At 39.6% G+C, this 136,573-nt stretch overlaps 6 protein-coding genes and 1 pseudogene across 9 annotated transcripts; 4 read left to right on the top strand and 3 right to left on the bottom strand.

The window, feature by feature from the left end:
- The first annotated feature begins 20,501 nt into the window (after positions 1-20,501).
- Positions 20,502-40,507, top strand: lima1a (LIM domain and actin binding 1a). Its single transcript, XM_079226244.1, has 11 exons — positions 20,502-20,579; positions 22,533-22,700; positions 23,559-23,604; positions 26,436-26,876; positions 34,170-34,236; positions 36,291-36,385; positions 36,918-36,983; positions 37,134-37,185; positions 37,522-37,586; positions 37,675-37,808; positions 38,791-40,507. The coding sequence occupies exons 2-11, from the start codon at positions 22,576-22,578 to the stop codon at positions 39,890-39,892; spliced, it is 2,193 nt and encodes a 730-aa protein (XP_079082370.1). The 5' UTR covers positions 20,502-20,579; positions 22,533-22,575; the 3' UTR covers positions 39,893-40,507.
- A 4,215-nt stretch (positions 40,508-44,722) lies between these two features.
- On the bottom strand, positions 44,723-89,342 carry LOC306743208 (SPRY domain-containing protein 3-like; the record flags this gene model as incomplete). Its single annotated transcript, XM_079225703.1, has 10 exons — positions 44,723-44,964; positions 49,179-49,327; positions 49,811-49,930; positions 55,767-55,824; positions 66,868-67,017; positions 82,530-82,718; positions 82,865-83,000; positions 83,956-84,080; positions 87,946-88,021; positions 89,215-89,342. 10 exons carry the CDS (start codon positions 89,340-89,342, stop codon positions 44,830-44,832), a joined length of 1,266 nt encoding a protein of 421 aa, XP_079081829.1. The 3' UTR covers positions 44,723-44,829.
- A 5,283-nt stretch (positions 89,343-94,625) lies between these two features.
- On the top strand, positions 94,626-97,259 carry LOC306743728 (insulin-like growth factor-binding protein 6; the record flags this gene model as incomplete). Its single annotated transcript, XM_079226276.1, has 4 exons — positions 94,626-94,980; positions 95,923-95,957; positions 96,731-96,850; positions 97,146-97,259. The coding sequence occupies exons 1-4, from the start codon at positions 94,644-94,646 to the stop codon at positions 97,257-97,259; spliced, it is 606 nt and encodes a 201-aa protein (XP_079082402.1). The 5' UTR covers positions 94,626-94,643.
- Positions 97,260-104,491: 7,232 nt separating this feature from the next.
- Positions 104,492-108,390, top strand: LOC306743233 (transmembrane protein 198-like; the record flags this gene model as incomplete). The annotated part of the gene is made up of 4 exons (XM_079225733.1): positions 104,492-104,648; positions 106,674-107,249; positions 107,368-107,495; positions 108,241-108,390. The coding sequence occupies exons 1-4, from the start codon at positions 104,495-104,497 to the stop codon at positions 108,388-108,390; spliced, it is 1,008 nt and encodes a 335-aa protein (XP_079081859.1). The 5' UTR covers positions 104,492-104,494.
- Positions 108,391-109,748: 1,358 nt separating this feature from the next.
- Positions 109,749-111,141, bottom strand: LOC306743981 (matrix metalloproteinase-19-like; annotated as a pseudogene). The gene is made up of 6 exons: positions 111,138-111,141; positions 110,669-111,034; positions 110,491-110,589; positions 110,184-110,348; positions 109,965-110,092; positions 109,749-109,868 (listed from the first exon to the last, which is right to left on the bottom strand). The product of its transcript is annotated as a matrix metalloproteinase-19-like (transcript).
- A 1,105-nt stretch (positions 111,142-112,246) lies between these two features.
- pym1 (PYM homolog 1, exon junction complex associated factor) lies at positions 112,247-116,053 on the bottom strand. 3 transcript variants are annotated; one of them, XM_079226700.1, is made up of 4 exons: positions 115,874-116,053; positions 114,494-114,514; positions 114,303-114,396; positions 112,247-113,885 (listed from the first exon to the last, which is right to left on the bottom strand). In XM_079226700.1, the coding sequence occupies exons 1-4, from the start codon at positions 115,902-115,904 to the stop codon at positions 113,402-113,404; spliced, it is 630 nt and encodes a 209-aa protein (XP_079082826.1). In that variant the 5' UTR covers positions 115,905-116,053; the 3' UTR covers positions 112,247-113,401. The 3 variants fall into 3 exon arrangements, with proteins under 3 accessions (XP_079082826.1, XP_079082827.1, XP_079082825.1); XM_079226701.1 differs by lacking the exon at positions 114,494-114,514; XM_079226699.1 differs by lacking the exon at positions 115,874-116,053 and having other exon boundaries at positions 114,303-114,502.
- Positions 116,054-122,119: 6,066 nt separating this feature from the next.
- spats2 (spermatogenesis associated serine rich 2) lies at positions 122,120-135,746 on the top strand (the record flags this gene model as incomplete). Its single annotated transcript, XM_079225614.1, has 12 exons — positions 122,120-122,141; positions 123,240-123,319; positions 126,051-126,159; positions 126,717-126,766; positions 127,047-127,269; positions 127,461-127,640; positions 127,825-127,960; positions 131,614-131,672; positions 133,629-133,738; positions 133,992-134,094; positions 135,234-135,379; positions 135,480-135,746. 12 exons carry the CDS (start codon positions 122,120-122,122, stop codon positions 135,744-135,746), a joined length of 1,485 nt encoding a protein of 494 aa, XP_079081740.1.
- Positions 135,747-136,573: the final 827 nt, after the last annotated feature.

Here is a 136,573-nt window from a genome sequence, read left to right as displayed (position 1 = left end):
TGTAATGTCAGTACAAACACATTTTTGTGTAGAAAATGTGTATACTTTAAAGAGGTATCAAACAAGTATGTAATAGGCCGTTTTTCACAGCAAACAATTTTGCCAAAGAAGAAAAAGTCCAGCAGTTACTATCAACGTTAAGGTGGAATAAAGCCATCACAATTTCCTAAAGCCCAAAGTGACATCTTCAAATGTCTTGTTTTGTCCAAAACCCAAAGATATTCAAGACAAAGAAAAGCAACAAATGCACAGATGTAGAAGCTGGAACCAGAGAATGTTGACTAATAGTCAGAAAAATGACAATAAATCTAATTAAAAAACAGTTGCAGATTACATTTCTGTAGATGGACGAAATATTTAAGTTTTGCTCAGAAGACTCTATCTATTTCTCTTCTCAAATAAAAAAGGAGAGATTTCCCTGTAACTGTGTCAGGTAATGAAAAACCTGCTAGTGTGTTGACCGACATTCAAAAGGAACCTGATGAACCGGATGGACTTTCATTTTCATGATGAAAGAACTTAGCAAACCTGATCGTACTACTCTGGAGGAAGTTGTCTCTCATCAACAATTTGGTAGTAGAGTGGATTTCTCAGCTTTATGACAGAACTCCTGAAAGATGGCAGCATGCAAATTGCATGTCAAAAATAACAAACAGCCCTGAAGAAGACATTTGAGTAAACATTTCAGAAACATATACAGTACATCCTCAGTTGGCAGAACAGCTGGAAATCCCTCGGCTTCCTCAATGAATGCATCCATCTAGATGTCCTCGTTTCCCATTTAGGCCGCACAGAACCAAGCTATTTAAAGACCGGCTCTCATATCAACTCTACTAATGTTTGGGCCATTTACCTTAAATGGCCTCTGGTTCAAAAATCTGCAATCCACACAGGGACTTGATAGTAAATCTGATTGGAGATACTATATTTAAAGAAAAGCTGAGTAATGCTGTCATAAGTGAAGATATAGAGTAAAAAAAAAAAAAAGGATTGGCATTAGTCACATACCAATATGTCCTAAAATACTGCGAGAGGACTGACTACCTAGCTAATGAACAGCCAGACGCCTTGTTCTCCTCCATGGCATTTAGCCCGGGTCAGGCTGTAAACAACCATGCTCTGCCAATTAGTACACTGTCAGCCTGTGACAGTACATAAACTGGTTAACTCAGTTCTGTGGTTCACAGAGCACGCAGACTGATGATGCTCATCACATGAACTTAAACCCTGTGGCTTTCACTCCCTATTTTAGGTCTCCTCACCACAAAGAACTACGTTTGGAACAATTACAAGGACTGACACTTTTGCTAACACTAACTAAATACCCACATGAAGAAACACATATAAGAACGTAGCCTAGTTATGCTTTTGCCCTCCTCTAACACTTCGGTATATTTGTCTCCAGTTAAGAGAAAAGCTGGTGAAACATAGTGAGACAAATGTGTTAATTCTTTTTTTTTTAAAGCCACACATGTTTTGCATGTTCTAGATTGCATTCTCTATTGATGCTGAGCTTTCAGTCATTTCCTGCCTTACAGGCAGTTTCAGTTGATGCCAGTACACTAAGTGATGTCTTTGTTATCAAGATTGAATCACTGCACAAAGACTATCTGTTTGTGAAATTTGGTGTAAAACGGTGTCTCAGAACTTGAGCAGCTTAAGACTTGAATTAAAAAATGTAATCCAAACATTTGCTTGAGGCAGGTAATCCATCTGTGAACATTAAGTTTTTTTTATTTTAGTCACAGTTATGATTCTGTCAAGCAGCAAAGCAGTAGCAGGTAGGTAAAGAAAACTCTTCGGGAATTGAGAACTGGAGTTGAATGGAATGGTTAAAAATATATACTGGGGAATTAATTGACTGAAAAAAAGGAAGCCTCCAGATTCGGGCCAAAGCGGTCCATTATTACATTATTTTTTAATTGATTACAGTATATAGCTAGTAGTTTTGCAGGGTATACCGATACTAGAAAAGTATCACAATACCTGCCTTTCAAAAGGTACAATACCCCATTTCATTAGTAGTAATACTTTAAGTGACAGTGTTTTAATAAGAGACATATTTATTTAGAGATGTGAACATGTAGTTAATCTAAATTGAGAGTTTCTCCCGTCCTGGTAGGATATTAAAATGTATGAACACACTACGGTGCAATAATTCACTTCTGTTGGGACTAACAAATGGATGACGTCAAAAAAAAAAGTGGACAAGCGGTTCCACTTCCTCGTTACTTGTCTCTTCTATTAGTGACCGTTGACACACAGCACACACGTCAACAGTAACAGCCATGAAACAACTTCTACTTTCAGTTGGCCCGTCTGGTTGGATCCTGTGCAGTACATGAGAATCAAACTACAGCTAACAGAGTCTGTGTGAGTGTGAGCATGATTTTGTGTATTCATTCAGCAGTAAATGTTACTGTTAATATTAGTGATATAACAAAAACTTTTAGGTCAGATTGGAAATCATATTCTGGTCCTCTCAAATACAACAAAAGCAACTGACCAGCCACAAAATCTTGTATCTAACTAAATGTCATACTCAAACACTATGGTCTTTAATGTCTTACATCCTCAGAAAGTAAATGCCGTGTAATGAAAAGTCATCCAGGGAAAAGTGTCTATGACAAACATGTCTATGACAGTGACAAACATGACAAACATGACAAAAAAAAGTTTTCTCATAGAGATCGGGAAAGAGCATTTAAAACAAATAATCTGTAAAAAAAAAAAAAAAAGACTAAATATATAGACTAAAGCTGGTATATGCAGTTTCCAAGCTGTTACATAGGTGACACTGCGGTTTAATAAATGGAGAAACAAACACAGGATGCTAAAAGTTGCAGCAGTATTCTAGTTCCTCTTTTCATTGCGGCTCTTCACTGTGCCTAAAAAAGCAGCGTCACTGCTGGTCTCAGCAGCCTGATCACGCACACGTCACGTGTCCTCATTTCAGGTCACACAGGGATATAGGGCGAACACACAACCATACCGACATTTATTTTCCCTTTTCATATGTACATGCTCTTTTTGCATTTATATGTGCCATAATGTGACAGATCAGGAAGACAACAACTGCCATTCTGTCATAACTCCAGCTATGAAGCAGAAAAAGATCTACTAAATATGACTCAAAGAGGGAGTTGGGACCAAATGTGAAATAATGTGCCCCTGTATTATTCACGACAAACGGAAATCTAAGGTTTTCTAAAAGCTTACTCAAAGGCTTTCATGTTTCCTGTCAATCGAGTGATAGTGGTGATAGTGACATGGCTTCTCATTGATGTAATCAAATTGATGTCAATCAGAATGTCAAAAAAATATTTCTTATAAAACCACTTCAACTGCCAACCAAACAACCCATTTTAAAAAGGACACATCTACAATAAGTCTAACTTAAAAAGAAAATTAATACCATAAATATCATCAGTATTGGCACCATCACCGCTCCTCCAACTCAGATGGTTGATCCAGTCAGAATCAGAACCATTTATTGCCAAGTAAGTTTACACATACAAGGAATTTGTCCTGGCCGGAGGTGCAAAACATTTAACAATAAACATTTACTGATAAACATGAAACAGTGTGGATATTTACAATTGGGTGGATTGAATATTTACAGTTGGATCTACAGAGAATACAAATTAATGTTAAAAATAAAAATAAGTAAAGTGCACGGAATGAAGTGATTGTGTGAAAGTGACAAGTGTAAAGTGTCATCCATTCTAATGCCCGAATTACATCTGGCAGTCATACAAAACCCATAGAACCCTAGTGACAAATATAACCCTTAATTTATTGTCTACTCCGGCTGGCAATGCCGACCGTAGTGCTTTTACTTTTTTTATTGGCCGATATGTAAAGCAGTGACAGTGACATCAGTCCACCTGAGTCATTGGACATTTCTTTATTTCCATGTTGTCTCCTGCACACGGACAGCCAACAGATAAGGGTGCTGATATCCGTCTGGGACATGCAGCCTCAGTCTTTTAGCATAGTTTTGCACATGTAGCCATGAAGTGCATACTTCGGATCCCTTTTACAGGGTTCAACAAGTCAACTGGAATCTTTTAAAAGTCAGACGAGAGATCCACCAACCTATGAAGCCCACGTTTGCTTAATGAACTAGTTAGCTACAGCTGATCTAATCTGAACGATCCAACCCTAATGAGGTCTGCTTGTGTTGACCTCTGAATTCAAGGACATATTATTTACTGCACGATATAAGTCTGCCACTGTCTGCTGAATACATTCAGAGTTTGTATTCTCCCAATGGGAGTCTCCATCTCCGCTGAGGTCCCAGTGATCTGTGCTGGAGCTTAGTTAGGTGTGTGTGTGTGTGTGTGTGTGTGTGTGTGTGTGTGTGTGTGTGTGTGTGTGTGTGTGTGTGTGTGTGTGTGTGTGTGTCAGCAAAGCAGGACAACTTTTGAATGAGTTATCAAAGAGGCCATTCATTCTGCAATAACAAATACTCCCTTTACCAAACTGTGTCGAAGGGCTGGAAATACCTGGTATGCAGATATGTGCAAACACATTTTTGTTTAACTTTTTCTGGGATAACTGACTGGCCTAATAATTACAGGGTCCAATTCCAGGACAAATACTGTCACAACAATGATTAAGATGTTGTCTGGCCTGCTGGATTTCCCAAATGATCTGAGTAGTAGACACAAAAGACAGGATAGTCTTAGAAAACCTGTGATGACTGGGAAGGGAAGGCAGGTCAGGGTTAGTAACATCCCTTTCCTGAATGAGTGAGTCAAACTTAACAATAGTAATCATGACTCTGTGATTTTTTTCACAGAGTCAGCATGAAATCCTGAGGGCACTCCAAAAGCGTGCACAAACAGTCATATGCCCTTGCTTGCTCAAATGTGCTTTTTGTCCCGGCACAACCAGTTGTGCCTGGCCTGTACATGCACACGCACACATGAAGAAACCCGCTCAAAGACACTGTGTTGCAAAGATTTAGTTTTTCCTCGTGGCCATGTGCAGAGCTTGTGGAACCAACAGCTTGTGCAAGTGTGCATGCACATTGACATACGATTGGATTTGTCAGGGCAAACTTCTACAAAGGAAACTAGTCGGAAAAGTTAAAGGTTATTTGTGTTCAGGTATTCCCGACACTGAATCAATTACACTTCATTTTCCAGATTTTGGAACCCTCCGCGCAACAGATGGTTTAAGTCTATTATGTAACCACTCTGTCAAGTAAAAACTATGGTTGGAGGGATTTTCTTTTCCCCAAAACAAAATAGAAAATGATGTAAAATGGTGAAAGGTAGCTGGTTAACTTTGGGATTTAAAATGGGCCCGGCAGAGACAACAACTTCAGGCCAAAGCGCGCCACACATCTGGTTCTACTTTTTTCCTATTAATCTTTCCCACACTTCCTTCCTTACACACACACACATACAGTAAGAAAGAACAGCATCACACACTGCTGGCATGGCTCCACTCATTTACTCCTCTCCCTTTCTATCAGCATCAGGCTCAACCAACATGCCTCATCTATTAGCCTGATTTTATGCAGAATCTCTTAAGTTTACCTCTACTCCGTAACTGATGCACCTCCAATGTTAAAACACTACCCATGCAATCCACTACTTTCTGCAGTAGATACCTGCCAACAATCACCCACAACAGTATATATAGTCACATATGAAAGACATTGGTGAAGGTATGCGTATATGTCAAGAAGCATTTTACCTTTTCCTGGCAAGTCATAGCAATAAATATGATGCATAACAATAAAGATTGCACAGAGTCGAGTGTGGGTGCCAGTACAAGCCCTGGGTGGGAAAGCGCAATACAAAAACACAACTGGATAGGTTTGTTTTGGAGCAGCATGCAGTAGTAACCTGATGAGACCATTTCCTGAGAATGGAAACTTTTAAAATCCCTAGCCCATTACATAATTCACTTCTGCCTAACATAAAACAAGTTTGCAAACCCCAAGTGAGATATATTCAACGTTAAGACCTCAAGAGCATGGAGATTCAAGGGGCATTCATGCACTCACCAAAGGAAACTTTGGAAAGCAGGGTGGATGTTAGCATGAATCCAGCTCCTGTGCTCGTTCTTCAGGACACCACACACGTGGAAAATGACACGACAATCGCTCACTTTGTTGTAAATATCCCCCGGTCACAGAATTAGACAATAAGCCACTCCAGCTGACAATGAGGACTGCACAGGAAGCGTCGCGTGCGGCTCTCGTGTGATCTTTTCCATTGAGCTCCGACCTTCAAAAGAGCCAGCTTGTACAACTCATTCAGCTCTGTGCAGCATACAGCACGTCGGGCCAGCGGTCAAACGCACTTTTGCTTCTGGCTTCGTGCCGACCCCACGGAGCGACCCCGCAACCACTGGCTGTCAAACAGCGCGGCACATGCGGTGAGATGCGGACGGTCCAGCTTCACTTTCCTCCCGTGTGAATGTAGAAACAGCGGCGGGATCCCGCCACGGTGAATGAAACTACGTCGGTTAAAAGGTGCCCAATGAAGCTGGTGGTGAAGCGTGTAACGTAACGCCCTGTCGTGGTTAATAAAAGGAAATACTGAACGACAACGGAAGCAAAGAGAGAGATGATACACGGGATGGTGAAGCTCACGGAGGAGCAGAGCTAGCTAATTTACAACTTGAGTGCTATAGTCACACAGCGCAAATTGAGCACATCGAGATGTGAGCAGAAACCAAAAAAGAGCCGTTTTAATTCAGCAGCAGCCTCTTTGTCTTGACGGTTCGTCCGCTACACGCTCGTGCACTCACCGAGGCGATGTTGAGGGGTTCGGCTTTCTCCGGTGGCGGCTCGGCTCGGTTCGGTGGAGAGTTGATGTCTCCCGGCCGGCGTGTTCTTGTTCCTGACAATGGCTACACGTTGGTCCTCCAGCAGCTCGGGGTACCACCACACAGACTGGACAACTTCTGGGATGGTGATGATGACTCTACGACCAACGCGCATGCGCACGGGAGCGTGAGTGCAGCAGAGTAATCTGTTAGAAAACGCACGTGCGATTGCGTGTAGCACTGGAGAGGCAGGCGCTGCTTAAAAACCATTATAACTCAATAACACAAATACACCTGTGCTTTTTATTCTATTGTGCCATATCAAAATGTCACCTGAGAAAAAGCTCTATTACGAGAGAGTTTATGAGACACCAAGTCAAAGGTTTGAGTTACTATCTTATAATAAAGTCATTATATACTGAATATTAGAAATAACAAAACAAATCTAATAATTAATTGAAACATGAAACATTTAGTTTTTTTCTAGTGCTGCCCCTTTTAGTCAATTAGTTGATTAATAGTTGATTGGTCATAGTCAACTAAAATGTCTTCAGTCGATTAGTTATTCTTTGCGGACGAATTAAATCAACTAATCTTCGACCAAATCGTATCAGTCTTAGTCGACTAAAGATTTCTTTGGTCGAGGACAGCCCAAGAGTCTTCTTTGTCATGTGCTTTATCATATGAGTTTATAACCGCAGCTTAGCAAGAGGAAGCGACAGGAAGTAATTTGTCGTATATAATGCAGCTTTGCAAGGAAGCACCTTTGTGAAGCTGTTAAAATGCTGACAATGTCCACGCACTATTGAACCAACAAATTTTTTAGGTCATAATTTGGTTTTGCATTAAACTGCACATTGTTTTCTTGTTTTCACACTGCACATTGTTATAAGAGGGTATTGATCATAGTAATATTAACCTATTAATGTGGCACTTTTTCAGTGTAGAAACAAAAGTGCTTCACAAAAATAATAGAAAACATATCCAAGTAAGTAAAATAAATAAATTGGATTAGATTAGATTAGATATTCCTTTATTAATCCCGCAGTGGGGAAATTGGCAGGATTACAGCAGCAGACGGGTAAAGTGCACACAAGAAACATAGTAACATAAAAAAGTAATATAAATAAACAGAAATAAAAACAGTAAAGACTACACAATAACAATATTGTATTTACAGACATAATACAATGTATTTATATTGCACAGGTTGAAGTGATCAGAAATGTTCCCTGCAGATAGACTCCAAATAAAATAAAATGTGACCCAGATGTGGACTCTGTGTTTCTTGTTCTTCTTAACACTATTCCTGATAACCTTTCTTATCACCTCCCCCACCCCTTCTTTTGTTTAGGGGCCCTTTCTATCGCTAATATCTGTTACTGTAATCACCAGGATCACTAATGAAATGTGAGGACACTGAATAGGTACATTTAACAACATACAGCCCAAGTAGTGCAGTGTTTCTTCATATTCACAAGAATATACATGTAAAAGATATTTTTCTATCAAGTGAATATTGGTCTTAGATTTAGTTTTTTCTTTGCACCCACAGAATACAATAAGCCACATTCAAGCTGAAGCACAGTTAATTGAATTAACGTTCCTCATCCTCCTAAATAAGAAACCGCATGCTCTTGACCCGTTACTGTAAATCTAATCTGATCTGCCCCTGCAAGACCTTGGATAAAAAATTTTTTTAAAAAGATGAACTTTTTGCTCTTCATTTGGGAAGTCTTGAATGGCTCCACCTCTTTGATGTGCTTTTGTTTGACTACTGCAACCATCACCAATCTTCTGTCAAATGTTTCCAGTTGACAGCATGTGAGGATGCTTTTGGCACAGCCAACTGAGTCCCTAATTGGAATATTCATTGTGGTTCTGCTAATGAGGAGGAGAAAGATAAAAGAGGGTGAAACCGGCCGAGTTTGGACGGGACAAGTGACAGAGAGAAGACACTTTTGTCTGTCTGTGAGGTGTTAAAAATGTCCTGGCATTCCACCAAACTACTGAGATATCCATGATATAGCTCCACTGGTGGAGGAAGCATTCAGCTCTTTTACTTCAATAAAAGTACTAACACCACACTGTAAATATATTCCATTACAAGTAAAAGGCATGCATTTCAATTGTTACTTCAGTAAAAGTACTTCAGGAAGACACATTCCATTATCATTAGACTATTAGGTCTTCACATTAAAAAAGTTGGAACCATAAAAAGAAATTATTTCAGAATAGTTTCTTGTCACTCGTCTAATTGTTTTCGCTGTACTTTTATATTCTGTTGCAGTTACATTTATAACACAGCATTATATTCTATAAGCATGCAAAGTTACTGGTAACTATCGCAGTCAGATAAATGCAGTGCAGCAAAAAGTTCCTCAGAAATGTTCCTCTGAATTGATTTCGGACTAAAGAAAACTAGGTGGTTATATCCCTAGCCTGTTCAGGGCGCTCCTGTTGGACTCTCGCTCACCGGGTGTCTAATTTCTACCCAACATTTATCTGGCCTCTTATCCTGCAGGACGTCCAATGCTGTTTACCTAATGGTTGTCGCTGTCTTTTCACAGGGCTCACTACGACAATAAACAGTTCAAGGGGGATGAAGACACACACTGCTGACCTGTTGTTTCATTCCAGAGAAGAGTCAAACAGACATGAGAGGGAGGCCTGAAAGAGAAAAAAAAAGTGAGGGGGAGGGGGATGGGAGAAGTTACAGGAAAAACTGAATATGAGAAACAGATTGTGTTTTGGGCAAGGTTCAACTGGAGATTTTTGGGAGTGTTAGGGATGTGTGGCATAAGCGAAACAGCATTTCTGTTTGTCTTCAGTAATTTTAGCACCCCAACACAACTATTCCGTATAGTTCACGTTAGTCAGAGAAACTTAACCATAACACATGTGCTGATGTGCAGAGTCCACTGTGTCACGGCACACATGGTCCTATCAAGTAACAGGCATACAAATAAGATCTCTCTTCCACTGAATGTTTTTGTTGATCCTGTGTGTGTGTGTGTGTGTGTGTGTGTGTGTGTGTGTGTGTGTGTGTGTGTGTGTGTGTGTGTGTGTGTGTGTGTGTGTGTGTGTGTACCTGATGCACCCATTACAGGTGCAGTTTATTTGATAATCGACTTTGGTCTATCTGAGACCGGGTTTTCTTCTGACTCATATTCACAAACACACACATGCACTCATACTGAGGAATGTGTGTGTTCAAGCTCATCATAGCAATACAGAAATGTAGATTCCCGTTGTAATAAACTGCTGTAGCATCATGTTTATTTGTTGCACTGTGTCTCCCTGGAGATTGCATGCACAAAAGACGTGTCTACAGTCATGCTTGCAGTTCTGTGAGGCTGCACAGCGGTGGTTTAAGCTCAATAATAATAATTAATAATAATTGTGTTTGTATAGCACTTTTTAAGCTTGTGGCACAAGAAAATCTCAAAAACAGCAAAACACACAGAAAGACCGAACAAATAAATAAAGTGAAACTATTCAAATAAACTTAAAATAAGGTGTTTGCACAACACAACAGAGCAGTATGTAAACAAATAAGAGTAGCTGTCAGGCAAAAAAGAAAGTCTGTTAAAAAAAAAGGAGATTGGAAAACAGAAACAGTGTGAGCTGATTAATAGAAACTGGAAGACTGTTTGAAAGCTGAAGTGCCCAAACAGCAAATGCTCAATCACTGTTTGACTTTAACCTGGACTCTGGAACAGCGAGCAGGCCGAACCCAGATCTGAGATCTGTTTTGGGCAGTAAGGACTTGAAAGTTCACTGACGTACTTGGCGCCCGGCCATGTTGGTAAATGTTAGCAAAAGAATTGGACAAATTTGACAGAAAAGTAACTAAACTATATCTTTTTTTGTTTGTTCTGCACTAGTACCATTTTGCTAAACCTTTAATTTTACTTTTATTTAAACTTAACGCTACTTTGTGCCTCTACTCTACATTTCAGACATAAATATTGTGTGTAATATGTGTACGTAGCTCTAGGAAATTTGACAGATTAAGATTTTACAAAAAAAGGTGTGATCAATTGATGAAATATGATACTTTAGATTAAATTAACGGGATATAAAGTTGTTTGATTTGCTCCACCAGCTGTAATATTGAAATACTACTTATGTGTTAAAGCATCGGTAATAATACCACAATAATAATATGATATTAATACAACTCTCTGAATGGGTTTATTCTGCTCAACAAGTATGCTTACTTCAATAGGCAGTTTTCTGTTAATGTGTTCATAATTTTACGATAAATCTTGACTTGACTTGTATAGTATTTTTACAGATAAGTACTGGTATTTGTTTTACTAAACTAAAAGATGAGTACTTATTACACCCAAGGACTACTTACAGGTTATATGGATAGATATACAATCCTGAACTATTCCTTTAAAGTTGGATAACATGAATATATGGGTTTAGACTTTTTAAATGCACCCAAAAATAAAAAAGTACAAAAAAATCAACACAACACTAGGTTTGTTTATGTCTGTACAAATTGAGTCGTGGTGTCCACAGTGTGAAAGATTAAATCAGTGCTGGAAACTGGTTAAACTTCCCAGTATTCATCTGTGAGTCTCATCCACTGTGCTGATGGACTATTTGGTTCCCCTCACCTGTGTCCTAGATAATCTCTGTCCTTTTCCACAGAATGAGGAAATATATGACCAACTTGACTTTCCAAGTTGCACAAAATGTAGTAAAGTCTAAACTTTTACTTTCCACCACTGCCTAAACATGTTTTACTTAGAGAAATGTAAAAAATTAGGGTTCAATTTGGTCTAAAAACTCTTCCCAACTCTGTTTATTCAGGCATAAAACCACACGGTCATCACTGCACCAAACAAAGCAGTGAACTAAACAAAACCACACGAATCCTACTGTGTTCCTGTTTTGTTTTTTGGGGGGGTTCATATGCTTTGGGTCTGCCCGCTCATGAGAAAGAATTCTTACAAAATTAAAATGCAGCTTGCGCATCACACGGTTGAAGAATCTGGCCTTTATTTAACCAGCAAAGACATGAAGCAGAATTTGTAAGAGACATACACGTCTGCAGAAGAAAAAAGGGAAGAGTGAGAAAGAATGCTGAATGTAAAAAAAAAAAGTTGGAGATGGGGGCGATAGAGAGCTGGGCTTCCACTCTGACAGACTTGGATGTGGTGCTCAATGATTAATATGGCAATAAAGTGTTGAAAGAATTCTCCTACTTCTTCAAAAACTCTCCTCAAAAAGCCTGTTAAATCCATTTTTTTTTCTTTTCTTGTAACAGTATTTTCACAGTCTGGGATACTTTTACTTAAATTGAGGATCTGAATACTTCCTCCACTGTATCTGATGATGATGATGAGGATGATCAGCTGTCAAGATGATGGAAAAGTATTGCAAACATTTATCAAGCACAATGTGGATGTACAGATAAGAACGGTACGTGCTCTCCTTAGTGAGCACAAACACATTAATTGGGTAAAAAACAAATAAAAACGTAGGCTAATCCAAACCAGACGAGAACCAGTTTAGCCAAAGACACTGTGTGCACATCAGATTACAACTATTTACATAATCAGACTCATGGTACACCTTGTTTGACCTTTTTATTTTGTCTCTCAACTTAACTGACATTTGCTGAGATGTTTCCTGCACCGTGGAAAGAGAAAGATTCCCAAACTCTAAATTCAAGCCATGTGCAAATTCCACCCATGTTTGTTCTTCCAATCACAGCAGAGGCGGAGCTGTAAATGTCCCTCCCCTCCAAACTAGGTCGTCAGTGTGAAAAACAACCCTGCTTTTTTATTTTACACATGGGAGTATGTGTGCATGTGAGCTGGTTGGCTGTCCTCCGCGTCTTTATGTGGACACAACCATTTGCTCTTTGATGTCAAGGTCCTGAACTGTACATGCTCTGTAAAATGTGCATGAAGATGCTCATGCACATTTGGTAATAGACTACCTGTGCATTTCCACATTTAATAAAACACAGATGTGCTGATGTAGTGTCATGCACATTCATACGGCACTATGTCATGTTTAACAGTGAACAGAGTTGGCTTGGTTACTTAAAACCTCACTTAGTTACAAAAACATCGACAAACACGATAACTTTTGCAGGTCAGAATACTTTTACAGAATACATTTGTTTTGTTATACAATCGAACACAACTAGAGAAGTAACTACATACCGTAAACCCATAAACTAATCAACCACTCTTGATTAGGAGTGAGTGCAACATTTTTTACATCTGTAATATAAATGTATCATCAGTGCTCTCTGGTGGACAAAACATGTAATAAAGACTGTTTCGAAATTACTACAAACATATCTTTACTGAAACATGTCGTTGATAAGCTAATATTTGGCATATTTATCTGTCAGAGTCTAACTGTTCCTTTATGATTTACCTTTGTAGAATCTATAACAACACTGGTCTATATAATGTAAGGACTGCGGTGTGTTTCGCCTCCACACGTATGAAATTCCTTTGCTGCAGAAAGACATCTGAGGATTGTTTAACAGATGTGCCACAAAAATGTCTGACCTTCCTTTATGGTGTTTTTAACTCCAACTTCTCTCCCAGACTCTTCTTGAACGTGAATTTCCATTCAAGAAGAATACCTAATGAAGTCTTTAGTATCTTAATGTTCATAGCAAGAGATAATAAAGTATAATTTCAGAATCAGTTTATTGCCAAGTACGTTACACATATAATTTGGTTTGGTGATTTAGTGCATAACAGTAAAACACAGTGCAATAGTATGACATCATTTAAAAATAGAATAGAATGTACAATAAAATATGGTAAACAAACAAATAAGAGTATATTTTGCCTGCTGCAACTGCACATGTTTATGCTGTTGCTATATCATAGCGTACAATATCTATCTCTTACTGTTTATTCTACAATTATTCCAAATAAAACTGTCTATTCTGTATATTTCTCTCTACATTGCACCTCACTGCTTTTTTGCACTTCTGGTTAGATGCTAATTTTGTTGTCTCACCACTTGTTCCAATGAGAAGGAAGTTGAACTCAATCCAACCTTATCTAACGTAGTATTGATTTGGGACACCCTGGTGACAGTGAGCAAACAAAACCGGCAATACTGAAATGCATTTTGAGACAATGACATCTCTCTTTCTCTGCCATTTCTCTGTCACCTAAAAGCATGTTTTTACTTTTATCTTTTCTTCCCATATAACCCACCGACTCACAAAAGACGGACTCAACAAGATGATGGTCAAAATCAAAGCAGTGATCTATTTTTAGTCCATATGTGCGAAAGTAAATCTAAATTCAAACTGAACCTTGTGTATTTGTGGAGGGCCTTTAAATAGAAGTTAAAGTTTTGGATTTAAACTTTTTTTTTCACTTCTCATGTCTGCCCTTGTGAAGAATTGCTATACTTGTGAAAATGTTTTGTTGGTCTGCTTCTATGTAAATCTCAAATGTGTCTGTACAGGACGTCCATTTGAGTGATCATTGTCTTGTTTTGTTTGACCTACACTTCAGCCCTGAGCTTAAGCCCTTAGAAGTTAGGTCTCAGAGGCGTGTTATCTCTGCTAATACTGGAGACAGTTTTTCTGCTATGTTTGACCCTCTTCTGTTCATGGATTGCCTCAATGTGGACAATTTCATTCACTGTTTCACCAATCACTGTGTTAATATTCTGGATCAGGTGGCACCTGTTAAATCGAACTTGTCAATACAGAAAAAAGGGTGCTCTTGGGCAAATGAAGATACCCTGAGTCTGAAGAGACTATGCCGAAAGACTGAGCGTCTGTGGAAATCCACTAACTTTGAGGTGCACAGACTTTATTACAGGGATCTTGTGTCCTCATACAATGAGATGGTGGAAAATGCCAGATCTGACTATATTCGTCAGCTGGTAGCAGTAAATAAGAAAAACCCTAAAGTGTTGTTTGACACGATCAATTTGCTTGTATGTCCTGCTGCTCCAATTACCCCTGTCTTTTGTGAAGCTGACAGCAATGCATTGTTGAGATTTTTCACTGACAAAATTAGGATGATCAGGGAGAAAATCCCTCCTCTTTTGTGTGTAACCCCTGCTGTCATTGAGCCTGTCTCCAGCTTGTGGTCCTCATTTAAGTCTGTGACTCTTGCTGATATCTCGGCACTGGTGTCCAAGATGAAACCCTCCTCTTGCTCATCCGACGTCCTTCCGTGTAGGCTCTTTGTGAAAGTGTTTGGTGTAATTGGCCCCTGGGTTACCAAAATGGTTAACCTCTCTCTTTCTACAGATGTGTTTCCCAATACATTTAAGCATGCCATAGTGGAGCCGATACTTAAAAAGACAGGATTAGACCCGACTGACCTCAGTAATTTCAGGCCTATTTCAAAGCTTCCACTCTTGTCCAAGATCCTAGAGAAGGTGGTATCTGAACAGCTGTCATTATTCCTGGATCAAAGTAACATCCATGAGACGTTTCAGTCTGGTTTCCGCAAACATCACTCTACAGAGACAGCCTTACTGAAAGTGTCCAGTGACATTATGATGTCTGCTGATTCGGGAAAGTGCACTGTTCTAGTTCTCTTAGATCTGTCCTCAGCTTTTGACACCATTGACCAACAGATCCTGCTGAGTAGACTGAGGGATGAAGTAGGGCTGTCAGGGTCAGTTTTACATTGGTTCTCGTCATACCTATCTGGGCGTAGCTTTAGTGTCACAGCTAATCAAATAAGGTCTGAGTCAGCAGATCTGTTGTGTGGAGTCCCTCAAGGTTCTGTTTTGAGGCCTGTATTATTCTTGTTATATTTGATCCCCTTGGGAAAAATCATCCATAGATTTTCTGATGTTTCGTACCACATGTTTGCTGATGATATTCAGCTTTACTGCTCTTTCAAGCCGACTGAGCTTCAGAGGCTAAATTCCTTAGTTCATTGCTTGATGGAGATAAAACAATGGCTAAGTGATAATACCTTGCAACTAAATGTGGACAAAACAGAAACACTGGTTATTGCCCCTGATGACTTAATTCCAGGGATTAACCAGTACCTAGGTGACTTGGGCCAGTCTGTTAAACCGAGCCTAAGAAATCTGGGTGTTGTATTGGACAAAGACATGTCATTAGTGCAACACTGCAAACAGCTGACCAAAAATTGTTTTTTCCAGCTGAGGAACATCTCCAAACTTAGGAAAATGGTGACACAAAATGATTTGGAGCTGATCATTCATGCATTTGTGTCTTCACGTTTAGACTACTGTAATAGTTTATTTTCATGTCTAAACAAGAAGGAGCTGTCTCGTCTGCAGTTAGTGCAAAACTCTGCAGCGAGAATCCTGACCCACTCTAATAGGAGGACACACATCTCCCCTATTCTCAAAGCACTTCATTGGCTGCCAGTTTCCTTTAGGATCAATTTTAAAATTCTGGTTTTAACTTTTAGAGCTTTACATGGTCAGGCTCCACCGTACATCAATGATCTGATCCAGCCTTACACCCCAGCTCGGGCACTGAGGTCTGTGGGTCAGAATCTGCTGATGGCTCCGCGCACCCGTTTCCGGACCAGAGGAGACCGATCTTTCCAGGCTGTTGCTCCCAGGCTTTGGAACGATCTTCCGCTCTCCCTGCGTTCAATGGAGTCTGTTGACTCCTTCAAAAAGAAATTTAAGACCCTTTTATTTGTCAAGGCTTTTGTTTAATTGCCTTGGGGCTGTTATGATCGTCATTGAGTTGTCTTGGCCTTTTTTTAAGTTTAATGTGTTTGTACTTCTTAATCTGTGTATTGTTTTATTGTAATTATGAAGCGCCTTGTGACCCTGGTCTGCGAAAGGCGCTGTACAAATAAATTTGACTTACTTACTTACTTACTTACTTAAATGTCAACCTCAGCAACCAAACAGACTAAATAAAGGTTATAGTGAAGAGTGGAGCTGGAGGACCCGTACTTATGTAAGTATCTAGGTACGTTTCCAATTCGAAGGACAGAGTAGTCATTCATTGTCTGAGCTGAATAGATCATTAGATAGAAAGACAGGCAGACAGACAGACAGGCAGACAGACAGACAGGTAGACAGACAGATAAATAGACAGATAGACTGGCAGATAAATAGACAGACAGACAGACAGACAGACAGACAGACAGACAGACAGACAGACAGATAGACAGACAGATAAATAGACAGATAGACTGGCAGATAAATAGACAGACAGACATACAGACAGACAGACAGACAGACAGACAGACAGACAGATAGACAGACAGATAAATAGACAGATAGACTGGCAGATAAATAGACAGACAGACATACAGACAGACATACAGACAGACATACAGACATACAGACAGACATACAGACAGGCAGACAGACAGGCAGACAGACAGACAGATAAATAGACAGACAGACAGATAAATAGACAGACAGACAGACAGATAAATAGACAGACAGACAGACAGACAGACAGGCAGGCAGACAGATAAATAGACAGACAGACAGACAGGCAGGCAGACAGATAAATAGACAGATAGACTGGCAGACAGACAGACAGACAGACAGACAGACAGACAGACAGACAGGCAGGCAGACAGATAAATAGACAGATAGACTGGCAGATAAATAGACAGACAGACAGACAGACAGACAGACAGACAGATAAATAGACAGACAGACAGATAGACAGACAGATAAATAGACAGACAGACAGACAGACAGATAGACAGACAGATAAATAGACAGATAGACTGGCAGACAAATAGAGAGACAGACAGACAGACAGACTCACATGACACAGACGTTTGACAAACAATTGTTGTTCTTCTCTGCCATCTAGTGGCTTAACAGGAACATTAAATAATGACCTGCCTGCACACGTAATGTGTATCGCTACACCTCTACCCGTTGGAGCAAAGTATAATGGCATGGCAATGCCATGATGTCCAAATAATTACTGTCAACTGTTATCTGAATGTACAAATGTAGTAATATGTGATGTTGTATAGTATTAAACTGTGAACTTTAACATTTCTGTAAAATCCCAGGTTATTGAGGGTAATTCTTTTATTTTTAGTACTACAAAAACTGTAATATGGGCAGTGTCCAACACATTTAATCCAAATAGAAAAGATCTGACATAATCCACAAAGATTAGATTTATTTGATATAATATAATTATTCTAAATATATATAGTAGTTAAAAATAGCTCTACCTGAAAACATTTTAATATTGAAATGCTGCATATCAATCAGTATTGCATAATGATAACACTTGCAGGGGACAGTTTTCTGTAACAAGGCTACTTTTGATGCTTTATTTCATTTTGATAATATTCAGTATGTTTAGTTAGGAAGGATTTTGAAAGCAGCTGTAAAACTGCTTGTAAAACAGCTGTAAAATCAAGCCAATAAATGCCCACCTCTAACCGCAGGAGAGTTTAGTTCAGGTATTAATCCAGTAAATGGATCATTTTGTGTTAACTGTTGCATCGCAGCCTCTCCTATCAGATGAATGATGACTGTCTGAAGTGTGAGAATCCATTAGAAACACACCTGTCAGAGCTCAGGTGAGTATGAGCCTCGATTAAATCAAACTTCAGCAGAAATGAAGTAATTGTAAAGAGGGGGAAAAACATGCGTTAACAAGACTTATCATAGTTTAGAGCTTTCCTGTCGAGACAAGATGGTGAGTCAGTGTTCACCTGAGCTGTTTGTCTCAGTTTGCAGGACAACCTGTCCTCTGTTTGCCCTCTCCTGTGATCAGAGCATATTAAATACATTTACTTAAGTACTGAATTACAATTTTAGGTACTTTATTTAAATGCATGTATTTCACAATTCTATGACATCATAAAATGCCACACGTGAACTCATAGCAGACTGTTTTTAAAGGGGTTCTCAATTAATTTAGTATTATAAAATTGGGGAATTTGCCAGATTAAATCAATAATTGTGAAAATCCAAGCAACAGAAACTAAGAAATATTGACTTTTAGTCTCTATTATCAGTCCCTCCCTGAGTCATAGAGAGGACTACTAAGAGAGGACTCATCTTCTCTCTTTCTTTATGATACTGTGAGTCATGACACAGATGCTGATCTGCAGATGATTTCATATCTGATGAGCGAGTCCCTGCATGCACTGTGTATTTATCTGTTTAGCTCATTGTCTGGTCTACATTAAACTTGGTCGTAGGATAATAGTCTGGCTGTAAAAACAAATATCCCTCTGGGACAAATACATCTGAATTCATTGTCAGTGTTTTTTCAGCATTTTTGTGTGTCCACGTGTTTGATTTAAAATACCATTCGATATTCAATATCGTACCTTTTAACAGTCAGTTTCATGGGGGGAGCAAAGAACACACCTTATAATTTAACGCCTTCTGCTAGTTTTTGTTAGCAAGCTGTTACAATGCAGTATGTAGTTTTAATGTATTTATTTCCATTCATTAGAATATTGTGGTATGTCTATTTTTACTTAAAAGATCTGAGTGCTTTTTCCACCATGGTCTGTAATAAAAACAGTATGGCTGCAATTGAAGATTATTTCCATTAGTCTGCAGATTACTTTATGTCAGAAATTAGTGAAACATGTCTGCCGTAGTTTCCCAAAGCCCAAGGTGAGGCATTGAAATGCCTTTGTTTGTACAAACAGTGCAACATTCAAGAATAATAATAATATAAATAAACTCACATTTATGAGAAGAAAAAGCATTACATTTTCATATTAAAAGAAGCTGGAATCAGAAACTGAATGGAGTTAAATCTCAACAAACAATGAATTTATTATTATAGTTGCAATTCTTTAACAGAGTTTCTAACCGTAAGTTATCTTGTTTATCTTCTGATGTTATCTCCTCACTGCTTCCCCCATCTACACCTCCCAGACATAAATACTGAACTGAAAAATCAACCATACTGATAATGAAACCTAACTTTTGCATTTGAAAGTTTTAAGAATCCTGAGACTATGTGATGTGCTAAAGAGAGATGAGGCCGGCCCCTCTCTGCAGCCATCATGTGTTTGGGATTAGACTGACTGTTAACGTGACACTGATGCAGCTGAAAGTCTTTAGCCCCACAAAGGTCTTACTTATCTGAGAGGACCTCAATGTAAACACCTCAAACATTGTGGAAAAAAGTGAGTTTATAAGGAGACTTTTTTGGAGGATTATTACAAAAAGTAACTTCTCCTAAACTTGTTTGCCACATAGGTTTTTTTTGTACAGTAAGATACTCTTCCCAAATGATCACCACTTTTATGATTTATGGAGTGTGGACGCGTTTGCCAGAAGTGAAAAGCTAACACTATCACATAGTTTAAGACTTTTAAATACAAACTAATTAACTAAAAAAAACGTGTCTTTAAAACAGCGTTTAAATCCTTTGAGAGTAGTCATCCAGTATGGTGAGTGAGTCACATCCTCTGAAGCCTTGACCTTGTGAGAAAGTAGGCAGTCTCTGTAGTTTACTCAATTTCCAGTAATCCAGTGGGATCCTCCCTCCCTCCCCTCCTCCCCTGAGTCCTCCCCCCTGCCGCCTGTCTGCCATGCTCGCTGCCCGTCTCACATACCTCCAGGCTGCCCACACTGAACGCTGCTGATTGGACGATGAGGGAGAGAGCTGTACCTGCCAGGTGGAGGTCAGTGCTGCTTCCTTATTGGTGGGCGGGAGTTAAATGGGAGTGTTGGGAACGCCTCGTTCTCCCTTGTGTACTCAAAAGCACTGGTGGCAGCAGCTGAGGGCAGAAAAAGAGAAGGGAGAGAAAAGTAGCTGACATCTGAAACCCACGTCAGGGAGTGAAACAGCTGTGACAGTCACGCAGGTAGGCGGTTTTAAAATTATCTTCTTTTTGACTTGATGAAGAGGAAACCAGTCAAGTTAAGCTTTGTTCATTCAGACCGTGTGTTTCTCTGAAAGCTTGAAATCAAACATCCAGGAATGCGTTTCACCCACTCGTCGTCTATTAACGTCAGGGTTAATCGTTGCTGATACCGTGGTTCTTTTGTTGCCTTTGGCGCATGACTTTAATACTTTGCATGAGTGTTTTACATGCTGCTTTGTTTGTAATCTAAAACCTTGTGACAGAGTCACTGTCCTCCTTCATTTTTGTATTTGACCTGGTAGGAGATCCTTTGGGAAGCTGGGTGTGAGTTTGAGATGACTCGAGTACATGGGAACTTTGCTGAAGCTGAAAGGATCAGTCATGATCAATTAGTTGATTGACAGTGAGATAGAAACAGTTGGAAATCGATTGTTTTATGTAAAGCTAAACGAATAGCTGTTTCCTCCCTAGTGAGGATTTGCTACTTATCTGTGTAAATGTAATATATTTGGTCAGACAAAACAAGACAGTTTAAGACTTTAAATTAGCCTCTGGGCATTTCAACTATTCTCTTTTTTGATTTAAAAACAAACAAAAAAAAACCCTGACAGATTTAATTAATTGAAAATAAACTTTGGAATCATCATAAGATACTTGATTGATTGTAATTAAGATCCTATGCAGTTTTGAATCAGCTTGATAACAAAAACCTTGTGAATAGCGGTTCACTATGTTGTTGAGCTGCATGCTTGTGTTGCTCCAGTGTTCGTTGATCCCCGTGGTTTTGCAGGTTGTGCTTTCTTGAACTAGTGAACTTGATGTGTCAACTCATCAAGGTGTATGTTGTACTTCTTTTGCCGTATAATTCTCCATCCAGTTTTTAAATATGCTTGGATACGTAGCCTGCCAAAGCTTCACAAAGTATCCTTTTTCGTTCAGGTTCATCTGGTTCTTTTGTCAGTCAAAACAATTTCCCTATTTGTTTGTTATTTTAGTAGCCACACAGTCAAACCACTTAATTTGCAGAGTTGTCTGGTTCCAGTTCTGACTGAAAGTAATATCACTAATGCAATACATGTTAAAATGTATTTATATTTGGGGTGCATGTTTTGCCGTTTCCTGTCCCTATTTCAGTGGCAATCACTTTTTTGTTGCCAATTTCTCAAAATGGCAAGCAACTCTTAGGAGCCCTAAATTGAAACATAAAGAAAACGGTGTTGTAGGAATTACCAAGCCACAATAGTCCACCTGCTGGGTGACGTGGAGGCCCTGCCATTGCCCACTCTCTCTCTCATTGACCTCATTGTTTACTTCATCCGGAGCGTGTATAACTCACGAATGACAGTTATTTATTACAAGATGACTGTGCTGCCGCCTGTGTCTGCTTGCCCTCAGCCTTGAGGCTGAAGTTGCAGAAGCACGTAGAGGCGTGCATGTAAGTGTGTATGTGTGCGAGTATACAAGAGGGTGTTTGTGCGATGGCGGCAGTATCGGTTGTCTTGTCTGCTGGTAGTCGCCCTCAAGGCCCAGATAAAGCACAGTCACACAGGGAACAGATGGTCAATGGCTGTGTGACTCGCTCTATTGACTGACTCAAACACTGGGGCCGGTTCATGCTGCAGGGACGGTGACAAACAGTCAAATGTGGATTCTGGCAAAGATATATTGATCTCTGGGAGAGATTTTGTAATGATGTAAAAGCCAAACGGGCACGTCTGAGCTGATCTAAAGCATGTGTGTATCCACGCAAGGGGCAAGTATGACACTATCTAGCAGAGAAGGAAAGTGTCATCTAAATGTACAGGAAGGGTGTTCCTTTCACCTTTTTTAACTCAGTTTTAAAACTCTGGAGACAGAACTGCGATCAAGAGTTTACCAGCAGTACTAAATAATGTGATTATTTGCCTTGTTTTTGTCTGGCTCAGTATGCTCCTTCTATTTGTGTCCTCTCAGTGTTCCTGGAAAGCTGACGAGACAAATTGATTGCTCAGCAAAGATGGCCTTCGCCCCTCCATTCAGCCGCACACAGTGGGCATCCCAGTCTCTGAGAGTCACCGCCAAGGAGATGTCCATCGTCTCTACCCGGGGGAAAAACACCGCTATTGCGGAACGCTTCTCCAAGTACGTCTAACCTTGGCTCCCTCTTCCCCTTTGGCTTCGACCGCGAGTATAATTAATAATTCACCAGAAGCCACTCAGCAGATCAGTCTTTTTTTTTTTTTTTTTTTATCTCTCACTTCAGAAATGAGGTCATGGTTCTTTCTCGCGACACTTTCTCTCCACGCAGCTGTTTGCAGTTTCCTTTTCTGTAAAATAATCACGCCATCAGCTTTAACTGGTTACTCCAGTTGTGTCATTTTTGGGTCCTGTTAAACATATTAAGTTGCTCATTTGTGAATTGAGAAGGTGGTTGGTTGCACCATAGGATGTTTCCTCATTGCAATCACTCTGTCTGACCACTAGGAGATAGTACTGCTCTGTTTAAGGTCAAACATAAACATTTACAATATTTTCTGTCCCATTAACTGTGTAAGAAATGGTCCAATATAGTTTTATTTCTTTCTTTACACTTAAAAAATCCAAACATATTCTTAAAATACAGCTATATTTGACAATATATTAAACTGGTAATATCCTGGGGTCACACAATGAAAGAAATCTTGCAGGTCTCTTGAAACTTCTCAAACTAAACAATTTGAGAAGACCGTGTAAGACCACAGAGTCTAGATGTGCGTCTTTACATTAGAAGCAGAGGTGAAACAAAATATTAAATCTACTTGTCACTTCCTGTGCCACCTCACAGGAAGTGACAAATGACTTCCTGTGAGGTGGGTCGAATATTTTCCATTTTGTAGCTCATGAAATCATCTAATGTTTTTTGAGAGAAGCAGAGATATTTCATATTAGTTTCCTGGGTGTTCATGATGACAGAATCACCATAAATGTTCTCTCATTCACTCACAACCTCCTCCTCCTCAGATACCAGCTGGCAGCAGAGGAGGGAAATTCAGAGAAGAAGAAAGCGGTAGGTAACTTATTAAATGTAAACTGTCAGGATTCACTCCTTTACAGTAGTGGAAGAAGTGTTCAGATACTTCACTCAAAATAACTACAAAAAATGTGTGCATTCAAAATTCAACTTGGGTAAATTAGTACAGTATATCAGCAAAAATGTGCTTACGATATACAAAGTAAAACTACTCATCCTGCAGAAGGCTGCAAGATTACAGAGCTCCTAAAGAAAATTAATATATTTCACAAAGAAAGGTTACAAAAAAGACTCCTTTGTACTAAGAGCGCCACACACACCAACCATAGTGTTTTTAAACGGTAAATCGGACTGTAACAGTGCTTCCCCTGCTGGAATTAATTTGTTTTTGAGATGAGACAACATAATCCTTCATATTGGTGCATGGTGTGGACATGCAGGGTCTGTAATTTAATGATAGTGCATCATATTTTATGAATTTATAAGGAGTTTTGTATGTAAAGTCAAAGTAGTTTTCAGATAATTGCAGAGGAGTAAAAAGTACAATATGTGTCCCTCTGAACTGTAGGAAAGTACAAGTATACAGTAGCTGAAAAGGGAAGCACTCAAAGAACAATATTTGAGTAAATCTAATTGGTTAATTTCCAACACTGCTCCCCCTCCGCAATTTAAGACTAGAAAATACTTTTATTTTGAGACGTTAATCTTGAACTGAGACATCTCCACATACACCAGCGACAAAAGTAGGTGAGCGTCATCCACTGTCATACAGCGGTGGTGACAAGACGCCATCGTCCCACCTGATCTGTGTGGGAAGGCGTGTCACTGTGGGTATGGAGCGCAGCAGGAAGGGCCTGCAGGGTCAGACTGCTTCACTACAATCTCTCTGCAACATCTGATGGTGCAGCTCTTTGCAAACCTGTTTTCCTTTTGGTTCTGATATTCATGTTTCCCTCAGGATGAATCCTAAGGTCTATTTTGATCCCTTTACTTTCCTCTAGTGCCAGGTCAAAAATCTCAATTTGTCCAATTCGTAGGTGCCTCAGCTGTACTTTACCTTAAGTGCTAGCAAATATTTACATGCTAATTTTATTCTTAGTCTTGTTGTGTTGCTGGTTACTTCCCAGTTATTTTTTAATGCAGCACATTGTTCAAAAATCAACATAACAGAATCGCAAACTTTCTGCATAGTTTTCTTTCTTTCTTTGTCACTCCTGACGTTTTCTTTAGCATTTTCCACATTCCTCTCCATAGAAAAAGTAGAGATGGGGAAAGGTCGTCAGAAGTGTTCCTGTCGAAGCCAATCCTTAAAATAAACATCGGATAGAAACTCAAAGGCTTATCAGATTGTTATTTATCGAGGTTTTCGTCTCTGCAGTTCTTTTGTGGAAGTTTTTTTCCAGCACGCTTGCTCCTTTTTTACCTTTTTTCTCATTTCCTGGACTTATTTTCCCTCAGTGACTGTCTCTGTTTCTGATTTTCTCTCCCTCCCCGCCCCTCACTCACTCCACTCCCTCTCTGTTTCCTTCCTTCCCTCTGTTGTAGGAGGGGGGTGGGCTAGTTACTTCATGCTGCTCTGATCACTTCTCAAGGCGTTCACATCTGGGACAGCTTGTAGCCGGCCAGCAGACACACTCAACACACACATACTTTATTAACACACAACGACAACTGGACAGCCGGGTCTTCAGCGTCTCTCTCAGGTTTTTAACTCGCTACTTTACTTTGGTGGGATTTCCAAGTTTTTTTGTTCTGTATCCTGCTGATTCAGGTTTAGAGACTTGCATGCTGAGCAGCTCTTTGTCTTTCGTCTTCCTTCTGTCTGCTAACATGTAGTTTAACGTGTGTGGACGGCGTTATAGTTGGTGTTTTTGGCTTCATTCAGCAGACTGAGGACCAGGTGGCGTCACTCCAACATTGATGGAATTCATCGAACAAACTAAAGTGTGTGTGTGTGTGTGTGTGTGTGAGTGAGAGAGAAATAGTGAGTCATGCTATTGAAAGGGTTGGTGTGTTGCTGGTAGTTTATCTTCTGCCTTCCCACTACTTAGTTTAAAGACTTGTGCATCCAAAGTCATTGTTAAATGCTCCTGTACGGCACATCAGACTAATCGATTAAGCAAACTATTTTACTGAATGTAAAAGTTAACTGAATATATCTTGGGTTTTTAATTGTTGTTTGAAGACCTCACGTTTTTGGGGGGGTTGGCAGAAAACCTTTTGGAATTTTCAAACATTTCAAGGCTCCAGCTTCTTGAATTTGAAAGTGTTATGCTTTTATTTTTACTTATGTGATAGTTAGTAAGTCATCTGAAAGAGGTCACAACATGGTGATTGAGGCTATGGCCCACTGATGAAAGCTCTTACATTTTCAATATTACAAACTGGGTGTTTGTGGGGACATTTCTGGCAGAAAAAAACCGCAAGCAGCAAAGCTTGGGGAAATGAGATTAAATATATATATTTTTTTTTTTAAACGCATGAAAATAAGTTGGTTCCTGTCGTACACGTCCTGCCGCCAGACACTCTCTCCTACTTAAAATAGTCCTCAACAAACGCAATATTTCCTCCCCATTTTACTTAAAATTGTAGTGACCAGCTGTTTTGAAAAATTAAACTGTAAATATAACTTTATTTGTGAGACATTTAGATCTGCAGTAGGAACCAATGTGTTTGGAGCTGATAGCGCAGACTGGAGGGGTCAAAGTATTGAGCGACAAACGCCTTGTTTGTGTTGGACTTTTGTGAGATTCTATCTATCTATCTATCTCTCATTTAAAGATACAGAATATCAGCCTCATATTTTTGGATCTCTTAGTGTTAATCACAAAGTGTGAAGTTCTTTCATTTTGTTTTTTTCTCTGCAGGTTGCAGAACCTCTTCCCTCCACGTTACGCAGCGGGAATCTGAGTGTTTTAAAGAAACGCTGGGAACAACAGCAGCCACTGTTGTCCAGCCACAGACCCCAACCACAAACCTTCATCCCTGCTGACCCTCAGAGCCACATCAGCCAACCAACAGGCCCCAAACCCACATCACAGATTGACAACCAGCCAGACTCCTCTAAAACCACCACACTCTCTCAAGACCAGGATACTGAGCGGGAGACACTGCTTCACACTGAGACCAGCACCAGCCAGCTGTATTCTGCTCACCACGAGGATCTGACCAACATGGAGAAGCCCAGCAGAGATTCAGAGGGGCAGGAGGGAGCGACAGCAGCTGAAGTATCTGATGCTGAGAAGCCCAGTGTCCCCCTCAACAGCCTCAAGATGATGTTTGAGAAGGGAGAGAACCTGACTGACAAGGTGAGTCTTTTATTTTCACTATTGGTGACCAGCAGATTGTCCTTTTACCGTCATGTAAACGGGATCGATCATCGAGTTTGGCATCTGTTCAACTTGACTGTTCACAGTATGGAGTCAAACGTTGGGGAGGTCTGAGTCTGACATTTTTCTATAGCTTCATCTGAAATAGAAACGCATCTTGATTGGTTTCAGTTTAAGTAATAAAAAATAAATTTGTTCTCAAAGAAGTCAGATCCCTCCTGTATTGTCATGCTCCGAGTCACATGTTGCAGCTTCACTTCACCATCCCTTATCTCACAAAACACACACAAAAGCGCACACACCCACCCTCAGCTGACTTTCACATCCTCTCGGGGCAAGCATCAGTGACTGGCGCTTCAAGCACCCCGGGGGAGATAATTGTTATTTGTGGAGCATAAAAATCATTTAACGTCCAGTCATGCATTCGCTTGAGGCGTGTAAAATGTAAAGTGCTCATACTCGAGGTGTGACACATGAACAACGACTATGCTGTGTTTCCTCAACACAAAGCGCCCATTTACAACAGGAAGAAAGCATTACAAGCCATTATGAGGCGTTAAGAAGCATACTGGTGTTTCTGTATTCAGTGAGTTTAAAATCAACCACCTACTTGTGTTTTGTCCTCTATACAGTACATGGTTTGCACTGTACAGTACAAGGTTGCGCTATAATAAATGGCACCAGTCATTTAAGTTGCTCTGGTCAAGAATTTTATATCAATAATGGATCACATGACTTGATCACTTGTAGCGACAAACCAACAAAAATGTATCTCTCAAATATTCAGTCCCCTCCAGCTCCACGGCGCATTTAGCGTCATTTTTGCTCATCGTTCAACCTCAACTTTATTGCTTTGGTTTACTTTCGCTGCTCTCATAGTTTGTTTCTTAGCCCAAAAAGCTGTGATTAACCCACTTCCTGCTACCTGCACAGCCTGGCTGGACGCTGTGAGATATGAGCAGCTTCATTAGAGAAGTTGCGTGAGCCGACAGCACATCCTAAACTCGGCGCCAACTCCCCCGGCCAAGCAGCCACTCCAAAGAATTTCTGCTCGTCCATTCCTGTAAATGTTTTTAGGGCAGAGTCATCCAGGGGAAAAAACAAGCTCAAACATTAACATCACCATTGACGAATGGATCTTTTTTTTAAAGGATGGAGATGATGTTTTTTTTTTTTCTGTCCACAAATCCTACAAAAAGACCAAAACCAACCATGTGTTTGTCCTTTAGGATGTTCTTTATGACTCTGACTTGGCCTGGTCAATACGTTTTTTAAAAATAAGAAAACAGTCAAAATTGTGGATAATTGAATCTTAATTGTCAAACGTTGTCAGATATTATAAGAACAAATCATATTTGAAATGCTGCTGAAATCAATGTGACCTCTGCAGTCACCCAGTTAGGAATGAGCCTCACAAACCCGATGTACTACGAGTGGTAATGTTTGAAACGCCAGCGGACTGGTCTAAGAAAAGTCATGGTTTCACAATGCTTATCACATTAGTATCTTAGCGTACAAGTTTGATTCATTTAGCTAGCGGGTATTATGCTCACTGTCAGTGGCTCTCAGCCCAAAGCCAAAGAGTAGTATGAAGCTGTGGCTAGTTAACTTCTCTTGGCACAAGGACTGGAAACTGGCTCGCCTGTTTCTGTTAAAAGCTAAACTAAAGCCCCTAATTAACAAATTGTATCTAGTTTTGTTTAATCCTAACTAAAACCAAAGTGTAAACCTGACAAGTTGTGGGAGGTATGTACTAGTCAGCCAGGCTAGCCGTGTCCTGTCTTCATGCTTAGCTAACTGGCTGCTAGCATCATATTACTGTCCAGCTTTGAGAAAGAGCCACCTTTTCATCTATTCTAAGTTTATTTATTATTATTATTACAAAATGTCAAAAATATTCCTCAACCTGGAGTAAATGGTGCATTTATTGGGACTATTTTCAGCTGCGGCTTAATCCACATTAGGTGCTCCAGGGAGGAATTACAACAAGAAGACTGTATATGGGATTGAAAATTACAGAATAAACCTAAAATGGTGTGCGGTTTTGTGGGATCTGTAACTAGCAAAGTGGTTCTTGCCAAAAATCAGAAAAAAAAAAAAAAAAAACCCTGCTTTCATCGCAAGACTGACCACCTACAGTACGTGGGCTTTCAAAAAAAAAGATTGAGGAGCCTTTTACTGCATGTTGCATAGTTGTTTTACCAAAAGAGGGATTGTTTAGGGAAATCATAGAGCGGTAATTCAAGATCTAGTTCTTGTACAATAGCGTCCACTGTATAGCTGAGGCTGGGCCTTCGGCTTCTCTTTGTTGAGCGCCTCTTCTCAGGGCAGATGATGTAATGGTGCCGGCTGGCCAGCTCATGACTGCAGACAGCTGATCTGCCCTCTGAGCCTCTTCAGATAGTCTTCCCCCTCCGGCCATCAAAGCTCTCCTCTTCCCCTCCCCACCTCATCAATCATCCTTGTTGTCCACTTCTCTGCTCCTCAGCCCTCTGTCCATAGCCCTGTTTTCTCTCTTAACCCTCCCTCCTCTTTCTAAACCTCGACCTCCACTATCTCCCGCTACCCCTACAGCAATGCTGTAGGGGTAGCGGGAGATAGTGGAGTATTTGGTGGATCGACATTTTCCACAGAGATTTGACTGGATAACTCTGTACTGCTGGTGGCGCTAGAGGATTAAAGGTTTTAAATTATCCTGTGAATTTTTTTTTTTTTATAGAATAAAGATGAATCCGAATGATAACTCTAACTTTCCTTCTTGCCTCACAACGTTTGTTGGATTACCAAGAATTAATTTGGAACATGCATTCATGTTCCCGGGAAGATGAGTTGTAATAACTTTGGTGATTATTATTTGTTTCTTCATTTTGCGCCATTTTGTTTGTTGCAAAGCTAATGCCACGCCCTTTGGCCTCCACTGTAATTTGAGTTCAGTGGTAATTAGCAAATGTTAGCATACTGAACTAAAATGGTTAACATGCGACACATCAAACCGTCAAAACATTAGCATGTTGGCATTGTGAGAATGCTATCATGTTGATGAGTTGCTAGCATTGTTGGATGTAGATTATTTAACCCCACATCCAGCCCGTATCTACCAAACCCCTCCCCACTCACTCCCCTCTTTAGGCCGGAGAAGCATGCAGTCATGAGGCGCTCTGAAATTAATTGACCCTCACCCTGCTTGCTAAGCAAACCAGCCCCTCCCTCCCACACACACACGGCTCAGCCCCACCTATCCTCCCCCTCCCTCCTTTCCTCCCTCTGTTACCCTGCACCAGCTGCTACCCCACCTTCTGTCCCAAATGACTACACCCCAAACACAGCCGCTTTATTCTGAGGCTGGGGGACCGAGACAGTAAAAACAAAAAACACCCCTCTGAACCATCTGCACCACCCTGGCACACTTTGCCTCCCCTCCCCATCAGTATCCCCACCTTCATCCGGCCACACCCCTCCCTTTGAGAAGCCCCCTCTGGTGCATCTGCTCCCTGTCGCCTTTCCTATTCTCACCCCAGTCTATGTTCCCTCCTCCCATCTCATTTCTCTTGTCTTAAGCCAGTTCGGTGCTGCTCTGCTCAGTTTGTGCTTCCTCGCTGCTGGATTCAGTCATACTATCCCTCCGAACTGGCTTCACCTCCCGGCTCTCTGCTGACATTTATCCCTTCTGGCCTTTCCCCCGGTTGCCTTCACGAGAGGTAGCTATGGTGTTTCCATTCAAATCCTTCAATATGGGGTTTCTTGCTTTCTTTGTTTGGCATCTGAACAGGCACCCGGCTTCATTACCCTGAGACACACTGTCTACGTTTACTTTTTTTGCCTGTTTTTGTGGACTTCTCTGTTAGATTAGGATGTTTTATTTTTGCAGCTGAACGAGGCCTTTTACTCAGAGCGGCTGCAGAAGTGCTCGTAATGAAAATGGCCTCTTTGGGGGCTAACTTTATCACTGGCTCCTTTTTGAAACGTGTCCGTTCACTTTAAATAATATTAGTGTGTTGCTTGGGTATATTCCCTTGTTTAAAAGCTAACTCATGATGTGATTACCTTCCTCTTCTGTCTTTTTTGTTTTGCATGCTGTAAGAACATCTTATTGTTTTGGGTGAAATGTGTGTTTGTGAGGTGGGTTTAGGGACAGGGTGGGGTTATTACGGCAAGTCAGTCTGTAAGAGAGCTTTAATAGTATCAGGATTAGCAGCAGATTCTTTGTCTAGCCCACTGATCCAGCCTCCTGAGACACAGCCTGGTCTCGCATGGCCCGGCTGCTTGTTTACATCCCCCCCCAAACGCACGCACGCACGCCCACACACATGCAAACCAGTCAGACACCCCCTTTCCTGCAGAGCTTCACCTCCGGTCTCTGGAAGATAATCCACCCTTGGGGATAGATCCATTATTTTGATGACGACCGTTTCTTTTGTTGTAATTTTGCTCTGTTCTCCAGGGCCAGACGCACTCTGAATCATAACTGAACACAAATGAAGACTCAGCGTGTGTCCCCATACATATGAATTATTTAGGACTTTGTGCTTGTATGTTTAACTCACTCCTGACTGAGATGCTCAGATTTGGCAAAGACACACCTTCGGATGAAATCGCCTGTCATAGCATCACGTTCATATTACTCGCCTGATAAAAGTTAAATGCCAGGCTCTTAAGATTAAAATATCAAAGCTTAAAGCTGCTATTTAACAAATTAATGTATATAGGAATGCATCAAATGACTACATGTTGGTCATAGACTAATCCACAGAGCATAAGCATATGACTCAGCAGTTACCCTTTGTGTTTTTCAGTCAATTGTTTTAATATATTTTGTCACAGTTTTTGGTACTGCTTTGGTTAACTTCCATGACTCTAAAAATGCCCTGTACACTACGGGTTTAGCACCAAATTTTTTTTTTTTTTTTTTTTTTAACTAGATTGATTTGAGTTTTCGCACCGCAAAGTCAGTCCATCACATTGTGTGGTAGATGTATTCGTAGCGCACACTATAGTGTACAAAAACATTGAGCCTTCGTGGTACAAACCAAGATGTTAATTTTATTATTCCTTTCAAACTTGACAAAGCAAATACCAGATCCAAACCTTCACAATAAAAACCTTAGACATTACGGTTTACCAGAAGGAACTCTTATTCACTGAGTATTTCACAAACAGGAAACTGTCGCACAAGTATTTCACACTTTTGTGGTGTTTATCCATCAGCCTCCAGTGTGTTTGCAAACGTGTGAATCATTAGAATGTTAATCTTGTGTTTACAGCTTGTCATGGTTAGAAATTGCAGGTTTAAGTTATTGGTTCAGTACAACATTTAGTTTGTCTCATGGTTTTGCTTTCAACAAAGCATACATGCCTCTATACACAATATTGTGCAGATGTTAAAGGATAAGGTTGGGCTCCTCTTTTTGAGGGTGCAGTTTAAAACATTGAGCAACAATAATTCCCAGTTATTTTCAGATAAGCATTGACTTGTCTGAAACATACTTGTTTTTCAGTATTCCCCTCAACCTCTGCTTTGTTTGTTCTTGTGAAATCTTTTCCAACTTGTACTTGCTGCAGCCTGCAGACACTCTGAGCCCGTCAGGACGCAGTGGGCAGCTCTAGTGTTTCAGGCCAGAAAACAAACTGGCAGGGATCAGTAGTGGAAATAAGGAAATGCTTTTTACTTTATGTATTTACATTTTTTGTCACTTTTATACGTCGTCTCTACTACATTTCACAGGCAAATATTGTACTTTTTTTACTTTTAATAGATTTAGTTACTTTTTTTTTCTCTCTATTAATCATCTCAGGACCCCTCTGATTTTATTTTACTCCCCATTGGAGGGGCCCGACTACAAACTTCAATGGATAAGGATTTTTTTTTTTTTTTTTTTTTTAAACCAACTTGACTGACTGAATTGATTCATCAGTATTGATAATCTAATAAGTGTAAAATATGTTTACGTATAATTTGCAGAGCAAATACTTTTAAGTACATTTTAATTATAATACTATTTCTTTATTGTTAATGGTACCAATACAGAACATTCTCCTACATCACTGTGAATGAAGACATCGTTTTAGCGTCCGGGGGGAATTGCAGGAATGAGAACTTTACGAACTTTTAGATTACGTCAACTACTTGATACGAAGTTAAAAGAGCAGGTAGCGTCCTTAACCATGTTATTAAATCTATTATTAAAAGTTATTTCAAGTACTGATTGTGAACCTGTAGATGGGTGGAGTTCCACAAACGCTCAGCCCTGCAACAGGCATGTTTTTAAAAGGAGGGAATGCTGTCCTTTTTTATTTTGGGGAAGGGGGGGGGGGTGGTATTGTTCAAGCTAGTCTTTATAAGAGCAACTTCATCCAGGACTGAAAGACAGTGACGTGGATTCTCAAGCCCAATCTTTTAATGAGCACTATTAGACTTAATCACTGGGCTATTATAAAAAGAAGCGGAAGACGTTGCTGCACAGCAGTGGTTTAACATGCAGGAGCTAATTTCACGAGGACGAGGTCAAATCTACAAGAAATAATATATAAACCACGAGTAAAACAAGGTCCAGAGTAACGCCACATACTCTGGGTACTTCTTCCACCACTGGCACTGAGTCTGTAGTAAGAATGGAGAAGAACACCAGTATAGACTTGTTGGTGGTGAATCTGATGAACGGGTGTTTGGGCCTTTTGATGTTCCTCACAGACTGAAGGCTAATTGTGAAGAGGCGTAATCTGACCTATTGTGTAAGATGTACTGCCCTTATGTTGGCAACAGCTTTAAGACATGTACTCTTTAATTTAATTATTCTTTACTTTGGAGACTGACCAGATATGCACCCATGAGCCAAATCAAGTTTAAGAAGATGATCCTGGTACAATTATCATACATTTTCTTTTCAGATTTATTAATGGAAGATCTGAAATGTTCTTGTAAAACCACGAATGATAAGTTATCAGTTTAATATGTTTTTTTGGCCGGTGGTTGTTGACAGACTGTCTGAGGCTCCGTCTCTCTCTGAGCTCATAAGGGGATTAAAGTGGTTTGCACACACACACACACACACACACACACACACTACCGCTGTGTCTATCTTGTCCTTGTGTTTCTCTTTGATCTTGGACAGTGTTGCTTCCAGCCTGTTTGTTCTGCTGGCTGAAACATGTGAGCATCAACAGGCTGTGTGTTTGCAGAGGTCATGCAGGACACTGAAGTTGTTGTTTTTTTTTGTCCTTTTGACTTTTTAAATGCTGTGTGTCTGACTGTATGAGTTTTTGTGTTTTCTGCAGGTGCCCAAAGAGCAAACGAGTAGAGGAAACGGTGGTAATACTGCCAATATGGACCAGTTACTAGGAGGTACCTTTTTCTTTTGGTTCGCTAGTTTGGGGCTTTTTATGTATTTTATTAGAATGATGACAAGGAAAGAAATTGGAGAGAAAAAGATGGAGCACAATATGCAACAAATGTCTCTGGCTGAACTCAAACAAGGTACATTAATTAATGTCCAAAGCGAGTAAATACTTTCTGTAGCGGTGATCTCATAACTCTAATCTTACATTTTCCTTATTTACTGTACTATTTTTATTTCTCTATTAATACAGGATACTCTAAGTATCTTTACGTAATCACATTATTCTGGTGTACGCTGTGTTACTCGCACCACTGTTACTTTACCTTGTAATTTTGTCTTAAATTTCTCTTGTAGATTTTGTATTTAAACTCCTAAGTGATATGTATCTTATCCTTAATATTCTGTTTATTTATTTTTTACCTGAGCATAATTATACTTATTTCTGTCCTTATGCTGCGATTACAACCAAATTTCCCCTCTGGGGCTCAATTGGGTCTTAGTTTATTAAATCCCACAGTTCAGTTTATAGAAAAGTGCTGTTTCTTGTATGTATGTATGATCCTCTATTTCTATATTAACAATGGACATGACTATGTATAATACACAGTGGAGCATTTAGCAGCTTAACAGCCAATATTATTCTCAGGAGTTGGTAAACAAAAGCTCAGAGTTTATATTGGACTTTCATTCATCATATTAATTAATGATAATGTTGCTCAGTGTCTGGACATTTAAATAGGCAACTGTTTGCTGGGTAAACTTTATAAGGTGATAATATATAAAATGTCATGATATTTAACAGTAGTTTAATCCTTGAAACTCTGCCTTAGAAACTGCGGATTTGTATTTTTGCATATTGTGATGTAATTTCTTTGAGCATCTTTAAATGCTAAATTTTCCTCATATGTACAACTTAAGCTAATGGGTCATATAGGTAGTAATAACCATAATTATCATAAATTCTAAAAATAATTAAAAAAATGTAGTAAAATATTTCCAAAATAAGAACATACAACTTTTTGACTCAATTTCTAAATGTAAAAACATGAACCAAATATTTCTTAATATTCCATAACTTTTTTTTTAAAAGTTTGCTCATAAAAATGAGAGTAGCTCATAATCCAAAATGTACAAAAGCGTTTTGATAGTTTTATCTGAAATAGAAACATTTCCCCAGTACCTATTGGTATTTCTGTGCTTGTACAATCCACACGCAACTTATAGTTATGATGTCATCACCAACAAATGCAATGGTCGCTAACCGTCTGTCTGCTGTGCTGACCAGGTACAACAGTTATTTTTAGGCTTTTTGGCTGAAAGCAGCTGCCTGTAAAGTTAAGTGGCTGGAAAATCCAAATGATGAGCAGAAAGAAGCAGATTCCACTGATTACATATCGATAATAGCTGCTTCAAAAACAAAACGCAGATATGTATGTTCTGTCAAAAGCAAAAACAACCAGTGCCCTAAAGTGCTCCCGTTCGCAAAGCCTTCATCTGCACCTCCAGCATTGTTGGACTTGTTGGTCACAAAAACAATGTCCTAGAACGCGTCGTGTTGTCCTGCTTTCCTCAGGATGGATTACATCCTTCCCAGAAGTGACCGCTGTAGAACCACGGATCAGCAGACTGCTTCAGAGAGCACAGGAAGTCAGGCAGAGGCCTCCCCCGCTTCCATACACATACTGCACACGACTCGTGACCTCATGTTCCCGTCCACGGCCTGCATGACTAACCAGCAGAGTCTGCACTCAGGCTGAACTGGGATGGGTGGAAAAAATGTGAATCCTGATCTGAAAAATAATTTGTCTTGTGATGCAGAATATTTCCAACAATTAATGGATTGTAAAAAAATGACGTCAAACTTAATTTTTAGCTTGCAAAACCACAAATGCAGCACAAGGTTTTTCTAGTTTGAAAGAACAAAAGTGCTTCAATCAAGGTCAATAATGCTCTATAACCTCAATTTAATTTCTAAACGTGTACAAGCTGTGTATTGATCTGTGTTAAGTTTTATTATTGTTTGCATCAGTTTTACATTCTCCGTATTGTGTGTTATCAGATGGAAGTCTCGCAGAATCGACTCCCCTGCGGGACAGGATGGCCCTCTATCAAGCTGCCATTTCCAAACAGGAAGTCACTCCCACCTCAGTCCCTGTGAGTACTTGTGTCAATCATCCTCCAAAACAATGCATTTCATTCCAGTAGTTCTAAAGTTTTTCTCCAGACATGTTTTCACCCACTAACAATGGTGGGAAGTATTCTAACTTGAGCACAATTTGAGAAACCAGCAAGAGAGAAACAATCTTCAAACAGAAGAACTCTTCAAGGAAAGTCGCATCGCACAACTAGCTAAAAAAAAAAACTACATCTCGCAAGAAAGTTGGAAACACAGACAACCCGCCCATTCAGGCCTCCCACTAAAGCCATGTTTCCAAAATTATTACTATGAATTTAAACGACTCTTGTGACGAGCAGGTCATCCAACTATTTCCTGCGACAGCCACAGATGCCGTGGTTTTATTTTTGTTTTGTCGGAGCATTTAACCAATTAATTGCTTTCGGGATGTGACTTCATTGTCTATATTTTGAATATATTTTTATAGAGTAAAAAAAAATATATACATACAAGGGCAACAGCGTAATGGGTTATATTTTGTTACTAAACGTCCCCTCTTGTTTCTGTCAGAGTGACCAGCTGGACAGTTTCTGTGGAAAGCAGAAAGAAAATGTTCCTCCGTGCACTCTGGACCTGGTGAGGAGGCTGACTTATTCTTGTGATTTTCAAATGAATATAAATTACTTCATATTTCAGACATGGTTCAAAGAGAAATGATGCAGCAAAACACCCACCCGATGTTTGAAACATTGTGTGCTCTCCTCTTCATATCTTTTCTTTTTCCAGAGTCCAGAGTTTGAACCAAACAGCAGGAAGGGTTTCACCCCAGAGAGCAACGGTAATTTACTTTCCATGTCTTCATATTATGACTCCAGGTGATAGGAATTTACTCCCCTAATGAAAACTTGGCAACTGGCCGGCATGTTTGGTTGTAGCGCTTAAAGTAGATTGTTACAAAGTTATTCAGAGATTAATTATGTATTTACTACATACCATTTTGTGTACTATAGTGCTTTATCCACTGCTTTATTTGGGATTCCTGAGCATCCAACTTAACGGTCTGTGTAAAAGTCAAGAACTGTGCTTGTATTTAACATGTAAACAGCTCCATCTAGTGTACAGGAAAAGCGTCTCTACCTTTTTCCTCATTCGGGTCATGTTGTGATCCCAACAGGCTCCACTCCTGGCACTCCTGTACCCTCCAATCAGAGAGACTCCTCCCAGCCCAAGACTCCCAAAGTGAGCATTGGAAACAACCAACGACCTAAGACGCACATTAGTGTTTTGTTGCTGTGAATTGATTAATGTTCTTTCTGTGTGTGCATAGAGCTTCTGTCTGCCGGTGAGAGAGAGCTGCGTGGCGTGTCTGAAGACGGTCTATCCTCTGGAGAGGCTGGTGGCCAATCAGCACGTCTACCACAGCTCCTGCTTCCGCTGCTCACACTGCAACACCAAGCTGAGGTGAGGACGACGCACACGTAACGATGGTTTCTAGAGGAGACGGAGGGACTAGACTTACTACTATACTGCCCTTTATCGACATGCAGCCCAGCACAACAGTTAATCCAAAGTAGAAGTAAAACACTTCTCTCGAATTGAATACAATCTTCATAAGTTGCTGCTAAAAAGCGCTCCGTCTGATCGGGGCCTATAAACCAAATTCGGCTGCTGTAGCAGCACAAAAACTGCAATGGGTACGGATAGATGGAGGAAGTAAAATAAAGAAATAATAAGTTTGTTCAAACTGAAAGAAGAATATAATAAAAAGAAGAAACTATCCTAGTGCATTTGGAGACCTAATTTACATGGTAAAGGGACAGTGGTGTTTAAAATTAATAAATGCAACCAAAACAATAACATTTTGTGACCCCAAGCATTTACAGCAGCAGTTGTATTGTCTCTGATTAATTTTGTATTAATAAACCAGCACGATCCCATTACAGTGTCTTAACTGCATGGATTGTTCTCCCTTACAATATTTGTTACAGAAATGCTGCTTTATTTTCCTAAATTCTTGTCAAACATTTCTGTAAAGGACAGACATGAGTCTGTATGTTTCTACTTCCAGTTACCTCATCTCCAAGTCAATGGGTTTTTGGTTGGATGCCTAAAGTAAAGTCTCTGCCTAACGAAGTTAATTTTATTTTAACATTCTGTTCTACGATATAAATGTCAGTAAATATCCCTCTTTTAAGCAAAAGAGATTTTTAAGCTAAGTTGCCAACAATGAGACTACTAAAGCTGTGCTAATCACACCTCATTGTTAATGTTTACAACATCACTATCACTACCCACTAATATAATTTTTTTTAGGGGGGGGGGGGGGGGAATTATCAGCAAACTGTTCATTTAACAGTTAGTTCAACTAACTGTTAAATGAACAGTTTGTTAAATTAGTAACTTGTTTGTATTTTTTTTTATTGGTTCCTTTTTTATTATTTAGTTTGGCGAACTACGCCTCCCTGCACAACAACGTCTACTGCAAGCCGCACTTCAACCAGCTCTTCAAGGCCAAAGGCAACTATGACGAGGGCTTCGGCCACCGGCCCCACAAAGAGCTGTGGGAGGGCAAAGGGGAGAGCGGCGAGACCTCCCCACAGTCCAACACGCAGACCAAGCCAAAGATCCAGAGCCCGGCCTCAGACCTGGACAGCCCCAGTGTGGAGGACTCCCCGCTGGCTAAAGTCAACGTGCTGATGGCCACCATGGAGGCTCTGGGTCAGGGATCAGCAGAGAAGTCTGACAGACCCAGTGAGACACGCAGGCTGAAGATCTCCTGGCCGCCACGAACCGAGCTGCAGGACCCGGCCGGTGGCGCTGCAACAACCGTAGAGGACGGGACCCCCGGTAAGGCCATCCGCGCAAAGTGGCCCCCAGAGGAGGAATCCCTCTCCTCACCCCCAGAGCAGTCCAGAGAGGCGCCCTGCCTGCGCCGGACCTCCTCCTTGAAGGAGCGCAGCATTCCCTTCACACTGGCGGGACAAACTTCTGCTCCTGAGGCCAGGATACCAAGTCCGCCTCCTCCTGTGGACGACGGGGAGCTCAGTCCTGAACCCTCCAACATGGAGCTGCAGCACGGCAGCCAGTCCACAGACAGCCAGACGCCCACTGAGGACCGCTGCGTGGACATCCACACCAGCTCTGGAGAGGAGGAGGAGGAGGAGGAAGAGGAGGAGGGGGAGATGAACACCGATAACATGCCGGAACATCATCTCATCAAAGAGGAAGACGACACCCCGGAAGAACAACCGGAGGAGGAGGATAGGATGGAGGAGGAAGAAGATGAAGCTGTGTTGGAGGAAGAGATGCCGCCTCTGAAACGGGAGGAGGCATCAACGGGCATCTCATCTCCTGAAGGTGAGGCGGAGGCCAGCCGGTCGTCTCAGGATGTGGGGTTCTGGGACAGCGAGGAGGTGGAGCAGCAGCAGCAGCAGCAGCAGCAGCAGCAGCAGCAGGAGGAGGTGCTGACGGTGGAAGATATGATCAAACGAAACCGATACTACGAGGATGAGGATGAGGAGGAAGATGAGGAAGAGGATGTATAGACTGATTTAACAATGACAACCATGGACATTTGGAGGCCCATCCTTGCTCTTTTTAATTGTTTTATTATTCTCTTCTTGATAGAGTTGCTGTCTAGTGGGAACTCTACTGAATTCTGTATTTGTGCCTCTTTTTTAAAATAGTTTTTACAATTTACACCCCCATGTAATGAACATCTTTAGCACAAATGTTATAACATAATTATTTGTAATTTTCATTATATTAATATATCAATTGAAACCATAAGATTATCCTATTATTCCAATATGTGGGATTATTACAGGCAATGTGAATTCTTAATGGAGTCACTTTTAAAAGGAAAGATTAAAGACTTGTTAAGACATGCCATTCGGTTTTAGAAAGGTACGCCCAGCACTATGATCTGTTCATTTGTTCTCAAAATAATGGGGTTGGTTAGTTTCTAGGGGAAACTAGTGTATCTGTAATCTTTCTTTTCAGCTGCCATTCTGTATGTACATGTTACATTTTAAACCTCTTTTTTTGTTTTCCAATTTCAAGAGTTATAATTGATCAGAAGAATGTTGTACTGTTTTTTTTGTTTTTTTAAAACAAGGGGACCAAATATCCTAGATTACTGTTTAAATAAATTGTTATAAAACAAATGGTTTTGTCCGAGTTGCTTATCCTGTGTCAACTGGGAAATACTTCTGTGCACAAACCTTCCGGTGCCATAACTGTTTTAGGTCACATTATTACATGCTAAAACTGTACATGCCTGCACAGGGATGCTAACCTTCATGATCCCTTCATGTGTCCTTATGAAAGGTGAGACTCCAGATTCAAACATTAATAATCTTATACCTTAGTCAACCAGCAGAAGAACAAAAACTTAACTTTATACAGCCATACCCACAAATGATGACTTGGTGTTGCAGTTTTTGGATAAATTCCCAAAAAAGTTGTCTTCAACCCTGCTGATGGGACTCCAGTGTCACTGGGTCATGTCCGAGTCCATTCAAGCTCATTTATTTGCCCGGATGAGCATTTTACTCTGCCTTCCTCAGTGAAAACTGTTCGTCGCCGCCTTGTGGATGACCTGTGGTGCTGCACCCATCCTAAAGACCTGCGCATTCAAAACGTCACACGGCGCTAGAGGAAAGGTCAGGAGTTTGTGATTGTCTGAACCAAGTTACATGGAAATCCATCAAATGGTTATTGAGACATTTCAGGGATCCAGGAACGACTTTTGGGGTTTCCAGATTGAGAGAGAAATTCCTCTGGCAGGTTTTAATCCTTTTATAGGTCACTTGTCTTAAGTTCATTAGACCCCTTTTTTGGGACGCGTAAAATCAATCCACTTCAGTAATGTATTATCTATCACAGATCTAACTTTAACAAACATTAATGGATTATCAACATTACCAACTACAGAGAATACAACTATAGTCAGGGATTTTTCACAATCTGTCAACAAAAAAAGTTAGTGAATTATAAGCGATCTGTAAAACTATATATATATATATATATATATATATATATATATATATATATATATATATATATATATATATATATATATATATATATATATATATATATATATATAGATATATATATATATATATCTATATATATATATCTATATATATCTATATATATATATATATATATATATATATATATATATATATATATATATATATCTATATATATATATATATATATATATATATAAAAAAACATTAATAAAGCACAACTTTTATACTGGGTTACTTATCAGAAAGTGGTATCAATGTGAGGCAGCTACTTACAAACAAAACAATCCAGTACTTTGTTACATTACTGAAACCTTTATTGATCTTACATACGGAACAAGGCCATTATAGTGCAAGTCAACAAGGTGAGGAGTTGTTACAGAAGTCCTTGGTGAGTAAAGTCAGAAATACTACGAACAAAATCAAACCAGAATATTTAGCTTTAATTTGGTTGAATAATGATTTTTTTTTAAACTGAGATTTTAAGTAAACTTTCATACAAGTGACTTTAATACCCTGAAATTAGACGTGGCCTAAAATGTCCACGTCCGTGTCTCATTAATATCTTTGCACTGTCTAGCATATAAGTTTAACAGTTCAGACTGTAACAACCTTAACTTCAGTTTCTATCCAGCCCTGCAGGAGAAGAAAAACATGACAGATTTACATATTTATTTACGTCAATGGCTCGAAAACAAGATGCATGACAACAGCTAAAAACAACCCATCTCCAGCAGATATGTGATTTAATAAGTAACCCTGTGTACGATATATTTCTAGCATCACTGTATGCAGTATGAATGATGAAACACGTCAGGAACCTGGGTTATGCACCTCATATGAAGCTACAGAGGAAAGTACATCATAGTTTATGTTGCAGGGCTGCTTATGTACGAGACAAATACAGATGTGGGAAGATGCAGAAGAATTTGATGATTAGCTGATACAATATAATAATGTGGATATCATTCCCTTCATTCACATTGTTCTGAATAATTTGAGTGGAAACCAGCTCTCACTGACACAATATAATAAACTCTACAGTATTTATCATTCACCTGAACAGATTGCTTTAGCTCTGAGGTCTGTATCATGAAGTTAAACTAAGTCCGTGTACCGGGTTTAACTGAGCACAACATTGATGATCCAGGATAACCGGTGTTTACTAATACAGCTACGAGTGAGTTTGCCATTAAGAGCTCCAGGAATGAGTCCTTAAACCCAGAAACAATTTTGTATTTTTCCCCTTCCGGTTCCCTCCTCTCTAAATCAACGGGTTAAACTCTTCCCGACGTCTAGTTTGGCTGCACTTCACAGCAGAATTAAAACGGCCACATCTTTCCATCGACACACACAGCAGCGCCGCCGCAGGCCACACAATAGTTTTCATTTAGTATTTAGCAGTGCTGCTAACATGTAAACAAGCATGTTATATAACAATCCTTTGGATCATTGTAACTGATAATAATAAATCAACATCATAATGATATATCAGAGGAACCAGAAATATTTGGCATTTTTTCACTTTTTGTATAAAAATTGCTGAAATGATTAATCAATTATCCAAATACCGTAAAATTCGGGTTACAAGCCGCTCCTTCGGTCAGTGTCCCTATTAGCTCCCCGCTGTAGCCAGCTAGTGCTCCTGCTAGCGCTCCGCTAGCTCCCCGACAATCACCGAAGGTAGCGGGACCAGCCCCGGCTCGACACCCGACTTGGGCAGAGGGGATGCAGCCAGTAGCAGCAGCTAGCTAGTGCTGCTGCTAGCTAGCGCTGCTGCTAGCTTGCACTGCTGCTAGCTTGCGCTGCTGCTAGCTTGCTACAGCGGGGACAACCACCGGAGGTAGAAGCGGCTTGTAACCCGACTATCAACTAATTGATACATTGATTAATCATTCAATTATCAATTTTAGGCCTTTTCTAAATATGGTTGTGATTTTATAGACTAAACAATGAATTAATCAAGAAAATAATCAGCAGATTAAACAACAATGATAAAGGTCTAACCTGCTTAATAGTGAGCCAGCATTAAGATACCAGAAAAACAGTCAAGCCTAAAGTTAAATGGCGAAACCACTTCTCTGGCTTTGTGAAACAGACCCCTGATGCTGCTGTCGAATGCCGTGCAGACACACAAACATCATTGTCTTTATCTTAAAAAAAAAAAAAACATCCGGCAGGTATTTCTACATCACATACAGCAACACAGAGAGGAAGTTATCCTCCGACTACTAAAGCAAAACATCAATATGAGTGGATCTTCTTATTATCTTCTTTTAAACTCAACTGCAAAAATATCCCATTGTTCTAACGTAATGATTCAATATGGGGGGGGGGGGGGGGAACACAGTATAACAGTCTGATGCAACACAATACAACAGCCCTGCAACTGATACCTCTGAGTGAGTTTGCAAAGTTACATTTTACTTACAGATAGATAACTCTGGTTACATTTTATGTCTGATGATTGTGCTGTTGCATCGGACTGCATTACACTGTTTTACTGTTTTATTAATGTTGTGCACCCATATCTCCACAGCCCCAAAGTGCACAAAACACATTCCCTGAACATTTAATGTAGAAGATAACTTTAAACGTGTATCCTGCAGATCTCCTTGAAGAAAATGTACCGGACATGCTTTTATTTAGTCTGGCTCCAACAGAAAACTATAAAAACACTCAGATATGTATTCTCTCTGATCTGACAGTAACAGCATCCTATGTGAGGTTGTGATTGCCAAACCTGCATTAATCCTCACACAAAATGAAGTGTGGATGCATTTCTAAAATATTGCAACAGATCCACAGTTCACTTCCAGCCAGCATGGTGAGGCAATAGCAGGTCCCTGATCGCTCACAGGAGGGCAGCCTCACCCAGAGAGAGGACAGCAAGAGGGAGGTTGAGGAAGAGGGTGTTAAGAGAGAGAGAAAGGATCTATTCCCTGAAACATAAACCCCCAACGAGCTCTGACTGTTGGCCTCGCTCTGCTTCGCTTGGGGTCGGGACAAATTAAATAAACAAAGTGTGTCAGACCTCATGAGAGGGATTTAACAGCTCAGTGTTTCAGACACACACTGCATGCAGACATAGGTTAGATGTGAGGATGATAGCAGTACAGATTGCATAGAATTAACAGTTAAATATCTTCTGGGAGTTTTCTTTTGAGCTACGAGGTGCAGCTGTCTATTCCTGCATGCCGTAACTTAGACAGCTCATGTATGACGACCTCTCTGCTACTTTACAACCAGGAGGACAATCCGTTTGTGAAAATGTACAGGTCTTATAAATCAAAGCGGAGGCAGCGTCGAGGATGACGGCAGCGAGACGTGCACGTGAGCGGCTGTTCTGGCGAGTGCTAGCGGCACGCTGGGCTATCGTGGGTGAGCTCTACAGTGCAGCCAGCTGTTTGCAGGGCGTCACAAGTCTAGTTTGCGTGCTCAACTCATCCACTGAGGGGATGCAGATCCACTTTGACCTTCTCTCCACTGCTCAGCATCCCCACAGTGGGGTAGAGGCCCCCGGGAGGGACCCCCATCTCCCTCCGGCCCATCAGCTTCCCGTTCCTCGTGAAGAACACCTGGAGGACCACAGGGCGGCGACAGTGAGTTAAAACATGCACACGCATACCTTTCACCGACCTAATTCAGCGATGGAGCATTGAAACAATTACTCATAAAATAAATGTCTTTCATAATGACTGATGGTAGTACAAACTTAATTTGAGAGCACATAGTGTGCCAGTTGTAAACAGGAATTATGTGCAGTTAGGAAATATCGTTAAACAAATAGGTGACACTGTAATGTCTGTGTTCTTGGAGGGGAAAAAAAAGTCAATGTTTACAGTACATGTCTCTACTAAATCAGCGAGTGATCAAACATTATCCAGCTGTTCCTGAAAGAACATCAACATGCTTTTCAATGCTAATACCAAGGGCCTCTTTCCAAGTCTGAGAGCAAATACCGACACACTAAAACAACAAGTGAAATACTGTGCAGTGTGTGTGTGTGTGTGTGTGTGTGTGTGTGTGTGTGTGTGTGTGTGTGTGTGTGTGTGTGTGTGTGTGTCTGTGTGTCTGTGTGTGTGTGTGTGTGGTCGATTAATCAGACTGAGTCACTTTGCCACCCACTTGAAAAAAAAGAAGTAGTTTGGATCTTTTGAAGTGTGGTTGTACACTGCAGGTAATACGCTGACTACAGATGTCAGCACACTGCATCAATCAGTTAGTTAGTTAGTTAGTTACTGTGTGACTTGTTTTAAAGAGTAAGTTCTGATTCATCAAAGTCACACAAACAAACTAACCAATCGAAACAGCGGTACACCAGCAGCTGTACGGGATAAAAGTACTGTTTTTGACAAAGGAGTCTCGTGACTGACAGAAACATATGTAAAGGCTTCCCTTCCCATATTCTAAATATATATGATAATATATATAAATAATATATTTAGCTGCGGGACCTGGCTTTGAGTTCTGATACTGTCCTCTTCTCCAGACTTGAGGTAATACACTGGCTGTGTTTGAGTAACAAAAAAATCGGAACTTCCCCTTCGACCGCTATTCAATTACAGATGAAGGGAGAGTGAAGATGCAACATGCTTCATTAGTTCGAGCCAAACCCCAACACCCACTGAGGGTAAAGTGTTCTGCTGAATAAATATTGAAAAATCCCTGGATTACCAACCCCACTTGGGTTTCAGTACAATGTGACGTGCACTCGCTCCCACTCAGTGACCCGAACCTTGACTTGCACAACTGTGTGGGCGAGTTAGCTCAGTGGCTAAATGTTTTAATGACAACTGATGTAATTAAAACAATAAACTAACAGGTGAACATGAAGCAGTTAGATATTGTAAAGTGTGTGTTAGTGTGTATGTATGTATGCAATGCATGTGTGTATATATATAACAGTGATGTTAGAGCAGAATATGAAAGTAATCATTGTGATGCAAGCTACAGAGCTCTCTGTTCTTTTAAGTAACATGAAATAACTTATATAAACCTGATGTGAAGTGCACTCAATGTGTGTTGCCAAAAACAGAAAGAAATCATAGATTTAATAAACAACAAATTAACAAACAGTCTTGTAAAATTTAGGCTGTTGATACTCTCCTCTTTATTAGGTATATTATGTATCCATGAATGGCTGAAAAGCTTAACGCTTCACTGTGAAATAGAGCTGCAATAACTAATCAATTAAACAATCGTTTAAGTCAGCAAACACTTTGAAAGGCTATTTATTGTTCAAGTAATTTTTCAGGTCAAAATGTATTTTGATGGGACTTGGGATCGAATAATTACTCAAGAAAATAATCCCTTGAATAATCAGTTCCAACTTTACTATGAAGCATTTCTAAATGCCTCTCTTTGTTTCCAGTATGTACATCTCTATGTATTTACAGTAGGGAGGCACCAATACCGGTATCTGTCCGATATCGTGCTAATGTACTCCTAAAACCGCTCTGATACAACCACAACCGATACCACTGCGTGCATTGTCGTGGAGACGATGCAGGCACTTTCCCCAATCAATTAGTTTAGCTGTGAGGTTGTCAGCTGTGCGTCTGTCAGGGTTTCACCGCTGTATTGAAAGCACGGAGTAACGTTAGTGAGTATCCGGACGAGAGAGATGATGATGAGTATGAAGGTAGCAGTAACATGTTCTGAGTTTTGCTCACCTTTTTGTCATTTTCAATATGTCTTTTAATTGTTTAACTGATATCATTGACGGGTCAACGTTTGTATAGTTTGTTAACGGTTAACAATGTAAGTCCTGAGAGAAAACAATGCTATGTTTGTATCAGGGAAATGCAATGGTGTATTTTTAAATGTCAGCAACAGTATCGATCAGTATATTTATTTTTTTGTTAAGAGTCAGAAAATTATTAGAATGATCTGATTTGAAGAAAAGAAAAAATGTCAAAGTCATTGTTAACACTGTAATGGTATTATTTAGTACTTATATTTATACTTGGTATCGGCAAGTAGGATTACCCAAATGTAATTATTCAAACACCTGATGGTTAGATAATCTGTAGCAAGTTTATTGTCGATTCACAATTTTATCTTGCGGAGTCAAGTTTTTCTGTAAAATATCCCAACATTTGAGTAGGAATTGATAATGATATATTTTTGCAACAAAGTAAATTAAAGTAGTTATCGGATATTTCTCCACCCAGACTTTTTGAACATTAGAGTCTAGGTGTGGTTAGCATGAATATTCATGATGGATAGAAAGTCATGATTTGGAAGGACATCAGTCTTCATTTAAAGCATCTACCTTCAATATGTTATATATATATATATATATATATATATATATATATATATATATATATATATATATATATATATATATATATATATATATATATAACTATAATGCATCAAATGACAACGTGACAGCGTGAAAGGGGTTGCTCGTACTGATGAACCTGCAGAGAATCATCACCTTAATCTGCAGCTCCCATTGGCTTTTGGGTAATCTGACCCGCCAAATGGTTTGCTACACAATCATTAGGCTCGTTCGTTAGAGCTGCGCCTCGCCTGGAATCCAGACGAGAGCAGGCGGCCGCAGCAGGAGGCGTTGACAATAAACTGCGATTAAGTCGGACAATTGTCAGCTGCGTTCAAAGTATACACAGGAAGTCACAGAAAAAATGACTTCCTGTTAGTTCCGAACTTTTGTCTACTTGTAGTTTAAAGATCACGTTTGGATTCATTCATGTGTGTTTGTAAATATATATTTATGTAGAAATGACTGTGTAGCTGCATCCTTGCTCTGTTTATGTCTGCCTGTGAAATACATTACTACTCATTTAGATATGTGTTATATAAATATGATTTTGTATTATCAACCACACAAGATATGTTTTAAGATTAAACATGAGAAGAATAGTCAACAATCCAGCATTAAGGATTACAACTACACATAAAATAAGGATTTTCTACAACACATGGTGTTTGCTGTCAGATCTAAGAGCCAATCAGCTCTCTGATGTGGCGACAACCAGGCGTTTCCCATCATGCACTGGGCCACGCAGTCCGTGGAGAGCTACTGCAGCGCCTGGCTCTGAAATCGACGGCCGGCTTGATCTCGTGAGAGTATCGTTGATCACGTGTGCATGACGTCAGAGCAAGTTGGGACCAAGTCGGACACAAATCTAACCGGCATGCATTACGCGGCGTAGGAGGAAGAACATCTTTTCCATCGAGGAAAGCCTGCAGGGCTGTTCTTTGCTCTTTTTTCAAATAAGAAATACTCTCCAGTTCTGATATAACTGATGGATGGATTTTCATATGATCTTGTGATATCGAGAGAATCCAGCTGACATGTAAGGTAAGCTTTACGGAGCTGTTTTGGTTTGCTCACAGTTTTTGGCCTCAAAACCATCTGTATACTACCTACCTCAGCACCGAACTTCTGACAGACACAGTTAGAGAATAGTCTGTGAGCATAATGGAGCTGCTAAAGAGCTCAGATTTAGTGGAGCTAAAGTGAGAATAAATATTGTCACGTTCATCAGGTGGACATAAACAAGACTGCGAATGAAAGCTAATGGTTCTGTCTCTGCTGGATGAGTGAATAAGCTTGTCTTCACCAGAATAAATGTAAAAGGTGACGACGTCGCAGTAATTAAAGCTTGTTATGCTGCCCTCTAGTGGCTTCAAGAAACAATTCATTGCAGGTTGATATTATTTCCTGTTTACATAATAAAATGCTCATGAATCTCTAACATGCTTAGGTGTGTGAGTAGCAACGGTTAACTGTTGTTAACAGCTGTGTTTTCCTCACCGTGACGTTCCTGCCCTCCTGTCCCTGCTCTACCTCTTCCCCATCTTCCTCTTCCTCCTCCTCCTCCTCCTCGTTATTGAGATACAGGACGTTCTGGACACCAGCATGACCCGGACGGACCTCCAGGCGATCCCAGTCGTCCATGTCACCTGAGGACAAAACGGAGAACAGTGTGAAGAAAGGCTTTTACGTGCAGATAGCACATCTGCACAACAAGTTAATAATGGTCACCACCTACAATGTTTAGTTTTGTGAGAGGGCACTGTTAATGTTAGATAACATTAGTGTTGCCTTGAACATTACAGTACTTGTGAACTGCCATCACAGGTTTGGTAATTTGAACGGACCTACTGAACCCACCTGACAGCAGGAACGCCTTTCTATCTCTCAGAGAAAGCGGTGGGCGATGAGAACTTGTGTTCTCATTGGTGTCTGTTGGGTTATGGGTGCGGGGGATCTTGGTTTGCATCCAGTTTATTTCCCAATATGCAACACAATGAACTCTGTTAAGACTGAATGTTGCCTTACGCTAAACCCCGATAAGCAGGTTTAAGAGAGAAACCTCCCACGGACACACCGACCACTTTAGCAGGTGACAGTGTAATTGCAGCACCTGAAGCCTTCGCCCTCACCTTCTCCGTCCAGGATGTAGTCTCGTGGGAACATGATGCCGCAGCCCATGATGTCACCTTTGAAGCAGCGAGGACCAAATGCGTCTCCAACGCCGCTGCCATGAAAGAGCTTGCCATCATCTGTCAGAGGAGGAAACTTTCAATTCTGCAGCTATAAGTGTATTTATTACTTAACATAACGAAGTGCACTTACTCATTTGGAGACATATTGTACTTTTTAACTGCACTATATTCATGTGTTTTGCACACAAAACATATGAAAACATTCAAAATCAGTGGCAGAATAATTAATTGCCAACTATTTTGATAATTATTTAAATTATTTTCCATGCAAAAACATTTCATGGCTCCAGCTTCACAAATGAGGGCTTAGTACTTTTCCTTTTAATTGCATATATACAAAATAAAAAAATATTGATGTTTCAATAGTTGGTTAGAGAAAAAACAAACATTATGAAGGTGTCACATTGGCTTCTGGGTAATTGACACGGCATTTCTCACAATTTTCAGAATTTTAACGAACAAAAACAATCGCTCGATTAATGGAGAAAATAGTCAGCAGATTAATCCATAATGAAAATAATCACTAGTAGAGTAATACTAATCTAAAGATAGTAAAACAGTCAAATGGTAAATATTTCTGCATTGAGCACTTTTACTTGTAACACTTTTAAGTGCATATTCCTGATCATACAGTATGTATGTACTATTACTTAAGTAAAGGATCCGAATTTGTATTTGTAAACCTTTGAGCAGGTATTCTCAAAAGTTTACAGAGTTGAAATGATGACTAATAATACCTTTAAAATACCCAAAAGAATACAATTTAATACCTTTTATGTGAGTATGTATTACAAAGTATCTTGGAAAACCAGCATGGACAATATGGCCAACAATCGTTTTCTGATTATATCAATTATTTTAGTAAATCCCAGATGTCTGCAACAATAGTTTCGAATGATATAATTGATTAAATGCAGTGTGTCACATGCAGCTAGCAGTCGCGACAGTGTTTCACTGAAACTCTGCAAAAAACTGATTCAACAGACTGAACAATCCAACTTTTAGTTTAGTGATGTTTAGTGTCTCCTGACAGCCAACAAACAGATGGAAAACATTTTATAATGAAAATATTTGAGACTATTGCAGAACAAATTTCAGAATTCTGATACCTTCCAAGGGCTTTTTATAAGGAAACGCACGTCTTAAAAGCTTTAACTATAGAGCCCTGCGTGAGGACATCTCTGTCTGTCTGTTACATGTTCCATTACTGAACATGACTGTACTTGGTTGACTTCACTGCGTCTTTTAATGCGTTTACCACGGCGTGCAACATGTGAACCAACCCTAAATATAATGCGTTGCTAATATACAGGACATCCTGACATTCCTGTAGGATGAGGATGCGTAAAAAGGTGAAAGCAGCAATCGTAGAAACACTTCCAACAACAGCCAAAGGAAATCATCAAAACAACACATACAACAGTTGCGCAAGACAACAAAGGAAGGAAAAAAAAGGGCAAAAGAAAAACATTGCCGAGGTAGCCTGCGGACGAGCTTTCCTCAAGCGAAGCGACGTGGCTGCTGCCGGTAAATATTTATGGAGTTGTCATGGGACCCGTCCAAGGCTCAGGATACTGTTTAAACAATCTCTATCTGAGCACCGGGAGGGAGACGGAGACACTGTATCATTACGGCTCCCATGTGGGCCCTTGTCACAACACCACACACTAGGCAAACAGTGGAGCCACGCCGGCACAGGCGCTAAATATAGCAGAGGAGGGCGGCTTTGGAGAGTGACATGGGTTGGCGCTGGAGGTGAGCCGGGGTGTGGGAGTCCAGGTTTGGGTCTAAGGACAGAGCCGGTTCACTGGGACTGGAAAGGTACGAGAAGCCTGGCAGAGCATCGAGAGCTGTGGCTGGAGGGATGTTCGCCTGAGTAAATCTCCAAAATTCTCACACAACTCGTTTGCAGTTTTTTAAAGATTATATTATAAATATAACTATATTAAATACTTTACAACTAAATCAATCATCGCCAACAGCTCTGGGAACAACTAAACGGCATGTCTCACTCCAGCAATCTAGTATTGCACTTCCAAATTGGTAGACTCACATAAAAAAAAAGAAAAGACTTTGTGCGTTTTCCATTACATCTCATGATGAGTAAACTGAATTTTTTAAGTTGAGTTGATTAGTTGGAATAAATCATTTATATAATCTTCATACAACAACCTGTAAGGTATAGTAAAAATAGTTTTGGCAAGACTAGCTTTGTTACTGAGCATACAATAATATGTTCTGTTGCTTTTCTCAAATGCGTTTTGGTACTTAAAAGGCTGAAAATCGGGAAAGCCGGCTCAACTTGGAGCTCAGCTGTGTCGGAAAATGTTAAAATTTATGTTGGAGACCAGAGAGTTTAAAATTAGCATCGAGGTGTTGACCAAAGTTTGGCTCTGAGGCCGGTGAGAGTGCAAAGAGCAGAATACTGGGGATGGTGTTAATGCAAAAGTCAAGATCATAAACTGAGAAAACTGTTTGCAAAGCTAACAATGTTAGCTACTGTGACCGCCACCAGGTGCTGGATGTAACGGGGATCCAAGCGGCAACCAGAAGGTGAACGCTGGAGTTTCAGGGTTTGGAGCCGGGCCTTGCGGAGGAGAGGGCAGGCTCTGACTGAGGACTGAGACCAGCTGGGAAAAAGAAAACAGACTTTCTCGTAACATGAGAGTTTGTCTGGAAAAGACCGGGCTTCCCTGCCCAGGGAATAATGACTTCACAGCCTCCTAAAACATGAAAATATAAAACAAAATATTTATATTCTTCATGTGAGTTATCACATGTGTATAAGGTTTGACTGTACATTTCATTTGCAGCTGTCATGTGAGTTTATAAAAAAAAGTGTTGAGCTGATGATATCAAATATACAATTGACTTCCTGGGCCCATTTTCCAGTGAGGCCCAATCATGCGAAGCACGAGTATTTATTAACTATAAATTAGAATCTCTGGTTAGACTTTCACCAGAATGAAGTAGTGCAGCGTGAGGAGCAGCGATGAGGCTGGTGAGGTTCCCTCTTGGGTTCTAGCTCAAAGGATTTAAGGCGGTGCCATAGACTGTAGCTTGAGGATGTATAGGTTTTAAGCAGTCGGACAGAAAATACAAGTTATTTGAAGTTATGGGCTTTTGAGAAATTTCAAGGAACATGTTTTACTATTTTATTCCTCTTTATACCTGTCATTACTCTGACATTTTATAGACACAATGTGTAATTGAGAATATAATTAACAGTTGTAGCCACCTAGTTTCAACCAGGTTTAGCACCAAACACGGAGACATAGATACACCACATGTTCAAACATACTGGCAGGGAGAGTGAAGGATTTATTCCCTTTAAAAATGAAAATATTAGTCGACTTTGATAGGTGTCATAGAGACTTTGTCATCCAAATCCATTTTTGTCCCATTAGAAGGTAATATAATCCCCCTACACAACATGTTGGTATTGAATAATTGTTTTTGCAGAACTTGAGCTGGAATCAGATTAGACCCCGTCAAGGAAGTTAGACTCCCTATTATGTTAGGCTGGCTTGGTGGTGAGGGATGGAGGGTGGCGGTGGTGCTAAGGCACAACCTTCAGCTGCGGGTGTTGAGTCATAGCACGTGTGACTCACTGATGGGGGTTTGTAGGGGGTGACAAGGTTAATGAGGCTTGCTGAGGAGCACTCGCTGGTTGGATGGCTGGTTGCTCCTGATAGGGCCCACAGGGGCCTACAGCGCCCCACGGCCCATTAACTTGCGGAGACAAGCCGAGCCAACACACAGGATGGAGGTCTGCACTGGGCCGGCTCCCAACACAAACACTCGTGGTAACACCAGCGCAGGCCAAAGAACTCTCAAACTATACAAGCTATACAAAAGAGCAGCGATATGGTTGGCAGCCATTTGTGTATATAACTGGAATATATCTGGAGTAAAATCACAACCTTTAAAGTCAATAACACACATCACATGGGATCCAGGTCAACACTGGTCGCGTGCCCATTACAACGGACCATATATCAGGATTACAGAAATAGAACTCAGAAGTCAAGCTGCACATGCAAAGTATACATAAGAAAAGCAGGAATGTTGCATTGAATCATTATTTAATGTATGCATTTGCCTCCAGCCTGCAGAATATAAGACTATCTATAGCCACAGATTTCTTCAAAGCTTGCAGTAAAAACATTACAAATGCTCACAGTGCAGGGTCAAGTCTGAGGTCTTAAAAACAACAACAACGAGTCTATACAAAGCAAAGGCCTGCCAAGAATAAACTGGCAAAAATTAGCTCCTTTAGATACCGAGGTCAAATACAAAAACGAGCAATATAAAAGTTAATAAACATAGGTACCATGTGTCACATAAGCACCTCTTCACACCATTTTTGGTTCGCACTGAGCAGGAAAACCAAGGTAACAAAGCCATTCCTTCTTTAAGCAATTTCTGCTGCGGTTATATGACCTAGTGCATACAGTACTGTGTATACATTAAGTTTCTGTCACTCTGCCAAAGAGCGTCTGCTTGCAATTCTTAAGGTTCCTAAGGTTTGGTGAAAATCTCGAGAACGCGGGGAGACATGACAAAGAGAGGCCCCGGCTGTTGATTTTAAGTAGCTGGATCAGAGCCTGCACCTTAACCCAAGCATGGGGAAGGCAAACCTCATACACACAGCATGGAAAACCACATACATCATTTTAGTCTCTAACAAATAAGATTAATGGAAGCTGTGCTGGGGCGTGCACATTTCTGTGGTGTCCAACGCACAGCAGCCAAACCAGGCCGACCGCAGCGCTAGACCTCTGGGACTGGCATGGTGAGTCTCTGTGAGTGACTGGCCTCGTCTGTCACTCAGCAATGAGGTATCATCCACAGACCCGGCAGGACGCGCAGCATCAACTGTTATTACTATTAATGTATCCTAAGTATAAATGGAATCTGCAAAGGGATATGTGGATTTAGTATTATAGTATTTAGACTATAAACATCAACTCGAAATATGAATGGAATGTGCAGAGAGAAGAAAAGGTGTTTTGATAGCTGATTTGAAGGCCAGCTAGAAGGAAGTATATAAACCTCCCTCTAAAAATAAAAATCATACTCATTGCCTGATGGAAGAACATACAACGGAGAGTGAAATTTGTGGCGTGTGAATCATTCAGAGTAAGAGCTTTATAAATCCCTCTGCTTCAGACCAAAATAATGCGGATAGAAAGCCAGCTAACTTAGTCTGATAAGGACTAACGAAATCTCGACTGTGACAGTGCATTGTCAGATAAAGAGCCGGCTACCAACTGTAACTTGTACGGTGTAATAACAACTCGCTACCCAGCTTGCCGCTATTCTCATATCATGGCAGCGTTTGATAGTTAATGTCTTAGCACTGATAAAGACAGCTGCCGAGACCTGGAATGGGAGCTGGGGGGGTTTTGTGCAGATGCCTGTACAGATCTTGTTCACAGGCCTGTCATCACAAACAACCAAGACTTTACGTGTGTGTGGAAGCATTGAAAGATAAAGATAACTACACTTTTTGTCACGTTTTTTTCGGCTTCGAGAGATACTACATCTACATGACCAAAACCTCCACAGAAAGAGACCGAGATAAGATCCTTCTTCTTCTGATGCTGTCACCGTCTGTTTTATCAGCTTTCTCGGCTTTTTATCTGCCTGCAATCCTCCTTGATCTCTCTTTGTGCTAGGCACCATAACATCCAGGTGAGGCGGTGCCCTGTGATCTTTGCATCTAAAAGCAACAGATAGATGCTTTAAAAGTGGATCAGATTTATTGATGTCATCCGAACAAAACTACAGGGGGAATTCCACACTCATAAAAGTTAATAACAAACAACCTTCTTTCTGAGAAACTTCTGAGAGAAGAAGAGAAAGAGAGAAAATGGGCTTGAAATCTCACCAGCATGGTAAGCCACCGACCCTCGGCTCCATCCCGGGTGTCTGTTCCTGGGGTAGTCCTGCACAGACACAAACAGTTGCACGGGTCAGAAATACATGTTTTCACAGTTATGAATATGATTGATTTCAACTGTGCAGGTTTTGTTTGGTCAAAATGTATACCAGATAATTCCACAGACCACCAAGTCAAGTCAATCTTTATTTATATAGCTTAATATCACAAATTTGCCTGAAAGGTCTTTACAATCTGTTCAAAAGTCACCCCTCTATCTTTAGACACTTATTATGCAGTTGTATGCCCCCGTCAGCCAGTCAAGTTGCAGTTTACATCCATATCTGTCTAAAATTTGATTATTTTATATTTTTTCTATTAAACATTTGTGCAAAATTGTCATAATTAGGACACCAATTCTTGAGCTACGGACAAAAATGTGTGAGGTCACAGTGACCTTTGACAACCAAAATAGAATCAGTTCATCCCGCAGTCCAGATGGACACTTGTGTTAAATTTGAAGAAATTCCCTCAAGGAGTTCCTGAGATATCACGTTTACGAGTATGAGATGCACATTCGAACAGATGGAGGTACGCGCAACCTGGTAAACACAACGGCTCGGGCCGAGGCCAACGCGGAGGCGTAAAAAAACCTTTAACAGGTAGAGGAGGAACTAATCAAGACCACACACAGCTCTTTAAATGAGTCCATTTACAAAAAGGGTTCCATGTAAAGACCAGTAGTTTACATTTACTCAAGTACTGTACTTAAGCACCATTTTAAGGTACTTGTTCTTAAATACAATTTTAAGGTACTTCTACTTCAGTACAATTTTAAGGTACACACAGGTTTAATGTTTTAGTAATAAATGTTATTCTTATAGTGTTTTAAAATGTACTGAGGGTACTTTACATGGAAAAGACAAGCAATGGAAGCAACAACAATATAAACAAGAGAGATGACAATAGTGAGAAATCAAATCAAATCATAATGAACTAGCATCACAGGTTAAAAGCAGATTTAAATAAGTGCTTTTTTGAAAGTGGCGAGGAATGGAGATTGTCTGAGGTGCTGGGGGAGAAGGTTCCAGAGGGAGGGGTCAGCAATGGAGAAGGCCCCGTCTTGGGTTAGTTATAATTCATATTACGAAACATGTTCTTAAAAGTGAGGGTTCCATTCCCACTCTATTTTCGATTTTGGTCATTAGCCAGCTTTCCATCCAAATGTATCGCAAATTTGAACAAAATATTGAGAATATCTGTGGAAAAAAAAGGAGTTGGTTAATCAAGATTAACAGTAGGTGGCACCAACTCTGGAAAAAAACGTATACCATTGCAGAAGAAGACGGTGCAACAAGATGACGTAAGTAGAAACTAGCACTCTGTGAAAACAATGTCGAAAACTGGATGGAAATATGACAATTCTGTTTGTTTAATGTATTAATGGGAGGAAGGTTACATCAGATCTGTGTGGAGCCATGTGGGGACTGTTTTGATCGGTCGCTATTTTTCATTTCAAGCTTCAATGGATGTTGAAATCACATGTTTCATGTACGTCATCATTAATTAGCTAAATCTGTTTCCATTTCAAAATGTCCATTCCAAATACATTGCATTTTGCTTTTATCAATACACAAACTTTTCACCTCAGACGGGCATACAAACTTTGCCATATTTCAATCTTTTTGGACGTTTCCTTATGCACAAATTGCAGAAAAACGGGTGGTTGGAGACACACCTAGTGTTTGTCTCTATCTCCATCTGCCTGTCTGTCTTTCTTCATGTACAATATGTATGTATTTCTCCAGGTTTCACCGTGCCAAAAAAAATAACTCGTGGGCCAACCTTCGGATAAGATCATAGTATGACTCAGAGGCAATTACCTGAGATTTGTATCTGTCGTCTGGGCTGCACCTACATAACTGTAGAAACACATTACTGAACAAGAAAGGAAGGAGGAGGATTAGAAGGGCAATGACATTACGCTTGTCTTTCACCTCTCAGTGGGCAACATCTTCTCAATGCTTTCTTGTTCACATTCTCTCTCAGATGAACTTTCCCGACTGCATTTATTTTTAGCTAGTAATAAAAGGGAAAAAAAGGCAACGTTTCATATTCATCTTGTCTCAAGAATCCCAAATATGACCAGGATGATGTCCAAAAAGAAAAAAAGTCAGCCTGGGAAAAATGCTATACTCTAAATAAAAGAACATCCACTGATGACTGAAGAGGCAATACATTACTGAAAAAATGAAATAGGCCCGCTGAAATGGTTACTATTCGCATCTGTGCGCAGAAATTAGTAATAGAACCCTGCAGACAGACAGCTTGGTCGAGCCAGGCAGACAAGAGAGCAGCATTTGAGGACAGGACATCAGGGAAACATCAACGATCCTGTCTGACAGGCCCATTGGGTCTTGAAGAACAGGAAATGGAGATGGATGCAGAGAGCGAGAAGGACAGAGTGAGACATCAGCAGAGAAAGACAGAGGGACATGGAGGAATGCAGCTACTCCTCCAAGCCTGAAACCCTTTGATCCGCCAAGTCTGCTCCTCTTCCCCCTCGTCTCAACCACAAGCCGAGGATTCCTCTGGCTGACTGACATGTGGGCTGAATCTCCACGAGGAGGAGAGGAACGTCTGGCTATTTTGCCCTCTGATTGATGATCCACAGACTCTGATCAGGGCCCTCTTTCAGAAAGCAGTTTCAGTGAAAACTCTGAGTTAGTTAACCCTAAAATGAGGGAAACTCTGGGTTTTCAGTTCCAGAAAGAAAGCTAACTTAAACTCTGGGTCAGTTACCATGGTAGGTGACTCTGTGAACCTTTTCTTCAACAAATCCTGAGTTTCTCTCGGTCTCCTCCCTCTTACAGAGCCAGACACGCTATTTTATGACCTCGTTCATTCAGTAAATATCAAAGCATTAATTAGCGGGAATTACTGTATATCAGAAACTAAATCCTGGTCGGATATTAGTTTGTTACGCGGGAAAATCTGTTGTCGTATCGGAGCTCCATAGTAGATGATGGCTTTTTTTCTTTCCCCACGCAGAAGTTGAACTCAGAGTGAACAAACTCTGATCAGCTGTCCTTGAAAGAAAACACTTTCCCATCTCAGGTAAAGTCAACTCAGAGATCATGGTTAGGCTCAAAGTTTTTTTTTAAACTGCTTTCTGAAGCAGGGCCCAGATTAGGGATTTTGAGGAACACTGAAAAAGCCCTTAAATCTTAATTATTTCTTAGAATTTTATAATATATTATTATACCCATTGTTATTTTGTATTCATGAAGAGCGAGTAAAACGGTTGGGTGAATTGTCAAATAAGAACCATTATCACATGCAAATTTTAATTTAGATATTTAGTCCTCATCGAAATAACCTTTTCTCTTATAATGTTAAATGTGAAAACAAACCATTCGAAAATACAAAGTAGTATGTTAGAAAAGTGGCCAAAAAGTAATTATGTTGGAACCAAATAACAGTCTATTTGTACTTTTTTCCTATTCATACTTATAATACTTGGACTAAATAAGCTCTACACTGCAATAATAGAGTGACGTTGTTCCTTTCTTTTAATGTCTTCTACTTGGAGCATTTTCAACAAACTAGTGAACGTTCGAGTGCATGTTGGCTGAATTACTTAGCTAGCTACAAATAAATCACAAATGTGCTCGCGACAGTCGGCATGTTACTAACTAAGATGGACCGGGAACAATCAACCGGCAACAAACTATACATTTTTTCTCTGAAAATAAATTTTACAAACTGCAGCTCTTACATTGTTTTTCAATAGTAGAAGAGAAACACCATCCAAAACGTCACCATGATATCTTTTATTCTTCTCTGTTTTTTAACTAAATAGCTAGCATTCACGGTGGTACATAGGGGCCGAATATTTTCATACAGGATGTCTTAATACCTGAAATACTATTTGATGGTGTAAAAATAAGATTTCTATCTTCAAACTCTTCTCTGTGCAAATAATATTTTTTTTTCCCCCATGAATTCTGTAAAGCACAGATCATATTGTTTTGTGGGATTTGGAAGGGCTTTCACTCTGATAAAAGAAACATTCCAACCTATTGTGGTTTGGAAATTACAACAGTTAATGCTGTGATTTCTGTTTTTCAATCAGTGGTGGCGCCACTAAATTACACCTACACTCCTACTCTATCAACATATGATGGAATGCGTTTTAGAGAGGGAGCACCATGTTCACCATCTGGCCCACTATTGTGTACTGTAAAACTCTCGAAACATGGTCGCTACCCCCTGTTGGCCTGCAGAAGCCTTCATTGACATGCAAGCTGCTTCTAAGAACAACAAACACTGGCGTCGAGTCGGTATGGCGGAGCAAAGCCCTGCAGTATCAGATCCACAGCTGCTACACCGGTGTCAACAGAGGAGCCTGCATTTCCACACGGTGGCAGAGTAAACAAGTCTGGAAGAGTAAGAGCGGAAAGGTGCGGGCCGAGTGGGGAACCGAGTGGAAGGAGATACCGATCATCTACAGCAGCTATCACACTGGCATATCACAGAGCAACCGAAAAATATGAAGTGCCACAGATGTGAGTGTTTGTGTTGAAGGTAGAGTTGGTAAGGAGGGAAAGTAGTGTGTTTCTGTTTGTACGTGCCCACAACCTCAGATATAGGGGTTGGGCAGAAACTGTGTAGGGAACTAATGCAGGTCTGTTTGTATAACCTTGTGTCATCAGGCTAACTCCTTCAGCTCCTCACACGATGACAGAAAGAGTCTGAGTGAAGACGACGACAGACTATGTGTATCAGCAACTTTTTATGGATGCGAGTGCTTATGGAAGTGTTTTCTTGATACAAGCGCGTAAAACTGATAAAGTGTGTTGTGGTATTGAATGACTGGAAGAAAAAGAGATACAACGGAGTAATCGTTGAGCTCTATGAAGACCGATCAGAAGAGTTGATCAGATGACACAAAACCTGCAACAATAATGGGGCAAAATTTCAAAAGTACAAGAAGTAAACCAAAACACGCTGCAACTACAAATAAGTTTCATCGTCAATTAATATACCAATTACTTTCTCTATGAATATATTCAATGTTTTGTATATGAAATGTCAGAAAATAATAAAAGTTGCATATTTTTTCCCCATTGTCTTGAAAAACCAAAAGTCTAAAGATGCCAAGTCTAATTCCATCTATGCCAAAGAAAATTAGAGAGGCTGGGACTGCACATGTTTAGCAAATAAAAGACAAAAAAATAAAAAAGATTGATATTGAAAGTAGTGGGGATCATTTTCTGTCGATTAACTATTTCTTGCCATTCTAACTAAAAGTTACACCTTGGACATTATTATTGTGCTGGTTGTTGCTGTGTGTTTTGCAGCTTCAAGATCAGACATTGGCACAGTGACCAGTCTTTGGTTTTATCCTAAATTGACCCGGTTAGAATATACAGGTTCACAGGAGTAGCACTGAAAAACTGTTAATAGGACTGCTGTATCACAGGAGGAAGAGGAGAAGAGCTGTTCCAAGGATCGGGTCATACCAGGACAGAGGAGACAGCAATTTCAGTCTCCAGAGCCGTTATATATCTTGTTTGTGTGTAAGTGTGTGCTTGGCTTTATGAACTTATTTTTGTACAGGATCAGAGAGTGAATGCATACAGTCATCAGAGACAGAAGGTCATTGGTAAACTGAGAAAACAATCAGTTTCTTTCAGACACTGATTGCGGCTGAACCACATGTACGTCCCTTCACCACACACACACACACACACACACACACACACACACACACACACACACACACACACAGGGTTATGATCTTTTTCTTTTTGTAGGATTTTGTTTGTTTTTCAGGACATGAGGGTTTTCCATCTTTTTTTCCTGTGTTTTACATGTTCTGAATAGCTTCCCTTGTTTTGTTTTTTTCACCTTCCGACTTTCTACCTTACTACCCCCGACACTCCTATGTACCCTCTACACTCTTTCCACCCCATAACTAAGCCTAGATCTCTCTTTGTCCCACAGCCTAGCAACCGCTTGTGTACCGGATGAAAAACAACCGTGCTACCAAGCATATATGCATGCTATACATTCACGGATACCCTTATCTTCAGAGGAATGAGAGAAGACGGAGGTCATGCCAGGTCTAGGACTTGCAGTGGGGTCAAAACATATCTTAGATTACTAACACACTGAACAACACATTTACCTCACATAGAAAACATTCACAGTTATCACATAGCACAAATTCCTCTGACTTCCCTGTTGGACAGGAAACTGTCAACAGTGGCTTGGGGAATTCAAAAATGTACTTCCACCTTTATTTAAAAAGCCAATTTGAATTTAACATCTCAAATCTCAAAATTCCCTTATTTTCTCTATTGAATCTTTGTACAAAGTGCAGAGAAATTTAACAATGTTTGGGCATGCAATTTAAACCAACACTCAGTTCCAAATCACACATTCTTTCGTTTTACTTTTAGTACCTGCTGCAGCTGCCCAGAAAAAGCACATACTGTTGCATGCAATATTCATTTATTTGGGCCTTACTATTTAGTCAAAACGTTGCATCTTGACTTTGACCATTTTGTTTATACATCTGCTGTATAAAGGCTTGTGGGTCATAATACTGCAAAATGCAACCAGATGCAGTAGGACATCCAGGTATTTTTGGCATAATGCATTTGACATACTATGGTTTAGGACATGCTAAATTGTTTTCCTGGCATACTAAATAGTATGGGTAGCAGAGTGTTGGTTTGGTGCCAATCCATGAAGTAGATGTTGAGAAATTTCCCTGGATAGTTGAACACTTTGTACTGCTGCTGTTGCTGGATGTAAAATATGGGATAACCAGAGCAAGCTTCGCCATCTGGGGACCGTGAACATACCAAATTTCACATTAATCCATCCAATATTTGTTATGATAGTGAAGTGCTGAACCAAATTAGCAACATTGTCCTCCCAGGAACCCTGTTGCAAATTAGGGTAAAACCTGTTACCTTTCTTCTGAGGTGAGCAGCTACTGTGGATGTATAGATGGCAACAGAGTGAGTTTGTAAAGGGGAAAGTTGAGCCTGAAGTCAAGAACCACAACAAGCAGATTCTGGCACTCTGTGGGGCAATAATGAGTGGATTTGTGTTTGTATTTAGGCCGTTTTAGCATGGGATACTACGTGAAAAGACCAGCATGCAAACTTGCAACTGCTGTTGAGTAAACAGTCATTAGCCAAGCCCTTCACTTTGCTGCTTTATCACCTCTCTTGGACTTAAGCTTAATGTCTTTATAATAAAACCCAGATGCAGAGAGAAAAGAAGCTAGGCAAAAAGAAAGGAGAGGAACTCTGAGGAGGTAAAGGAACTGGAGTTATCACCACTCAACTTATTTCTTACCCATGGGAGCATCGTGTGTGTGTGTGTGTGTGTGTGTGTGTGTGTGTGTGTGTGTGTGTGTGTGTGTGTGTGTGTGTGTTTAACTGAGAGCATGTGTGTACACATGTACTCTTTTTCTTTTAGGTCCATCAGAGGAAATTCTGGCATTTTGTTCTTTTAATTCACAGAAAATAATTCAATGAATATAACATACAGATTAAGAGTACAATGTGATTACATAGCTTGAAAGTCAAACTGAAATATACATGTATTTATAGAAATTGCAATTAACAAAAATGAGACATTCAAGTCTTCCTGCAAAAACAGCACTTGGTTCCCACTAGCAATGTCGGTACTATGATTTGAATGGTGCAATATCTGTGGTGCAATATCTGTGAAAAAACGTCACCAGCCACATGAATATAGTCGATTTTTCTTGTTCCATCTGTGATTTGAGCACTCCATTAGTTACTATGTCATGACTTGAATCACTAAGTGCTGAGGTTACCTGTTGCTGGTAGTTTTTGTTAATTTGCAGTTACCACAATCTAGGTAATATGCATATATTTGGTTAAAAATTATTGATTATTAATTCTGATGGTCATGCAAATGTTAATAGTGGAACTTCATTTTTTAAATGTATGCACACAAAGAAGATTAGCTGATAGCACATTACTTATGTTATGTTACTTTGTTGTTACTTTATTACCAGTATAATTAATAGGCTGATATTTATACAAATTATATTTAAAATCATACATTCAGCACCCACATATAGACCGGATGGAGTGATTCCTTTGTTCCATAACCACATTTTTCTGCTACTGCAATGCATCAACTATGACATTGGCAGTCGAATCGGGCTCTTTAGATCAAATCGTTGAATAGTTGAATATTTGGGATCACCCCAGCATTGCATATTAATATACCAAATCTTAAGAAACCAAATATGGTTTCTCTTTGTCTGTTTAAATTGCTTGCCAAAAGGACCCGGAGCTCTCAGTCTCTGCCATTGTTCTGCCGACTGTGTTCTTGGCGCAAAAGCAACATTCATTCTTTGCCACATGGATAACTGTAATCAGATGCGAAGAAAAGGGCAAATTGCACTCAGCTGCAAAACTTTGGGTTGTGTTTGTACTGTAATATCATTAGCGCAATATCGTTTGTGAAGTTTGAGGCAGGGCAGTTAGCAGGTGCAAGTGATGTGTAAGTGATGCAATCAACGGCTGCAATCTATTCTTTGTGAATTTCCTCGAGAGTGTGAAGGAGCGTGTTTAAATAACATGAACTAAAAGTAAAGTCTGGTGGGAATGAGTGGAAATCTTAGGAAGCTAGGCTAATTGGCATCAACTTAGTTATCCTTACTTGCTAGCTTCTGTTTGTGCAAATATAACCACAACAGCATGGCGGTTCTCCCAGATGTTTAATGTTGTAATCGCTAAAAGGTTCACAATAAATGTTATGCAAGTTAGTTGAAAAAGGGTACTTTTGTATCAACATTCACAGGATGTACAAAAGGATGTGATCCTGTCAGTAGTGCACCACAGGTATTAGTAGTGTGTCCTCTAGCAACAAGGGGAAAAGGGAAAAGGCCACCCAGAAGCTAAGAAGCTTTTTCCACAAATATGTCCAAAACAGTTTTATCCTCTTTTTAAAAGAAATGGAAAAATATGCACAGTAGCTCAATCATTAGGGTTTATTTTTCCTAAAGCAAAAAGTTTGACTTTACGAGTGAATTATGCAATATTTGCCAGGTGGTTTGGCAATATAATATATGAAGATGGCAATACTACAGTCGTTACGGATTTATTGTTGTATTTTTTGTTTGTTTTAATGTTGAGTGGTAGACATCAATGACTTTGAACAGCCAACTAATAAGACCAACCACAAAAAGGATGCTCAGATTTACCCATTTTCCAAAATGACATGGCTTGGATGGAAATCTATAGGTAGAGCGCACACATACAGTGTAGGTGTAAGTATATTTCTCAGCCTCCACTTGTTGTATGCATCTATAGCTTGCTTTGTCTTAATTCCATTCAGAGTGCATCTGTCTCTTCCAGTTTTATATAAATTGCCTGTGAGACCTTGAGAGATGTGATACAAGTTTCATCTGTTATTTTTGTTATTAAAAGGAGCAGAGCTTTGACCCTGGGAGAGACAGTGCTGGCAGCTCTCCACAGGCCTTGGCTTTGGCAGTCACTAATATTTCACATTCATAACAATTTCGAGGCTAAACTTTCAGGGAGTAAAAAACTCACAAATCATGACCCCATACCGTCAAAGAAATGGTTTCTGAGTCAGAAGAAGAATATTAGGTAAAATGTAATACAAATAGGTTTTATGAGAGAATCTATCAATCAGAAAGCAGACGTTTATACAAGTTTAATCCTACCCTTTATGAGCTTAGCAAAAAAGGATTCAAAGCAGCCCTGCAAGATCCTCAACTATTACTGATTGTACTTCCTTGCAGCTGTGTATTGAACTGTCTTGATACATCAATTCTTGTTGTATTCACTCTCTGCATCTTTTAAAAAGGAAAACCTTACCCATAAAATGACCATTTGTAAATAGATAACTCACCCACTCACCCTTGAAATCTTAAAGAAACCGTTTGGGTTTTTTGCATGCCTCCACGGCAAACAAAGAATCCAAAAGCAGAGAAAAGTTGTGATTAATTTAAGTAAATTTGGCAGCAAAACTATATCAAAACAACCGTTTACAAACTCTCACAAACCTTGTGCAGCATAATCAAAGTCTCATTTATCCATTTGAATGCTCACTGCTATTTTAAACACTTGCATAAACAGTACTCGCATGGACATGAGCACCTGCGCAAGCGTGAGACTGCTTATTTAGAAGTGTGTTAAATAGTAAGGTTTTAGCAAAGATACATTGAGACTTTGACTACACTGTATATGTTTTGCGAGTTTGTAAAGACAGCCCCCTATTTACTTTAGTTCATTAAGACTTTAATGTGCATCAGTCTCACTCAGTTCCAAAACATCTACAGGTTTGTCTGTTCAATTCTTCAAAGCAGTTCTACATGGTAATAGTCACTTGCAGAGTTGCAGTGCTAATGCTGAAATGGGAACCGCATGTGCATTCTTTGGAAAAAGAAATAAGGGCTCAAATTGAGAGGTGTCTCTAATTGTATTTTCCTCTTGGAGGTGTTTAATCTATCCAACAGTAGGCCATTATATCGAAAACAAATGCTGGATAATGGGAAAGAATATAAAGCGTTTGACAGTACCACTATGTTTTACCACAATTGTTTTACTGGCTAAGCCACTCATCAAATTCACTCCATACACTGACATTTACATTTATGTGGGGGATCCCATATTTAAAATTGAATTTAAAAAGACAAGAGCACTGCTTCTCCTCCATTAGGACAAGTTTAAAACATTCCCAAGATAGTGCCTGAAGAACATTTTGCACATGCTAATTACCCGCCTTATTCCCAATTCAGGTTTTTGTCAAAGTTTTCCATCATTAGCATGTTGTGAGCTCAACGACTTGTTGAAGTATGGGGACCAGAGGGAAAGAATGGAAGAGTCAGCGAATGGGCAGCGTACTCCTGCAGTCCACATCCCTTGAGTTCACTGAGCTACACTGCGTAGTGTATAATAGTGTGGTAAAATGGGGGAAAGGGCCAAAAGCAAAAAAAAAATGCTTGTCTGCTGAATGTATTGTGTGTGTGCGTGTGTGTGTAGTTGTCAAACGTTTTTTTTTTTTTTCTTAGAAAGCTCACCCTTCTTGCCAGGCCCAGGGCAATATAGCACTTCTCCCCAGCATCAACAATCTCCACTTCATAGTAGTGGCAGCGGGTGGTGAGTGGCTGGCGGGCCTGAGCCAAACCCACGTCCATGATGCTCTTTCCTTTGCCAACATACTCCAGGAGCTAGAGAGGAGGGGTACAAACAGAAGGGGAGAGAAAGAAGGACGGAGGTTAATATGTTAAGAAATAAAACATACAAAAAGGGGTCTAATTAAACAAACACACTAAGATACAGACTCCCAACTCCCACTCCCACCTGATTTATTGACCAATGAATTCCAACGTTAAGGCTCATTCACCCCTCGACATTTGGTAATGGTCAAGCTTTTTATAGTTTGCATGCCTTTAACAAAGTTATTATCACCTGAAACCACCTACCCTCACACTATATTCCAAAGTCGGTATTGAAAATGCTGCGTCTGACAATTTGTATAACTTTCCAAAACAAATCCAAGAAGCACACCCAGCTTAAGCTCTCCCTGCATGAGCCACCTGGTGGCATGGCTGTAGGGAGGCAACGTGTATCGCTCCACCATTGGTCCAGGCTGAAATATCTCTAAAACTATGGGATGCATTTCTATTAAATTACCTACAGACACGCATGGTCCTTTAATCATGAAGGACCATGTGGATCTTTTGACGTGATGTTACTATGGTAATATACCAATATACCATGTCATACCAAATCAAACAAGCGCAAATTTAACTACGTACACGCGTGCATCCACTTGTTCATTTACTTACACAAATACAACCGCCCAAACACTTGACCACCATCCTGAATTTCAGCCTCCTCGGTCAAAATCTGCGGCTGCTCAAGAGAGAACATCTTTTTGTGGGCAGCTATGGAGCTGCTGTGTGTATGTGATGCTGTGTAAAGTGTGTGTATTGTTTCAAATTGGGTTTAGTTATGGCTCACAAAAGTAAAATTTGAAGCCAACTGGACAACACATAATGTGTCTTGCCCCTCTCTTTGACAGAGTTTTTATTCTGTCTTTAAAAGGGTCATTCAAAACAGCTAAAAATAATAAATAAAATTACCTCAGACGTCGTACAAAATAATTTGTTTCCATCATACCTTAGCCTAAAGTTTATTTGTAAACCCAGTTACTGCGGTTATTTAATGTTCCTGACCTTTATTGACTTTATTTGGTTAGTCAGGCGACCGGGCCCAAAGGGCAGTAGTTATGTAAGTGGAAAAGTTGAGATAAAGAACAAAAGATTGACGACATAGCAGATCAAGCTTGGGCAGGATCCTCGGCCCAATGTTGTTCCAGATATAAGAGACTTAACCACGCAACTAGCTTTTGCAACTGTGTCCTAAGTGAGTGAGCACCATGACAGATTGACACTTCCAAACCTAGTCAAACTCTCACGGAACCGCCCACAGTAACTCTTCTACAAGTATCAACAGCCACTTGAGATTGCATGTACAGTACACGACGATAGTGCAATTACTTTCAGCTCTATTTTGGTCTTAAGCATCTAAACAGGTGAAGCTGGGTGGGTACAGGTGAGAAGGTGGGCAGCTAGGCAACCACAAAGCCTTTAGGCTGAGCAGTGTTTTCGTGCCATGTGAGTGCATGAATGTGACTGTATGAGCGTGTGCGTAACAAAGAATACGCCCCCAGTGTGAAAGGCTAGCATGACAGACATGGTGGGGGTGGATAACATTACTTCTGTATTAATCCTTTGTGTGTGTGTGTGTGTGTGTGTGTGTGTGTGTATGTGTGTGTGTGTGTGTGTGTTTCACATACCAGGTTTTTGAAGGACACACCTGGTGGAAACAACTATTCAACATCTACATAAAACAGTCAAGTGTCTCAATTAAGTTATTACTATTTTCCCTTTTTGTTATTTTCGCTGTTGCTTAGTGATACATCAAACTGAATATAACTCAGAAATGAAGCTGAGGCTGTCAAAAGTTTAATTTCAGTCTCTGAGCTCATTAAAAGTTTACACACACACACACACTCACACAAACTTGGACCCTGTCATCCCATGTTTTTGTATCTTAAGTAATTAATGGCGACAATGAAATTGGTCCAATATTGAGCTACATCACTGTTGATGGCAGACGCCAAACAGACTCAAATATAATCGCTCCGGTGAATTCATCATCGTCAATATGCATTGTAAAAGTGCTTGTTTTTTGCCAATGACAGGCCCTGCACAACATTTTAGAAAGGACTACAAAGAAATAAATGTCTCTTTCTTTATCTTTTGCTTTATCATGTCCGTTTGTTATTATTGTTACTAGATTAATGCAACTCTAAAAATATAGTCAAAAAAAAGTAGGGTTAACATTTCTGTATTTTTTCATATTGCAATATGTATGGCAGGAAAAAAATTGCATTTTGCCGATTGTTTTTTCCAATATTGTGCAATTGTGCCAATAATCTTGTAATGCATCCATGCTCCCATTCACACATGACCCCATGCAGGAGAGGTTCCTGAACATCTCAGGGAAAGACTGCATGTGTGAAAAGAACTTGAGGGAGAACTCACAGAATTATTTTTATAAACTTAACTCAAATTCTAAACCATAAAGTACATGCAGACAGTATGAAGTGATCACACCTTATGAAGAACAGTAACAAGGCCGAGGTGGTTTTACTTACTAAACCAAAACTTTTGTCTATGTCTATTTAATTCCATCAGCTACTAGTTGTCAGTCTGGCTACATTAAATACTGCTGTTAAAAGTAGTTTGTCAAACGTTGTAGAATAGTGATGGTTGTTACCTGGAGAGATAAGATGGATGTATACGTTTCTAAAACATGTGGAGCTAACCAAGGGCGTAGGTTTGGTCTCAGCATTGGTAGGGACCCCCCTTTTTCCACCCAAAAAATGTGTTTTGAGCCGCAAAAGCTATTTGATATCACAGTTTATACAGTTGTATATATAGTCATATTATACATACAAAAACTATAGTTTGTTGTATTTATGAAATCATAGAACAAGAATAAATACAATTATTGATATTGTATTGCTATTTTACCTGTTTATAACTATCAAACTCTTATAGAGAGGAAAAAAAAAATAGTCATGTGTTGACTATGAGACTACACTGTGTAGTCTCATAGTCAACACATGTCGTGTGTTATACACAACTATGCGGACCCAAAGTCCTATCAATATTTGTATCAATCTGGTAGGGTGCTCGTCCTTGGACTGCAAGATAGCAGGTTCGATCCCCACGTGAGATTTATATTTAAACGCTTATATTTAATCTGTTTTTCTACTAGCGGACGCCTCAGTGTCTCAAGAGCTGCCACAGAACCAGCAGCAGTAGTGGAGTTTGCGGCTCCGGAGTCGCGGGTTGCCAACCCCGCTTCCTCAACCTGCTGCATCTCTTTCTGCATGTCAAGAATCACGGAGTGTTCCTGACTCGCCACTTCAGACAATTAAATGACAGCATCTTGTCTCGCAGGCTCGAAGGCACATTGGAAGACGTGGAAATGTTTTTTTCTCTCTTCTGGGCGACGAACATAGTATAGATGATAATACAAATAGGTTTCTTAAATATATTGTGCAAGATATTTGTTTCGTATTGGTGGGGACAATTGCGTCTTTCCCAAACTTTGGTCGTGACTAGTCCCTATGGACCCTATGCAAACCTACGCCCTTGGAGCTAACATTAGCAGAGTACGTTAGCAATATAGCTCATTAACTAGCAGTAGTACTTCTATACTACACTAGCTACTGAAGGTATGCTGAATGTATGCTGAACATATGTTGCTTTTGCTTAATAATTGAAAAGGTGGTTAACTTTTAAACTCTTAGCTTTTTAACCTGTTTTTGCTGCTGGGTCAGTTTGACATCTGGATTTATCCATCACACGCATATTGTAGATACCTTTTGTCTTTTTCTCTCTTCAAAAGTGCTTTTTCTTATTTCCAAAATGAGATAATATTTATTCAGGGAGTGCAGTTAATGACAGTGTGGGCTCCATGGTAGCTCTGACAGCTTGACGGAGTAGCAGCGTTAGCCTCCACCTTCTTTATTACAGACTGCCCTTTCGTGTGTACCCTTGAGTCTGCTGCAATACCATGCCTGGACATCAATAGTACTTTTGGGAGACGAAGAACAGAGTTTCGGTGCGATGAGCATTCAATCACACCTTTTTTTTTGCTTTTTTTGCTGCTAAGTAATGGAAGGAGGAGGCGAGAGGGCAGGAACAATAGAGACATAGCCTTGAGCAAAGTATGCCTCATTGAGATAGCTGACAATCTCCCTCTTTCTCTCACTCACTCCTATAATTCTGGTGTCTAGAATGGTAATGGTGGTGTGCAAGGCCGTGTTTTGTTGAGCTGCTGCCTGGGAAACAGATGTAACACCCAGAGTGTGGTCCTGCCAATTTCCTGTCACATCTAATGGGGGAACTTTAAGAAAGGTGAAACTGAAATTAGGAGACCTCCTCTTTATTATGCGGTAAAACACTTGTCAACCAAACTGTGAACTGATTAGACATCACGCAACAGCTGTCGAGTCCATAAAACTCAGCAACTAACTTTTGTCTTTATTGCATTTCTATTTTGATTCTTTTCACTACATTTTGTTTTTCCTACGATTTGCTTATTTGTGTAATTCTAATTATTTTCACTTGTGGTCTTTGTGCATAAGTGCATCGTTTTCATCTCCTGGTCCTGCAGATTTCTTTTTTACTTTTTTAAAAATACATCCTTAAATTTATGAAATAAGGACATCAAAATGTGAATTATGTTGGCCAAACATGCCACTTTAAATCTTGGAAAGTATATGAGCTGGCCCTATCCAGAGGCTGTGATTCTCTGCTCCAAGTCATCTCTCACTTGTGTTGGATGCCCTCCAGTAGCTAAATTAGTCTATCGGTCACTTTTTTGTGCAAAATACAACCAAGATGAATATCCGGACTTTCCACCATATTGTCGCAGCTGGTTACAGCCACTCAGCCATTGCTGCTTTTTTAATGAGCTAGCAGCAAACTGGTGATGTTTGTACTGAATGCATATATTCGTGCCGATTGCCAAACACTGTCAAAATGACTCTACCTAAAACATGTCATGACTTTGTTTTCATTAACATGAAACACATTACATTAGCTTGTTCTTTTGAGGCAAATATCACCTCAACAAAACCACTACAACTCACTACTGTTTATTTATTAAAAGTTCTGATATTTTGAAACTGTATAATTGCTCACGTGTTCAAACTCATCTCAAATACCTCGAATGCATTTCATTTTAATATATGAACAAACGTGGGTGTCATATTAAAATTGTACATCCAAAATAAATCACTCACTATTTACAAAGCTTTAATTAACTTTCTTGATCAAGCGTGTAATGTCTCTGGTGCTTTGCTGTGGGACTGACCTTGTTTAACTGCAACAAGAGACATCAAAGAGACATTTAGCAGCAACAAAATATGCAGAAATTCAAACACAACCTGTAATTACACTTACTGACACAGTAAGTGAGGTGGAGTGAGGTGAACAAGTATTTATCGTTAGAAGACAAGATGGTATTTGTCTTGATGCATGCAGCATGCCTTACGGCAATTTCCCCACCTGCATTAACACTGTGTTTAAAATTCTGCAAGACAGCAAGTGACTGCTTTTATTTTGTGACAGTGATCAGGTATGACACACTGGCAATAACATATGAATACTATGCAACAGCCACAAGTTGTTTCACGAAACAACACCATAAAACAATAAACATGAGTTGTTACTGTGCAGGTTAATGTCAATCAATTGTACCCTGTGAGATTTCCGAAATCTGCAAAAACCAAAGGACCACATTGTTGACCTTCACTGACACCTCATCACTCAATGGCCATGTGGCGCTTTTTCTCACCTTTTAATACACTTCATTTATTATCACCATTACACCATTATGTCGGGAAGGTGTTGCCCAAATTAAATTGCGGCTCAAACGCCAGCACGTACTGTCTGCCACCGGTGCTGATTTATTTAGACAAAGTCGTAAAAAGCTACAGGTTTAAAGGAAGGTTGCCGCCTTCGGAAAGACATTTTATGAAAAGATGGCAAGACATATACAAAATAATACATTCACAGTAGCTTTTATACAATTTGTATAAAGTGCAGTATTCGAGGAGTGGATATGCCAATAGCCTTTCATAGGTCCAGAGTTACTAACATGAAGGCAAGGGTCAAATCTGCACTAACAATTTGTGAGTATTTACGACCTGGTTTACTATGGCAGTAGCTCATGATGTAGTCAGTTACTGGCCTCCAGGAACATGTGAAGTGACCAAGTGAAGAAGATGTCAGGAAACATGCTTACTAACTGAAGAAAAAAAGGGTAATGCAGTTTCGTGAACCAGATATGAAATGTGTCCCAAGGCGTATTCTTTACATTTAGTGTTACTCTGCAACACAGATTGTGTGCATCCTTGAGCTCTAACAAACTTGTTGAATGCATTTCCTTTCACATACAATGTTTGTAAAGCCAATGGATTTGAATTCAGCATTGTTTACATCAAAGTTCACTTGCTAGCAGTTGTCTTCCTCCCCCTTGCCTCCACCTGTAGATCAATGCAATAGTGTGACACCATTGGTAGGACCGTTCATTGCTTGACCAGCAGGCACACACAGGCATCTGCCTCTTCATGCATGAGATAAACAAACCCATTCATAGAAACTTTGTAGAAGAACATGGAACTGTTCAGTCAAGAGAATCAAAAACATTGAGTTGAGTCTGAGAAAAAAAAAAGTCTGCTGCTCAATAAAATGAGTACAGTATATTCTCAGGTTTAATGAATAACATGCACGACTCCAGGTGCAGAATGAGCCAGGCACAAATGATATTTTCCATGTCCACATATCTGCGAGGGTCCCCATGATGAATTTATTCATCTGCCCACGAGGTTTGAGACACAATGTCCATGCCCAACCCAAAACTCCTTGAACACTGTCAGAATAAGGAAGAAAATGCAAACTCAAGACAGAAAGGCCACAGACAGCCTTTCACTGCTGAAAGTAAATGTAACAGCAGATGTCACATAACAGAGCAGCATAGTATTACATACTATAACAAAACTATATTTAGAAATACAAATAAGCAGCAGGCGGAAGAACATAGACAAAGAATACTCTTGGCCAATTTAAATTAAGGCCATATAATTATACTCTACTGAATATCAGGGAACCTCAAGATGAGAGTTTGTCAAACTGGAGGGAAGTTGAAACTATGCCAGTTAATGCTTGGCAATCCTGAGAAACTAGCAAGAGTATGATAGATTTTAAAATGATACAATCGAAAAATCCAGCCCAGTATTGCCAACTCTTTACCAATGAAAATAGCTAGTAGCAATAGCTCAAAGAGAGGCTAAATCCCTTTAGGCCTACCTCAGAAGCCTTCCCTAAAATGACTATGATGAAATATAACAACAAACATGGCTGTTATTAATATTCAGCGTTATCAAGCTAACAGCTTGTGGAAGACTCTGGTGACGAGCAATGAGTGCACAAGCTAAATATGCGCAGGCAGACAGACAGGCAGGTAGCTGGTGCAATCATTACATTTGAGCCATACGCCGTGACTGCCTCCTACGAAATGTAACACACATCTGCGCAACAGCAGTAATGGAGACACACAACATGGAGAGTACAAAAACTGCAATCGGTCAGCTCGGGTTTTTCCCCTACAACTTTCTGATGCTGGTGGAGATTGTTTAGAATGGAGACAACATTAAATAAGTGTAAGAAAGCCTCTTTCCAGAAACACACATCCAGCAAAGCCATTACTTTACAGACCTTTTGTTCACCACGATTGCAGAACTGCAACAATTATGTAACATGATTACAGCAATTGCACAGTGGTGGTCTCCTATTTAGAAAAGACATAAGGCAAAGATATCAAACATAACTCTTATTATACAAGAATTGGTGTCTGGTGACTCAAACAAATAAATGGTAAAGGTATATTTTAACAAATGACTCTTTCTACATTTTGATCTCCCTCTTGCCTCTCAAAAATAGAGGAGCAGCCTCCTCTGCTCCTCTAGTAACAGAGGAGGCTGCTCAACATAAATGAAAGAATGGAAAAATGATTACTGCTAGAACCTGATCGCTTACAATATATGCAACTAGTGTTGCGGTATTGAACTCTAACGCTAATCCTAAATCAGTGTGACTTTCTTGGAGTAAACTATTAATTAGGCTTTACTCCGGTCATCTCGTGACGCAGGTCCAATCTGCCACATCAGCCAGCCAGCCTCCACCCAGTCAGTCCATTGACTTTCCGTGGATTAAGTTATTCGTAGTTTCCTCTTTTCTCACGCTGCTCAGTTCAGAGAACTGGAGGCAACCGTGATGGTGCCACAGCTAGGCTGCTGGGAGGCTGCAACCATAACAACTTGATGGGAAAGTTGTGAACTTTCATCCAAGAGCAGTGTCATGTTGGGATTTTGACGATTGTTTCCAGAGGAAGGAAGGAAGGAAGCAGGCAACCGTAGAGGGGCGTTGGTACAACAGCCAGCTCTGGCAATTGGAAGAGGTACAATTGATTGGTGTGTTTCAAAAGGGAGATGCTCTGGTGAAGATACTGCAATGTGGAGCTAATTTGAAAAATATATTAAAAAGTGTTGTGCACCTCTACAGCCCAAACAAATTGTTTCAAATACATACATCTTGAAGAGTTGGGGGTGTGGTGGAAGGGGGAGTGGTGGAAGAGGGAGTGAGCGTGAGATATGGGCTGTGAGGGAGCACCAGTACACTTGGGAAAACTGATAACTGCAGACTCAGGTGCTGTCCACTTACTTGTCGGCCCACTCATCCGCAGCTGAAGGGATTAAGTTGGTGGGCACAGCAACTGCTGTGACAACAGGAGGCAGAGGATTGGATGCTTGTGTTCGCACTGAGCTGCACGTACGCAGTGGAAAGCCAGCCAAATTTCTCCTCTTAACAAAAAAAAAAAAACAGTAAAGCACGAGCATGGTGGATTTTTATCAAACATTGTTGTTTGCCTAAGACACTTTCAGCTGACAGCATGACAAAGGTAGCGAGGGGAGAAAATCCCTCAATGTGTGCGCATGAGGTAATCTTATACAAATCAAGAAGTCAGATCACTTGTAAAGGAACATTTTATTTATTGGTTAAAAAAACGATCAATCAAATCTTTCTTTTAATGTTTGAATTGTCAGCCGAGCTCAGGATCCAAACTGTTGTTTGTTAATGTCATGTATTCAAAATAATGTTCTCTCCTCCATAAAACGACTAAATTACTAACTAACTAAAAATGTGCTGTACTTGGTTGAAAGGTAAAAGTCTGTTGTTGGCTCCTGTCAGGAGGGGGCTGTTTTTACTTGTGAGGTATCATTTAAAGCTCTAATTTATCTAGTTTAGGTTACTGTTAGGCACTTTGTAACATGTTTTAAGCATTGGGGGCATAGACTGTATTAAATATAGTCTCAGTGATGTCACTGAGTTTAGGTGACGTCACTTAGGTTTCTAAAGATCCGTTGTGACACTTAAAGTGGGTGGCTATGGCCGTCTCCATCTTGGAAGTGACGACACTAAAACTAAGCCCTCAATCTCACTGGCATTAAACTTCACTTTCGTTTTATAACTGTAGAGGCTCAGTTAGATTAGGTCAATCATTATTATTGTTAGGAAGAGGTGAAGTTAAATTTGACAAATATCTGTCTATTGTTTTAAAAACAGTGGTTCTCCTGTATTTTGTAGTAGCTGCACATATTTTAATTACCATCTATTTATTATTGAATAAAATGTATTTATTTATTTAATAGAGTCTGAATTAACAATGAGAGATAAATCTTTATTTCAAGAGGAGTTGCAATTTAGGAAAGTTAAGAAATTGAGGTTATCTGGCAGGCATCAAAGTTCATGTTACATTTTGCACAATAGCGGACCTGCTTTCATCACTTATCAAGCTGCAAGTGAAACTCTTTATAGGCAACACAGAGCCAACAAAGGCACAGCCATCAAATTAAAATTCACTCCATTTACTTCAGTTTTCCACTCAGAGCCATGAGGCCAGAGTATTCATTACCCTGAACAAATGGCCTTCAGATGAGTGATTAAAAAGTTGAAAAGGAACTAAGAGCGTAACGACGCTCAAAATAAAATGAAGGAGACCAGAGTAAAATAAAAACTCCCTGAAAAAAGAAACTTTTCCTTTTATACTAACTTTATCAGAGCGCTTTCAAGGACAACCAAGAGCAATGATGCAAATGCACTATTTGGTGAAAAGAATGGAAAGAGAGAGTTATAAAACAGATAAACACTTGAGAAGATTGAATAGAAGCCAGAGGGGGGAGGATTATTTGGCAAGGTAGGTGTGATGATAGCGGACAGAAATCTAAGATCAGATACCCACCTATCTAAACAGGAGTGCCCCCCACCTCCCGACTGTAATGTAAGCAGTTCAAAGGCAAAGACTTAGCTGCAGACGAGTCACTATCATCACCATTGTGCACTGTGTATACTGCGGCTATGTACTTCTCAGAACTGCCTGATCAAAAGCATACCAGTCAGAAAAGTCATTAATCTTGCAGTACTCTTTTCCGTCGTTGTTAAGAATCAGTAAGGGGGACAGCTATACTTCAAAACAATGACCCAATGTTCGTATGGTGATGCTAGTTGAAACAAACTGCCGAGCAGCCAGAGACATGCAATTTATCTATGGCAACCGAATGATAGATCCGCAAATCATTGGAAACCACCAAGACTGGAAATTTCTGTTGAGTAGCCGCACATTTAAGAAAGGAGGAAGATGTCCATGCTCCTTAAAATATAGCTCACAGCTATGAGCTCGACAAGTAAAATTATATTGAAATCCAAAAGAGTTGTTTGGATGAAGTGAACAGTAAGTGAGGAGATAAGGGGAGAGGAGGAGACAAGGAAAGGAGAGGAGTGGAAACAAGGATACAGGAGAGGAGACAATGATACAGGAGAAAGCAATGGGAGACAGCAGGAGAGGAAACAAATAAGAGGACGAGATGATAATTAAGGAGAGGAAAGGAAACATGGGAAGAGGAGAAGAAGAGAGGAAAGGAGTACAGAGGAGAGAGAGATAAAGGGGTAGACAAGTATACAACAAGTATAGAGCAGACAAGACAAGGGTAGAGGAGGATAAAGGAAATGAGACAAGAGGAGAAGAATCAATGATAGAAGAGGCTAAACAAGAAGAGAGGAAACAATGACAAAAGGGAAGAGAATAGAGGAAGGCCGACAAGTATAGAAGGAGATAAGCTAGGAGAGGAAAGGAGAGGAGAAACACAGAAGAGGTGAAGGGAGACAGGATAGAAGATACATGAGAAGAGGAGACAATGAAAGAAGGGGAGAAACAAGGACAGGAGGGGATAGGAGAACAATAAGAGAAGTCAAGAGAGGTGAGGAGAGAAGAGACCAGGACAGAAGAAGATAAACAAGGAGAGAAGTGAAGAGAGGAGAGAAGAACCAAGGATAGAGGAGGAGAAACAAGGAGAGGAGAGTTCTGTGTTCAAAGATCCAAAATAGAAACTTGGAAAAGTTGAGACAGTTTTTTGGTTCAAACCACAAAATGAAATGAATTAGAAGTCAAAACAAAAAAAGAGATTAAGTGAGACCACCTTGTGTCTGACATGTTCTGCCCTTAAAGCATAATCTTACCTCATATTACTCCTGCTACTCAAAGACTTTCTAGCCTTCAAAACAAACCTTTTCTTTCCCTTAACTTCTCCTCCTGCCATCTTTTAATTTCCTCTGCCACAGTTTAATTTTTTCTCTTGTTGCTTAAACTTTCTCTGTCATTCCAGGAACTGTCAGACCTGCAAACTCATGAGGGGTGAAAACGGTGACACCAGTGGGGCGGGGGCGGGGGCGGGAGGTTGGGGGGTATGCACACATACACTACCGTTCAAAAGTTTGGGGTTGCCCAGACAAATGTTCAGTTTCTTCGCAATTTCTCTCATGGAATAGCCTTCATTTCTAAGAACAGACTGGCGAGTTTCACATGAAAGTTCTCTTTTTCTGGCCATTTTGAGAGTATAATGGAACCCACACATGTGATGCTATGCATTGGGAAGGCTAGTTGTATAGCTTCTCTCACCAGCATAACTGTTTTAAGTTGTGCTAACATAATTGCACAAGGGTTTACTAATCATCCATTAGTCTTCTATGCGATGAGCAAACACAGTGTACCATTAGAACACTAAGTGATAGTTGCTGGAAATAGGCCTCCATACACCTATGTAGATATTTCATTAAAAACCAGACGTTTCCACCTAGAATAGTCATTTACCACATTAACTATGTATAGTGTATTTCTGACTAATTTAATGTTATCTTCATTGAAAAAAACAGTGCTTTTCTCTGAAAAATAAGGAAATTTCTAAGTGACCCCAAACTTTTGAACGGTAGTGTGTGTGTGTGTATATATATTTTGTAGACTTAATACTTACAATATGCAATACTGCTATACTATACTGAATATTGTTTTGCTACTACTACATTTCACTTCATAATATTACACTTATATGCCATAATATGTATAATGTACCAGCCTTTTTATTTGACCATATTATGTCATACTGTTATACCACTTTACTTTGAGGAGACGTCACTGTTAGTCTAGAACACTGAATAATGTTTCCACCAGTAAACCTGAACATGCACACCTCTCTCTGTGTGACAGTGATTATAACCGCATAACTATATAGATTATAATTAATTAGAGGATACACTTTTTCCTACACGTAGATCTTAAACCCTTAAATATAAACAGAAGCCCGGCCACCCTACGAAGGAAACTCATTTTGTTCTTTTTATTAAAATAAAAGTTGGATAAAATCTCCACTGGTCCTCTCCTTATATGTAGTCAGGTGTCGGTAGGTAGAACTGCAGCGCCGCTGACTCGCCGCTCTCCTGTCTGACGTCACACGCTGCCACGGACTCTCCGCTGCCAGTAATCTCACTCGCTGTCTCTCCAACAACGTTAGCTAACGTGTTAGCAGGCTAACTAGCTTGCTATTATTAAACTGGTGGGAGGGAAATAAAGTCGCTGTAGACATCTAAACGCTGATTGGCCAAGACTCGACACGTCAAAGATCTTCTATTGCTAAAATGATCACGACCTCAGTTTTTTTTCCGTGTCCCACTCCAATCTCAGAAACCGCGGACAGTTGCCCCCCCCCCCCCTCCCAAAAACAAAAACTCTTCGGATCTACGTGATTCACGTGAATGACATATTTTGGTTTCAAAACGGCCAATTTCGCCGAAAGGTGAGGGATTTTCATGTCTGTACTGTTGTCCCGCACCCCTCCCCGTCTTCTGTGTCGAAACTAAATCCTTGTACTTGTCAAAACTTGACAGCCTTATCAGTTTGAGTATTGTCACCCGCTTAAACTCTCACAATAATGACCACATAGATGGTAGCATGAGAAAAAAACTCAAAAAGAAAGGGAGAGAAAATAAATCACTGCTGAGCGAACTATGCAGCCTGGCACCCCAGCTGTGAAAACCTCCAATAACACGAGAAAGAGTAAAAGATTCCTTAGAGTCCCGTTACTCCACTTATTGAATTTTTACAACCTGGTGGACTGCCAGGCACTTGGCTCCATCAACACATTTCGTGCCATTGCCACTCCTTGGTCCAGAAAAACAGAAGAAAGGAGAGACGGACAGAAAGACAGAGAGCAAGACAGCTGGTTGAATCATCCTTCTCACCCACAGCTCTCTGCTTTTATGATCTCTGTCTACTACTTTCAGAAAAGATTATGATGACTGTGTGTGACTGTGTGTGTGTGTGTGTGTGTGTGTGTGTGTGTGTGTGTGTGTGTGTGTGTGTGTGTGTGTGTGTCACCGCGAACAGACATGTTTATCACATAACCACATACGGGCCCCACACACAGCTTGGCCTTGATCGCTCCGGTGTCAATGAGAGAGCTGTCTGTAGTTTTGTGGTTTTTAAGTTGTAGGGGGGATGAGCGCTCACACCTTCACACAGAACAAAGGTGCTACAGTTCCACTACTGTCGATAAAGTGGTGGGAATACAGTATTGTGATACCACTGATTACGCAGCTGTTGCCAACAATGAATTCCATTCGAGTGGCTCACAACAGCTATCTGAATCATAGATTAGACGGCGCCCGAGAAAACAGCCATGAACCTAAACTCTAACCATCTAGCCCAACCACCGACAAGGCCAAATATCAGTCAACAGGGTTAAAAAAAATACGAGGAGCTCAGTTCCGCTGAATGAGCTCTCCAAAAATATTTTAATGTTGTCTATTCCTGCTGTGGCTGTTCACATTCAACGCACATTATTAATTACAAAATAATATTTAAATGGTGCAGTTAACGATGCAGTTACAACAATTTTATTATAACTGCTGATTTATTAAATTGGAGTTCTGAGTGAAACATGATGCCAAATTCAGCAGAGAGGCCTCAGTAGTATATAAAAAGTCTTTGTCAGATAATAAACATAATCAGTGTGTGAAAACCAATAATGACATGTTATGAAAGAAGTATGGAAAGTAAGTAACACATTCTCAGACTGGATGCAGAAACACATACCGGTAGTCCAAGCTATATAATAACATCTCATTGTACATTTTACAGCCAGGAGAAATATCCTTGAGCAAAATCCATTTCAGTTTTATGAAGTTTTATGACTAAAATGTGACTTTAAACCAACTTGAATTTACTAAACTAGACCTTCAAATTACGTACATTTTCCAGGCAAAACCTGCATTTCTCAACAAAATTTAGAATTTGCCTTGACCACCAAAATCATCCAGGTTTGTCACTGTACAATGTATATGGTGTTCCTGCCACCGATCCCTCAGGTGTAGGAATCCTACTGGTTTAAACGTTTATAGTTCAGCCATCAATAGCACCACTGTACATTATCTTGCCATGCCACGCTTTAATTATATACCCTCACATGTTTACATTCTTTCATTCACTTTATGAGAGAGAGCAGCAATAGCAGCTAACAGCCTTTCTTGCATTAAGTGCAGTTGTCAACAAAGAGGGATTTGCTAAAGAACAGGCAGTTGAAGGATCTTGTAAGAGCACAAAACAAACACGGGGAACTGGTAGCAACCATGCAAAAAAGCCACACTATAATCTGTCCCATGCTAGAAAAACACATATATATGTGATGTGTTCGGTTTCATGTAGATTGTCTCTGTGTTCACAACACAAGGAATGCAAATAACCACTCATATACTAGTGTGCTACACTATTATTTCCGAAAATAGTGTTTAAGTGATAAATCATGAAGAGAACTGAAAGTATTACATAGATTATATACAATATGTGGCCTTGATCTTAAAGTGGTAGCTTGAAAAATTAAGAAAAATATGTTTGCTTTTCTGTTTCATATGAATAAATGGTTTGTAGTTTGGATACTGGTTAGAATTTGGTTCACTTTAAACTCTAGTAATGTAATTAAGTCCTCAAAATCATTGATGATAGAATTAATTGTTACTTGCGGTCCTTCCTGGAACTGTATCTAGGCACCAGCCAGCTCACATTGGCAATTGAAAAATTGTACGGCATTGTAGCTGCTTAGTGATGTGAGACATTGCACACAACATGTAGTGTATCTTTGTTCCCAAAATGTCGGCGTATTCCTTTAACCGTGAGAAAAACAACAGGGACCTTTTTTACTTCTTACCGTGCCACTGACCCTGACATCGAAAAGACGCCCCCAGTCATCTTCATGGCTGTCCACCATCATCATACTTTCATCTTCCTCCAGGAACCACTCTGCCTGTAGGTCAACCTTCACCTCCTCCCCCATGGAATGCATCCCTACAGCTGGGAACAGCCCCTCTGCAGAAACGGGAACCTCCAGTGATCCCACCTGCATGAGAGAGGGAAGTAAGGAAACAATTGGTGAAGAAACGCCAGACAACATTATACATACAGACAGTTCTGCTAGTGCAGAACTAATGCTGGTGCAGGCTTGAAATATAGCATGATGATACAAATCTGATTAAAAACACCTACCTCTTTGCCATTTTTGGTGAAAAAGACTATAGTAAAACCCGCTTTAATATTTTCAGTGTGTATTCCACAGCCAATGCGGTCACCACGAGCACACTTTGGCCCAAATTGCTGTCCAACGGGGTTGCCATTGTATAACCTAGGAAGAGTGAAGAGATAGAAATCTTCATAACATAAAAGCTAGCTAATTAATGCAAAAGAAAAAAAATAACCATGCGGTCATTATCATTTTCACAACTCCAATGATCTCTAAGCAGCCAGCAATAACGTATTTGGTCGGTTCTGTGTCCTCCTGCAAGTTTACAATACCAGTAGGGTAACCACTAACTCATTAATCAAGCAAAAATGAAAAACACTCACTGGTTCCAGCTCCTCAATTATAAGGGTTTGCTGCCTTATTTGGGTTTTTGACTATTGGGTCGATTAAACAAGCAAATATGTCTCCTTTAGCTTTGAGAAATTGTAGTATGCATTATATTTTTTTTACTATTTTCTACTCAAACAGTTAAACTTGGAGCGTAAAAGTTTCTCATATCAGCTCTACAGTCTAACTAGTAACAAATAAATCTAGCGAAGTTAAAAGTTGAATATTTACCTCTAAAATGTAACGAAATAGATTTTTTTAAATAATTGAAATAATCAAGTTAAGTACTTCAGAATTGTACTTCAGTAGCCTAAATGTAACAAGAGCAAAGAAATGTTTTTCTTCATTGATCTAGTCCATTAATTTTCCTCTCAAGGTGCACTAATTTGATGCATTTAACTTTAAAATGTAAAGAATGATCTTCCGGGGAAGCATGCCGCACAAAGGTCTCCATCATAGTCTCACAAAATCCTGTAGGAAACACTGATATTTATAGACTAAATGATGACTCAAAATGTATCTATTTAAAAAGTACTACAAATAATAATTATGCATATCATTGCCAAAAATTCTATTTCTGTGACCAACAAGTTTTATGCTGGTGAAAAATGCAACGAGACATATAGTTATGTGTGGATGGAGCCCCAACTGACCACAATCCATTTTCTCAAACGATGCAAGAAACCAATGCTGCACCGTAGCGAATAGATAAGACTGTGGTTGGACTTACTTGCCGTTGTCAGCATGGTACGCTACAGAGTATGGCAGCCAGCCAGGCTGGTGGTCAAGCCTGTAGAATTTGGGCACCAGGCCCACAGCAATGGTACCCCTAACCCCTGTGTCCACTATTGTCACCTACACACACAGAAAGAGACAGAGAGAGAATGTTTAAACATGTTAACTGAGGCACAACTAACTAGCTGAAAATGCCACACTTGGAGCAGACCTTTATAGATCTTCCTCACCTTTTTTTTTGAAACTGCATGAATTTACAGCCGAGAGCCAAAATGAAAACACAGGTCATATTATTGTGGGAAACTTCACCTTCAATGAAAAACTAGACTCAGCAAAAGAAGCCCCCAACTAGAAAATACCTTTCTCTCCCAAATCCCTTGAGTCTGACTGCCTTTGCGGGTATACAGAGTCGAGATGTGCTGATATACTGTACATCCAGGGGTCAACAATATGGCTTGCCCGATTCCCCGGGGCTAGTAAAATGCCATGTCGGGCTAGTAAAATCAAGCAACTTGTAAAAAATAATTTAAAACATTATATTTTGTCCGCATGGTGGAAGTAGCTAAAGAGTGGGTCTTCTTATATGTTGCATTTGTGTTTTAACATTGTACAGAACTTTGTGGAACTTGTGTTCTATTTGAATGTTCTCTATAAATAAATATAATTTAATTACATTTCACTTTCTTCACATCTCTGTTGAGAGTTGCACATACACAGTACCGATAGTGCACTCACATGAACATGGCGGCGGGTAAAGACAAAGTTTATCAGCTGAAGTACAATCAATTATTTCAATTATTCTGAAAATGGGAGTTTAGTTGGGTGGTGTTAGAAAGGACGTGGGCAAAACTCTAATGTGTTATGCGGTTTGCCACAAGTTTGACAGCAAGGCGGATAAAAGATGATAATTAACTTTCTTTGTTAGATAAAACTGTTTGTATAGGGGTAAATAAACATTTATATCAAATTACATTCAAACCAGTGTTGCAAATTGGTCATATATTATGATGAATAATGACTAACAGGTAGAGACAGGACTGTACAAAAGCCCTTTTGTCCACTCCCAGATGAGAACATCGGAGAGCGCTCAGACACGCGCAGGAGGCATATTACTATGGGATCACTGACACACACTTTTTAATGGACTTGATGAACTGACAAAGAAGGCCACACGACGTTGGATACAAGCTAAGCCGTTTTAACAGTTTTTGATCTATTGATTAGGAAAAATACTTGCGCTGACGTGCATACTTGTTGATTTTCATAAATAGGTTACACACGTGGCCTTTTACAAATCAATTATAAGATCGCTTCCTGAACAGATTTCCCCATCAACACATTGATTTATTTGTAGTATAGATGTTGAAATGCTAAAATCACATATCTGCTATCATTAAATCCTGTGGTCTTGGTTCGGTTGTTCGGTCCAGCTGTGAGGTCCAGCTGTGAAAGCACCCTGAGAGATACACTGTGCTGTATTTAAAGTAATTTATATGCAACTGTCTAAAGTTTGAAACAACCATTCTGCTTTTGTATCTGGTGTGTTTTGTGTCTAACAAAACAGCAGTATACAGTTCGCTGTTCAATTTGTTAAATTGAATTAAATCCAAGACAACCAAGTTATTCAAGGAAAGTTTGAAGATTTTTGTGATAACACTGTTTACTGTGATACCGGCCACAATAATCAAAGCCTGAAACTTGTATACCAGCACATCCCTCGTCCAGAGCCCCGGTGGCAGCAGGGGAAAACCTCGACAATAACCTCCTCTCCTCTGACATAACACCAGCCTGATAGTTAAGTTCAATCAGAGCTAAATGACACACACTACCAAGCAGAATTAGGTGAGAGGTAATGCAGCAGACACAGGAAATCAGCCCTGTTTGGTGCGAGTCTGCTTTTCCCTACCTTTATCGGTGACGTCTCCAAGTCACCCCCCCCCCCTCTCTAAATGTTCTTCCTCTTTATCATTCCTTGCATTTCTTTCTCCCCTTCCCCACTTATCCGTCCTTCTCTACCTCCCTCTTCAGCCCAGATCCCAAACTCGCTGCTCCTGCATGACAACACATGTGAAACCAAGCTTCTTGGGTTTCTCTGACTAAACATTCCAGGTCTGATTCCTTTTTAGTCCAGCACTTGGATGAACTGCTTAAACATGTTTTTAGCTCTAAACTAAATGACATGATTGTACTTTGATGATACACATTAATGCTTGTGTTAATATTGCTGGTGTTACTAAATGCATAATGGTTGAAAATGTTTTTTCGTAAACCACTGTGTAGCATTAAAATCCCAGCACAGCACAAGCAGGTTATCTCCTTTCTGTGGACGTGAAATTAAGCCATCAGCGGATTACAAAATCTGGTGAATCAGTGTTAATAATTACCAGGCGATAGCAATGTTCTTTCCTACATTGTAACAAGAGTGTGTAGATGAAGCATTAAGCAGTTAAATTGTTCTCTAACAGCTGGCTAGTTAGCTATTATTGGCCTTGGCAGAACCTCACTGCAACATGTAAAATGTCTGTATGTAATGGATAGAAGTTACAAAAACATGTGCAATGAGGAAAGAGCAGGAATGTGCTCACTGGCGAGCCGTTAAGTTATGTTGATAGGATTTTTGTCTTCAAATCAATCTATTAATGCTGCAGATGTTCAACTCGAACAGATGGAGAAAGGGCAGCAGTAGTGACAGAGGCGAAATGGATTCCTTATGAGAGCAGAACCAGAAGAAACACAAGGATAGCAGTGACGCATACTTCGAAAGAAGCCTGACCTTTATCAGCATAAACGCTCCTAAATTTGTATAGATATCTAGGAAACTGACAGCATGTGCGTCACACGGTGGAGAATAATATAGAATAAAACAAAATATATCAGGCTCCAAATGTGATTTTCATATAAACAGAAATGCTGTTATCGTTAAGATTTTCGGGCTGGAGAAGGAGAGGGAGTGATCTGGAGGTCAGATGTGAATTTGACATCACATTTAATGAAAATGGTCACATCTGGCACAAATCTGGGACACCTCACAGCCACGATAAATAATGTCAAAGCACATTGTCAACCTGTTTATAATCTTACTGAAGCAGATCTGAAATAGTTCAGTCTGAAGTGGTGCTTCTCGTCTGAAAAAAAGAATCTGAAAAGAATAGTGGAAGAAGTAAATAATTGACGCTGATGCTGCATGGTCTCGTCTGGCTCTATTTGCAGCTCAGCAAAATGACGCAGGTTCGCAGGATAATGTATAGCCCTAACGTTTCCTTCTGCCGCCTAAAAACCCAGACGAGGAAGTATGTCTGCCTCACCTGTCGTCTCATAAACACACGTCATAAGGCCTGCTCTGACGTGCACCATCGACAAACAAGCTGGCTCATAAATAACACACTGCAGCCCTCTACACCTTATTTATGACTAACTCTTGCAACTTTCCTGTGCTAAATCACCCCAAAAAATGTTTTGCCTCTTACTCTACTGTATATATGAGAACCATTAGAACGGTCCGATACAGATTTGCTTTATAAATGTCCGATAGTTTCTCCTGCTGCCAGTCTGCTTGCCTGTCTCTGCTGAAAAACACTGTGTGTTAGACTAATCTTTGTGCTCAAAGATACCACCTAACCCACACCCTCTCCCTCATTCCAATGCAGCTTGGACATTCTTGAGGTAGTGGTTTTGCACTGGTGAACTGGGACTGTAGGGGGGCACTCAGAATTTAATATGAAGAGAGAAAATTGTCAGCAATGGGATTCCCGGGGATAAAATTGCTGGCTGGATGGTAAAGCAATCTTGGGCACACACAGGGATGATGGTGTGTGGTAAACCGAACATTTCCATTTCCAAAAGAATGACTGTCCACTTATTTTCTAATGGCGACCACATAATCAAAAAAGTGGAGAAACAGAAAGCAACAGTTAAGATAGCAGTTGAATTATAGATGCAAAAAAACTCTACGCTAAATTACAGCATCACTATCAATGAGCCTTACCTCAAAGTAGCAATTTCCCTTTGATAAAGGATGGCCTGCCACATAGCAACCCACCTCTTCAGAGTTCCCTTGGTAACTAAAGGGAAGAAATGACAGGTTGACAATATGTGACTTCGAACAGGTCTAAATTCTGTATGCACAATCAGAAACACATCTTGAAGAACAACCTCATGTTTTCACCGAAAGATTGTCAAGGCACTATCTGTATTATCAAATGCACCAGACATATGAAACTAAATATGTTCCCATTATCAACAGTTATGGGATAATTACATGATTTAGAACTTCTCTTTAGCATGATGGTTAGAGGAAGATATATCAAATGAAATGCATATGATTATTGTCTGTTACTGTTTTCAAACATATGATGTCCACCAGCTGTATATAAGAAAGAAAAAGGGATGTTTTGTTAAGGAAGTGAGGGCAAGGACAAATAAAGATTTTTCTGAGAACTACTAAAGCGTCTGAAGCTTTATATAAGAAATACAATGTGTTGAGTGTTACTAACACAAATAACATGGTAGTGTGTAGGTAGTAGCAGTATGCATCTCTGAGGCTTACAGTCAAACAAGAAACTAAACTCACCTCAAACTAATTACATTTTTTTCAGTTGGTATATGTCTGAGACAAATACTGTGCCTATTGTGTTATGCTGACCTAGAAACAAGCCTCAATTGACAGTGCTTCTGTGGAAAGCAGTAGACCTGTTTAGGTTTATTAATGTGGAAGACAAAACAAATGCTAACACAAAAAATGTCTCTCAAGCTATCTGTCTTCCATCCACCAGTGTTAGTCAGTGATATTGACACTCTATTATTTCCCAAACACACGCATTCAAAGTTTTGAGACTATAAACTAGTAAAATCCTCTCAGAGGCCAAATACCTCCTGGCTAGGAATACCGGTCTGATCTGTTGTAGCAAAGCAGATACAAACCTTGTTAAGTCAATCACATACAGATTATCACTTTGGGAAAAAGAGAGCATCTGTTCATCTCTATAATATACTTCTATAATATGATGTGGTCAGCATGTTGATGCATAGCAAACACATGGTCCATACGAATGATTATAAAAGAAAACATTTCTGTCTAATATCTTGCTTGGCAAGATCTACACAACAGAAAAAATATTCTAAAATGTGTAATAAACCCAATATAGGACACACAGGTTTTGCCACTCCAAAAATAAAAAGGCCACCAATGAGTCGGCAGAGGAACCAACACAATATAACAAAGAAGCATCGTACAGCTGTGCATTGTAAGGCTGACCTGAGTGTGTCTCCATCCTTCTGCAACCTCATGTATCGTTCCTGTGCATGGCGCCCATCTCCAATATCTCTTATTCGACGTCTCAGGTTCAGGAGGCATCTGTGGTGCAGGACGTTAATGTCATCCATCTGAATGAAGAAAGAATGGGGCAATAGGGGGGAAATGGCACTTAACCACAAGTTCAGCAGCAATGTTTGCCGTCATAGCGGTTGGTTGCCTGAGAGAAAATAACACAAGGAGGAAACTGAATCACAGGGCACATACTATGTACAAACTACCCAGCTCCTCTCAAGCATGTGCTGCTGATTTTTCTTTACAATATGTCTTTTAAGATTCTGATAAGATTCATCTAATACTTGTATAAGTATTCTTGTATAAGTATCAAGATGTGGTAACAATGCACAGCATGTGAAAGCATTGCAATTATAGTTATCACATTGACACCAATTAGAAATGTTTTTATATGTATGTCCTGTGGTTTTTCTCACTACAACATCATATTTGCTGTTTATCATGGACAGCTGGACACTGACTGCTCTTGTGGTTAAGTCCCTATGCCACTTTGAAGGTACAGGCTTTATGGTACTAGTGCCATAAAGCTAAGACACTATATTAGTTTAATAAACAAAAAGGACAGAGAAGCATTCAACGAAAGGAAAGACATTTCATCCTGTTAAGCATTTGAATACTGCCAATACACAGCGAACCATGAAACTAATTGCATAAGATACCACTCAGAAGTACTAGTCAGTTTTAGAACTGGTGAGTCTGAAACAAATATAGTTTGAGGGGCCATTTACATGGAACAAGTCTACATCTATGTGTCTGCTGAAAGTTATAACATGATTATATTTGTTTACTGACTTTCTAAATGGGCTTTTGTGATATAAAATATCTGATAAACTGCAACTAACAGGTACTTCCTCAATGAAGAGATTCATTATATAAAAAAAAAAGTTGTGAAAAGTGCCCATCGCTGTTTCCTGAGGCCTAGGGTGACATGTAACGGTCCCAAATCAAATGATATACAGTTTATAACCACCAAGAACAGACAAATAAAATGTGCAAATCCTCACTACCGAGAAGCTGAAACTAGGGAATGTTTGTGTTATTTTTCCGTCAATTAACTCACTCAATTAAACAACAAATGTTGTGTTTTAAAGACATTTACATTGTTTAATATTATTTATTATTATATTATTATATTATATTATTATAACATAACACTATACAATATATTGACCAAACGATATAGACTACTGACAGACTATAGATTTATACAGAATTAATGTAGCCTCATTTTCACTTCATGTGTATACAGTGCATTGTGAGCTGTCAGATCTCTTCTTCTTTTGTCCACCACCATCATTGTAATGTTTTATAACCCCACTGTGATGTTGTTTTTTGCTGTAAGAAAAGTTATTAAACCCTTCAATCTTTGTACCTTGTATAACATTTGCATTAATTAATTTATGATTCATGTCCGTGCTCTGTTCCACTATCTGTGTAAGTGTCTGTTTTATGTTTGACAATTAAATGGATGATGTGCCAAGGAAACATGTATTTGCAAGACGAAACAGATGACCAACCCCAAAACACACACAATGCATTAATCGTAACGACCCCTCTATGTATCGATTGTAACGACTCCTCTATGCATCGATTGTAACGATCGTATCCGGTTGCTTCTGATTTGGGACGTTGTTCAGTGACGTTAGGTGATGTAGTGAGGGCAAAGTCAACACGCGTTCTCTTAAAACCCCATTCAGGTATTTTTCTAACTATCTAAAGGAATAAATCTGTCCAATATCCAAACAATAAAAAACGTAAAAGTGCCGCAGCGAGGGGAAGGTGGGCGTGCCAGTGTTTACATCTAAGACTGCTGTGCTAACGATGAAGCTAATAGAAATTAAGCTAGCATGAACGTTTGGGCAGCTAACAGCCGTCATTTCAGCTGCAAACGTCTCATGGCTTCATGTTAATCAAACCACAAATTGAAAGGGCAATTATCCATTCGTCAGTTGGTGACGAGAGGTTCATTTGTTTTCGAAACTCAACATGGGTTAGCAACAGTAGCGGCTGACGTGATATCCTCTTTGAAGCTGAGGTTCGGTGCCGAGTAAAGAGGGCGACTGTTCCTAAAATAGAGCGCAGAACAATGATTTATTATAGGTGTCATTATCGATAAGTCTACTGCTTACCTGTTATTTTGGCGGCTAATATGACAGGAACTCACTTTTTGCCTATCAGCTATCCATATCGCCTCATAAAAACTTTGGAAACTAGAGCTCGGCGCATCCAAAACACGTCACACTCTCGATACTGAGAGAGCCAATCGTTTCGCGTCCTGAGAAATGGTGACAAGCTTTCAGCCAATCCCGTCTCTCATATTCTACGCGTGAGTGTAGTGTGTCCTATTTAGACGTTGGGTCCAATAAGACGAATTTACCCATATTTTAAACAAGTGGGGAAATCATGATGAATTCTTTAAAACCCTATTTGTTCGATAAAGCATTTCTCACTTTCCGTTTGCAATGTGTTTCAGGCAGTGGTGGAATAATCAGATATTTACCTTAAGAAAAAGTAGAAATACCACAAATTAAAAAATACTGTGCTACAAGAAGTGCATTTGTTTACTTAAGTAAAAGTAGCCAACATAAGTATTAATAGCTAAATATTCTTAAGTCACAAAAGTAAAAGTACTCATTATGCAGAATGGCTCATTTCTAAATCATATATTTGATCACTGAATTCTAATTTGTGATACATTCCTGTGTAGATCATTTTAATGTTATAGATGGCAAATGTGGGGCGAATTTATAGTATTTTTATATTTTGTATTATTAATCTGAATCTACAAAAAAAACTAAAGCTGTCAAACATAGTGGATTAAAAATGATATTTGCCTCCAATATGTACTGGGGTACAAATATACACTAGCAGAAAATGAAAATACTCAAAAGTACAAGTTAAGTTCTTGAGCATGTTCTTTAGTGTAACATCCCCCCACTGGTTTCATGATTCTAAACTGAAATGTCAACAGCACAGGGAGATACTTCTCATCAGGTCAGAGCAGTGTCCCATCACAAGGTTTTGTGTGGATTCTGGTTGCTATGTTGAAGTGGCAGAAAAGAGACTCTCTGAGCCAGCTGGGAAAGACTTCAGTCGGAGAGGCAGAGAGGAGGAAGAAGCTGAGTGGCTGGAGGAGGACATATTAAAAATCCAAGAGCAGTGTGGAAAAGAGAGCCCCCGTTGGTCTGGCGTGTGTCTTGGAACATTCTCCTGATATGTGGAAACAGACTAGCTTGTGAGCTAATGGGAACACAAACCGGCAGGTGATTTCAGTCCTCCTTGCCAAGATTAATTAGAACAACAGGCTGCTGATGGCAAGGCAGATTTTGGCCTCATGTAGCCCTGCATTCCAGTGGGAACTACAGGCCAGTGGGTATGTCTGTGTGTGTGCTCTGTCATGTCTGTTCCACTACTGCTGGAGCAACTGCACACTGTGTAAATGTCCTTCTTATATGAAAGGTACCCTTACTAGTTAGCATTGTAATGTTGATACCCAAATTCAGTTTGTCCTTTGTAAAATACTCTTGTGAAATACTTTTGTATCGTTACATGTTGCATTAGTCCACAGAGCGGCCATTGCACCAAGGCAATGGGGGAGACAATGAGACTCTTCTGTGCAGATCCTTGACTTTGCTTCCAATTTCATATATTCTTGCGGTGCCATAGTGTGCTGTGTGGATAGCGTAGCATCATTACTCAGTGGTAAAAGAACAGCCCAAGAAAAACATTTTTGAAAAAAGAAAGAAATATTTGCTCAAATAGAACTGCTGATATATTACATTTTATTGTAGAATAAATCTTTTATAAACTAAATTTGCCAGATTTTCTCACCACTTAAAAGCTTCCATAAAAGTCAACACTTTATCAGAACTCTGAATTGGGTGTTGGAGAATAGTTCACAGTCTACTAAAGTATTCTATCAGCTATATATATATATATATATATATATATATATATATATATATATATATATATATATATAATTTAGTACAACATCCTTCATAAAAATACAACAAATAACCTGCATGTATTTATTCATCAGACTACCTTACAGAACAGAGCTGATATGACATATCAAGTGTTGTGTGTTGAGTAGAGGTGAAGGGCTTAGTGATCTTTTGAAGATGGCTTCAGTTTAGAAAGTCCTAACTGGCTGAGTGGAGCGATGGATTGCATTATTAGCAATTTGGCTCTGGCTGGTCGATGTGCATTCCTGCAAAAAAATGAGCCCGCCTCCTCCTTATTCTCCAGATGACTATTCTTCCAATTCAAACAACTGGTGAGTGAAATCCTTCATTGCGTTCACACTTCAAAATGTTATATAGTCTCTGAGGACCGTTCATATCTTATGGCTGCTGAAATAGAAGTTTACTGGTTTAGCCTCCTTAAAGAGGCAATGCATTACATATCTGACTCAGCAGTGATTTCATTATGCTGAGGCACAGTGTCGGTTAGTGTATGCTACATAAAGTAAGATAAATTAAGAAGATCACTGACTTAATTATTTTTTTCCTTTGATATATTTGGCATACCACTCAAGAATGCAATGTTCTTTAAACTTTGATATTTGTGTTTCTGTTATTTGACAAATAAGACTCAACTCTCAGCTTGTCAAGGGTTCTATTCTCTAAAGAATCTAACATGGAGAAATTACACGGCTGTGGATCTACTGTATAGCGAATGGCATTGCAGTGCCGAGGCTGATGGACACACATATACATGTGTTTGTTACCATGGCAAATATTATTCCAGAAAGGTCTCTGACACTGAAAGAATGTGCAAAAAGCTGAATATGACTACTACTGTTGAAGCATTTGTAATGTTAAGCATGAGTGAAAGAAGAAGGACTGGATGAATGTGTTAGTGTATAACAGGAAAGGGTGGGGAGATTTTGATCATTTCTGAAAGGAACATAATCCACCCCCCACTTGCTCTCTCCCTCCCTGCCACCTCCTTCTCTCTCTCTCTCTCTCACTCTCTCTCTCTCTCTCTCTCTCTCTCTCTCTCTCTCTCTCTCTGAGTCCCAGCCCCTGAAGGTGTCATAACTATGCTCTCTCTGTCTCTCTCTCTCTCTCTCCCTGACTCTCTCCCTCACTCTCTATCACCGCCTTTCAGATCTTTAAAAGCTGGTGCTCTGCTGTGTCTCCCTCGATCTCCATTTGTCTCCTCTGGCACTGCAGGGGACTCAACCGGCAAAGCACCCAGGAAAGCCACTGTATAGAAACGGGAAGAAGACTGAGGAAAGGGGAGAGAAAGGGAGAGAGAGAGTGAGGGAGAAATATACATCCAGAAATAGCATCAGCCAAATTTAACTGAGAGAGAGTGACAGAGTGGAGAACCTGAGACCTGGACAGAAAATGCCTATCCTTTCTAACTTAACAACCGTTGTTTTGTTGCTGATTGCTCACTGCGGATCATGGACCGGGGCAAACCGATTGGGCCCCTTCAAGGTCTGTCCCTCCTGCAGGGATCCACTGGGGGCAGGTCGGCCTCCCAGGGACCATAATGTTGCCGGCAGCACGTCAGTCTTGGCCCAGGGAGAGCCCTGTGGTGTGTACACCCTGAGCTGTGCCAAAGGGCTCCGCTGTGTTCCCCCACCAAGGGAGCACAGCCCCCTCCAGGCTCTGTTGCAGGGAAGGGGCATTTGTGCCAAGCACAGCAGGACTAGTCCCACTGAGAGGCCCCACCCAACAGGTAAGATACTGTATATGCGCGCACACACACACACACACACACACACACACACACACACACACACACACACACACACACATGCATGAAATCATGTATGCACACTTACATGCATGCACCTATACAGATACATGCATGGACACTGCAGGTACGGCTAGACAAAAAGTCTAAAAAAAAAGTGCAGTGGAAATGTAATTGTCTTTACAGTGTCTCCTCAATTGCTGTGAATTGCATGTGATGCTGTGTCACTCACCAACAAAAAGAGAGGCCAATTAGTGTGTGACATTTAAGCCTGGATGCATTCGTGCACCACAGATGTATATGCCAACCTCAAGCATCCAATACTGCTCAGCAGTGCCTCTGGAGTCACTGGGATAAAAATGGCATTTGTCATTACAGTCGTATTGTAAACGCACTGTGGTTTGTTCATAAGAAATCATGGCAAATCACATAAGACAAGGAGGTTATATTCAGTCTTTGGGGGTTGCAACAGGGTATAAGTGCAGATGCACATCCCTTCGTTAATATGATTTGTACAGTGTTATCTATTTCATTCAACTGAATGACAGGGTGCATGCCAATGATCTGTGCTACAAGTCAGCTTCTCTGGAGAGAATTTAGAATAAATGTGAAACTGTCACGGTGTCACCTACATCCTGATCAAGCTGCTTTTTATTGCAGTGATCTCCATCTACTGTTCAAACTAAGATACTGCGATGAACTATCTGAAAAGGAAACATACGGATGGAAATATGGTCTCTCATTGAATGACCACCTCAGATATAGATCCCATATGAGTGACGCTCAGTGATGTCTCGTGTAAAGATAGATAGGCTAAATATTATATATGCAGATTATATTGTAAAATGTGACATTGGTTGTAGTTTGCATGTTAACGGCTGGTTTAATGTCACATTCTCATGCCAATGTGTCGTTTCCTCTCAGGTCCCCATCCCTCACACAGTGGTGACATTGAAAAAGTAAGTTCATGATATTAATCAACAGTCTTTAATAAGTGATGCTGATGGCGCGTCACCTAAATAATCAAAAATCGGAGATGTATAACGCATTTTATATAATAAGATAATGTTAATACCCATCATATGTGATGGAGAGGGTTGTACATCGAGCTGCATTTTATTATAGAGGGTAATAACATAGCTTATCTGCTGTTTGGGGTGTTGCAGTGGCATGTACACACACTGCCCTGAGGCCATGCATTATGGTGCATGATGTGTGTGCTGCTATGCGGCAGAACTAATTGAGCATGATGTGAATCAGGAAAGTTTCAAGTCGGCCGCTGCCGCCACAGATTTCTCACTTTGCGAGCTCGGTGATCTGCAGCATTTTAACTAATATGTATCTCATCATGGGAACAACACTGGTCACATAATTGATGAAAATGACACTGATTAATTTCACAAATTGAAACAAAAACGCACAGTCACTTTCACAAACCATTCAGTGACCTGAAAAGCCAAAGCATTGTGTAACAATATGGTTATGTAATGTTATACAATATGTGACATCTGATATGAATATACATATTCACTGCTTCTGGCTCTAATGCTGCATCACTATGTGGAATGCTTTGTGGTTCACATTGACAAGTGCTGTAATCAAATAGATTTCTGCCAACACAATCACCTGAGGGCAGATAGCAGCTCATCACTGACACTCTTTAGATGAAGACAGGTCCTCTATCTTTGCCACTAGTGATGTTTGAAGTCACACTGTGCGTTGGTGTTTTCAGGCACCCTGCCGCAAGCTGCTCAATACTGTCCTGAGGGGTCTCGAGCTGACAATCTTCCAGTCTGACCGTGACATCTATATACCCAACTGTGACACTCGTGGCTTCTACAGGAAAAAGCAGGTACAGTCGCGTGAAACATCATGAAACATGTGAACTTTATTGGCTCTTATGTGATGTGAAAATGTGTCTTTGCTGCACTCCACTGCAGCTTTCTGTTCGGTGCATCCAGAGATTTGTCTGTGACCATAGGGGCTGAGAATAACTGACACTTCTCTTTCCCTGAGCCTCTCAGCTGTGAGCTCAGAGAATCAGTACTGCGCTATGATGACATATCTTTTTCTCTCTCTTCCTCTCTCACCATCTCCACCCTGATTCCCTTTCAAAATCTCCCTCTCTGTCTTTTAATTTCACACAGTGCCGCTCCTCCAAGGGCATGCAGCGTGGCCACTGCTGGTGTGTGGATGAACTCGGCACGCCCGTGCCCTCACATGCCAGCGAAGATGGCACTTTACCATGCGATGGGGAGTGAGGGATGAGTCTGTTCTATTGCTCTGAGCCTGGAGGAAGAGGAGAAGGTGGAGGAGAAGGAGAAGGAGGAGGAGGAGGTGGTGGTGGTGGAGGAGCAGGAGTACAGGGAGAGGGGGTGGCTTTAGCATGTGCTAGACACTGCCTGCACAGGAGGTAGCAGGGATAAACCACTTCCTATGGAAAAAACACACCAGTTAATGTTCATGTCCTCTCTAGAAGCAAGACACATACAGACACAGACACAGACAGACACACACACACACACACACACACACACACACACACACACACACACACACACACACACACACACACACACTCTCTCTCACAGTCCAGCAGTAGCGACAATAACATCTGCCTGAATGTTCAACAGTTGCAGCAGCGTCCTCTGCATAGTCTGGTGACATGCTGCATGCTCACATTAATGCTCTGTGAACTGCCTCAGTGATCCAAGCGGTATTACTCCGAATGATCTCTATATTCCCTGGCTATTGTCCTGGCTTTCTGGTAGATTTTTGTTTTACTTTTTACTTTAGGATAGCTGACACTGCCTGTGTTTGTTCTGATCTCAGTGGGCTGAAATACTGTTACGCAGGTGATGTGACACACTCGTTTGAAAAATGTGTCTCCCTCACCGTCCTCTCTCCCTCTCTCCAAAGATACACTGATATCAACATACCTAATTGACAGAACATTTCTTTTCTATTAATTTATTTTTTATTATGTGTTTCCATCAAGTACATCTTGAATCTTACAGTATCTTATATATATGTCAAGTCAGAAAAAAATAGTCATACAAATATTGTCCTGGATGCTTCTGTTCGTTTTATTTGTCGAAATGGCATTCTGACTGCTTATTAGTTGATTGTTTGTACATATGTTGGAATTGTGTGGTCGACTGTGTGTTCTGAAGTGGCAGACAAAAAGCTTACGGCTGTTACACTTTTCAAAAAGTTGTAAGGCATATTTTTATACACGTCAATATAATATTTTCTATATGAATTGTTGGTTTATTTAATGAACTACAGTACAATGCCATGTATTTTTATATTGTCAGCAGTTTCTTATTTAAAGACAGAGATTATTTTATTTCATGTTAGGGGAAGTGTTGTGCTTTAAAGGCACCTTTATGGCAAAACTCATCACATTCATCAGAGCTCTATTCAACTGCTGCACATCTTATGGTTATATCTCATGTTTTTAATTTCCTTTTTATTTATGCTTTGTTTATTTGAGAATTGAGAATGTCCATGTTACTATTATGTTTTATTTTTGGCACATTATACAACAAATTCTGATTTCAGTAGAGGAAAAAAATTATCTAAATTGTTATTGTTATGTCTTTCCCTAGTCCTGGCAAAAGTCATGAAATTGTGTGCTATTAAAATGTGATTAGAATTTATCTATTTCTGAACAATCTTGTTGTGCCAATGTGTGTGTGCCGTGATGATAGGTCCATGCACAAAGGACCTGTAAGATTTGCAAATATGAAAATGAAACATAATGATAATAAAAATGGAGAAGAAATAAACATATATTAATATAACAATGGCTGTTGGTTGTGTTCTTTTCATTAGATGCAGGCATGGGATAAAGGTATTTGGGATGGACTTGAATGATATTGTCCTGGATGATGATGATGATGATGATGATGATGATGATAAAGAGAGAAAGATGATAATCATGATCATGATGATGATGCGTTTTGTATACCTTTATTTAATCAGGGAAGCCTCATTGAGTGTTTCAAGATACACAAAAACACTAAGAATATAAGATAGATCCTACTTTCTTTAAAGATTCATATGTTGCATCTAAAACACATCAACTTATAAAACATGATAAACATGTGAAGATCAAACTGAACAACAATTCATTAAATAGTTAGATTCCACATTAAAATGCTCCTTGTATATAAATGTAAAGTAATAATAATAACAATATATGGAATACTTTGCATTAGTATTATTTTGATACTTAAATAACTATTTGGCTTTGACTTTTACATAACTAAGAGTTTAAATACAAGTATTTTCCATTGTTGTTTTGCTACTTTTACCTGAGTAAAGGATCAAAATAATTATTCCACCAATGCAGATATTGAACAAAAATGCAAGCATGAATAGAATTCTCATAAATATCTTATAATTAAAGATTCTGAATAGCAAAAAAAAAACATAAAACAAGAGTCTACAGCCATGCTGGAGGCTCTGTATACTGTACTCAAGCAGCAGTGCTTTGAGATAGTGCAAGCACTAGCAATGACACATGCTAACACACACACACACACACACACACACACACACACACACACACACACACACACACACACACACACACAAACACACACACACACACACACACACACACACACAATGATAATGCTAACATATTGATGTTTAAGTGTTTAAGTGTGCACCATCTTGGTTCAGTGTGTTAGCATTTGCTAATTAGCAATAAAGATCAATTACAGCTGAGGTTGAAGAGAATGTCATTAGTTTTGCAGGTATTTGGTCATAAAGTAATGGACTATTCTAAATGTTGGCTTGATTATGGCGTTAAGATAAAAATGAAGGATCAACAAAGTGATTTCAATTCAAACCCTGTGGGATCAAGAATTTCTGAACCAAATGTCATGGCAATCAAAGAGATGACATTTAATTGAAAACCACACATTTGAACTTTACAATGCAACAATGATTTCAATTCACAGAGAGGCTGTAGCTCATGGGGATGAGTGGTCGTCCTGCAACCACAAGATCGCCGGCTCGATCCCCAGCCTCCCCATGGGTCACATGTCGAAGTGTCCCTGAGCAAGACACCCAACCCTAAATTGCTCCCCGAGTGCCGATCAGGGCTCCCCACTGCTCTTTAATACTAAGGATGGGTCAAATGCAGAGAATACATTTCATGTATGTACTATGACAATAATCTAAAATGTCACAGTTGTACATGGCTAGGTCTGCCCCCAGTGGCTATACGTGCAGGAGGAAGAGATCTCAAGGGGGCATTTCTTTGGTCCAGAATCCGCAACAAGGCCTCGGATATCGTACACATTATTTTAAAGAAGTGTGCTCGATCATTCTGCTTGGCAGGCAACAACAGTGACGAAGGTAATGAAGTGATACTTCATCCGTTGTCTAACCCATTAAGACTTCTGCACAGTCACTGCTAAATCTCTGAATCATCACCAGCAAGTAAACAGGTAACTGTGCTTTACTGATTCAGTTTGAGGCTTTATGCTCGTCTCCACTGAGAATCCCCTCTGCAGTGAAACAGAAGTGACACATTAGTGCACATTAGAGTCATGCTGTTTTTCTGCCATTACAATGCACATAAAGAAAGATCTTTCAGCTGCTTCGCAGCACAGGGACCAGATACATGCCTGTTTCCAAGGTAACAGCATAGAATATCCTATTTGTCAATGCGTAACATGAAATGAAGTCCTTGCAGAAAATGAAGGAGGATGATCCTTTGTAGAATCACACCACCACACGTCCTACTTCTCTATCTAGGGTGGTTTGCTATTCTTGGAGATTCTGTGCATTGAGCATGAGATGCAGCCAGTGATATGTATGTCAAGCAAAAAGCATCCACTTACTATTCTACATAGAATTATACTATTAAGATGAAAGTACCTTGTGACATCACAGTTAGACGTGGTTACAGGTGCATTATATTTAAATTTTGCTTTCAAACTAGTGTTAAAAGAATCATAAATTTTTTTTCTCAACATGGTACCTATAACATTAATGTTTGATTCGTCAATATGCACACATTTATATCCCAGTATTGTGAAATGTTAAGTAGAAGAAAGTAAGAAGAGAGTAAGTACAAAGTCTGTGTTACAAACTCAAGATTTTAAGTTTGAAAGATGTGGGTCCACATGAAGGGCTAAAACTCTGGATATCTCAAACTCTGCTGAACTCATTTTTGACACACAGGTCCACCAACTTTATTGAAATGTAAATGTATAACATTGCTGAAATGCCTCTCTAATGACAAAACTTAAACAATACCGGTTTATATAAAATGTCTATACCTCAAAGCATGAAGCTGTGACTGTTTTAGGATTGTACTGCCCCCTAGAGGTTAAAAATCGCTTTTTGCATCTGGAATGAAAGCTGCTTATCATACATCAGTGAATATCTGGGTTAGTCAAGCTAAAGTAGGACACTGATACACATAGTTGGGATAATCTTGCATTGTTTGAACCAACAAAGCTTTGAGACTTTATCTATAATTGTCACTTAATCGTTGTCCATCAGTGGTAAAGGAAGTATACACTTTATTGAAGTAAAGGATCTTAACATTAGGACTGTATGCTGTGCTATTACTGCTAGTAAAATAGTGGAGTGTATTGGACTAGTTTTATAAAGAAGCATGCAAATGTACAGGTAAAAGTGGAATCTAAATTGTACTTATGGTATTTTAGTAAATCTACGTATTTACTTTGCACCACTGTAGCTCATATAGTCACTGTCAATCGAAGCCTTCTTCATTCTCTGTTTGAAATCACAAACGTCCTTTAGGCTTAGGGTACCATGCATCAGTTTACTGAACAGCCCACTTACTTTCTGTCATCTACGCCCAACAGGTGAGGTTTACCTACAAAGTGCTTTCACTGTGACCGACTGAGAGACTATCTGCTGCACTGACTTACTGTATTGAATTATCAGCATGATTTAAGTTTTTTTTTAAGGGGTAGCAATCCATTAAAGGGAATTTGATTTTTCAATCAGATTCAGGGATTCACTCCAACTGGTGTTAATGTGTGTTCATAATATTATTCAGCTTATTGTCCAAAATATCTTTGAATAAGTTTAACATCATCGATGTGAGCTTGATGCTGACAGTTCCAAACTCCTCCGCAGTTCTGATACATTTCTGATGAGATATAAGTCACTCACAAGCTAAGAATGTTGCTCAAATGTTTTTACTATTTGTCCCGAATGAGCTCTCTCTCTCTCTCTCTCTCTCTCTCTCTCTCTCTCTCTCTCTTGGTCTCCCAGACTTCCTAAGTATGCAACTGCTGCCTCTGCTGCATGGCACACCTGGAGCCTACCTGGTCTGGCGATTAATTGGCCCAATAATGATACTTTTCTACAGTACTCAATTCATTACAAACTTTATGGTGATAGTTAGACACCATTGCCCCCTTTGCGTTTACAAACCTTTAGCCTCATTGAGTTCATATATAAATTGTGAATGTTTGTTTTGGGCCCGACAAATGTGTTATCATCTCGGTTAGAAAGTAGCCTCAACTTTTGTGAGATCTGAAGATGTAACTTGAGGCTGAATAATAAGTCATCAGAATCCAAATCTGATATATATATATATATATATATATATATATATATATATATATATATATATATATATATATATATATATATACACACACAGCTGAGGCTGCTAGGAATGTCATTAGTTTTGCAGGTATTTGGTCATGAATAGGTGAAAAGGTAAAAGAAGAACATTTCATGACAATTCATTATACCACCGATAACCTCAGAACCCTAAAACGATGACACAGAGAATAGTTGGTTATTCTTCACAGATAATGCACATAAATATCCTACTAAAAAACAAAGGGATTAAATGAGATTGTTTAGGACTGCCTCAGCAAAAAAAAAAAAAAAACATTTTAGGGGTCAAAACAATATCCCTTTATCTCAAGCCAACTTTAACCTGTATTAAAAGTTAATTGGAATGGAATGAATGAATAAAGCTCAGACGTGATGATGCAAAGACAACGTCAAGGCTCCACTAGGATCATGGTTAGTAAGGGGCTGAACTCGGCCTTGGACTTGCAAGCAGCCGCCCACTGTCGCTGGCAGCAGATAGTCCTCCTCTTAGTCAGGTGTCAGCTGTTCACATGAGCACAGGTCGGACGCAAAGGCTCGCCAACAGCTCACAGAGGGACCAACACAGACTCCTGGCCGATCGCTTCAAGTTGGGTTTACATGAATTGGACAAACTACCACTGAAGAATCTTTTTGTTTCTCTGCTGAAGCTCACATTTACTCTGTGAAAATATGACTCAATCCAGGTAGGCCACTGAAATATTATTTCTTCATTTCATGCTTTTATCTTTGATTTCTCAGTTTTTTTTTTCTTTCTTAGAAATTATTTGATCTTAGATCATTACAGTCTCTTATTGCAGAAACAAAGTTTTACAAAAGTAGAATATCACAAAAAACATGTCAAACCCCCCGTTTCACACTCACCTTTACGAGAGGACACAGAGTTGACACGAACAGAGAAGAGGATCACTCACCTGCTAAAGCTCCTCTAATTCCATTTGCTAACCGGGAGATCTGCCTGAACAGCTGATAAGGTCCTTACAGTATTAAACACTGAAGATAGACAGTCGCTACCATAAGAGCAGTGCGTACACATGATTAGTTATTAGTCTCCTTCAGGTAAAAAATATATTATAATTGATGCAAAGCTGTTAGCAGTGATGTAAAGTAACTTGATTTTGAAGTACTAACCGTATGTTCACCTTCTGCTACTTTATACTTCTATTCCCCTACAATTGAGAGGCAACTATTGTGCTTTTTACTCCACTTATTTGGTAACTTTGGTCTCCAGTTAACTTTGCAAATGCAGATAAAAGTTGCTAGTAGATCTGAGTACTTCCACCACTTATTTTCATTATTGGGTCTTAGAAAATCTTGTGTTATTCTTGAGCTATTTCATTTTGGTTATTTGTTCAGTAAACAAGTGCCTAACCACATGCTTAGAACAATAAACCTGTATGCAGATGGCATCAAGTCATGAGGTAATTTCCTCATCTGCATCCCGTTCTTTAACAAAAGAAAAAGGACAGCGAGGAGTTAAACTCAGAGGGGATCACCGGTTTCCTTCTCTGGTTCCAGAACAGGAAATTGGTACACAAGAAAGAGCAATGTTCCCTCACATTAAATAACTTAAATTGAATAACAGTAATATTTTTGAAGGATTACATCCCCATGATGTTCATAAGACTTAAAGATAATAACTGTGAACAGCCTGGAAAATAAATGGAAAAGAGCAGACTCTATGTTGCCATGGAAGCTTGAAAAACACTCTCCTCTTTTTGCAGGTGCACAACAGGAAGCAGTTTAGTACAAGTTCTTCGTTCAGGAGCTTCCTCTTTCCCTGAATACCACATGCAGGATGTTCTGGCTTTCCTCCTTCAATGAACAAAGACCAAGCTGTACAAAGCAATAGAAGTAGTAATCCTCCAAGATGGCTGTCCCTTCATTCTATATTACTGAGGAGCCAGGAGCTGGCATGGTTGAGGTGAACATATGTACCCTTGAGATTAATATCAAGTATGAAGTCATCTCATCTGTTGTCTGCTCTGTTTGCCTTTCATTCGGCCTCATCTTCACCTTTTTCGGTATGTATTCATGAAACCCAGAACTAATATTAAATGTGAATGTGCCCAAATTATAGCAGAAAGGATTGGCTACTTAAAATTCAACATGTCCCTGCTGTCACTGTTTTCGTACTCTAAACACTTCATTAACTCACCCGATGGCTTAAACCTGCATTCGTAGGTGTCGGAAAGCTGTTTGGGTTTTAAGGTGGATAAGCACAAAGCTGGAAAAGACAGATGGGAATTTGACAGGCGGCACTGATGAAATGCCACCTGTTGCACTGTTCAGCATCTCAGTGTTTCATAATGTTAGTTCTGATGTTGTATTTTTTTGTATCCATATATAAGGGTGGTTTGTAACACTAAATTTGACTAATGCTGTGAGGGAGATTTAATCACCACCACCAAAAAACGCAATATGAGGCAAAAGAGTTCAATATAGCTTTCCCTTGTTTTCACTGAGAAAATATGTGGACAAACTGACTAGGAGAAGTGTGTCCTATGGACCTAAAACATGTGATGCTTATGCAAACATACATGCTGCCAAAGTCGGTGTTCCCAGTAACTATCACAGTATTGCCCATGAGGAATTTTATGACTGTAAATAATTAATCATTTGGAGAAAAACAGCAGTTTCAGTAGTGCACGGGAAAGCATGAGTATGATGTCAAAGCTCTGAGAACTGATGTGCCTCCCATAAAAAATATGAATGAAAGATGTCGGAGCTGGACATGAATACTGGAACAAATTCACTGCAATATTTGACCCATCAACATCGGCAGGGTCTTCCAAGAAGCTCAGTGAGATTTCCGTTAAAAGTGAAGAAACCAGTGAAAGTACTGTTCCTCAATGTTTGAGCATTTCCATGTCGACCAGTGAGGACATTCAGAATAAATTCAACACTAAAAGTTAAAAAAAAAAAAAGTTTCATTAAGCAAATGCATTATCAAACTAAAAGCAGGCTGTACTTTCCTCCCTTTCTTTACTTTGCTTTGGTTTTAAAATTGCTTTGGCTCAATTGCTACAAGAGAGTTACAAGCAGCAAGGTGCAAAATGCAATATTACAAAATTTCACAAATATCCTCACACTGTTACGTTTATCACTGAATTGTAATCATGGTGGTTAAAATGAAAAACCTATCAAATAATTATGTTAAAATGTAACTTCGTTTGCATGCTAATTCCCTTCAAAATGTGAAATGTGCATAAATCAGTGTATTAAATGATCTGGAGTCATTTATTTATTGGAATTTTCTGTATAAATATAGATGATCATTGACATTCACACAATAAGGATTATTGATGACACCAAACCTTCGTTATTTCAAATATTTAAATCAATTAAAACATAGTAAGCTACAGAAATATTGCATTCCATTCATTCAGTGGGATGTATGCAAATAGTAAGCATTGAAACATGACTTTATTGACATGGAGTGGCTTTATTTTGAAGGCTATTAATTGTGTTTTCTCGATGAAGTGAAATTTAAAGGTCCAGTGTCCAGGATTTGGCGTTATCTAGCCATGAGGTGGCAGATTGCGACCTACTGAAACTTTTCCTGTGTGTTAAGCATGTAAGAGAACTACATCCTACTCTGTCAAGCTGTCAGAGCACCACAGAGCCTAAACGGCCTCTAACTGCACTCCCTGCTGATACTATCACATTTCTGGCAAAAAAAACAAAAGTAGCATAGAAGTGCTAACGGCAGTCAATGAACTTACTCTGCTAATGTTAGCTCCACAGGTTTAAATATAGAGAGTTACGTAGAAATGTGACCAACGTGATCTCCTTCCAACTTTTCCGGGTAACGAGTATCACTTTTACACAACGTTTAACCACAACTAGACCGGAATCACCAAAAAACTGTATGAAAATGAAAAAGAACTGAAACGATTGCATGAGTTCAGTTCATTGAAAAGAGCCGGTTGCTACAATATGATTGGCCAGTCTCTAGTCTGTCTAAGACTGTACCTTTAACAAGTCAGTGTGGCTCTGCTTGCAGCACTTGTTTTTAAAATCAACCTTGTTTTTATTCCACTTTTTAGGATACCGTTGCTTCAAGATGGTCATGTTCTTCTCTGGCTTCATGTTTGGCGCGACAACCATTCCCTTGTTGTACCACAAGGAGCCCCGGTTGGACACCCAGCTGGGGTCAGAGACAAAGGCAGGGATCGGCCTTGGCGTGGGTGTGCTCTGCGGGCTGATGACCATGCTGGTGTCCACAATGGGACTCCTCCTCAGCGGGCTGCAGCTGGGCAGCCTGCTCTCCCTCGGTGTCCTGGTGGTCATCGGACAGTTTCACAGCCTTACTCCAGTCTGGATGCCTCTCGCTGTTGTGCTGGCTGCCAGCATCGTCGCTGCTCTCTTCACTCTCCTGTGGCAGAAACTGTTCACCATCATCTACACATCTGTGTTTGGGGCCACCGCCGTGATGCTGTGTGTGGATTACCTGGTGGGGACGTTTATGCTGCCAGATCAGGTGTATGATCTGTTTAGCCAAGTTGCCCCAAGTCCACTCTGCTGGTTTAACTGGGCGATCGCTGCGATCTGGCCTATTGTGGGTCTGATAGGTGTGTTGGTGCAGTGGGGGTTTACTGCCAAAGGAGTATCACACACAGAAGGTGAGTTTAATTCAATCTGCACTTACTGTTGTTGAATATGTGCTCAAACCCTCCTTCTGTGAAGTTAAATACTCATGATTTCCTTAACTTTTTTTAATCCCCTTTGGATGCTTCCCAGCTGCGTACAAAAAACACAAGAAACATGTTAAGAAGCACAAATATAGAGAGTTAAGGAGAAGACCTCAACCACATCGTCGGCGCAGGCCTCCACCACTGAAACGCTACGCTGGGGACGTCCTGGCGCCAGTAAGTGCCAGAGATTCAAATTAATCGTTCAGCTGTCACTTTTTCAGAGAGGCAAATTATAAGCTACTATAATTAAACATTTCTTCAAATAGCCTAACAATATCACCATTAGTTTAAATGGGCTATTGATGCTATTGTATAACACTGCAACATTAATATAAACATCTCAAACTGCTAAACAACTCAAATTATTTGACCCCCCCTTCCCCCCTCCCGTTGCACTCATCAATCACCTTGCTATGGCGAGAACTTTTTCATATCTAACCGTTTCTTCTTTATTTCACTGACAGTACGACCCTCAGGTGACATTAACAGCATTCATTATTTTTTTCCCATTCCTCGGCTTTAGCCGGTACCTTAAAACTGCTTCTGACACTGTTAAAGATTATACATGTTTCTTTATGGATCTTTGAAAGCAGGACTTCGTTTTGAGGCATATGTGGGCGTTAATTATGCTACTATACTTTCCTCATGAACACATGCTCTTTTACACACAGGTGGCATTCATCATGTATCAGTTATCTGATGTTAGGAGCATTTGCTGAATCCACAGTGGCACACTCGTACAAGCCCACCTCACGAAAACTATGAAGAGAAATACAAAAATATTCTTGGATGAGGTCAAATGTTCTCAGTTCCTTCTGATTGCATGAGGAAAAAGCCTCATCATGTAAAATAACTGTAGCTGGTCAGTACAATGTCATGTAACATGACATAACATGTCGTTCTCCTGTCTGGCTTTCAGAGTTATCTCCAGAGCCTTCAGGAGCGCCAGATGGAAACGGGCTCCTCCACCAGCAGCGTCAGCAACTTCACACATACTCTAATTGACTTTGACTTTGAGACGGGCTCAATGGTGCCTCTGACTGCGGCCTCACCTGTCTATGCAGTCTGAAGGAACACTGCATCAGATGTAACCTGCACCTATTTAATGAATCTATTACGTGTTGCCGATAATTATACATTCGACTGCCAGTGTGAATCTTTAACCAGCTTCTTCAGATAATCATAATGCACATGGAGAGATTTTAGATCCTTGGAGATCATCCCCAGAATAATGACAACACAACATACCGTTATCAGACTGTGATCATTGCTTGCTTTGAAGCGTTTTATCTCACAGACACTTTGTTAAGCTGTTTTCTTTCACAGGATGCAATAAAACACATTTTATTCTTCAAATACGATGTACCATGTCTCCAGATATGATTGTGTTGTAGGTTGAAGTTAAATTATTACAGTTATAAACAACAAAGTTATGTATGCAATTCAATTACATCCGAAAAATTGGCAATGTTTGGACAAACAACCAATAAACTAGTGATTTGAAAGGAATGGGACAGCTTGATTGTATGCTGTTTTAGTGTATTGTCTTTAATTAATGTCTGTTAAAGCAAACATATGTAAAAAAACAAAACAACAACAAAGATAACAGCAACTGTGGTCAAAAGTGCCAATTCGCCTTTTCCAGATAGTGGTAAATGGCAAATAAATAAAAAAAACATATTGTGCAAAAGTAGAGAGGAGTCAATAATGGCAGTTACTCAACAATACCCAGTTTGCTAACATAAGCTAACATTAGCTGTCACACCCACACAGCTGTTTCCTCTTACTTTCTGAGGTTGAAGTCGAACAGAAGTGAAACAAGTATTTTTATTTGATTACTTTATTGGAAAAGAACTGTAAATTAGCCAGAGATAGCTGCAATGGCTCATTTCCGTCTTGTGTCCCTGGCCAGATGTCAAAAAGGCATCCTAAAATATCTTATACAATTAATAAAAAACAACTTAATAATTATGCAAACAACTAGGATACTTGTACAGAACAAAGCCTTCATTAATGTCTGCTGAGAAAAATGTCCTGTGCATAAAATACAATTTCATAATAGTTTCAGGATTATATCAGGACTATTACATACTGTAGATGCCTAATACGTGGATAACAACATCACAAGTCTAAGCTTGTCTTATTACACTGCATGTATGTTAATAACTTCTTTCAAAATAAGAATATAAACAACAAAAGAAGCAAAAGAACATGCTAATATCTATTTTGTTGTTGATTTCATGCAGACTCTGTCACTAAAAACTCCTCACACAAAATAAATAAGCATCTATTTTTATACTGAATCATTGTGCCGGTAAGAGTTTGTGCTGAGTCCCTGTTGGCCTCTGGTGGCTCAGTAGTCACGCTGCATCCAGTGTGAGGCGGCGTTCAGAGGGTAGGCCTTCTTCACTGCTCTGTGGTGCTGGTTTATGCACCAGTACTGGGAGCCTTTAAACAAGTATATATGTGGAAGAGTTGTCCAATAGGTTTGGGATATGAACTGAAGTCTGTCGGGCCAACTTCATTCCACATCTAGTATCCAGAGCCCTGAAAAAACAAAGAAATTATTCACTGGAAAATTAAAGAAACTTTCAACAAAAATTCTCAAAATAGATTGAAGAAAATATTGTGTTTTGCACTTGCTTTCAGAAAGGTATTTTTTTTGCTCTTATTGAAGTAAAAGGCTGAGTCAATATTAGCGGGGATGTTGGCCAAGCATTTGGGGAAGCCGTGGTCCAGTTTGAAACCTGAGTATCTCCTAACTTTGTCCTCTATGAGAGCACATGGGGAGACAAGAAAGCTATTCTTTCAACACTGTAATTTCAAAATGTTTTATTTTTTTTAACAATTAAATGAATCCATCTTTCAGGAGATAGGATTTGCTGGTCCGCTGAGACTGAACAGCTGCATTTAGACTCCCTGGCAGATCTTTCCACAGCGCAGAGATCAGGACGGGAGTGTTGTAGCCAGAGCTGGACAGCATCCACACATACTGACCCCTGAAGACACATGTCTTACGCAGAGGACCTGCAGGGACCAAATGCAGGAGAACACGTAGCTGCAAGTAGATTTCAACGAATATCTGTTGTTAGACAAAGTACAGAGACATGTTTAATGTTTTTTTTGTACAAAATTTGAGTGCAGTGAGACAGCATCATTGCCTCTCTACCCAACATTACTGCATCCACAGTGGCCTTGCAAAGATCTGGAATAACACCTTGCACCAACTGACTTGGCTTTCTGGACAGAGGAGTCTTCTCTGGCTTTCCTGAAACGGAACAACACTGCACATTACATTAATTGTACTTAAAAAAGTCGCACTCACTCTGACACTGTTCGTATGTTACCGTATAAAGCCTGGACCCCTTGAATGTCATCCGGAAGAAGATTGAAGTCTGAGCGGTATCCGTTGTAAATAGGTCCCATCAGTGCGCTGTAGTCTTGTGAGTGGCCCAGGCCGAGAGCGTGGCCAATCTCGTGGGCTGCAACAACCCTCAGGTTGGAGCCGGAGGTCTGGAGGAACTGGACATGTTTTGTCTTATTTGTGAAAGGAGATTTTGATGTCTGCTCTCGCTGCAGCTCCTTGAACCTTAAAGGGGACACGTCGCTCCAGTACTTAAATGCACTTTTGATGGCCAAACGGGTCTTTCCCTGACCCAAGTCAGGGTTGTAACTATAGATGCAGTAGGTCAGCATCTTCTTGCGCCGGTAACCTGTCAATCAGGAAACATTTCGGTCTCTTTCTACACACATTTTCAAAGCACCGCTGAAGTAACAATTTAAATCTGAATGTGTAATATGAATGCAGTTACCCACCCATGACTCAATATTTAAGAGTTTTTTTTATTGAAAGAGTCTTCCATCATCGCCTGGCTACATTTAGAGTGGCTACATTTAGTTTTCCTGATATTTTTAGGTTTGTATTTTTACAGTATACACATATATATATATATATATATATATATATATATATATATATATATATAGTACCAATACCACAAAAACATTTTTGTTTCCATAATCCAAGTGCAGTAGCATTCCAAATTTTACTTTTAAACTTATATATATTTCTGTTTCAGATACCAGTTTTGAAGTCAGTGATTTAAGTGCCATAAATCATTATTTTTTTAAACTCAACAGCAAAATCTCTTTCCAGATATCATGACCTGGATACTCAAGAGAATCCACAGACCTAAATGTGTTATAAGCGTGTTAAAGGGTGTTATAAGAACGAAAATAGTTCAAAGCTAAAATGGTAAATAGTTACCGGATCAGCTTTGTCGCTTTCTATTCATTATTATTGAATTTTATTATTGAAACCAATATATATTTTAGACACTAAGAGCATGATCACGGCTTCTCACATCATGATTTAGAGCCATTTGTGTTTAAAAATAACTTCAGAGTAATTTTATTTACGTCAAACGAAGCAAATATATGTACATATGTATTAACTCTAAAATGCAGATTATCTACCCACTATCTATGGAAGGAGATTAATAATAACCACTGACGTCACGGTGGTAAAAGAAAACCCCAGTTCCATGAAAGCTGTTTAAATTAAGATGCAATACTTGGTCTGTAAATTATTTTCCAGACGACATGAATTAAAGTGTGATGTACCAGAAATATAGCTTTATGTTAGTGAAACATGTATAACATTCCACATAAATCTTGACATGTTTTCACTCCATGGTTGCAGCTCTATGAGGAAAACAACTAACCACACTTCCTCCATGACAACACTAATGATATTGTTCACATATAGAAAATGCATTTAAGGACAACAATGATGCCCCCATGTAACCATCGCTACAAATCGTCCTCTGACTGTAGACAGAAAACGCCTCCTTGAACACCGAGTGATACAGCTCATCAATAGTGAGAGGACAGATGGAAAAGAGACTCGAACAATAACAGTTTCTTTAACCACAGATTACATTTTAATGCTAAAAACACTAGACAATCCCTGATTTCTCTTCAACAGAGGGCATCTTTTAGTTTTCAACTAATTGCCCTCGTTAGGATTTGGGATTTTTAAATATGCTTACAATGCAATGCACCAACAAAAAGGAGGTGGTTCACATTGATATTGAAAAAGAAAGATCTGGTCAAAGCTCTCATTTTCTAAAACAGCTGGGCACTGTAGCTTTAACATGAGTTAATAGTGTATTTATATTCAAATTAATACAAATGTGGTGCTTAAAGTATTTACGGAAGTAAGGCGGTGTATGTGAGACCAACACAAACTAACAGTGTCCATGTTCATTGTAATAAAGGAACTGTCACCTAGTGCAACAGTGGCTCATTGATGTATTTCATTAGTTTTAACAATGGAGCTCGATGGCACAGAGGAATAAACTCCATCTGGCCTTGGCTACAGAGGTAGGATTGGTGGGATCAATCAATTAATTTTATGGGATTTGTTGACAAATGGAAAAATATACAATATTAACAGCAGCATTATCTAAATGCTTAATTGTTTCCAAAATATCAATGACAAAATATAGAGTTGTTTTACATCCGGCCTTTCAAAACAAAACTTGCTGTTCACTCCACCACTAAAAACAACAAGAGATAAACATTTGACGCAGCATGTGGTTTTAATGTAATGACTGTAGTGCAACTACAATCATTGACAAAAAAAAAAAAAAAAGTCAAACTATATTCTCTTTCACAGAAAATATTGTATGCGTCAGTAATACCTGATGCTATGAAAGGTACAAAATGGAAAAGGACAGACAAAGCAATATACAATGACGCCTTAAAAAGATATTAATAAATGAGTGGCCTAGCCTATACAAGTGTATGAGCAGGAGTCACATTGTTATGGAGAGTTGCAACTAGAAAACAGGCTCATCAGTTCTGAAGATATGGTGCCTGCTACGAGGACTTCCTGTCATTCTCTGCTTGAAAGCCGCTGGGAGTGTGTTCACGTCCAGAGTTCATGATGAATAACAAATAGGTAGAATAATGTTTAATGAAGCCATGATCACAAAGCTGCAAAGGTCCCTTCCCTGTCTACCAGTATGTAGTTTGTACATTTAGTCTGTCCGACTCTTCTGCTTCCCTTTATTGCTTCAAGAATCGCGCTCAAGCTGCTGTAACTCATCCCGTAAGGCCTTAATTCGAAGCAGTTTTTCCAACTGATCCTTTGTTGGCTCTGTTATTTCCCCTGAGTCCACTTTTTGTTTCAATTCCTCAACTTGCCGCAGCTTCTTTTTCAGGTTTTTGATCTTCTTGGCCTTTTCATCTGCTTCTGCTGAGGAATCATTTGGAGACGAGACAGAAACCGGCACCGCCGTCTTGGTTGAAGACACGGCGCTCTCTGAAATAGACACATTCTCGACGGCGTCGCTCACCGAGTCCAGATCCACATCCACGTCCCCCTGCTGTTTTCGTTTTTCTTTACGTTTCATGTTGCGTTTGGCAGACTTTGAGAGGCCGTCATTGTCCCCGCAACCGGGAATCTTTTGCTGCTTTGTCGGAGCCCCCTCGGACGGACTCATCCCAGGTGGCAGGTCTGGTTTGCTCTTGAAAAACTTCACAAATTTGTTTTCATAGCTGAAACAGCAAGAAAAATAAGCTTACTTTTTTTTTTTTTTTTTAAAAAGGTTGAAAATGTCTTCACACTCATTTTTAATGATTATCCGCACATTCAAGGTCTATTAGGGCCAGTGGCGGAAGTAGCCAACAATTAATACTACTCCTCAAGTAAAAGTAACAGTACTTTGCACAGACAAGTACTCATGTACAGGTAAAAGTAGGCATAAAAATAACTACAAAGTATGCAGCATTAAAACTACTCTGACAAGTACAATTTACTCAAATAAAGTTACTTGAGTACATGTAATGGAGTAAATATATCTCAATACCACCCACCTCTGATCAGAACGTCCCTGTTTGTTCAACCCCCTGCTACTTTCATAATAAGATTATGATCTAAATGTACAACCGTAGGGAAATTAGAGCTACACTTACACTGGTACTTCTTCCTGTGGAGTATAACCATCCCTCACCCGCCTCGGCTTCCTCCATGTTCCATCAGGTCGCTGAGTGGCAGCAATAAATTTCCCTGAAGAGAAACAGGTACAACATTTTAGAAAAAATGTTTCCAACCCATTTTTCTGGAGATTCTTTTTTTTTTTTTTTAAATGAAAAACCATCGTTACCTAATTCACAAAAGGCCTCATCTATAAATTGTGAGAAGAGCAAATTTTGTGTTAATGAACATTCTTGAACATTCTCTCCTGCCATTTCCACATCATCTTGAAAAGATTAATCAGCCATTTCGAAAACATACATTGATTAGATACATCATAAATGAGACTTGAGAGTTAACGGGCTATCACATTCTTTTAATTTCCTCCCATCAGTAAAACAAACAGAATGTACGGTAGCCTTTAATATAAGAGTCAATGTTATAAGTAGAATACAGTTATTAGAACATTATGAACATTCAGGCTCCCTCATGTGTCTCAACGGTGTACTGCAGATATAAATGTTAGATAAAAGACTATGCAAGAAATGCATGCTAAATCTCAACGCAGTCTTTTTTAGATAGTTCCAATATATTTGCATGAATAAAACTGAATATGTTGAGCCAGCAGACCATTAATTCAACCGGTAAGCTGTGGGCTTACAATTTGAGCTCTGAATCCACTTGTCCTAACATGGAATGAAAATGTTTCGGGTGATGCAATTTTATAGTTTGTATTAAGTCTGTTGTCTTCAGTGAAATGTATGTGTTTTCAATGTATACTGCCATTTTATTAAGCATGGCCCCCTTGTGTAGGAGATATTTATTGTCAATGGGATTACCCTGGTTTAATAAATTACATAAAACATTAAATGTTTCTCATTTATGAATATCAAGTTTGATCTAAAACCATATACTCGTGTTCTCTCCTAATTAATGCAGTAAGTAATAGTTTGAATACTTTTTTTTTAACCAACATAACAATTCAGGTTAGCAACTATTCTTAGTGCTACTTTCTCAATAGACCAAAAGTGATAACTTATGTATAGAAATTATTTTCTCACACATACCAAAAAGTTGCGCGTTAATACTGGTGCTGTGAATAACACATCGTGATAGTTATAAGTTAACGTTACTTTGATCGCAACATGAACTCACTGGCCACTGACGATTACAGGAGAAAGGTCTAAGTAGCTCATGTTAGCTAGCTCGTGTGTCAGGTTGTTATATACAAGATACCGCGGCTGATTGAATCCCCTGTATCTCTAAATATGATTAAGAAACACATTCAACGTTTTATTGGCACAAGAGCATATATATATATATATATATATATATATATCTCACAGTGTCACCAACTAGCTAATGAAGTGCGCTAGCTAGCTAACCGTCTCAGCTAGCATCAGCTAACGCTAGCTGCTAAAGAAAACGTCTGAATCAAAAACACCGTAAAGCATTCCGGTGTTTCAAAAAGCCGTAAATAGACAAACAGACGTGGTTGTAGTCGCTTTATGTAACGCAGTGGGTTCTGTTTCAGTTAGATAAAAGGTCGGACACATGCATCAGTCCTTACCAGATTCATCTGTGCCATAGGGGGTTGCCATTTTGGTGTAACGTTAACGTGTTGCTACGGTCTCCCAGTCGGTGTGTCTACCAAACGTCCCCTCGCTCACTTTTGTCCCTAATTGCTGCGAATCAACGCAACTGTTTTAAGTAGTGCTTCCCTCGAGGTGAAATGTGTCATTGCAGCTTTAACGGACGTCTATCGCAATGCAAACGACGAGCAGTTGAAGAGGCGCCCAAACAACCGTATGTGTGTGTAATCGGGCGCTAAGAGGAAGCAAAACGTGCGAACCCTTTTCTTCAACTTCGGAAATGACGACGTGGATGGGTTGCCAGGTCTGTGCAGTCAACGGGTGTTTTAACGCTTGTTGAAGCGGGCATCGCCCTGGAATGTACTGTACTTAACTATTAATGTGACATTCTACTATATTTTGGAGGAGAATATTGTGCTTCTTAGCTTTAGTTACTTTGCAATTAAGATTGTTGCATACAAACCACACAAAGAGCATGTACAACATGATGCTTTGTTATGAATTAAACTACCTGGGTGTTCACTTGAACAACACACTGGACTGGACTGATTACACTCATGCACTCTATAAAAAGGGACAGAGCCGAGTCCGACTCTTTCTGCTGATGAGACTGAGGTCTTTTGGAGTGCAGGAAGCACTCCCGAAGACCTTCTTTGACTCTGTGGTGGCATCAGCTATTGTGGTCTTCTGGAGCAGCAGCATCACGGCGGCTGACGGGAGGAGACTGAACAAGCTGGTAAAGAAGGCCAGCAGTGTGCTGGGGTGTCCATTGGATACAGTGGAGGTAGTGGGAGACAGGAGGGTGATGGCTAAGCTCTCATCCCTGATGAACAACACCTGCCACCCCATGCAGGACACTCTGGCAGCTCTGCATAGTTCCTTAAGCCACCGGCTGATTCATCCCTGGTGTGTGAAGGAGAGGTACCGCAAGTCAGGGGCGTTTCTAGGATTCAAGATAAGGGGGGGCTTAGTCCCTAGGGAATTGGTATGTGTGCAATTCTTTTTGGGGCCCATTTGGGGCCACAGATATTATATTACATTACATGTCCATTGTTTCAGACAGTTCATTGATTGGTTCAATCAGAAAGAGTGTCATTTTGCTCTGTAGTATTGCTTGCATTCATTCAGTACATGATAACAGAAGAGACAGAATTTCAGGGTCATAGTGAACACAAATATGAACTTTTCTCAAATAACGAGAGAGAAATACTTTCCTGCTTGTAAAGGAAAGACGGATAAACTAGCTTTCATATCCACGTCACTCCCAAATCCAAGGGATGGAGATTTTAGTAACTTTTGTTTTTGAGCAGAAGGGAATAATATTTATTATATATCTATTTTGTTGTCCGTGTAGTTTTTACAAACTAGTGATATTTTACGCTCATTTGGACACTATCACTGAGATAAAGTGTCTTATATACCATTTAATAGAAGAAGAAATGAATAAAAAAACACATTTCAAATACATCTTGATTATGGAATGATAAATATTGTATGATGGGCTGAAGTGGAAGGTACCCAACACATTCACTATAATCAAATCAAACTAGGATTGCAATGTACAGAGAAAAACACTATCGGACAAGATCCAGGAAGCATTAGAGGCAGATAAAAGAAATACACAAAAATGGCTAGCTTAGTGTTAACATAGCCCACCACAGTATTCCCTTTGATTTGCACCAAGTAAATCTAAATGTAAGCAGGTAACCATCATTAACAACTACAGATAGCCACATTCTGCAACTACCTGTACTGGTACTTACATTCACCCCATGCATCATTTACTTTGAGCTAAACTCCTTGGTATAGTTTACTTTGAGCTAAACTTCTTGGTATAGTTTACTTTAAGCTAAACTCCTTGGTATAGTTTACTTTAAGCTAAACTCCTTGGTATAGTTTACTTTGTGCTAAACTCCTTGGTATAGTTTACTTTAAGCTAAACTCCTTGGTATAGTTTACTTTGTGCTAAACTCCTTGGTATAGTTTACTTTAAGCTAAACTCCTTGGTATAGTTTACTTTGTGCTAAACTCCTTGGTATAGTTTACTTTAAGCTAAACTCCTTGGTATAGTTTACTTTGTGCTAAACTTCTTGGTATAGTTTACTTGGAGCTAAACTCCTTGTATAATCCTGCTGTGGTTGATGAGAGACGTTACTTACTTGGGCAGTGAGAAAGCCAGTGAGAAAGCCAGCGCAGCAGCCTCCCTAAGGTCCTAGTGCCCTATGATTAAATATGATGCTAGGCTATTGGGATTGTAATTTGAAGGTGGAGAAAACATACAAACCAGAATGCATGCACATATGTAGCATGTTTAGCATGGGGGGCTGAAGAACATTTTAGGGAGGCTGAAGCCCCCCTAAAACAGGACTAACGACGCCCCTGTCGCAAGTCCTTCCTTCCTGCTGCTGTCAGGCTGCACACCCAGCTGAGCTGCAGTAGACCACAAAAACACTTTAATCACTTTGGTCACTTTAATCACTACAACTGGTGCAATATAAATATTTTTTTTAATAATGTGTATTCTGTCTGTATATATAATACTGATATTGTGGATTATTTACTGTTTTAAATACTGTTCTACTGTTTATTTATATTTGCTTTTTAAAATTAAATTGTAGTATGTGTCTCTTGTGCGCACTTCACCTGCTGCTGTAATCCTGCAATTTACCCACTGCGGGACTAATAAAAGATTATCATATTTTATCTTATCTTATTTTACCCAGCACAATTAATTGATTATTCAGCTGACACTATTTTGATAATAGTCATGCAGACACAAACCTTGTAGAGGTATCACTTGGGGCTCTGGGTAATTTTGATGGTTCTTCTCACTATTTTAAGATTTTTTTACAAACAGAACAACCAATCAATGAAAATATTACATTTGTTGAAATCCTATACAAAAAAAAATCTAATTATGCATTTACATTAATGCAGGAGTAATACTAAGCTGAGGATATAATATATGATAGCATATTTATATACAAACCTAGGTCTGTCTAGTGACCCATTCTGTGGATTGAAAGTTAGCCAGAATGTCCATTCTTATTTTTATTCATCTCTTAAATCCATTTCACACATGCAGTTTATCCCTGAAATGTTCAGGGACATTTCTTGCATGGGGTTGTATGCACAAAACTAAACTATTGCACTGGCCATTTTATCGTGAGCTTGCCGCTGCACTGGGGATAAAAACGTGTGACTACATATAATTTTCTGCAACTTTAAGCCTGATGATGATAGTGCTGGGAACTATGTCTGAGACCTGAGACACAGAAGTAAAAATCTGTGAACACAGTTTATCTGCCCTAGTTCTAAAATCAGAGTTCTTGGTACATGGTTGCTGATTTGACAAAAAAAAACCCGCCACTTTAATTAATATAAATAAAATGTTTATTTGTCAACAAGTTGTTCACGAGTCCTACAAAAAAGAAAGAAAGAAAGATGCCCTTTTGTGCAATTAAGTTAGACTATTGTACTGGAGGGTAAAGCAACGTCTTCTATCCCAGATGGGCAATGTGTTGCACAGCCAGCAGTAATACAGTCAACACACCAATTAATTAGTTATTTGTATCTACATTGTATTAATGATTGTCTTGGTGTTTTCATATGCGGAGCTTTTATATGCATGAACTTGGAAACCCTCGAGTTTTCAAAACGGCTTGTTTAAAAGGGAGGTTGTTTGAACCCAACTTGGCAACCCCGATGGAGTCTAGTCGAGTAAAACATTGCCCACAGCAGACTGCTTGGCATTACAGACGGCTGGCGGAGGAGTCAGTGGAAGCCTGTTTTCACAATCTACTGTTCAGTTTTCTTGCCAACACCAAGTACGTATTCAGTAATATGTATATACTAACACATTGAGCTAATCACGGATCTAGCGAGCAAAGCTTTACGCTGTTTAACGTTAAAGTTGAGCAGCTAACGTTGAGGTTTGGTTAGCTTCAACGTGAGTGACAACAGAGCGTTGACAAATAAAAGCTGTCCGCTAGCTGCGTGCTAGCTACGGCTGCGTTCAATGGTCCGTGCATAGAAAAGACGTGTATAGTTTATGGTGCATTTAGTCATTGCTTGTTTTGAGGATGCAATGGGACATCACTGGGGTTAGCAGCGCAGACGCCAGCTAATCACACAGACGTGAGGGGATGTTAGCAAGCTAACGTGAACGTAACCTCCGGACTTCAGCCTAATAACGTTACGTGAACCCTCTCGTGCGATGCTCAGCTGGAAGGCTGTGCAATATATGCTGTTTGAATCCGTCATGTTTCACAAGGAATGTAGCAATATGAGTTAACGTTCACATTAAGTTGGCTAATGGCTAGATTTTGTGTGTGTGTGTTTTTGCTGTGATTACAGGAAACCCTGCATACATGGAAATGTTTTTACAGCCATCCTGAGGCTAATTTGAAGAATTACACGGACTTTGAATTAACGTTATGTTATATTTTTTAAGATGGTTGCTAAACTGCGACGAGTAATGACGGGGATCACTATCTGATTAGCTATAACTTTAACATTAACGTTACCTGTTTGAATTAGGATGTTTAACGTTAGTTTTCTGGCCTGTATTAAGAAGTGCTCCATTTTTAAGTGCAAAGACTTTGGACCTGGTTTGTTCCTGTTTGTCAGAATACATTTGATATATATAAAGTAATCGCATATTTGCCCTTCAATGAAAACGGAAGACTTTTTTTTTAGATTGACTCTACGTCACTATGACTAGAGATGCAACTGAACACTATTTTCCAGATGAATTGTTTGGTCTATAAAATGTCAGACAATTAAGAAAAATGTCCATCCCAGTTGCAAAGTCCAAGCATGATGCCTTTAAATATCTTGTTTTGTCAGTCCAAACCCCAAAGCTCTTCACATGAATATTATGTAAAACAGCAGAAAACAGATTTTTCTGTCATTTCGGCATTACAATGACTGTAATGATTTAATAGATTGTCATAATAATTGGCGACTACATCAACTAACTGTTGACCCGTTTTCACACACATATCCACCTTATTTGCCAACCTCAAACTTTTCAGTCACCAGTTTTATTTGAGTGCTGAGTGAGCACTTCTTCTGAGTTGCGTCACAAGTGCACCTGGCACCCTCTTGAAGACTCATGCACCATCCCTCTTGATAAACATAATGCATCCTAGTGTTTTGCATGGGTCGCTGCTGTAGTGTCGCTTGTTGATTGTGCTTCTGCTTAGTTTGACGTATGTAGAGGTGTGGTGGAACCAGGACTGTGTTGCATGCCAAGTCCTAATCAGCAGGGTGTGGGTTTGTACAGCTTGTAAGTTTCGCTTTTTAGAAAACCTGTGTCAGAAAGGGAAACCTAATAGTTGGTGAACAGCTGACTTGAGTCCAGATTGTTGGCGGTCTGGTTGAGGCATTTTTAAGCAAACTGCATAGTTTACATAGTTTGGTACCGATTGTTACTATGCATGTGCAACTCTCAACAGAGATGACAAGGAGGCAAAACGGCTCAAGTTTATGTTTAATTTATAGAGCACTTTTAATAAGAACAAAAGTTGACCAAAGTGCTGTACAGTGGTAAAATAACAATACAAGCCCATATAAGAAGGCTCACTTCCATCATCAGCTCTAGAAAAGGCGACGGTTTTAATTATTTACCCTGCTAGATGTAGCCCTTACAGCCTCGTCATCACCCACCACTCCTACAGAGAACTGAGAAAAAGGAACTACCATTCAAAGATGTGTTTTTCTAAAGTCCTGCTAACATCCTCCCCTCCCCCAAACTAAATGCTGTTTTTCTGCCAAGGACAATATTAACTACAGATTCTTTTTCAAGAATGCTCTGCCAGACAGACAATAACTTCTTGAAATCTGTTTTTCATTTATAGAGGAAATGGATGTCATTTGCATTCATATTTTCAGATGTTACAAAAGTGGATTTTTGGTGTCTGTGCATTTCTGGTTCATTCAGCATTGTGACAGTTACTTTGATTTGTTCTTTTCTACTTTCTAGTCCACGGGGCAAACTCGTTTTCAGTTTTGTTTCTCTTTCCCCCGCCCCACAGATTTGCATCAACTTGGTGGAGAAACACTGTGAGCCTTATTGGCATCTTCTCTTACAAGAAAAACAAAGTGAAATTGACTACTCTTGGCGCCTTTATTTGAACACCATCTTAAGCACATTTGAAGTGTTATTACAGTCTTGAGGAAGTACCCAACCAAGTGTTGCCTGGATACTTCTGTGAGACAACATGGCAAAGAAAAACCAGAAGGGTATGTATTAACTTTTTAAAGACATTAGCAAAATAAAAATGTATATGTTATTGAATACACACATGAAATATGTCATTTGTTTCATAAATGGCTGCAGCATTTAGTTGAAGTATGTTTAAGTTAGGTAATTCATAGTTTAAGATAAAATAACGAATACATTGATCCATAACTGATAATGAATGTAGTCCTACAATTACAAGTGTAGTCTAACAGACTACAATACCTTTACTGTATATAATGTATTAGTATAAACATTGAATTGAATAGATCGTCCACATTGTCACAATATCTGATCCAGCTATTTGAGTTACCATCAGCTCAATATCCGTATCGGGTGCTGATATCGCTGTGGAGATTCACAGTAACATTAACCTACTTTCATGCACATGGAAAACAACTTTTACATGGCTTTTTTCTCTCCAGAATGCTCTGCCAGCATTTTTTCCCCATCTTGTTTTTAAATGGCCATAGATTAACATTTGGACTTTCCCCTGACTTGTCATACTTAGCTGTCAGCTTTTGTTTAGTAGTTTAAAAAATACTTTTCCTCAGACCTTTGTTGAAAATATATATTTATTTATTATTTACGCTTATTAAACTTGATAAAATAACCCCCCCTGAGGTTGTTTGTCTTGCAAAATGTGTTTTTGGAAGCCATCATAGGTTATTAGGTATTTATTTCAGACCATCAAGACCTTTCAGGCACAGATGACTTTCTTTTTATTTTCACTAGTGCGTGCTCTTTTGCTGGTCACCAAAGTTGTACCAATGATGCCTACAGTAAACAAATTAAATCGATTTTCAACTTGTTTGATAAGTCAACTTGATTCATTGACTTAAGTTAAAAATTAATATATTTTTCCCCCATGTAGATAAAAATGGCATTGCACGTTTCAACTTTTACTTGCCTTTTAAGCCAAATAGCCTCCCAAGAACAAATCTGTCATGAGTCGTAAATGGTAGCTAACGACTCTTTCCAGGAAATTTCTTACGATGTTTGGTTGTTTGTTTTGCAAATGATGCTCTACAATGAATTGCAAATATGTTTCAAGGCCTGAACAGACAATGGATTTTTTTTCTTTTGTGACGCTGTTCTAGACTCGTCGGGTGTGGTGTTTGACACTCGGTCTAACATGGCCATGTCCCAGGGAGGAACAGCTGAGAGGATGAAGGAGAAGGTAAGAAGTATACACAGTGCACATTACTGGCAGTTTTTTTTGTAAAAGGTTCATTTTGAAACAAAAAAAAAAAACATTTTTTTTTTATATATCAATGGATTCTAATCTTTTCCAAAAGTCAACCATTTCCATTCTGTGTTGGTGGATTTGCTCCTCAGCCTTGATATTCAGTGGCATTAATTATGTCCTCTGCACAGCTGTTTTGGCAACATTAAACCTAAGAGGGAAGCTGTCAGAGGAAGAGCAACACTTATAGTATCGCTAAAGGAAAAATGCATAGTTTTAGACACAATCTTGTCTTAACGGGAGTCAATGTAATAGTGTATGTAACAGGTATTGTGATGTTCAACAGCGCATCATCTGAAATCCTCTGAAAAACTGACTTTTCTTGATGTATATCATTATGTAAACTCGTGACGAGCCCTATCCTTTTTAAAACTGTTAATCTGGGATGGAACTACAAGTTCACACTCTTCGACATTCAAAGTCGTCAGACCTCTACTGTTGCAGGCGACCCCTCCCCAGGTTTCCCCTCAACCTGTTTTCTGCGCTCTCCTTGGCTGTAGCTCCCTATACTGGCAGCTTGTTTTACGGTCCTTCTTCGCCACTTATTACAGGATGTAAAGGTTCCTGACTCATATGGACTACCATGTCCAACTTGCATGCTCTTGCAAGTGAGTTAGACTTTCCATTAGGGCTGCAACAACGAATCGATAAAAATCGATTATCAAAAGAGTTGGCAACGAATTTCATGATCGATTCGTTGTGTCGCGCGATTATTATGCCGGGCAATAAGTCGCAGAGAAGAAAAAAAAGAGCGGAGCAGAGCAACTGGCCGGCAAGCGTTTCTGAGATTGGAGTGAGACACGAGAATAGCTGAGGTTGTGATGTTGTCAAAAATAGAAGATCTTTGACAAGTCGAGTCTTGGCCAATCAGCGTCTTCATGCTCCTCAAACTTGTTTTTAATGGAAGCTAGTCAGCTTGCTATCACGTTAGCTAACGTGTTTGGGTTGTGTATTGTCGTTAAAGTTACGTTATGTTCCGTTACAGTTCAGTCTTGCTTGTAAAAAAACGTAACGTGATGAAACATGCCGTCACCCCCCGTCTGGTTCAGTTCACGCTGTCACTCGTTAACGTTAAACCGGTACACCGGCGGATCTGGCTGCAGGTTTTTTTTTAATTTTTTTTTTTTACTCAAAGTAGAATGAAGCAAATCACGTAGTTGGGCTTAGCCAACAACGTGACGTCGTGGTCATAAGAGACCCAGAATGAACGAGTTTAAGGAAGAGGACGCTCTGTATGGAGCAGTACAGCTTCCCTCTGTCCCAGTATTTCATACATATTGATAAAGCAGGGTATGCTAAATGCAGCCTCTAAAGGGATCAATTACAGTAAAAAGGGCTCACATTTGGCAGATGTAAATCATAAATGTGTATGTTTTTAGTGTTAGTTCATTTTGTTTTAATTAACAGCTCAGGGATGTTCAAGGAGCAACCTGTTTGTGCACTTTCTGAAGATGTTTTGCACTGTCACTTCTGTTTTTGAATAAAGGGTTGGAAATGAACGCTTTTTTGATAAAAACATTTTTTTATCGGATTAATCGAAAAAAATAATCAACCAATTAATCGATTATTAAAATAATCGTTAGTTGCAGCCCTACTTTCCATGCTCAGCTTTTCAAATGATGAGGCTCGTAGTTGTGTTAAATGTACTTTATTCCATGTAAACGAATGTATAAAAAAAGTTATCCACACGCAATAACGTATGGTGAACAATTTAAAGGGCTTAACACGCATTAATGTTGCAATAAAAGTAAAATAAAACGTATTTTTAGACAATATAACATGGCTCTTACACCCCCAAAAATACTTGCTTTTGTGCCCAAAAAAAACACACACACAAATATAATTCTATAAGTCTATTTGCATTGGAGCTGCTGGTTAGTTTACATTTCCTTTTCTGTTTGCAGAAAATATAATTGACATAAAATACACACAGACGACTGTGTCCATAAAGCATTTATTTTTTTCTCTGAGCAGTAGCGTCTTTTTCAATTGTTCTCAATGAGGAGAGAGGGATGCGGCCGCCAAAAGAAAAGGCGCTGCAGCGTCTTTTTTTTCTGAGCGCAACACCGTTTTTGTTTGCAAGCGTTTCTTGTTGAAAATCTCTTTTTTTTTTTTTTTTTTTTTCAGAGGAGCACTGGTTGGCACTGAAAATGTAGGGGGAAGCTTGTTTTGGCTGTAACTATTGATTCTGAGCGTTATATGTCATACGGACATCATTACGCTGACCGAAAAGCCCATTTGTGGGAGCAGATCGGCCTGCCAGACACTGAATGTTGTTGAGTTTTGTGGTTTTATCATCATGCGTATTGACTGTGATAGATCGTCTTTCTTGCTGTCAGATTGAGCGATGACGAGCTCATCCATACAAAGTATGAGGGTAGGCATCCTCCAGTTGGTGCCCATGTCTAACAGATAGACATTATCTCAAACAGATAATTAAAAGCAAATGGGCGGTGCTAGCTATTATACAACGTTGAATAGAGTGGTGATATGTTCCCATAGAAACAATTGTTTTTAAAGCGAACGGCTGTTTCTTAAAGCCAAATGTTGTTTAAATGTTAAAACGCCTTTTATTGTAAAGTTACACTAATTGTTGAATCATCGTTAACTTTTTGATGTTAAAATCTGTTCATTTAATACATTTTTGTTTTCTTTTTCTTTACAGATCAGTGCCGTCAGGGCAGTTGTCCCCAACAAAAGTAACAATGAGATTGTACTGGTTTTGCAGCATTTTGAGAACTGTGTTGACAAGGCCGTTCAATCTTTCTTAGAAGGTATGAAGACGCCACTGTTGGACCTGAAGAATGTGAAATTATGGGCCTCAAAGCCTTTTTATAAATAGATAGGGAGATTCACTTACAACTACAACAAAAGCATCAGCAACAGAACACCTCAACATTATTAGATACCTAATCAGCACTCTACCTATCAGGTGCAGCATCCTAACACGCAGTTAAAAAAAACTTTTTCCGACAGTTCAGTACAACTATTGGAACAATTATTAGGCCTTGAAAACCATGATAATTGTACTACATGAAGAACAAAATATGCTTGTATATTTCCAGCACTACCTTGTTAGTTTACTACTGGCATGCCGCCCACACTTGAGATGTTTTCATGCATGCCATGCTTTGCATTCAGAAGTCTGGGCGTCATTTGCATGCCTCTTAGTTTTGCAGATTTAATTATAGAACACGAAGGTTGTCACGCGTACGTCACACTTCTTTGTTCCTTATTTAGCGTTGGCTAACCTCAGGACATTCAGATATTGAAATTGGTTTTAAGTCACTCATGTGTCACCTTCGTCATCATTGTTTGCTTTACACCCCAGGCAGTGCAGTTGAGATCCTGAAGGAGTGGAATGTTACCGGCAAAAAGAAGGTGAGAACCTGAAAGCCTGCACCTTGAGCGCGTCTTTGTAGAGTGAGCGTAATCACGACCGCTCTATCTGAAAGAAATGGCTGCATGTTCAAAGTGCTCTTCATTAATTGTAAACTATGGACTAAGTGGAATCTGAATGCCAACATTTTCATTTCAACTTTATCTTTCTTTCCCTGTGTGCACTGAACTTTTTCTGACTCGCTGCTCTGATTTTAAGATAGAGATTTTGAGCAAAGAAAATTTGAACAAAGAGATTTGACATTGATATCTTCTTGTTCAGCCCAAGAAGAAAAAGAAGCCCAAGCCTCAGCCAGAGGCTTCAGCAGAGCCGGCTCCACCTGAGGCCACACCGCTTGAGGAGGGCAAGGATGAGGTGAACGGCTTTCATGCCAACGGATCAGTCATAGATGAAGAGTCGCTTGATTCTCTGAGTGAACAGTTGGACACTGCCTCCCTGGATGCCGCTGAGCTGGACTCTGAACCCGCTACATCAGAAACCACCGGTAATCACAGCGCTGAAGGCAACAATTTCACCACTTTCTCTTCATTTTTTTAAATTGTCAAAAAGATTTTTGGTGGCTTTTCTTGCACTTCTTTCTAAAGAGCCAAATACTCTAGCCAACTTGTGGACTGATATGAAGTCAGTTTGGAAATACTTACTTTACTTGTTGTAAAATCATCCGTCTTCTCACAGGTGCAGAAGCAGAAAGTCAAGGTAGCGCTCCAAGTCCCCCCTTAAAGCAAGGAGGGAGGAATCAACAGGGTCCTAGAGGCAACAAGAACCGACACAGGCTAGGCTCAAATTCAAATCCACCCAGTTCCTCATTTCCACCCACCACTGATGAGCAGGGATCATCAGGAGTCAGGAAGATGGGTAAGACACCAAATACCTCTTACCTCTTAAATGTTCTTGTCCTACATGTAGTCTTTTTGAATATTATGGATTAATAAGGTATGGTGTGCTGTTACCAAGGCACAGGTAAAACCTAATCTGGGACAAAATGTGTTGTAGCGCTTCTTCAATGTGTGACTAAATCAAGATAACGTTTACCTCTCAGCTCCCAACATTGACCGCTCTGTGAAAGACCTGCAGAGATGCACCGCCTCACTGACTCGCTACAGGATAGTGGTGAAGGAGGAGATGGACTCTTCAATCAAGAAGATGAAGCAGACGTTTGCTGAGCTCCTGACCTGGTGAGCATGTTTAAAAATAAAAATAAAAAAATCTGCCTCTGGTCATGGCTGTCGTTCAACCTTAGGGGCAGCTGTAGCTCATGGGGAGAGTGGTCGTCCTGAAACCACAAGGTAGCCGGTTCCATCCCTGTTCTCCCCATAGTTTGCATGTCGAAGTGTCCTTGAGCAAGTCACAGTTGCTCCCTGGGTGCTTCACAGCAGCCCACTGCCTCTTAATTACTAAGGATGGGTAAAATGCAGAGAATAATTTGCCCACTGTGGGATTAATAAAGGAATATAAATAAAAACGGTGTAATAGAGTATTGGATGACACAAAGATTGTCATGGGTGTAATAGCCATGTGTATATATGTATGTATGTATGTATGTATGTATGTATGTATGTATATGTATATATATGTATATATGAGAGAGATTTTTCATATAATTTTGTGAAGATGATCTACTGTATATTTCTTCTGTTTCCCCAAATCTGTTCTCTCATGACCCCTCAGATTTATCTTGCAAACACTAAAGGGGGTTCCCGAGGAAAAATGCTTTTTGCCCCTTTTTACATGAGCATTAGAAAAAGGAGTGGTTGTTTTTCCACTTTGCAGAGAGTCAAACACCTAGAAATGACTTATTATTACAACAATAAAATACTATTGTTAGTACTCCCGGTACCAGTTCTCACGATACATCTGGTTTATGTGTGTTCCTGATTGCCCCACTCAAGGGTGGGTTAAAACGCCTGCTGTCATATAGCCTCCTTCTGACTGCGTTACTGTCATAAATCTTTAAAAAAAATTAGGCTAATTGTTGCACTTGTTTGTACACGCAGTCCTGGACGTAGTTGTAAAGAAGAGCGCCTGAGGATGAAGGTCAAATCCTGCACCGTTTGACTCCAGCACACCTGGTCGATTGCTGCGTAAAGGGGTGCGATCATAAAAATAGAATGACATTAAACAATTTGCTGTGTCCATTTGACGAGTTCAAAAGAAAATGGCATTGACCATCTCTGACAATCCTGCGATATTAACTTGAATTGAAGCGGGCTGCTAAAATATTTTACATGCATGAAAAAATAGTATAATACCACAATTTAAAACAAACACTCCTGCATTAAAAACAAATACTTTTCTAAAAGTATGTAAGTATATGAACAAGGAAAATCTACTTAACGTACAAAATTAAAAGTACTCGCTATGCAGCCAAATGGGCTCTTAATTTGTTACAGCATGATATTTTATATTATAAGATTGTTATTATTGATGCATTTTTATGATGTAGCTGGCTGCAATAGAGATAATTGTATTAGCTTTTGTACTGTTGGGTAGTTTAATTTACTGTATAACAATACGTTGTATATCATAATCATGATATATGTAGTGAAGTTAAAATACAATATTTCCCTCTGAAATGTAGTAGAAAAAGAAGAGTGACAGTACTTGAGTCAATGTGCTTAGTTGCATTCCAGTAATGATTCATTAATTAAACTTCTCTTCTCTTCAAACCTTGACTCTAAACCTTTTTAGTAAAAGGAAGACAACAACTAAAACAGGGGAGTGGAGAAAAAAGATGATTCCTCCCCCCCAAAAAATTACTTGGAACCATCAAACGATACGCCTCCAATGTCCTCATCCATTGTATCTTTGTCAAAAACTGCTTGATGTAGAGGGAAAGGCGCGTCCAGCTACTTCATGCAGCCGTATAACGCTGATGCAGCAGTGTTCGTCTTGCTCAAGCTGCAAATTATCAGCTAAAAAAATCTTGAAGAGAAATGTTTGGAATAGTTGGAGTTCGTTATGTCATCCACCTGCTGACATTAAAGGAGACATATTATGCTAATTTCCAGGTTCACACTTGTAAACATGTTCTAGAAACCCCAAATACTTGCTTTAATGTTAAAAAACTTCAATTTTTTTCTTGTACTATCTGTTTAATATACTTTTTATTCACCCCGTCTGAAATGCTCCATTTCAGCACATTTCTTGTTTACTTCCTGTCAGCTGATCCTGTTTACATTTAGAACTGTCAAATGGTCTAAATATTGTATAGAAATCCTGACTGCTTGTTTAAAGGCACATTTTCTGAATACGGGTTGTTTATGTCTCCACCGATTGAGCCTTTTAATACTTTCAGTGTTTGTATTGCTCTTTGACCTGTTTTATTATAATTAGGGATGGGTATCGTTTGGGTTTTTTCCGATACCGGTGCTAAACCGATACTTTTAAAACGATACCAGTGCCTAAACGGTGCCTGAACTGATACTTTTTTAATGCCAAGGCAATTTTTTTTCTTCAAATTGAACAATATTATTAACTGTTTAAAGTATACTATAGATATAAATAAATAAATACATACAAAACACGCTTCAAACTACAGCTTCAAACCTTTTAACTTCAAACTATAAAAATATATATTTAAAAAAAGAACAGACACAAGCATCATGGCCTGATGGGACCGTGTGCAACAGAACTCAGACACTGTTGGATCCTAAAACTGCTGCTTTACTGGACTACACGTCATCATTAATATCAACTGGAGAGATTTGTTCCATCAAGCCGAGGACGGACATTCAAAAGCTCGTGCTCGTGTCTCTAGCGATCTCTGTGTGCGCGCGCTGTGTGTGTGAGCGCTGGAAGCCCCGCCCCCTCGAGCCCCGCTCTGCATGCAGGCAGACAGAGAGCAGAGTGTGCTCTGATCCGCGCTATTTTAATAATCGTTTTTAGCGTGCGGGTACCGCGCTACCTTTTTAGTATCTATATACCGTGTAACTTTACAGAGTAGTGTAAAAAAAATGTATTTAAATCGGCTCAGGCACCGGAAGGAAGCACCGAAATCTGCGTTGCTTTTCGGTCCGGTAGGTACCGGACGTGTTGGTACCCAACCCTAATTATAATAAAGACATAGAAATCTCACTTTTGAGCAGATGTGACCCTTAAAGACTTCTGTCATGAAAAACTAGAAGGCTTCATATGAGGAGTACTCTTGTTTTTAAGTTTTAAACTATGCACTTTTTTTTTTACCCTTAGTTTGTAGTTCAGTCATATTCTCATAATTTATACATCTATTATTTATGCACAAAACTGTTACTTTATGTGACGACGTTTGCTGATTATTACATGATGAGCTTTCATTACATTATGAGCTGCTCCAGTGGACTTTTACTTACTCATAGTTCTTCCACTCTTACTGTGTGTGTGTGTGTGTGTGTGTGTGTGTGTGTGTGTGTGTGTGTGTCCCTCGATGGGGAAAAAAAGATCAGTAAAAACAACAGCAAAACAAGACTCAAACTGAGCTGAAATGAAACCAAAAGCCTGATTATTTTGTCACTGCATTGATGCAGAATCTTCACGTCCATATAGCGATGTGTCCTAGAATCAATAATTTTCCACACCTTTTTCTTTGTCTAGTTTAAATCAACTTTCTCCTTCAGCTTTTGAGTAGCTGAGATTAAATTGTGGTACAATTTTATTTAAAAAAAAATACTAAACTCAGTGTCATGCTTTGTGTGGAACCTCCTTTTGTGTATTCATTCTCAACTGTATTGTATTGTACTTGCTGTTTTGCATTATGTTTTGCATGACGCTGCTGTATTGTGTGCAGCTGTTCATTCATAATCTCAGTGCTTCTCTTTAGTAAAGAAAATGACTCATCATCTCTTTTTTCTAGTTTAATGGACAGAGAAGTGACTCTACTGGGAGAAATGGACAAAGTGAAAGCAGAAGCCAGTAAGTACTGTATTTTTTCAAGTATGTAGACTGAACTAAAGCCCTGCGTCTCACATACCACCCGGGAGCTGTTAGTATTCTTCACGCATAATTATCACCTCATTCAAGGGCCTGGAGAGTCCGACCTGAATCACTTCCGGAGAGGTAGCAAAATAAATTGTTGTCCCAGTTTCGTGTGTGTGTGTGTGTGTGTGTGTGAGAGAGACACATGACAGAGCAAGACTGCATACTTGTACAAGTAGGCCATTCTCTCTACTTCTGGCCTCTGTGTAGAGTGTTCCAGGCCTGGAAAAAGTGAATAGTGTCAGGTGTCGAGAGAGACTCAATGCTGTCTTTGTGCAAGGTGATTTAGGGATTGAGAGGAAAGCAAAGAAACTAGTATTTCTTCGACATTACAAAAGCCAGGTTTCCTCAAAATGTGCCTTCTAATAATCTCCTTCTTGTGTTGAATTTATGTTTAACTGATGGGTTTTCCTTCATAACCACAGCTCTATATGTAGACGTATAAACATAAACGGCAACAATGAAATCCCCCAAAACAAGTATTGAAGAGTACCGTCCAGTCCTTATTGACCCATGCTCGAGGTACTTGTGTTACCAAGAACCAGTAGCTGTTGCAAATGTTTTATTTTAATTATCGAGTAATCTGCCATTAGTTTCTCAATTAATTGTTTGGTCAATTTAGTGTCAGAAAAAAGGGAAAACGTTTCCAGAACAACTTCCTTCAGTGGTGAAAAGTAATAACTTCACACATGTACTACTGTGCATTTTCATATATATAAAAAATAATAATGTGTGTACACACAGAAAGTGATAATACTGTTGGAACTTGGATTCATTCTGTTTTCCAGGCCAGAAAAACATAAAACATAGGTGGTCTGTGAAGAGGTTTAAACTGTGATTTGTCAGTCCATAGTTCATCTGATATTCCAGTAGTACTAACTCTACACAAACCCTTTATTTCTATTGTGAAGTTTGAAGAAGAGCTTTGCTAGAGCAACATGGTGCTGATTAATTCCAGCTTGCTGCCGACTAGATAGTGCATTTGACACTGAAACAGGAAGCTGTTCTGATCCAAATATGCACACATTTGTATGCTAAGCTTCCAGTTTCTGTAACCAATGACTGCTGATGTATTATATTCCTATTGAACTGCTTCTCATAGGTACCTTTTGTCTCTTTCTGCCATTTCAATTGTCAGTCTAGTTGAACCATTTTACAGTGTTTGGGTCTCCATGTAAAAATAAAATAATACAGAATAACATCTATTTTTAAAGAGGACCTTCTACAACATAAAAGCATGAAAGACCATTCAACCCTCCAGAGTATCTGACTGGACCCAATGAAGCTTTTGTGGCAGGAGATGCCAGGTGTTTGATTAGCTGTACACGGTATCTTCCTTTGAACATGGATTTATCTATGACCCTTGTTTATCTTTTAGTTCAGCTGCACTTTGTACTTGTCATATCAGATGACAGCTGAGTTCTTACGGAAAAATGAAACTTACTGGGACTGCAGGGAATACCCTTTGTACAGAAACAGACTATGAGACTGTCAACATTATAATGATTATATCATTTTAATAATCTACAGCTATACTGATAATCAATTAATCCTTTAAATCACCTTTCAAGCATAATACCAAATATTCTCTAATTCCAGTTTCTCCGTTTACTGATTTTCTTGGAAGTGACAAAGTGAATACCTTCAGGTTTTTGACTTTCTTGGACAAAAGAAAACATTTGAAGGCACCACACCATCTTCAGGATTTTTTTTATTTATTATTATTTTCTGACATTTTATACCAAACAAATAATTGAGAAATGAATTTGACATAATCTGTCAGAATATCTATTGCATTTAAGACACACCATGCTCAAGAAAGATTGAAAGTCTTCTTGTTGGCTTCATAAAATAGATTCATATCTGTAAAAGATCCCATTTGTTTTGTTTCAGTGGTAAATTTGGGCGCCCGGCAGAAGAGAGCGGATGAGCTCAGAAGGTTGACGGACCAGTCGGCGTCCATGTCTGAGGAGCAGTTGACTGAACTGCGTGCCGACATCAAGGTGCTTGAACAATGCTGCTGCTCCAGTTTGGCCTCTCCTCTCTGTCTCTTTCTTAGTACACAGCCTCATAGCGGTGAATGGGGGTTAATCGTTGAGCTTTTGTTGAAAGCAAATTAAAAAGCAAATTTGTTCTTTTTTCCAAGGTGAAACACACCGAACTAATAATTAAAATAACAAAAGAGAAAATTAAAATACATTTAGCATTTTGGAGCATGCTGATGATGAATATAATCTATTTTCTGTTTTTTTTCAGCACTTTGTGAGTGAGCGTAAATACGACGAAGACCTCGGTAGAGCTGTGAGATTTACGTTTGATCTTGAACCGCTGAAGACCAGCATCTCAGGGTTTGGATCAGGTACGGTATCATTTTCATCTGTTTTATCTTTTTCATTTGTGTTCAAAGTTTCATTTTACGAGGTCATATCATAATTACAGCTGCTAATAAACCCATTATTATATAACATAATTGGCCAATATGTGTGCCACTGTGACTGACAATTGGACTAAGCCAAAGCTGACAATACAGAAAAAGGCCCATAAAGCACATTTTCTTTCTCCAAAAACTGTTTGACTTTTTGTTTGATTTTAATTCTTGAAATGATTCCGTGATTAAATGTTTCCCACCAAAACAAAAGATCATAAGAATCAAAACTTAACTTTAGCTTGATAGAAATCTAACTAAACTTCCTGTCTAACTTTTACAAAGACTTTCAACCACTAAAATTTAATTTTTTGCAGGAATCTGTTTATTTTGGTTATCTAAAATAATTCTTACACATCTCGGGCTTCGGCACTACACTAAATATTTCACATAATTATTATTAATGTTCTCTTTTTAGTCCCACTGATCTTCCTCGGGTTGAACATTTATTAATAGAAATGTGTCTTAAAGTAATACATCATGTAGTTTTATGTGAAAACGAGGTAATCCATATTGTTACTGGGAAACACACTTATTTATTCATGCAAATGAAGATAATCAGAATTTATGCAACCTTGCTGAACTGAAGCACAAATCTCTCCCACAAAGTAGGATTATTAAACTCTCGTCATCACTGCTGAGTAAAAGACACCTATAGACTGAGTGTGATAACTAATATCTTGCATGAAGTAAGGTACTGAGCACACCGGTTCATTTGCAGTATTTAATAGTGCAAAAATGTATGTTTGCACTTATAAACTGCAAATCTATCCGTTTTCTCTGAAGTTTGCTGTTCTCGGTCTGAGAAACCTTACTTCCCTTAGCGACCAATTTTTTATTAGTTTGCACACAAGCTCTAAATCGGTGGATGTGTTTCACAGTATGAGCTAGTTTTAATTGATGACCAAAGATTTCACCACGTTTCTTAGACAAAGGATGACTTTAAACTGGGCCCTTAAACACCCAAATACAGACCAATGCTAAAATACAGCCTTTTCTGGGTTTTACTCACGGTAGCAAAAAATAAAATGAGTCCCAGGTTGTACTGATTTTCTGTGCCATTTCTTTTACAGTTTACCATCCGCGTACAAGTTACTCCAATCGGTCCCGTTGTAGCTCCACGTCCTCTTCTGTCGCCAGCCCAAGCCTGCTGGAGACTCCTCCTGCCACCCAGACCCAAAGCCCCCCGAGGGAAAACCGCCCTCCACCAAACAAACAGGTCAGCTGAGAAAGCCGTTGTGTTTTCACTCAAACAAATGAGGATGTTGACTCGCTTCAGCGATGTAAATAATTGTGACTTTTGATTATCCAATTCTCAGATTTTCCAAGGCAACAGGCGTACTTTCCAGGGACAAGGGTATCACTCGGGCGGTCAGAGGTATAACGGCAGTTCCTACAATGAGAGAAACGTCGGCCGTGCTAACCACCGCTACCAGAGTGACGGTGGCCCTTCTGGTCCTTCCGGTCCTCCCCAGCGTTCGCACAGCTCAAGAGGTCCCCAACATTCCGCTACCTCCTCCAACAACCAAGACCGACCCTCTAATAACGGGCTGCCCCAAAGGCCTCCGCGGACGCACTGCCCTTGACATTGGAAACCCTGTGCTTAATCAAACCCACCTACTAGCCATTGCACTCGCCTCCCCATCCCTTCAACAGTCTACTAACTCCTTTCAATGAAGAATAGAATACAAGTTTACATATTTCCGTCAGTTGAGCTGTAATGCCACCTCTCTTAATCTATCCATTCATCCTTCAAACTTGAAAAGCTCTCACTGTTCTATATTCGTTCTTCCTTTTTGCATTCCTCCCTTCCTGGTTACGGTAACTTCTATCTTTAGGCCCTCTTTGAGAGATATCATTGCTATGCTATTGACAGTCTCCGTCACTGTTTTTTTTTTTTTTTGCTGTTAAGCTATCTGACAGAGACTGACGCGATTACCTGCAACAATTTGTGCACTATTGAAGGTGAACTCTTAGTACTTTTTTTTTTTTTTTTCGCATGGCTTATGTCAGCTCACTGATTTGCACCTCTGATTTTTGTTTCGTCACCCAGAACCATTTCAATGCCTTCACGATGGAAAGCGTAGTGAAAGTGCAAAGGTAGTTCTAGCAGTAACCGATGTTTGTCATTAGGAAAGTAAACATGCAATCAACACTACAGACTATCGTTAATCTAGTTAAAGGTAGGACAAATTTAACATATCAAAATGTAATCCCAGAGCTTTTTGTATGGCTGCTATAAACCATAGGGAACTTGTTAACACTAGGATGCCAATGTGTTGGAGAGTAACTCTGTGAACACAGAGGAGGTCTCCGAAAGCAATAGTTTGACATTTGAGAAATGACTCATTCTCTTTCTTGCCAAGAGTTGGATAAAAAGATGGATAGCAGTCTCATATTTGAAGACTAAATT

The sequence above is a fragment of the Taurulus bubalis genome, assembly GCF_910589615.1.
Source record: "Taurulus bubalis genome assembly, chromosome: 11".
NCBI classification, from domain to species: Eukaryota; Metazoa; Chordata; class Actinopteri; order Perciformes; family Cottidae; genus Taurulus; species Taurulus bubalis.
Note: the sequence above shows the minus strand (reverse complement) of the source record. Positions and strands in the feature narration are given on the sequence as shown.

What these genes read in the sequence shown, in the direction of transcription:
- pym1 (XM_079226699.1), bottom strand. Translation starts at nt 114,487, where the DNA reads ATGGTTTTTCATTTAAAAAAAAAAAAAAAGAATCTCCAGAAAAATGGG. An exon ending in CCACAGGAAGAAGTACCAGT is followed by an intron (nt 113,886 to 114,302) that starts GTAAGTGTAGCT and finishes TTGCTGTTTCAG; the next exon opens with CTATGAAAACAAATTTGTGA.
- lima1a (XM_079226244.1), top strand. Translation starts at nt 22,576, where the DNA reads ATGGCCTTCGCCCCTCCATTCAGCCGCACACAGTGGGCATCCCAGTCT. An exon ending in CTCCGTGCACTCTGGACCTG is followed by an intron (nt 36,984 to 37,133) that starts GTGAGGAGGCTG and finishes TTCTTTTTCCAG; the next exon opens with AGTCCAGAGTTTGAACCAAA. An exon ending in CACTGCAACACCAAGCTGAG is followed by an intron (nt 37,809 to 38,790) that starts GTGAGGACGACG and finishes TTTATTATTTAG; the next exon opens with TTTGGCGAACTACGCCTCCC.